This window comes from Camellia sinensis, chromosome 8, assembly GCF_055761805.1.
Source record: "Camellia sinensis isolate YWXY chromosome 8, ASM5576180v1, whole genome shotgun sequence".
Classification (NCBI taxonomy): Eukaryota; Viridiplantae; Streptophyta; class Magnoliopsida; order Ericales; family Theaceae; genus Camellia; species Camellia sinensis.
Genome location: NC_138968.1, coordinates 71,587,835 through 71,732,013, shown reverse-complemented (window position 1 = coordinate 71,732,013; position 144,179 = coordinate 71,587,835). Strand labels below are relative to the sequence as shown.

Genomic DNA, 144,179 nt, shown 5'->3' with positions numbered 1-144,179 from the left:
ACTACAATGCACTGCGGTGCCATTCAAACAAGGGGTAACTTTCCGTTGCCATGCAGTGTCCTTCAGGAAAGGGACAATTTCCTTCAGATCTGAGGTTGTGCATCTCAAGAGTAGGTTTCGTGCTCGTTCAGCAGTGGCCGTTAGCGAAATAGTTTTTGAGAATTTTTACTGAGGTTGACTAATCTTCTTGAAAAGTATTCCATTTTTCAAAACTGGACCATTTCTTTGACCCAAAAAAGGAAAATTTTTAGTGCTCATAGCCTGACTTGCATGATTTTAAATCAGAAAATTGAACAAGCATGTTAATCTAACTCTCATTTTGGTCAAAATTGTTTTAACAGAAAGCCAAAAACAAAAAATGGTCAAAATGATGAACTAAGGGCACAGTTGAGTCAGGTGTTCTGTCTTTTCCCCATTATCAACACACTTGCTAGAAAGGGCACTCTATCTACCGGAAAGGGCATTCTACCTGCCAGAAATGGGCACCACTGAAGCTGACCACAAAAGGACAGAAAGCTCTCACATCCTCTAAGCAACGAGGTATCAAGCCAAGTGCGAAGCACGAGCTGAAATGGGGCAAGATATTACACTCCTTCATCTGGACAGATCTGATCACGTCCAAACTCCCCAGCAGAGCATCGTCAACCGATGTCAACCGCAGATTTGCTACACACCCAGTTGTAGCGCAATTCCTCTGTGGGAGGAATTCACTAGCTGTGCGCAGAAGAAAGAGAATCTAGCAGAATGCTAGGGGCAAGAGCCTGCAACTTCTTGTTTATCCATCAACCACCCAGGGGAGGGATAAAAAATGAGAGATTAAAGAATAGAGAGATGTGCGCTGAGAGAAAAAGTGAGGAAAAGGGTTTTGTGAGAAAAGCCGAACCTAAGGGCCGAGTGATGTGAGAATCACAAATAAGAAAGGGTGGGAAACAATACCTGGAGAAACTGGCTCCTCGTGCACCAAGAGGTATCTTGTCTTTGTAACACAGCTGAGTGTTGTGTCTGTGTGTTTTGTTTGTCTCGATTCTTGTTTTGAGTCGTTTGAGTGTCAATAAATGTGCTTAGGTTGTTTTACCTTGTTTTTCCTTTGTTGAGTTGTGTTTAGCTTGTTCTACCTTTGTTTTCCGTTGTTGAGTCGTTTTGGCTGTGGTCAGTTGTAGGCTCAATATCCGGTTAAGAATTCATTTCTCAATTTCAAAATGAATCGTTTTGTGCTTAGGAGTGCCGTGTCGTTCTCCACATTTGTGCAAAACAACATTTTGTTCTTTCAAAAAAAAACGCAGGATTCGACCTAGGTCATGTGAGAACAGTAAAACAAGGACCTATCTGAAGCTATGTGGGTTCCAGACTGCAAAACAAAAGAAAAAAAGGGAAAATTGAAGCATCTGAGTGTGCTTCAACTTCAGAAAATTTCGTGATTGTATTTCGGATGTACCTTTTCAAGCCTTGTCAATGCTCCGAAGTATGAGTGTGCCTCTACCTCAAGCGCAAGATCAAGCCTGCTTCAAAGTTATGCACCCTTCCACCCGCATTGTTATGCATTCTTCCATTGGTACTGTCATGTATGCCTTTACTTGCGTTGTCACGCACACTCGTTGTATTGTCATGCACACCTTACTTGCATTTATTTGCATCCTGTGTTATCTTCTACCATTTATCCTTTTACGCTGAGCAGCGTTTGGGATCGTTTTCCTCCGGGACTTTCTCAGGTTGCGTTGTGCGCGCACTTGAGCGGTTGTTTTCGGACCTCTTCTCACGATTTCAGCGTGGTTAGAGTGTTCTTTTCCTCACACGACTTCAGCATGTTTGGAATTTATCCCAGGTTGCGTTGTAGACGCGCTGGGTGGATTGTTGGACCTCCTCTCACAATTTCAGCGTGGTTTAAGTGTCCCGTTCCTTACGCGATTTCAGCGTGTTTGGAATTTATCTCAAGTTGCGTTGTGTACGCACCTGGGCGGTTGTTTTCGGACCTCTTCTCACAATTTCAGCGTGGTTTAAGTGTCCCGTTCCTTACGCGATTTCAGCGTGTTTGGAATTTATCTCAGGTTGCATTGTGTACGCACCTGGGCGGTTGTTTTCAGGCCTCCTCTCACGATTTCAGCGTGGTTTGAGTTTCTCGTTCCTTACGCGATTTCAGCGTGTTTGGAATTTATCCCAGGCTGCATTGTAGACGCGCTGGGCGGGTTGTTAGACCTCCTCTCACGATTTCAGCGTGGTTTGAGTGTCCTGTTCCTTACGTGATTTCAGCGTGTTTGGAATTTATCTCAGGTTACGTTGTGTACGCACCTGGGCGGTTGTTTTCAGGCCTCCTCTCACGATTTCAGCGTGGTTTGAGTGTCTCGTTCCTTACGCGATTTCAGCGTGTTTGGAATTTATCCCAGGCTGCGTTGTAGACGCGCTGGGCGGGTTGTTAGACCTCCTCTTACGATTTCAGCGTGGTTTGAGTGTCCCGTTCCTTACGCGATTTCAGCGTGTTTGAAATTTATTCCAGGTTGCGTTATAGACGTGCTGGGTGGGTTGTTGGACCTCCTCTCACGATTTCAGCGTGGTTTGAGTGTCCCGTTCCTTACGCGATTTCAGCGTGTTTGGAATTTATCTCAGGTTGCATTGTGTACAAACCTGGGCGGTTGTTTTCAGGCCTCCTCTCACGATTTCAGCGTGATTTGAGTGTCCTGTTCCTTACGCGATTTCAGCGTGTTTGGAATTTATCCCATGTTGCGTTGTAGACGCGCTAGGTGGATTGTTGGACCTCCTCTCACGATTTCAGCGTGGTTTGAGTGTCCCGTTCCTTACGTGATTCCAGCGTATTTGGAATTTATCTCGGGACGCGTGAAGCGCGAGCCCGAGCGGTTGTTTTCGCACCTCTTCTCACGATTTCAGCGTGGTTAGAGTGTCTTCTTGCCTCACATGATTTCAGCTTGTTTGGAATTTGTTTACCTCTTCTCACGATTTCAGCATGATTGGAGCCTCCCCTTCCTCACACAATTTTCAGGGTGTTTGGAATTTATCTTAGGTTGTGTGGAACGCACTCCTGATTGATTTTCTTTGTTCTGCCTCCACTCAAGAGTCCAGCGTGGTTGGAGTATGTCACCCTTTGCATCTATTGTACTCTCTGTTGCATCGCATCTATTATCTATTGCATCACATCTGTTACATCTATTGCATCATATCTGTTTTATCGTCTGGTCTAGGAGACCTTAAATCTCGCACCTTCATTTGCACTGTCTTGTGCACTCTCTGGTCTAGGAGACCTTAAATCCTCTAAAGGTGCAATTCCTTTGGTGTTTGTCGTGCCCAAACGACTTCCAATGGTCTGGTATAGCCACCTGCCTATGTTAGCGGTGAGTTCCTAGGAGACCAACTGAGACGGTGGAAACTAGAGTTCGAATGGCTCATGCCTAGAACGCAAAGGTTCGGGATTTTCGAGACTAAAGTCTGGTTTAAATACCCAGGGTTGTATCCTCGGCTTGAAATCTGTATGGCAGCCCCATAGGTTGAGATAGCATGCGTATGCGCCTCAATTCTGGATACTGAGCCAACCTAGTATGTCACCCTGTTGGAGAATAGGGAAAGCTGTAACCATAGCCAGGGAGAAAAGTATTACTGTGGTTCAACTGAGAAGAAGAGGAAGATTCCCACATCAGCTTGAGGTAGGACATTGCCGAGATAAGTCATTGCCAATTGCCACTGTAAGGTACCTCCCTTTTCCTAGCTATCACATTGCATTTTAGTCATTACAGTGCATGGCATAAATCCTGAATTTTCAAACCAGCTTCGCATAGTGTATAAGTCCAATTTTCAAAACCGGCTTCGCGTAGCGTATAAGTCCGATTTTCAAAACCGGCTTCGCATAGCGTATAAATCCAATTACCAAACCGGCTTCGCGTAGCGTATAAGTCCAATTTTCAAACTGGCTTCGCGTAGCGTATAAGTCCAATTATCAAAATCTTTCTGCATATCATTTTGCATCCTGCCCCTGAACTACGCTGGTTTGATTCCTTGCAGAGGGATACGTAGGCAGCCTACAGGCGCAACCATTTATTTGTCTGTGCTTTGTTTGTTTGTCCAAGTCTTCGACCTTGTCAAAAATCGGTCGTCTCTGGGCTTTGACATTCACTCCCGTCACTTCTTGAATTCCGAGTTCTGTCAAAGAGGGGCAACTGTAGACACCCCATTTTTGACCGCCCTTAAGACTTGGACGCGACTGATGGTTTTCTTGATGGAGAAAGGTGTGCAGGGGAAATGTTTAGTTTCTTCGGCAGGGAGAGAGTTAAATCTCAACTTCATATCCCTTTTTGGACCAAAACAATCTTAATCAAAAGATTTTAGACCTTAAAACCCTCTCTTTCAAAACGTTTTTGAAATTAAGTTTTTACGATGTTCCGAGCCTCGCATTTTGTCAAATGTTGCGCTTTTCGGTAAACCGAGCAAGGACAAAGTGAAAATGAATGAAAGAGAGATGAAATCTTTGAAAAATCTTTCAAAACACCTTGTCTAAGGGTTTGGAGTTGAAGAAAAGAGGAGAAGAGAGACGAAAACTAGTTTGGGAGAGGTTCGGCATGAATCCGGGTAGGACCGAAACTGCGCGACTCCACCGAAACGGGCATAACTCTTTACACAGGAGGAATTTTTATGCGAGGTTGGTGCCATTGGAAAGCTAACTTTTGGGGCTTCAATGTGACCACATGGACGACTAGAAAATCAGATGGCAGACCAGAAAAATCAGGTGGTCCAAAGTGGTTCAGCATGAATCTGGGAGGACCAAAAACTGCGCGACTTCACCGAAACGGGCATAACTCTTTTCACAGGAGGAATTTAGATGTGAGACCATTTCCATTAGAAATAAGACTTCCGGGGCTACATTTTACACTCAAGAATCTCCTAAAACCATGTCCGGGTGGGGGAGATATGGTTGGTTGAAGTCCGGTTGGACCGAATCTGCGCGGCTTCACCAAAACAGGCATAACTTTTTGCACAGGAGCAATTTTAATGCAAGGTTTGCGGCATTGGAAAGCTAACTTCAAGGGCTTCATGGAAGAATAGATTTAGACCTTGAACCTTTTGAACCCTGGTCGGCCGACCAAGGCAAGTGGTCGGCCGGCCACTTGAACTGGTCGGCCAGCTACCCTCTGTTTTGTCTGTCTGAGTGTGTTCCAGCTGTGCCAGCTGGGAGCCATTTGCAGCATCCTCCATACACGTGTATAGAGGATCTTCAAAGTGGTTTTTAGCTTCCAAGAGAAGCTTTAGACCTCTTTGTCTATATAGGAGGTCCTCTCCCTCCTTTGGGCTGGTGAGAAAAAACCAACTGAGATATACACCCATTTCCCCTCCATCTCTCTACTTCAAGCCTTCAAACACCCTTGTTCTTGGTCATTTTACACTACACCTCATAGCCTACCACCTCCACCATCCATTCAAGCATCTTGGAGGTCATTTGTAGAGCTTGAGGAGTCACATTCTTGGTCTAGAAGTTGCTGAGGGTCGGCTCTACAAGGGTAAGCCTCTATTTCTCCCATTTTTGCATTATTTTGCTCCATTCTTTAGCCCTATTTGCAAGAATTTTCGAGCCTTGGTGTAAACTGAAAATAGTCTTATTTTGAGATCCTCTTCATGTTTGTTTAAGGGCACTTTGCTGTTGGAGGTCATCTACTTCCCCTTATCCTCCATCTCTCTTTTAGGGCTATTTTTGCATCATATCTTAGGCTTACTTGTGAACATTTTTGAGATTTGTCATAAACTGGAAAATTTCTTATTTTGAGCCCCTCTTTAAGTGTTATTAAGGTCATTTTTCTGTTTGGGGTCATCTTCCCCTATGCATGCTTCATTCCTTCATGATTAGGGCCATGCATTAGAGCACTTGCATTGTCTATGGTTTGGCCTCTTAGCCACTGAAATTCAGTTGATTTTTAGTGGCTTAGATGTATTTTTGAGGGCCAAAATTAGAGGGGGGTGACCCCCTCTCTCCTTGTCTTGTTTGGTGGCCTTTTGGGCTTTCCAAAGGGACCCTATTTTGCATTCATCGAAGTCATGTTTCAGGCCTCATTGTATGAGTTTTGGGGTCTGCCTTGGCTCTGTCCAAGGCCCTTTTGGCCATATTTTATGTCTACAATGCATGTGTAGAGCAATCCCATCCAAAGCCTTTCAAAGAAGCCTTTCTTTGTATGCTTCCTTGACTGATTTCAGGGCCAATTTTGTAAGTTTTAGGGCTGTCATATTTGATTTCCAGAGTTGGTTTTGCCATGCTAAATGTCTATCTTATATGTGCTCAACAACCCATTGAATGGCCTTCCAAAGAAGCCCCTCATTTTTGCATGCGTTGGCTACATTTCAGTGATTATTTGGGCATATTTTGGCATGTTTTATTCACTGTTTTTGGCTGGTTTGATGAGTTCTCATTTGCTTCATATACATGCCATGTAAACCATGTTTGCTAGCCAATGTTGCATGCTATTTTAGTCCATCATGTTAGCATCTTTTGGCCATGCTCTAAACTAGAAATGTGCATTTTTTGGGACTGCCTTGGCTTTATCTTTTGACTTCATGATCAAATAATGCTTGCTTTGTATACTTGTGGTTCAATACATGTGCCTAGTTTTGAGTTTCGAGGCTTATTCCATGCATCGGGTGCCATATTTCCATGTTTCGGGATCATTTAGCATCATGTTTTTAGTGCTGGAAATTACATGTTCATAGGCCATCTTTCATTCTTTGCCATGTTTTGGTAGAGTGGCATTTGATGCCTTAGGTTCGGTCCTCGGTATGCGTGCATGTGTGCACGCATTTCGGTTGTCTCATTTTCATCTAATGGCCACTGATGTGAGTATGGATGAGGTCCACTCATGTTGGTGTAAGTCCATTATGCATTGTGTATGCCTTTTCAATTTATAGCATTGCGTATGCTAGGTTGCGTGTTAGTGCATTGTGTATGCCATGTTACATCGAGCATTGTGTATGCCATCTCATTTGCATTGTGTTTGGGATAGGAGTTAGCCCAAGCACGGGAAACGAGGGACGTTTTGTACTCCGAGTGACGGAACGTGTCTCAATTCCCTGTCGCCGACACTCCGGATTACCCATGATGGAGTTTAGGTCTTGTTGTGTTTTCATGTGCATTCATTTCATATTGAGTCATGCAATTCGACTCCTCGGCCATCATGCATTGATATGCGTGATTGGTGGCACGAGGATCGAGGACTATACTCCCTGAAGAGTAGTTATGCATACATATGTGAAATACTTTGCCATGCCTCTTTCTTGCCTTTGTTGCAGAAAAACCAGAGTCTAGGGGCAGAAAGTGGTCGGCCGACCAGGTTTTCTGGTAGGTCGACCACCTTTTTTGGTTTTCACCATGAGGGGTGGTCGGCAGGTGTTTCCCAAGCCAAGAGCTGGTCGACAGCCTTCCCCTGGTGGAGTTTCAGCCTCCTGGAGCTTTGTGTAAGTTTCTGAAATCAGCTGCAAACAATGGCGGGACAAGGCATCGCGATGGAATTTACCGACAAAACGCATCGAGCATGCATGCATTCATTGTCATCCAAAACAGAGCCGGGGCAAACCATTTGCATGCCAGTTTATAGCTTACTTAGCTAATTTGTTAGTTAGTTAATGGATGTGTAATAATTAGCTGTAATTCGTCATTCATTTCGGACTGTATTATTTATTCGGACCCTCCGAGCGAGGGCACAATTGTAATAAGTATGCGTGCGTGTGATGTATGTCTTCCAACCTCACGTCTTTCTCCCTTTTATTTACCAGTTTATGATGGTTAGATTAGGGCATGCTTCAATTAGAATACAGTATGATAGCATATTTGCATTTATTCATCTGTCTAGCATGCACCGGGCTCGGCGCATCGTGCTAACTACATTTGTATTTCAATTCCAAGTTGAATACTTGTTAGTTGTAGCATTTCACATGCCATCTTTAGAATAGCCGAGCCTATTTTAGTTGCATTTTGCATGTGTTGCATTTGGCATTTCTGTATAGTTAGGATCATGCATGGATTTCTAACATAGCTTTTGTTTTGGCTTGGAGTACTAAGTAAGTGTTTATGCTTTAGCATCCTTGCATGTGTGTGAGTGACTGCCATGATAGCATGATTACCATGAGGCTAAGTGCTTATATGATATAACTGCCTGAATGCCTGTGGGTGAAGGTTGGGTTATTTGGATTGGAACAATTCATCAAATTGTGAGTTTTAAGCCCACTAGATAGTGGCAAAATCATGTTTTCTAAGCCCACCTGAGGGTGGCAAATCCACGTTTTAGCCTACTTACGAGTAGCACCATCAAACCATTTTCAAACAAACAAGCATGAGATGTTTTGTTCCAATTCAGGCGATCCAGTCTATACTTGTATGCTGTGCGCATCACATAGTAAATCTAGGCTAATAACCAGAATAACAATGCATAATGTTTTCAAAACTAGATATCATGATTAGTAGAGACCGATCTTTGATCGGGCGAGCGAGGGTGCTCACGAAGTGACTTTCCCTAATCGTACCCAAGTTCCCGAGCTGAGGCAACTTTGGTGATAACGGACACGTGGCCTTAGGCAACGAGTCAGGGTTTCCTAAATTTTCCAAAATAAAATATTTAGGTGGCGACTCTGTATCTGGCAAAGCAGTCCATGATTTGGCACTTCTTTCAAAAAAATCTATTTTCAAAAATGATTTGCCGGATTTGGACTCTTTGATGATTCATCGGTCTTGCATTGCACTTTGCGAGATTAGATACAGGACCGTGACTCAAATTGAGTCCGAACTGTAGCATGAGGCCCAAGGGCGCATCTACAATAGGCCACGGTATTGTTACCCCCGGGCGAGGGTCACATGAACACAGACCACGATATTGTTACCCTGGGTAAGGGCCACATGAATACTTCATGCTAAGGATGCCACGAATACATTTTAGAAAATTGGACAATCATTCATGATTCACAAATAGCATTTCAAAAAACAAATCATATCACATTGTTCAAAAAATACTTAAATTCAAATATAGCTTTACAGAGTTGTTACTTACAGATGGCTCTAGAGGTGGAACAGATCACTTGCATAAAATAGATCGATCAGGTGGGTGTTAACACGTGACCTACAAATACATGACAGATACACTTGAACATACATCCCAAAGGTGCTTAACTTATCATTATTCTTTCTTGGTGTGTTTCTATCTCTTATCCTCATTATTGTAGCTTAATCATGGCCTAAGAATGCCTTAGATGCAATGAATATGCAAAAATGCACTTTGGAACACTTAGCCAAATTTTGAAAAATAGGGCAGTTCGCTTGAGCGCAATTTCTATCGCTCAAGCAGTCTGCAAAAGTACTAGATGCTTAATTTTCACGCTCAAGCCAACTTTTGGTCGCTTGAGCCAAGGTTCAAAACAAAAGGTGGTCGACCAAACCAATTGCTAAACTTTGCAAAACTTTCGAAAGCTCGAATTTTACGCTCAAGTGAAGGAACCGTCGCTCGACCGATCGTGCCGAATTCTGGAATTTCTAGATTGCTCTCCAAGCTTCAAAACACAATTCTAATGTATCAAAACACTTTCTTTGGGCCAAAACCTAGGAAAACATTTGTAAACTTGTAAAACCTCATGAATTAAAGCTCATTTTGCAAAATCAAAGCCCAGAAACAAGTCAATTGTTCAAAACCAAGCTTGAAACTTTGTATATTACTCATGCATGTAATCTTTTGAATTCAAATCCCCCAAATCATGATCATATGAGATAAAATGATGTAAAAACCTGATGGATACTCAAAACAAAGCTAAGATTGTCACATGCATATGTGAATTCTTTAGAAACAACTTCAAAACATAATGCAATAAGCATGCATGCATCAATCATTTTCAATTCTACTATCTAAACTCAATTCCTGCATTTGATCTTCAAATTTCTTTGAATTCACATATAAATTAACTTAAACTCATAGGGTGTGAATTAATTCTTACCTGAAGTCCACAATTATCTTAGATTCTAGCTAGGCTTGAATAACTGTCTCTAATTCCTCCCAATTCTTTATCAATCTTTAGCAATTCTTCTTTTATCTTCTTGAATTCAATCTCTTCCTTTGATCTCTCTCTCTCTCTCTCTCTCTCTCTCTCTCTCTCTCTATCTCCCCCTCTCTCTCTCACGTTTGCTAGCTCAAGGAATGAGGATGAAGTGGATATATGAGAGTTCTAGAGTTGTATTGGCCTTATATAGGGTAATTAGTGAAGCTTAATTAAGCTTAACTTAAGACAAATCAATTGGCATTATTTTATTCTGATTACTTGATTCTGAATCGAATTCTAATTAAACTTACTACAAAATTCTAAAATTTCCAAATAACACGTATACCTAGGCAATTTCCTCTTTGGTGGCCGATAAGGCCTTTAATTTACGTATCGAAACAGAAAGTCAAACAGATATTCCTACTATGGACAGATATAAACACAAATAACACAATACACATGCAATTAACTCAGAATTTCCTCTTAATTACTCATTAAGCATTCTTAATCAAGGATTATAGGCTAATCATAGATCGGGGTTGTTACGAAGGTCCAACAGAATAGAGAAGTCGGTCTTTATTTTTTATAGGGAGCACACTAGGAAGGATAGAAAGAGATCTTACCTGTAAGATGTGGCTTGTCTCTTTCCTGCCTTGATAGTAGAATTCATTTCATCTACATTACGCCTTTGAAGTTCCTCTAGTTAACTTCTTTGTTTCCCATGATTGAGAGCAAAGTAAGGCTCCCAAGGGTCTCTCCTGCTTTTAGGTCATCACTTGCACTTTTATTCATCAAAATAGTTGTAACTACGGAGAGAATTATAGTTGAGAAATATCAGATGTGTGTAACATATTATATAAGAGAGAAGGAAAGATCATTCATCTCCTATATGAGAGAGACTATTTATTTTCTCCACTCTCATTAAATGAAAATATGAATAAAAACAATGAAGGAAAATAAAAAAACAACAAAGACAGATATAATAGATAAAATAAATAAATAAATAACAAAACGACACATGGCAGCAAATGAGCTTGACACATGGCATAATTCTAAAGCATGCCAATAAAAAGCACTAATGAAAGATCATTCATCTCCCACATGAGAGAGATTATTCATTTTTCTCACTCTCATTAAATAAAAATATGAAAAAAAACAATGAAGAAAAATAAAAAGATAACAAAGAGAGAGCTAATACACTACAAAAAAAATTGTTTTTTGCGACAGCAAAATGCCGTCACAAATACCCCAAATGCCGTCTCAAAAGGTTTTTGCGATGGTAAAATGACTTTTTGCGACGGCAAGTGAGGGTCGTAACAAAAGGGGTTGCAAAAGGGTTTTAGCAACGGCAAGTGCCGTCGCCTTTGCTTTTGCGACGGGAAAATTCTTTTTTTGCGACGGTAAATTTCTGTCGCCAATAATGGATGAAAATCTAAGTTTTTTGCGACGGCACAATATTGCCGTCGCTAAAAGGGTTTTTTGCGACGGAAAAAATACCGTCGCTAAAAGTGTATTTGAGACAGCAACCTAAGCCGTCACTAATGGCTATTGTCGACGGGTATGATACCGTCGCTAAACGCCTTATTTTTCAATTGTATTCCCTACCTTTTGCGACAGTATAAGTGCCGTCACAAAAAGCATGTTTCAATTTTCTTTTTGAGACGGGGTGTTCTGCCGTCTCAAAAAAAATTTAAAAAAAAAAATTGTAATAAAATTATTAAAAATATGAAAATGACCTATATTAAATAAAAAATAACTATAAAAAAACCAATAATTATATAATAATACAAAAAGTCCAATATATAAATAAAAATTCATCCATAATTAAAAAGCAAGTTATATTCTAACATTAACAATTCCATCTTCTAATCCAATGTAAAGTACCACTGAAATACTACAACATAAAAACAAAGCCAAGGGCAAAAAAAAAAAAAAAAAAAAAATGTACATAAGATGGTCACTAGCTACATTAATACTAGAATTGCTTTAATTACATATCATATAAGATTAACCCAATCCATGCCATGATTGTAATTGGAAGGGTTTCCTCGGAAAGATTAGAGAAAGTTGTTCCTTGCTTGAAACACCATCGCATCTCTCCAGTAGCCTCTGTATCAAAAGCCAAGAACATTACCTTCTGAATATCTTCCCTCAAAACAGGTTCCAACATTACCTTCTGAATATTTTCCCTCAAAACAGGTTCCAAGTTTTCCAACGGCGTCTACACAAACAAATTTTTTTTGTTTAAAAATAAAAATAAGAAGAAAGGTTAAATGCACTATTAAGATTCAGTTCAATTCAACAAAGCCAAATAAATAAAAGAATATCAATGTAGAAATGCAACATGAAATAAGAAGAGGGAAACATACCCTTGTTTTGTCTCGTATTACAAACATTAATGTTGTTTTAGGTGGACTAAATAATCACATCATGACCTGCACAAGGACCATCATAAATTTTAACTGATTGCAGTGCATGTAACTTAAAATAAGAACAAACTTACATATTGATTAGCATTATATCTGAAACAGCAAGAGCAAAAAGGGCACTTTGCTTTTCAAACGCAGTATCATCCTGAAAGGACAATTTGAAAAACCAAAATGAGGGACAGAAAGCCAAAATAAAAAATAATAATTCAACTAAATAAAAATAAAAACCAACATGTGCATGCCTAGTTGCTACATCCTATGTTTCAAATCAAAATCCTACACCAACTGGATTCTCAGATCATTGCATTAGAATCATGCATATTGATACAATTTGCAAGCCTGAACCACGAATCTCAATCGAATCATGCAATCGCCCATGCGGGGAAGAGAAAGAGATGATGCTACAAAAAAATTCAGAAGCACTTATAATTGTGTTTTTCATCTTTCTTCGATTGCTTCAACAGGAACAAAATTATAAAATCTCGCATGATTTAAATTCTTTGTCCAGTTAAATTTCAGCCCTGGATGGTTATAGTGAAACCCAATACAATTGAATTTATTTTGGGAAATAAAATTACAACTTTAACTTGAATTTTACACTTCGTATATAGATTTTATTTAATTTTATAACTATGTTGCTACAGAAACAAAGTGAATACCCATGCAATTGAAAGAAACATGGCCTTGAGAAAGAGAAAACCAAAGAGCAATAACTCAAGCTATGTATATAAAAAATCTTTGTATATGAAAAATGTATGTATAGATGAAGTCAGAACCATCTATCCATATAATCATAAACTAAGTTTTGAAATTACCTCTCCTCGTTCTCTTCCATCAGTACCCTCCAAATCCATAACAAGAGTGCAGGGTTCAATGCCAGAGCATTTTGCCAACCAAATACCTTTAGTTGTTTGAGACCTGAAAAAAAAAACAAAAGAGAAGAAGAAAGAAAGAAAGAAAGAAAGAAAGAAAGAAAGAAAGAAAGAAAGAAAATAAAAGAAGAAAAGAGAAGAGGATCTTGTTAAGTTTATGATGTCTGGTCAAAAACAAAAGTGATCTAACATGAGAGCTTTATGAGCACATGCCTTCCCCTAAATGCGTCCATCTCCCTAAAGTTGGTCCCAAACAGATGATTTAATAGAGTGCTCTTCCCTGTTAGAATCATGTAAATCATCATCAAAATCAAGCAAAAACCATATCTATTGCCAATTATGAAAAGGCAGTCAGGAAATACATGTTTTCATGCCAAAACAACCAGGCAGTACATTCTTATGAATAACAAAGTTGAAGCGACGAAGAAAAAAACACAATTTCCTTGTTAGGGAGGGATTGTTGAATTGACTGTGAAACTGCACAAAAGCAAAGTTGAATGTTTTTGACATGCAGTAACATCATAGACGTGCATTTAATTGTTAAAGAAAGTCATGTACAATTGATTTTTTTAATAAAAATTACACCTATGCCATTATAATTGTAGTTTAATTTATCATGACATTACTAATCCAACAATAAAGAAATATAAAGCTATTAATCCACCTACGAGCTTTAGTTTTTGTGATTCGATGAGATTTTTAACAAGAAAATAAGTGATACTCAAGAAAGGAAGAAAGAAAAGAATAATGGATGACATGAATGAAAGGGAGACAAAATAAAAGATGATCTGATTATGGTTATAAACATCTCTAACATGGAGCCTCAGCCAAAAACTTATTATCAACAAAGTAAAAATGAAATATACGCTAAAATAATAGCACACTCAACAGCATCGGATTTTAGCACAAAAATTACTTCACACCAGTAAAGCAACTTGTACTAAATCTATATAAAGTGCACTTTTTCTGTGTTAAAATAGCAAAAAAACACTAAACCAATGGTGATTCTCTTAGTGAAAACGCCTCACTGGCAAAACACATAAGAATAAGCTGAATATCTTATGAAGGGAAATAATTCATACCGCTACTTTGTGGCCCCATAATCGAAACTACAGCATACAAAAGCCCACATTCAGCCAATTTCACCTCCTTCAGAAAATTCTCAATTCCGGCAAAATTGAACGTACCATCCCCTTCTATGAGGTGAGTGGAACAAGATTCACTCCCTTCCTCTGAAAAACATAAACAAAGAAAATATAAATCAGAACTTCTGAAAACTCAGATTCTTAACGTGAGAGATGGGTTAACTCCACCAAGTGCACAAAATTTGCCACATTACATGCATTACTCATTCTTCATTTCATAGTCACATTTAATGGTATTTGAACCACCAATCTTCATGCCAATGTCACTTTCATACCCAGTTACAAATGTAAAAGAAATAAACTTAAGTAAATAAGAAAAATAGAAGTGGCAACATTTGTAACCAGTGTCATAGTCAACCTTTTTTGTTCGGTTTGCTGTGAATGAAAACCATTCAAATATATAACTTTGAGCCATATGATTGATTGTTTTGGTTTTGCAAAAAAAACTAAACTCTCCTTAAATAGGCAGAGCTGCCATGTTAAGCCAGCTAGAACGGACATTTTTGTTCTATTGATACCAACAACCATGACCCATCCTATCCAATATTCAAACAACTAATTTATCTTCCCTTCTGAACATTTTCTTGGCAAACAAATTGGAAACATAATATTTTATTTATCAGAACCGCATGTAGAAGAATACCCAGTTCACATCAGCTCAGAAGATCAAAAATCACTGTTTAAAAACGATTCAAGAAGTCCATAAAAAAAGAAAGCCCCATTTTGGCTATTTTTCACCGACTATACTTGGTTCGGATTCAAATTTTAACAACTAAAGGAAAAATCAATGGCATCAAAATTTAGAGAAAAACCATAAAGATTGAAGTTTGTGGAACAAAAAATGTTAAATAGAAAAAAGTTTAAGTATAAACCCATTAAACGCATATAAAATTGTCAGAGTTTTCAGTTATATGAATTAAAACCCTAAGAACAACATAGAATTAATAGCAAATTAATTAAAGATGAACAATAATTTAGTTAGTTCAATTACAGGATTGTAATGCACCAGAAGATGAGATTTTACGATAAACATCGTAAATTAAGTGGATCAGAAAACTGAAAATTGAGAGAGAGAGAGAGAGAGAGAGAGAGAGAGAGAGAGAGAGTGAGAGACGTACCCATTTGTGAGAGTTTAAGAAGGCCGTGGATTTGGTAGCTGAAGAAGGAAGGGGCGGATGAGAAATGTATGGGTTCGGCAAGAACCACTGTTCCTTTAGCCACGAAGCTGTAGATCAAAGACTGTTGCCCCATCTCTCTCACACTCAAAACCCTAAAACCTAGAGAGACAAATGGGTAGAGAGATAAACGGAAGGAGAGATTGGGGATTTTGGGTTTTTCGGGGGGGATTTTGGTTGAAGAGGTTGGGGTTTTGGGGGGGGCGGGGGAGAGAACCCGATTGGGGATTTTGGTTGAACAGATTGGGGATTTTGGGGGGAGGGGGAGGGGGAATGGAAAACAAGAAGCAGATTGGGGATTTTGGGTTTTTGGGGAGGGGGGAGCGGGAATGGAAAGAGGGAGGGGGGAACCGGGCGGGAATGGAAAGAGGGGGGTGGAAATTTTTTTGGATTTTTTTTATTTTTATTTTCATTACAAATAAATATTTAAATAATAAAATGATTTTGTTTTTTTGCAACAGACGATGTCATTGCTAAAAAAAATTATTTTTTATTAAAATAATTTTTTTTATAGTTAATGAATTTTTATTTTTATTTTTTCATTTAGTAAGGTGGAAAATTTATTTGTTTCATATTTATTTTAATGAATAAAAAATTATTTTTTTTTTTATTTGGTAGAAGTAAGGATAATATTTTCCATTCAAATAAAGTTAATTTTTTGTGGTCAATGTGGCATTTGCAGTGGTAGTAGTGGTAATAATGGAATGGCATTTGCAGTAGTGGTGAATGTGGTAGTGAAGATGGGTGGTGAGAGAGAGATGAGTGAGAGACAGATAAAGAAGAGAGATAGAGAGAGAGAAAGAGAGACAGACAGATAGACAGAGACAAAGTGATGAGCGAGAGAGAGACAAAGTGGTCGCTAAAAGTGCATTTTCTTGTAGTGGAGAGCTCGGTAAATAGAGAAGAGATGAGGGAAAGAGTGAGCAAGGTGAACACAATGGGAGAGAGAGACAAGCAGACAGACAGACACATAGAGAGAAAGAGAGAAAGAAGAGCGAGAGACAGACAAACAGACATAGAGAGAGAGAGAGAGAAGAGTGATAAGTGAGAGAGAGACAAAGAGAGAAAGAGATATAGAGAGAGATATAGGGAGACAGAAAGAGAAACAGATAGAGAGAGACATATAGAAAAATAAGAGAAACAATAGATGAGCGAGAGATAGACAGAGAGAGAGAGAGAAAGAAAGCGAAAAGAGATGATTGAGAGAAAGACATAGAAAAAGAGAGAGACGAAGAGAGAAGAAAGATGAGCGAGAGAGACGGATAGAGAGATAGAGAGAAGATAAATGAGCAAGAGAGAAGAGAGATAGAGAGATAGAGAGATAGAGAGAAGAGAGATGAGCGAGAGACAAATAGAGAGAGAAAGAGAAAGAGACAAAGACAAAGACTGACAGACAAAGAAGAGTGATGAGTGAAAGAGAGAAGAGAGGTAACATTTTGTGGTAGAGAAGAGGAACCGACAGTAGTGGTGAAGGTGGTGGATAAGAGATGATGGTGGTGGTGGTGGTGGTGGTGGTGATGACAAAGGAGATTAGTGGTAAATTTGTGGTAGTAGTAGAGTAGATGGAGTAGCAGGGGTGAAAGAGAGGTAATGGTAGTAGTAGTAGTGGCAATAGTGGTAGTGGTGGTAGTGAAGTGGTGGCGATGGTAGTAGTAATAGTAGTCGTAGAGGTGAAATGGCGACCGTGGTAGTAGTGGTGGTAGTGAAATGGCGTTTACAGTAGTGGTGAAGGTGGTAGAGGAGATGAGTGGTGAGAGAGAGAGATGAGTGAGAGGCACAGAGAGAGAGAGAGAGAGAGAGAAGAGATGAGAGAAGAGATAAATGAATGAAAGACACAGAGAGAGAGAGAGAGAGAGAGAGACAAATAGACAGATAGATAGAGAAGAGTGATGAATGAGAGAGAGAAAGAAAATAGAGAGAAAAAGATGAAAAAAATGGTGAAAAGATATAGACAAATAGAGAGACAGAGAGAGAAAAAAAGAGAGCGAAAAGAGATAAACGAGAGAGAGACAGAAAGAGATGAGTGAGAAAGCGAGAGAGAAAAAAAGAAGAGGGAGAGAAGACAGACAGAGAAAGAAGGAAGATGAAAGAGATAGAGAGAAGAGAGATGGACGAGAGACACAGAGAAAAAGAGAGAGAGACAGATAGACAGACAGACAGACAGAGAAGAGTGATGAGTGAAAGAGAGAAAGATAAGAAAGACAAAGACATAGAGAGAAAGAGAGAGACGAACAGACAGAGAAGAGTGATGAGTGAGAGACAGATAGAGAAGAGAGACAGAGACACATAGAGAAAGGGAGAGATAGATAGACAGAGAAGAGTGATGAGTAAGAGAGGAAAAGAGAAGAGAGACAGAGACAGAGAGATAGGAAGATGAAAAAATTGGTGAAAAGAGAAATGTTCAAAAGAGTAAGACGACGTCGTTTATAGTGGATCGATAAATCGAGAAGGAGCTCGATAAATAGAGAAGATGAGAGTAAGAGAGTGAGCAAGGCAAACATAGTGAGGGAGAAATAGACAAATAGACAAGTAGAGAGAGAGAGAGAAGAGTGATGAGTGAGAGAGAGACAGTGAGAGAGAGATAGACAGAAAAAGAGATAGAGAGAGAAAGAGAGAGATAGAGATAGAGGGAAAGATAGAAAAAGAGAGAGAAACAATAGATGAGCGAGAGATAGACAAAAAGAGAGAAATAGAGCGAAAAGAGATGAGCGAGAGAGAGACACAGAAAAAGAGAAAGACAGAGAGAGAAGAGAAATGTACGAGAGAGATAGAAAGATAAGAGAGAGAGAGAGAAAAGAAATGAGAGAGATAGAGAGAAGAGAGATGAGCAAGAGAGACAGAGAAAGAAAACAGATGAGAGAGATAGAGAGAAGAGAGATAGGCGAGAGACACAGAGAGAAAATGAGAGAGAGAAACAAACAGACAGAGAAAGAAGAGTGATGAGTGAAAGAGATAAAGAGAAGAGAGAGAGATAGAGACAGAGAGACATGAAGATAAAAAAATGAATGAAAAGAGAAATGTTATATCAAAAGAGTAAGAAGACATTGTTTTTCTAAATTTTTTTTGCAACAGAAAAAAGTACTAGAATTTATTCAAACCATTTTGTGACTGTATATATATGAAGCTGTCTCAAAACAACAATCACTATGCTAGGTTAGAGTTTTCCAAAAACGCTTTTGAGAAAATTATACTTTCTTGTTTTCCGTGTTATATTGTTTTTATTGAATTTTTTTAATAGTTTAAGTATTTTTTTTTAATTTTTAGACACACCTAACATAAATACACCTAAAAATTTTAAAAATTGTAAAAAAAATCTTTTAAAAATTCACTAAATACCAAAAATACAATAATTCAATACATTTTTTTTTTGTACTTTTATGTATTTATTAATTTTTAAAAATATTTTTTCATAATTTTTTTTTTAGATACATCTAAGGTGCATCTAAAAAAAATATTCAAAATTTTAAAAACATTCACTAAAAATTAACAAAAAACACGAAAGTCACTTTTTGCGACGGTAGAATATGCCGTCTCAAAAAAGCAGAGTATTTGCGACGGCACCAAATGCCGTCTCAAAAAAGCAGAGCATTTGCGACGGCACAATTTGCCGTCTCAAAAAAGTAGAGTATTTGCGACAGCAGAAAATACCGTCGCAAATGCTCTTATTTTTTGAGACGGCAAATTGTGCCGTCGCAAATGCTCTGCTTTTTTGAGACGGCAAATGGTGCCGTCGCAAATACTCTGCTTTTTTGAGACGGCATTTTCTGCCATCGCAAAAAGTGACTTTTTGAGACGGCAAGTGTGCCGTCGCAAATAGTCCCGTCTCATATACCCACTTTTCTTGTAGTGATAGATAAAATTAAATAAACATCTCCCATATGAGAGAGATTATTCATTTTTCTCACTCTCATTAAATAAAAATGTGGAAAAAAAAATGAAGAAAAATAAAAAGATAACAAAGAGAGAGATAATAGATAAAATTAAATAAATAAATAAATAATAAAATGACACATAACAACAAATGAGCTTGACACATGACATAATTCTAGAGCATGACAATAAAAGGCACTACTTTACTTATATTATATATGATATATGATTAGGTGACATATTAAAGACAATAGGAAAGAAGAGAAGGTGCAAGTTGTGTATTATGCATAAAAATAAACTACTAATTAAAGAAGGGAGAAAATTCTATCTAGATAGAAAATATATACAAAAAAAATCTTAAAAGTAATATTGCAATATCATTTTTGAAAATAAAACTCATTTTTATGAGTATTTTATTTTAATATGAAAAACTCCACATGAAATATGTCATTACGTATGAAAGTTCTTATGGCCAAGAATTATGCTAGTATGCTTTATCTTAAAGTCTACATTGAAATAATTGAGATGCACGCACCTGACAATAAAATAATTAAAACAAAAATTTGTCATTATATACACAAATTTTGTTTGATTATTCATTGTTTGGGATTGGATATTGAGGAATTTTTTTATTGATTATTTTTCGTTTTAGTAAGTTCTTTTAAAATTTTAGATTTTTAAAATGTACTTTACTACACGAACCAATAAATAAATAAATTTAATTAAAAAAATTGCTACAAACAAAAAAAGATTAAAAAAAATTATTGACTTTTTCGTTTAATTTTTTTTATTTTTATAGTGTTTTCTTCTTTTTTTTTTTGAATTTAAAATTTTTTAAACGAAGAAGTTAAAAAAAAAAAAAACAATTTAAAAAAGTAACTTTTAGTTTTTTAATTTTTTTAATTATTTTAGTTTTACTAAAAAATAATAATATTTGGGATGATAATTGACTTTTTTTACAGTTGATTTGATAATTGTGAGAGAAAAAATAAAATAATTATAATTTAACATTGACATTTGATCTTGTTTACTATTTTAACTTATTTAGTCTTTATAAACTGACATGTATAAGTCCATAAAGGCCACGAATCCCCTATGGACAATCCAAGCCCATCACTTGAAGCCCAGTATATAGCCCAGCTGGTGAGGTCCAGGACAGCTGGAGTCTAACATGGCATAAAGAGCCACTGACATTCAGACACACGGCAAGAGAATGACGAGCCACATCAGCAGACAAAGATCTGCAAAGTTATTGCCACTGCACATCACTATTAATGCAGCCCATCACAGCATTTATTATGACAACACCTCTCCGCCGGAACAGGACCTTACCCTGAGCAAGGTAAGCTACAGCATAGGCTTTCGGCGAGGAGAGCAGGTCGAAAAGGACAGCGAAATGATTGCCAAAGGATATAAGTGAACATTGAGGACAAGAAAAAGGTTAAGCTTTCTATCTCTAATCTCTCCCCATATACTCTACTTCTCTTCCTAACTTACTCGTCGGAGGGTTCACTGGGAGACTACCCCGTTCCCCATTGAACTTGTTTGCAGGTTATCCGGTGGGCTCGATCATTTGGGCTTGGGCTTGAGGAGCTAAGACCAGTTCGCTTCATTCACTGGGATAAACTGTATCAACATAAACTATTTTAAAAGGATGCTTAAGATGATCTAAATAAGTTTACTTTTATATTTTTTATAAAAAAAATATAAAAATAATATGATTAAAAAAATAAAAAGATAAAAAATAAGATGTCAAATAATGCCTAAGCGAAAAACTATTTTTCCAACCACCCCGTTATTAGTTGAGAGTATATTCTTCTGACAAAGACAAAAATGTAATAGCAGCCAAGTATGTGGGGGTTTTGTCTGTCAGCGACGGTAAACAACTCAAAAACTAATAACATCGGCACGAAAAAACACTCAACTGTTATTTATACTTCTCCATCTATCTTTCTTTCCTATCCATAAGTGAACATGTCCAAAATTTGATTACTTCTCCTTATCCAAGATGTTTCTATTTGAAATTTAAAAAAATAAAATAAAATAAAATTTAGATTGATGATTACAACATAAATACGGCTCTTATTACTGACCTAACACATACTATGTAGTAAAGTTTTATTTTTTTACTTATTTTAATTATATATATACCACGTGTATCAACTGTTATATAAAGTGAACAAGTCAGTTGGTATTTTGAAATTTCTTATCTCCTTTTGCTAAGTGTCTATTTTTCTATTTAAAACAAAAATCACTACAACAAAAAGCACCAATGGCGACTAAAAAAATGAATTTCGTCGCTGAAAGTTGCACAAATGGCGACTAAATCCATTTTAGTCGCCAAAAATGAAGACTTTTGGCGACTAAAACCATTTAGTAGCCAAATGTATATGTATTGGCGACTAAAAATCAGTTTGGTCGCCTATTATATGGGTTTCAGCGACTAACACAATTTTCGTCGCCAAAAGTGATGGTTTTTGCCGACTAAAACAATTTAGTAGCCAAAGGTACTGGTTTTAGCGACTAAAAAACAGGTTAGTCGCTGAATGTGCAGGTTTTTGGCTACAAAAAAAAAATTAGTAGCTAAAAACTGACAATTGCCGACTAAAACAGGTTTAGTAGCCAAAAAGTGACATTTTTGGCGACTAAAAACAGATTTAGTCGCCAAAACTGCTTTATTTTTAAATGGAACTTAATTTTTTAGCGACAAAAAATAATTAGTAGCCGATAATTATAGCATTGGCGACTAAAAATTGATTTTAGTCGCCAAAAGTGGCCCAAATTTTTTTTTAATAAATCATTTATTTTTTACATAAATTATATTTGAATAAAAATAATTATATTTATAAATATTGTTTTGTATTAATATCGGCCAATATACTCTATAAATAATATATATTTCATATATATTCATGTGATGTGTAGTGGCATAGTGGAGGGAGTGTGTTGTTAAAGGTTTGGAATGTTGGACGGCTGCGGTTCGAAAATCAGAAACAGCAAGAAAATGGGATTTTTTTTTTTTTGACGGAAACACCTTCGACGACTAAAAAGTTAGTCGCCAAAAGTCTTTATTTTGGCGACTAAACGGTTTAGTCGGTGTTTGATTGAGTATTGGCGACTAAATTATTAGTCGGTAAATGTATGATTTTCAAAAGTGTAACACACTATTGGCGACTAAATTATTGGTCGCTAAAGGGGCTCCTTTTTGCCGACTAAAACAGGTTTAGTCGCCAATACCTCCCGCGACCATTTATTGGCGACAAAGGCAACGACTAAAAGTTTTAGTCGGGGAAACCCAAAACTTGATTTTTAGCGACTAAAAATGGACCTTTGGCGACTAAAAATTTAGTCGCCAAAGGTGATTTTTCTTGTAGTGAATTTTGATGTATTGAAGCTTCTTATCTTCGTTTGCCGAGTGTAAACAAATCACTTACTGGCCTAAAACATCTTATCTCCTTTTGTTAAGTGTTTATTTTTCTATTTAAAACAAAAAATTAGTTTCTTGAAACTTCTTTATCTCCTTTTGTTAAGTGTCCATCTTTCTATTAAAAAAAAAAACAAAAAGAAAAAAGAAAAAAGTGATACTTAACCATAAACCTAATGTTTGATGATTAAGATTCTTACTAGGGGTGTAATTTTGGCCCCTGACCCGCCCGCGGCCCAAGGTGGGCCTGGCCCGTTAAGGCCCGAGCCCAAGCCTAGCTCGAGGCCTTGGGCCAAAGCCTAGGCCATCGTTTTGAAGTTCGGCTCGGCCCGCCTGGGCCACCCAATGCCCAGTGTTATTTTTAATGGAAAATAATAAAAATTTGATGGAAAAAATAAAAAAAAATTGTTTAAACCCGCCCAAAGCCCGAGCCAGGCCCAAGCCAAGGGGCCCATCCAAAGCCCAAATACCCCTGGGCTTGGGCCTGGGCCTAGTTTTCTGACCCGTGGTCCGGCCCGGCCCTGGCTCGATTTTTTGGCGAGAGCCCACAAGGTCCGACATGGGCTGGGCCGGACCGGGCCGGGCCAAACCAAAATTACACCCCTAATTCTTACCACTTAACTAACAATAATTTTAGGAAAATATTAAAAATAATTGTTAGTTGTCATTAATATTAAAAAAATTAATTAAAATATATAAAAGCATTTAAAAATATGTAAGGAGTGTATTCAGATTATAAATATTTAGATAAATTACAAATTTTAGGTTTGCTTAAAATATGAATTACTCCATGTAATTTTGGAAATTAACATAATGTTACTTGAAATTTCTATTTTTATAACAAATGACCACCTTTATTAATAAATTATTAAGTCAATTAATAGTTTTCATTAATAAAAAATAAAAAATAAAACTCAAAAATTATTTTTTAAAAATTCAAAATCAAACAAATGTTACAACACATAAGAGTTTTAGAGATCAATTTTTTTTTTTTATTTCTAAAAGTATAAATTTTGTTGCAAAAAATATTTACAGACTAATTTCAGTTGTCACAAGGATAGTCGCTAAAAGGTCGTCTCGAAAGATCAAAAAATGGGCTTTTAGGGACAAATTTTTATCCCTAATAAATGTACTTTTAGGGACAAAATAATTTGATCCCAAAAAGGTTTATTTTTTAGACAAAACTTTTCATCCCAAAAGGTTAAGGATTCATTACTGAATGTTTAATTTTGTCGCTAAAAGTAAACTAATAACACTTTTGGCGGCAAAAATATTTTGTCCCTAAAAAGTGATTTTGTCTTAAAATCTTAATTTCTTGTAGTGAAAAACTATTATTTAGTTTAATTTTTTTTATAAAAAATTAAAGAACTTGATGCGACCCCATCTATGAAAATTCTTAGAGTCGCCACTACCAGGAATTTAAATGCAATTAGGTTATGTGTGAATCATATGAAACACTTATTTTTTTTTAGGCCAATAATATCTATTATTAATTATTTTAGGATAATAATATATTTATCTAATGATCTCATTTACACTGTCTCTCTCACTTTAGTGACAAAGCACAAATGAAACTACTAAATAAGAAAATTATTGTCCTAACAAAATGTGTTAACTATAACAAGATAATACTTTAAAGTAATTACTTGTTGAGTTTTAAATTTTTGGAAGACAAAATACAACTAAATTATAATTTAAAAGGATTTACTATAATTTATTCTTTATTTATTTATGAAAAATGATATACATGACAACTTTTAATTTTTTTTTTTCTAAACCCATTGACAAGTGAAATAATTGGTTCATAACTTTAAAAAATATTAAAATATAAATATCTTAAACAATTTAATAAATTATAATTTTAAAAAATAAATTTAATTTTCGAGCCTGAGTAGGCAACCATTTATTTATTTTGATCCCGCGCAAGTTTCGGATCCTATTTACGTTCCTCAAAACAAAAGATTGGCATCACAATCATCGTGAAAGAAGGTATTGGGATCTCTATTTCAGAACATGGGTAATGCTACGTCGCTCGAAAATGGCCCACCCGAATCCCCTTAAAGGCAAAAATCACCTCGTTTTTGCCTCTTTTTTTTTCAGAAGCAGAAATCAGAAGAAAGAGGAAAAAGGAGAAGAGGAGGAGGAGGGGAAGGAGGAAGGAGGAGGAGGAGGAGGAGGACTGGAGGGGGCCCTAACCACAGGGAGAGGAGGAGGCGGAGGCGGGGCCGGAGGCGGAGACGGCAGTCGGAGCTAGAGCTGCTGCTGCTGCTACGACGAGCTGGCGGCGAGGCGATGACGGTGGGCGGCGAGGCTCGCAGCCCTCTTCTTCTCCTCTCTCTCTCTCTCTCTCTCTCTCTCTCTCTCTCTCTCTCTCTCACTCGCTCGCCTCTGTGATTACGGGGGATTCAGGGGGAGAAAATTAGGGGGACAAATCATTATCCTTCAGAACATGTCTAGAATTTATGTAAAGGAGGATGTGACAACATATTTGGTTGTTTGACAACGGATTATTTTAATAATTTTTTATTTTTTTTATAAAAATGTGTAATTATAAAATTGTGTAAAATATTATCTAATTTAATAAAATCACATTGGTTTGTATTAATCTGTGCCATTCTATCTATTAACTATGAATCAAATTTTAAAATTTATAATCCGTTTTTGAAATCTTTCCACTTCACTATGATTAATACATATATATTTTTTTGGCCTATAATGAAATATTAAAGTAAAAATGAGTGTAAAAAAGATTTAAGATGTGAAATTTATTATAAATTAGTCGCTATATATAAAAACTATCATGTAAATCTAGTTTGTGTAATATATATGAAAAGTATTATGCAAATTAGTATTATGTATATTATGCAAATATTTGATAATTTGATTAAGAATGCCCCAAACAGCGATTTGGTTACCAACCAATTTGTCATTTGATTTATAATTTTTACTTTCAAACCGTCCGAACAACATCCCACACACCCCTAAGAACGTAATAGAGAGATGATGTGACCTAAATAAGATAAAAAGACAAAAAATATATTATTTTAGGAGGTTGACAAACAAACCCCCAATATTAAAAGAAGAAGAAAAAAATCATAAATCAATTAAAGAAGCTTAGAGTTTAAAATTTTGGGTTTTTTTCAATACCATTGTGGGTGTATCTTATCCTCATCTCCAGTTTCTGGCAATATCCGAAGTACGGCTGTGGCAGTAGTGGAGTTGGGTAGCAGCGATAGGGATGACGTTGATGGGGATGGCGGGCTTTCAGGCAGATCTTACTTTGCGGACTACATATTTGAGAAGATTGGTGATCTTCCCTAGATCGTAACTAGTTTTTTTGGCAGATTATTTTTATTATTATTATTATTATTTGTTTGTTTTCTTTACTTTTGTTGTATGGTTTGTATGGCCCTTTGTGGTCTTGTTCTTTATGTCGTTCGTTTTTAATGTAAATATTTTTCATGTTCTGAAAAGCAACTATTTGAAAGAATTTTATTTTATTTTTTTAAAAAAAAACTAAAATAGCTAATAAAAACTAAATAAGTTAAAATATCTAATAAGACAAAATATTACATCTAAATCGTAATCATTTTACTTTTTCTCTCAGAACCATCAAATCAACTATAAAAAATCAATAATCATCCTAAACACAATTTTTTTAACTAGACCAAAATAGTCAAAAAAATTAAAAAGTTAACTAAAATAACCAAGGTCCCAAATGAGCCAAGTGTTAATTGACAAGGAGTTTTACTGTGAATTTGAAGAATAGAAGGAAACTTAGACCTCTTTTGACGACATCTAAAAAAGTCAGCTTATTGGCTTATTTGGATTACATCAACTCTTTTATACGTCTTTTTGTAATAAATAAATAAAAAAAATCAACTTACAAACTATATTCAAAACAACTTTGAAAAATCTAGAAATCCCCTAGATGTTGATTTGTGATTATGTATCAATTTTAAGCAAAATATAACAATCCCAATCAAACAATCAAGACAAATCAACACAACGATTTTACGTGGAAAAAACCACAATTGGACACCTCCAACTGTGACAAAAAAAACCACGGGCAACAGCCACAAAATAATCCACTAAGAAGATTTAAAGGAATTACACAGGTATACTCTCAATTGCCTAGCGAATCCACGCCTAATTGAACCAACCTCTATGTGCCTCTTCCAACCCGTCTTCACCTCGGAATTGTCTTTACGATGAGCCACTCCGGAATCCACCAAAGCTTCAGGCTCGAATTCTTTAGAATCCACCGAAGAACAACTCTCTCTTTTGTAGAACAAAACACAACTTTTGATGTACTCTCTTTAAACCATGAGTTGAATACTCAATAAAACATCAAAGTAAACTAACAAAATTTCCCCAGATATACACCTTAGAACCCAAAAAAATAAGATCTGGAGGACTTGAGGAGTAGTCTAGTTTTTGGGAGAAAACCAACTACTTATAGAAAAACCAAAAGTAATCCTAGATTTGGAAGAAAACCCAATCCTTATTGAAATCCAGAAAACTGTGTTCGCGCGGTCCGCTCGAGCGCCCAACATCCCGCTCGAGCGTCTTCAGTAAAATCTACGCGTGATATAACAGAGGTCCGCTCGAGCGCTAGAGAACCCGCTTGAGCGCGAAATCACACCTTCCAGTATTTTTACAGACCTGACAAACTTCTGAAACCCAGCATTGTCCGCTCGAGCGCGGGTATGTCCGCTCGAGCGGACAGGCAATTTTGAATGCATTAGCATCACAAACTTCTCTGAAAGGCACAATTCGGGTTGGATTCGCATCTAAACACTCATAGCCTCACGGAAATAAAAGTGCGAAAATAAATACAACTGAAAGGAGTTTTGTCAAACGGGGTTGCCAAGAATAAAACCTAACAATCTCCCCATTTGGCAATGCCGTGACAAAACACACCTAACAAATAAAATCCTAATCACCCCAACCCATCACAACCAACAAAAGCCAACTTCTTTCTCAAGGTCATGATCTGCAAAACAGTTATTAGTGCCACAATCTCCGAAACAACTGTTAGTCCCACAAGAGTATATAAAAAAGCAATAGACATATGACACAATTATCTTGAGACATGAGATGGAAAACATGAATAGATGAAAACTAAGACTCATGAAAAACAACTCTCAAACAACAAAAGCAAGATCATAAACCACACAAGCAATGATATGACGATGTAAATACCAAGAACATACAAAAAGGGCAAACAGTGCATAACAACATGCAAAACATATAGCCAATCTCCCTTACCAAACATATCAAAGTGTTCATGCTAAACAACTCTTAAAATGAAAAACCAAACTCCCTTACCAGTGCAAATCAAGATGAACCAAACTCCCCCGCACTAAAATAACTATATAACAATGAACAAGAATAAAATGACAAAAAATAATATGGTGGAGCAAGTAAGGAATTTCTTATTTGTACCTTGAAACACACAAGACTATCCAAGAAGCACCATTACAAGAAAACACAATGTGCACAGTCTGTAGAAAATTCCTCATGAAAGAAAGTGATGCATTATGTGAAAAGCATAGATCCCATGAGAAAAGTGTGTGTGTGAAACTTGGAGTTCGACAAACACTAGATTCAATCCTAGTAGTGATATGAAAGCTGGACCTCCGACAAGAGAATCTAAGCACAACAAAGGAAATTCAAACCACTAGGAATCAAGAGGTATTTGGTGAGTAAAGGCGGAGGCTCCCCCTCAATCAATGAATCTTTTCCTCTTTTTTTTCCTTTCTTTCTTTTGCACATTTTTTTTTTCTTTCTTTTGCATATTTTGTCTTCTTCTCTTTCTTTTTCTTTTTCCCTTTTTTTTCTTTTTCTTTTGCACAATTATTGGTGGCTGACACGCTCAAGAGTATGGAAACAGAACCAGAGAAGCATGGATATAATAAGGATAGCCTGGTTGGTGACTCTGAGGTAGCCTTTTCCTCATGGCTAGACTGCAAAGAATTAAGGGGAAAGCCGTGGAGGTGCAAAAAGATGGAAGATGGTTAAGAGACTCAACACCACCCATGATATGCTAGCATAGGTCAATTCCTCTAGAAACGCAAAAGATCAATGACAGAAGTCCATAGAGAAAAAATAATCACTAAGACGGAAGACTCCAAAATTTGTTAATCCAAGAGTGTGTACAGAATGAGACATACTAATCAAAAAACACACACTCCAAAATGAGTAATGACCACAGAAAGCACACATATATTAACATGTAATGGATATTCTCATCAAATCCAATATGCACCAAGGACCACTCAAAAATTTCAAGCTTCCAAAACCATACTAGGAAAATCTTTTTATGATTTTTTTTTTTTCAAAAATAAAGCAAGACAAAAAACGAACAAGCACACATTTTTTTTTTCAAAAAAAAAACACAGAAACCCAAAAACTAAACCAAAAAAAAAAGTAACACAAGTCAAGTTTCCTTACCTAAATCTTTTTTATCTTAACAAAATTAGGTCTAGCGGTCTTGGTAAATGTCGTGGCATTGTGAACACCCTCATGAATCTTGGTATTCTGCCTGGACATGAAAGGTTGTCTCCTAACCCAAAAAGTATTCGAATTTCTACCCTTTTGAGACACTCTCCCATGCAACTTATAACAATAAGGGCGAATATGACCATGCATACCACAATGATGACAAATAAAAACAGGGTGTACCTTTTTTTCCTTTACCTTACCAACTGTAGGAAGTTTAAGAAGTCCATCCTTATGTTGAATTTTTTGTTCTCCCTTTCCTTGAGTTCTTGTATCATGAGATGTTGAAGCACTCTGTTTTTGCTCTTTCTTACCACCAAAGCCAATGCCACTCTTGTCACAACTCATTTGTTGAGACCCAATGACATCCTCCAAAGTCTTTGATCCTTTGTTCCAAAGACCAATGGTAGCCATAACACACTTGAGCTCTTCCTCTTTCTTGATCATTAGTTCTTCCAAAGCAACTTGTGACATCTCGAGAGATTCAATCTTTTCTTCATACATGGCATGGGTTTGCAGTAGCTCATTCCTTTCTGTCTCACAAGTCAACAGTTTTGCAAAAAGAACTTGTCGATCATTAGCTACCTTGATGGCATCAATCCTGGCCTCAGAAATCTCCTCCTTAAGTTTGACATTCTCACTTTCACATGCTTTGAGTTTCTTTGTGAGTTTGTCATTTAATTTGAATAAGTTAAGAGACTCCTTATACAACGTTTCATAAGCTTGCTCAAGCTCTTCATGATCACTCTCCGAGGATTCATCATCAGTGATATTTTCAACCGGGCTCTTCGGATACTCTGTTTGTCCTTCAGTTTCAGAAGCCGCCATAAAAGCAAGGAATTGTTTATGACCCTCTTCGCCTTGATCTTCATTGTCACTTTCATCTTCATCAGATTCTGACTCATCATCCCAAGTGATGGCGAGCGCTTTCTTCTTCCTCAAACGAGTGGGGCATTCTGAAGCAAAGTGGCCAAATCCTTGGCATTCATAGCATTGGAGTCTTTCAGAGTTCCCTTGTATCTTTCCTTTCTCCTTCTTGGCTATGGAATTAATTTTGAGTTTATCTTTGTCTTTAGATTTATAAGAATGAGTAGATTCCAAAAGATTAGGATTCTTTTTCAAAAAAGATTTTTTAAATTGTTTAACAAAAGCAGCCGTAATCTTGGAATCTATCTCACAATCCTTATCAGAATCCTCTACCACTTTATGAGCACTACTATAAGCAATAGTATCTTTTTGTTTCTTTTTGAAATTCCTATGTGCTTCATAAGTTTGGAGATTTCCAACCAACTGATCCAACTTGAGATTGTCAACATCTTGAGCCTCCTCAATAGCCGTAACTTTTGGTTGGAACCGATCGGGCAAGGATCTCAAAATTTTTCCTACAACTTTGGATTCTGGAATTTTTTCACCTAAATTGAAGCTGGAATTTACAATGTCACTCAACTTCGCATAAAATTCATCAAAGGTCTCACTATCTTTCATTGAAAGGTTTTCGAAACTAGACGTGAGCCTTTGAAGTTTTGAGCGTTTAACAGAAGGAGTGCCCTCATGAATAGTTTGTAAGATATCCCAAGCCTCTTTTGCGACTTCACAATTACAAATACGACTAAATTCTTCAGGTGTGACAGCGCAAAAGAGAGAATTGATGGCATTACTATTCCAGTTACTATTTTGGTAATCAATTGTGTCCCACTTATCAATTGGTTTGGGGATTGTAACTCCATCAACGGTAATTGTTGGTTCAGTCCACCCATTCATGATAGATTGCCAAACTTTTTCATCAATAGATTTTAAAAAAGATCTCATCCGAGCTTTCCAAAAAGAATAATTGGATCCGTCAAGTAGGGGTGGTCGAACCATAGAATTTCCTTCACGAATTGTATCCATTATCACAAATCAAACAAGATCTCGTTCTAAAAAAAAAAATTTAAAAAAAAAAAAAAGAACGACTTTCTCTGATACCAATTGAAAAATCTAGAAATCCCTTAGATGTTGATTTGTGATTATGTATCAATTTTAAGCAGAATATAACAATCCCAATCAAACAATCAAGACAAATCAACACAACGATTTTACGTGGAAAAAACCACAATTGGACACCTCCAACTGTGATAAAAAAAACCATGGGCAACAGCCACAAAACAATCCACTAAGAAGATTTAAAGGAATTACACAGGTATACTCTCAATTACCTAGCGAATCCATGCCTAATTGAACCAACCTCTATGTGCCTCTTCCAACCCTTCTTCTCCTCGGAATTGTCTTTACGATGAGCCACTCCGGAATCCACCAAAGCTTCAGGCTCGAATTCTTTAGAATCCACCGAAGAACAACTCTCTCTTTTGTAGAACAAAACACAACCTCTGATGTACTCTCTTTAAACCATGAGTTGAATACTCAATAAAACATCAAAGTAAACTAACAAAATTTCCCCAGATATACACCTTAGAACCCAAAAAAATAAGATCTGGAGGACTTGAGGAGTAGTCTAGTTTTTGGGAGAAAACCAATTACTTATAGAAAAACCAAAAGTAATCCTAGATTTGGAAGAAAACCCAATCCTTATTGAAATCTGGAAAACTGTGTTTGCGCGGTCCGCTCGAGCGCCCAACATCCCGCTCGAGCGTCTTTAGTAAAATCTGCGCGTGATATAACAGAGGTCTGCTCGAGCGCTAGAGAACCCGCACGAGCGCGAAATCACACCTTCCAGTATTTTTACAGACCTAACAAACTTCTGAAACCCAGCATTCTCCGCTCGAGCGCGGGTATGTCCGCTCGAGCGGACAGGCAATTTTGAATGCATTAACATCACAAACTTCTCTGAAAGGCACAATTCGGGTTGGATTCGCATCTAAACACTCATAGCCTCACAGAAATAAAAGTGCGAAAATAAATACAACTGAAAGGAGTTTTGTCAAACGGGGTTGCCAATAATAAAACCTAACAATCTCCCCCTTTGGCAATGTCGTGACAAAACACACCTAACAAATAAAATCCTAATCACCCCAACCCATTACAACCAACAAAAGCCAACTTCTTTCTCAAGGTCATGATCTGCAAAACAATTATTAGTGCCACAATCTCCGAAACAACTGTTAGTCCCACAAGAGTATATGAAAAAGTAATAGACATATGACACGATTATCTTGAGACATGAGATGGAAAACATGAATAGATAATCGTGTGTCATCATATTGGAAAACTAAGAAAAAAAGTATTGTTTTGATGAGACGACATTAAAAGTATGAGCGACGGCATTTTGCCATCGCAAAAAAAACTGAAATATTTGTAGTGTTTCACCTATTTTTTCAGCTTCCTGTCTCTCTCTATCCCTCTCTCTCTCTCATCTCTCTTCTCTTTCTCTTTCTCTTTCTCTCTCTCTCACTCATCACTCTTTGTCTGTTTGCCTCTCTCTTCCACATTGTGCTCGCGTTGCACACTCTCTGTCTTCCCTCTTCTCGGTTTACCGATCTCCCTCTTGATTTATCGATCACTTTTCTCTCTCTCTCTCTCTCTCTCTCTCTCTCTTCTCTTTCAATCGTTCATCTTCCATTTCTCTTAATCACTTGTCGAAAGAGAAAAAAGTTAAAAAATGAAATGGGCGTCTCGCTCATCTCTTTCCTTTTTCTCTCTCTCTCTCACCCGTTACTCTTTACTCTGGCTCTCTTATCTCTCTTCGTTCTCTATCTCTCTTGCTCATCTTTTCTCTCTCTCTCTCTCTTGCTCATCTTGTTTCTCTCTCTCTCTCTTGCTCATCTTGTTTCTCTCTCTCTCTAACTTATCACTTTTCTCTTTGGCTCTCTCATCTCTCTTCGCTCTCTATCTCTCTTGCTCATCTTTCTTCTTCTCTCTCTCTCTCTCTTCTTCTTCTTCTCTCTCTCTCTCTATATATATATATATATCTTATCCATCTATTTTTGTTATCTCTCTCTCTTTGTCTATCTCTCGCTCATCTTGTTTTTCTTTCTCTCTATGTCTGTTTCTCTCTCTCTCTCATCCATCTCTCTTCTCTCTCAATCATTCATTTCTCTCAATCACACTCATCTCTTTCTCTAAGCCCATTGTTGTTGAAAGAGGAAAAAGTCAAAAAATGAAATGGGTCTCTCTTTCTCTCTCCGTCTCTTTATCTCTATGTCTCTCGCTCATCTCTCTCTTTCACTTTTCTCTCTCTATATCTCTGTCGTTTATCTATTTCTTTCTCTCCCTCTCTCTCTCTCTATGATTATCTCTCGTTTTTTCCCTCTCAACCAAAAATTTCCAAATCTCAAATCCCTAATCTTTTGAACCAAAAATCCCCATCTCTGTTAGTCTGTCTGTCTCTCTCTCTCTCTCTCTCTCTCTCACACACACTCACACTCACTCACTACAACAAAAAAAGTCTTTAGAGATGAAAACTAATGACAAAAATAAATTTTATCACGAAAAACGTACCTTTTAATGAGGAAAATAATATTGTCTCCAAATGTATCATTTTTCGAGAGAACAATAAAATGTCGTCGCCAATCTACATACATAATAAAAAAAAAATTAGGTGACAAAATTATTTTTTGTCATTATTTTTATTTTTTTGTCACCGAAGATTTTCTCGCTAATTTTTTTGGGTGGCATCAAAATTTTGAGACTTTTGGTGAGAAAAAAAATTTATCACCGATTATAAAATTATTAGTGACGAATATATTTTCGTCACCAATAATTGTTAATATTTTAATATCATTTAGTGAGAAAACTATTTTTGTGGTCAATAATTTTATCTTTTGATAAGAAAAAAAAAATTCACCAATTTCGAAGGGAAAGTTAAGCGGGAATGAAAAACAAAATAAGCTACTAATTTTTTCCTACTTTCTTGTTCTCCCTTTTGTGATTCACGCTCTCTCTCTCTCTCTCTCTCTCTCTCTCTCTCTCTCTCTCTCGGAACGATAAACACCTCATCGACACAACCTTTGTGTCTCTTCCTCTTCTCTGAATTCGGATCCTCTTCCTCAATAGATACCCACCCTCTTCGCTATAGACGGTGCTCTTCATTTCCCTTACAACCCTTCGAAAATCATTGGCTTGGGAAAGACCTGTAATTTTGGTAAGGTTCTAAACCTAGAGTTTGTTTCTTTTTTGTTCTGAAACCCTTCCCTTCTTAAATTAGGGCATTTGATTAAATTATTTGGATTTCAATTCAATGATTTCTAGTTAAGGGTTTTGAATTAGGGCATTTGATTCAATAATTTCTAGTTGGGGGTTTTGATTTTTTTTATTATATGTATGTATATATGTATAAGCTTGAATCAATTACAGTAGAGATGTTTGTTTATATATGCTTTTGAAGGTGGCAACAGATCGATTATGCTCAATTGAATCACAGTACGATTTCATTCTTCAATTTCTCCAAACCAGAGATCGCAGCTTCTCGCTGGAGTCGAGTCAGGTTGAATGCTTCCAAGGTCATCTGCTTCTTTCTCTTCTTCTAATTTTTTTCCCCAATTCAGTGTAATTTCTAAAAATAATTACAAAATCATCTGTGGTAAACTTTTACATTATTAATAACCAAACTCTTTTTTTAAAATTTTTCATGAATCTATAATAATTTTCTTAAAATACCAATTAATCTAATAATTAAGTAATATTATATTATTATGTGTTCAACGAAGTGACTTAAGATTATCATGTTAATTGTGTTGGGCAAGTTGGTAAGGGTTTGTCCAATGACGCCAAAGCACAGAAATTGGTTTTCCAACACTGGATTGAAAAAAAAAAATAAACAATTTTTGAAATCAAAGGGGAGCAAAGGGGAGCAACCTTCAAAGATTGGAAAAAAAATCCCCCTTATTTTATTTGTGATTACAATGAATCTCAATTACAATCATGTAGAATAAATCAACAATTTTTAAACTTTTCTTCTTCTTCTTCCTTTTTTTTTTTTTTTTTTTTTTTTTGATGCTAGTGCTTTCATCATGTATCCACTTTTATATATAACTTGTTTGATGGAGTATGTGTTTGTATATTAATTGCATATCAGATTGATAATAAATGTTGTCTCGGATTCTATATTCTATTGGACTTAATAATTTTAGTGAATTAGGGTTTGAGCTATGTTTAGTTTATACAAATGTTAAATTTCTATTTGACTTAATAATTTCAATAAATTTCTATGGCCTAGTATAATGTTTTGTGGAATCAATAATGTTTCTTTGGAATTGGTAAATTACTTTAGATTTTTGTGAGAAGGTTTCAATTATTTTCTTCAATAACACTTAATTTCTCTCAGTTTGTCAAAAGAATTGCCCAACCCTATGACTGAGGCTTCACATTGTTCATGTATTCCATTATTCGTTTAAGTTAGCATAGTTACATCAACCTTAAGATTGTGATTTCACATTGTGTTGGGCCATTTGTGTTAACATAGAATTTCCACTTTTTGTCTCTCGGTTGGTAGCATGCTAATTGATTGCTAACTCCAAGACTTCAATAGGAACAAGGGTAGAACCAAGAATTCCTAGAACAACCAAATGTAGAACTAATTACATAATTCACCATCATTTTAATGACATAAATTTCTTTATTTAACATATGAGTTCTGAATTTTGATGCCTATTTTTGGAGATTTACGAATATGACTATTGAATTGAAGTGGATCTGTGATTTGCTTCTCCAGCATTTGATGAAAGATGACTTCATTCTCTGTTATGCAGAAGAAGGCGCCTTTTCAACAGCTTAGAGAGGAGGTGAAGAAAAAGGTTTGGCTTCTAATAGGTCCTTTAAAGCCTGTTGGTTTACTAACCCAACACATACATACACACACACCAAAGATTGATTTTGAAGGTCAGTGCGACTGAGGGACTTCTTATACAAATCTTTTCTTAGATAGTTTTTCTATATGTAATTGGTCATTTAATATATTATTGTTCTCTTATGCATTATGGATTAATACTAATTTCCCTGTTGGGTGCACGCATTAATAAAAAAAAGTATGGTTTTTATTCATTCGCAGATAACAGGTGAAAATTCCAAAGATGGGGTATCTGGTTCAAAGAAGCGGAGTATGTAAATGAATGCTTTTGAATACCCAAACACGTATTTTGACTATGTTGTTGTGGGTTATTATTATATTGTGATGGATCTTATCTTGTTGTTGATACTATCAAACATATATTTAATTATGTTGTTGCTTTATGCAAATGGACATGGAGTGTGAGTTGCTCATATAGGAATCAAGTGAGATGGTTCTGAATATGATTATGATTATTATTTTCTTGCTACCACATCTAGAGTTGCATGTGTGCATGCTTTGATATAGCTTTCCATTTACTATTGATATTAATGTGATTTCTAGCAAATTATGTTCTACGCATATTGATGGTTTACTATATTAATTTAATTGAATCTAGTGTCTGAACTACTAATGGATGCAAATATAATAGGTAGTTGAATCTTGATTGCTCCCTTAGTTTATTAATATGAGATTTTTTAGTGGTTAAAAAATACAAGCATTTTGATGTGTTTATGGCATCATAGATATGGAAGTGCATTTTAGGTTTGCTTTTGCGTATTTATTCATATGGGCTGAAATTTAGCCACACAAAGAAGCAAAACACAAGGTGTAAAAGGTCATGCCTACCATTAACATTGAATTTAGCCTTTTGGAAGGGTTTCAAGTAACATTTTTGTCATTCTTTTTTAGCCTTGTGAATTTGAGGTATTGACGCCCAGAATCACCAAACGACGTCAGATTATCACAAAACTTGGCATACACAACCGCCTAGGCACAAGGGACTTGTCGGAGAAAACGGGACTTGAATCAAGTTCCTGGTTTGGGAGTTAGAGGCGGATTTTGATCTAGGCAAACTAGTTCCTTAAGAAGCTTGAATTCGAGGTGTTGACGTCCCAAAATCACCAAACAACATCGGATTAGCCCAAAACTTGGCACACACGACTGCCTAGGCATGACAAAAGACGGGACTCGAATCGGATTCCCGGTTTGGGAGTTAGAGTTGGATTTCGGTCTAGGCAAACTAGTTCCTTAAGAAGCTTGAATTCGAAGTGTTGACGCCCAAAATCACCAAAAAATGTCGAATTAGCACGAAACTTGGCACACACGACTGCCTAGGCATGACAGACTTGTGGAAAAAGATAGGGCTCGAATTGGGTTTTTGGTTTGGGAGTTAGAGTCGGATTTCGGTCTAGGCAAACTAGTTCCTTAAGAAACTTGAATTCGGGGTGTTGACGCCTTAAAATCACCAAACGGTGTCAGATTAGGACAAAACTTGGCACACACAACCGCCTAGGCATGAGAGACTTGTGGGAAAAGACGGGGCTCGAATCGGGTTCCCAGTTTGGCAGTTAGAGCCGGATTTCAGTCTAGGAAAACTATTTCCTTAAAAAACTTGAATTCGAGGTATTGACGCCCCAAAATCACCAAATGACGTCAAATTAGCATGAAATTTGGCACACGCGACTGCCTAGGCACGAGAGACTTGTGGGAGAAGACGGGGCTCGAATCGAGTTCTCGATTTGGGAGTTAGAGCCGAATTTCACTTTAGATAAACTAGTTTCTTAAGAAACTTGAATTCAAGGTGTTGACGCCCCAAAATCACCAAATGGCATCGGATTAGCATGAAACTTGGCACACGCGACTGCTTAGGCACGAGAGACTTATAGGAGAAGACAGGACTTGAATCGAGTTCCTAGTTTGAGAGTTAGAGCCGAATTTCAGTCTAGCCAAAATTATTTACTTAATTATCTTTGTAATTATATAGTAGTTAAATTTTTATGTTTTTTAGTAATTAACATATTAACACATAATTTTATTGTCATTAATTATTTTTATTTTTTGTTTTTAGATATTTCTCAAGTAGGAGTTTGCTTCGTATGGAATGCATGCCTGTGAAGAATGCGACTAACTTTTGTTTTTGTTACCTACGGGAAAATCATGAGGAAAACTTTTGTTTTTGATGTATGTTATTTTGAATTGTGAACAATATTATGTATTTAAACATTATATATGTATTATGCAACATTATGTAGTGAGGTAATTTCGCTGATGTATAGTTATGAATGCAAGAATATTTTTATTATGGATAAATTGTTATTTTTATACTAAAATTTTTATATTATTATGTAATTATTGGTTTCATTTTCAATTATTTTTCATTTAATATAGGTAATTTTCATATTTTTAATTTTTTTTTTTTTTTTTTTTTTGCGACAGCACCACGCCGTCTTAAATAATCTTTTAGTGATGGCAGTATCCCATCGCAATAACAAACATTTCACGACGGCATTTTTTTTTCGTCTCAAATAACACTTTTAGCGACGGTAAAACAGTGACGTCACAAAAAATCTCAATTTTTTTACAAATTATAGCTGACAGCAGAATGCCGTTGCAAAAAGGCCACATTTGCCATCGCAAAAAAATGGCGACGACACGATGCCATCGCTAAAAGGTTTTAGCAACGCCCTCTATTGTGACCCCCCCATTTGTTGTCACTAAAAGTTATTTACCGTCGCAAAAAGGTTTTTGAGACAGCATTATGAGTATTTGCGACAGCATTCTACCGTCGCAAAAAATCAAAATTTTTGTAGTGCCGTAAGTACACAACTATTAACATCAGAAAAGGTAATCTCTTTCTCTCTCTCTCTCTCTCTGTGAGAAGCTTTTACAGGGTCTCTCCAAGAAAATTACTTAGTGTCATTGACACAAATATATGTAGGTTGTGTTTTGGTTTATTTCTTTTTTATTTTTAGATGAATAGATGAATTTCTGTTATAATACATTCATATATATATATATATATATATATATATATCGAAACTACAAATACATTTAATTTGTTTAGGTCTTGAGGTCTTGAGGATAATTTGTTTCAAGTAGGAAATGCTTTGAGAAGGTGCTCTCAACAAAGATGTTACCGACACATTGGAGATACCGATGACTGCCAGTGATTTACCTAAGAGGAAAAATGGCATCATGGTTGTATGGGACCAAACTGGAAGGCAATGGGAGTTTCAAATGAGAATAAGTGTTGGTTTTAAAAAGACGTTGGAACCAAAAAGATTGATGGCATTTGCAAACTTTCATGAACTCGAGGAAGGCGAAACAGTGAAATTTTATTACTCTCCCACTAATAATTCATATTCTGTGGAATTTGAAGGCCCTAACCGCCTCCGGACTCTGCAACTCTTTCCTCCTAACTAATAACTCTCTCATTCATATCCCTTATCAATATATGTGTGTATTACATGTACATGGAGCAGAGTGACCTTTCTTGTTCTGTTGTGCTGTGTTTTGATTTTTATTTTCCTTTTCGATGTTCACAAAAAATCGTAATGATGAAATACTTCAAAGGGAAAATTAGTGAAAGTCATAGTTCCTGTGAAATTATTTGTAATCCGATAAGTCTTATATATTTAGAATTACATTTTACAATAATTTTTTTTTTAATTTTTAAAGTGGATGTTTTTTCATTACAATTTTACCCATATTTTGGTCAACATGCTTATATGCCATTTTATTTTTATTTTTTATGGCTCCGTTTGTTTTGCAATAAAAATTTTACACTGTGAAATATTTTTCGTGTAAAATGATTTTATCCAAAAAAAAACAAATTCTTCTTATTTTCTAGTGTTTGGTTAGCACTTAAAATTTTTTTACAACAAAAATCTTAATAAAGAACCATTTATAGAGTAAATTTTAAAAAGGTAAAGAATAAAGAAAAATAATATTCATACATAATTTTTATGTAGAATTGAACACAAATGATGTGGTAATGTCATTCTTACAATTATGAACTATAATAATCATAATTTTAACTTTCAATAACTAGACATGAATGTGACACATCATTATATATATTTTTTGATTACAAATTTTGTTTATATATCATTACTAAATAATAAAATAAGAAAAGATTTGGATGTAACAAAAATAACAATTCCAAAACTTAATAATGATCAATTGTTCAACCTTAAAATATGTATATGCATAGGGGTATGTATATACTATATATATACTAGCATATGTCCGTGTGGCACGGTGTAATTCACAACCCATATCTAGATTAATCAGTGGGTGAAACTCTGTTAACCTCCACTACCCCTACAAAGTTTCTAAATTCAAAAACTGAATCTCTAGTTTTCAGAAAATGTAAGGTTATTTCATCTAGTTTTCAAATACAGTGGAAAGAAACAAATAAATAGAAATTCATAAGACATGGATTATTAGTTCAACTATCAGTGTCATGTGCAAATTCAAACTTCTAGGAACACTCTGTTCTCTCAACAGCCATAAAAATTAAATCATAAATAGATTGTCAATGAAAAACTCAAAATCATGAATAGGTAAGAACAACTTACTTAGTCATAAATACTAAACACGTATTTTCTAACAAAGCAAAAACAAAAAGAGTTGTTGTCCTCCCATACACCGCCAGTACGACCATTTTCGTCCTGTACCTTTCCTTCACAGAATTTAATTTTGGGACCAAACCCAATGAAAATATGGATTTACCGAACAGTTATTTTCTCTATCATTTCCCTCAAAAGTAGAAAAATCAGCGCAAAAAATCACTTCACAATTTAATTTTTTTTTTATACAAAAAATCAATTTTACGAACACTAAACACTATTAATGAAGAGAATAAACACTGATATACACTTACAATGATGTACACTTACAATGAGAATAAAAATCTAACAACAAACAAATAAATCAAATCCAAACAATTGCATCAAAACACATAAGATTGCAGTATACATTAATTTGAATCCAAAATAAACAAAACTGTGAATTTTCAATCTACAATGTGATAAATATTATTTAGCAATAGTTTTTTTTCACCACTCATACAATACCATGTTCAACAATTTATAGTCAAACCCATAAAAAACATGAAAATTAAGCATTTAGTGCAAAAGTTCCCATTTTTCGACCACAAATAGAACTACAATACCTAGATTGGATGCTCTTATGAACTTTGCAATGCCAAGCTAACCCGCTAAGAATTTGATAAAAACACAGATTTATAAGACATTAAAATTAAAGTGAAAGGAAAAAGTGAACATAATGTTGAGAAGCATGAGCGTACTACTTGGAGATTGAAGCTTCCACGCTTCAAAAACTTTGGTCGCACAACTACCAAAGAAAACATGCAGTGATCTGATGGATTTTTTTGATCTACCAATGAGTAAGTGCGTTTCAATTAATATATCATAACAATGAGCGGGTTGTGGGATTATTTGGTGGGTTTTCTTTACTTCTACAACTTATATGCTGCTTTACATGCACATGGCTACCAAGAACAATTACCTTGCAAACAATCACAATTTGTTATTGCTTTGCGAACAATCACAATTATCAGCCTCTTTGTGAACAACATTGAGAACAGAATCGATCCACTCAGCGCCCTCAATGTAGTGACCTTTGGCCCAATTAAAAACAAAAAAAAAAAACAAAAATGCTCCAAAAGAAATGTTACACTGAATGGGATGCTGAATTTGGACGGGATAACCTCTGTTTTTGATGAATCTAGATGGGCTAAGTCCATGATGGTGAGTGTTTGTGAAAGGTGGGAAGTTATTCGATGTAGGAAGTTAGGCAGATACAATTATTGAAGTTAAGGCTGTTAGTAAAAAAAATTCTGAGAGTATGGCTCTAAAGTAGCTGTTGGCTTTTAATAAAGTCACTATATGAAGATACAAAACTATAACAAATTGTATTAGGGGGAAAAAAAACCAAACGACACTAACTAATATGGAGGAAAAAAGGCTAACCAGTGGTAATGAGAAAAACACTAAATGGTGCAATAAAAAAACCAACTCTAACCAGTTTACAACAAAATTGGTCACCACAACCATCTTCCTCAAACCAGTTCAAAAAACTAATGTAGTTCTTGGTGCTTGGATGGGTTTAATAAACAAATTGTGGGTTTATATTTTGTTTAAAAAATGTATTAAATTGATTCAAGAAAATGTATTAGATTGATTCAAAAAATTGTGGGTTTGGGAGAATGGAATTCTAATAATAACAATCTAAAATAACACAATGTAACTGGCTCGTAAACAATCAACACAAAGAACTGGAGAACTTACCTCTGTTGAATTGAAGAACGGTGGATTTGAATTGTAGCAACACAGAAAGAGACGTGGAGAGGCAGAAATTGAGTAAAACACAACATAAAAAAACACTGAAATTACTTGAACGATATTTAATCAAAAATAGAACCAGCCAAGTGATAATTATACTATTTACCCCAATCTATCAATCATCTAGAGTTTTATTTATTTATTTTTTTAAATCCCTGTTTCTCTCACAATCCCTGTTTCTATAACAATATGACAGTTTGAATCATGTGATATAGAACAAACTCAAAAACTATTTACCCCATTGCCACTATGCTTCTCATTTCTAATGGAGGGCCTGTGTTAGGTAAAACAGATATGCATATGCATAGCACTGCGAAGAGATAGTAATCGAGATAAAAAATAATGAAAACCGCGAATTATCAATAAACAGAAATTCAAACAATTAATAAATACAACTTTAATATACAATTGTGAAGTTAGATTTAACCTGTAAGTCTGTATTGGCCACCAAAAACAGGAAATCAAACCCCAAATTACACAGATTGGAAGGTGGGGGGTTGAGATGTGGAGGAGCATCGGGTGTGTGTTTTGCTTCTGTTGAAGAAGAAGAACAAAGAAAGAGAGAGAGAGGGGAGAAGGTGAGAGGGAGATGGGGTCAGACGTGGGTAGGTGGGTATATTAGGCGGCAATCAACATTCATCTGAACCAATCTGAACCATTCATATATACTTAAAATTCATCTCAGCCGTTAATATTAAATGTATCTCTAATACATTTTATATATTTTCAAAAGCAGTCCTATCTTATCTCTAGTATATACTCGTGCCTAAAGGCACGGTATAAATAATGTTACGATCAAAATATAATTGTAATTTATACGTATCATGTTGAAATTTGTGAAGTTTGTGTTATTTTTTGATAAAGATACTGAAAAAAAATATATATTGAAATTTTTTTCTTCTTAGAGAACTTGTTGGTTTTATGTTTTCATTTTAGTTCCTGTTTTACAGACTTCAACTTTTTGTTTTCCACTTTCTTAATTCTAGTGGTAATATAAGGCTCCTCAAAAGGGCATAAAAATTCTATCAGATAATTATTGAAATACATGTTTGCGTCTTTCGCTTGTTAACTACTCCTAACTTCTAAGCCAAGGTAATCCCCACATAATTTCACTATTTCATTTAGTTATATGCATCATCATGAAGTGGACCAAACTAAAATCTAGTATCCGTTAATCACTTCTATGTACTGGTTTATTTTGGACAGATAGAATTTGTTTCCAAATCAGAAAGAGATCTTTTGTGCACCTCAGAAATTGTAAATCAGTGTTTATGTTATCACAATCATTTCCTGGCTTGCAGATAAGCAGTTCATATCATGTATACGCACACAAACATGTTTTGTCCACAGTTCTACTTCATTGTATTGTTTGTTACAATGCTATGCTTGCTAGTCAATGATTTAAAAAACAAACGATCCTTATATTATTGAAAGCTTCTCTATTCCTACATCAAATATATAATTTCATTTCCATGTGGATCACCCAAATATATTACTAAATTAATCCTTCGTAGGAGAGAACTTATACTAACATGCCTTGAACCATTTTCAGTTCAGACAACACTGCTTTTACCTTTGGATGTTGTGTTACCCTTCTTGTTCAATTGATGAATGTAGGAAATTGTGATGTAACTAAAACATTCTTCATCAAAGTCCTAACTTTCTCAAATCTTCATACCAACAACGTCAAAAACGTTTAACATGAGCCATTTTTTGAGAGAACAAACCTTGGAGAGGAAATTGAGATCTAAACATTGGTGTCTCTGGTATCACAATTGTTAGGTTTTATTTCTTGGCAATCCCGTTTGACAAAACTCCTTTGAGTTGTAATTTTATTCGCATTTTTATTTTAGTGAGGCTATGAGTTGTTAGATGCGAATCCAACCCGAATCAAGCCTTTCAGAGAAGTTTGTGATGCTAATGCTTTCAAGATTTCCACTTTGCTGATTATGACGGGGATCGAGCGGCCCAGTCAGCTCGCGGGGGTCCAAGGGACAGCGCCTCTTGGCAGGTCCGGGGCAGCGCCACGGCGGGGTCGAGGGGCAGCGCCCCCGAAGCAAAATGCAAAAATGCATTCCAAGTTGCCTGTCCGCTCGAGCGGACATTCCCCCGCTCAAGCGGAGAATCCCTGGTTCCAGCAGTTTTGGTCACCTGTAAAAATACTGAGACGTGTGATTTCGCACTCGAGTGGACCGCTGTTATATTTTGCACATATTTTGCTGAAGCCGCTCGAGCGGGATGTGGGGTGCTCGAGCGAAGATCGCGGGACAGATTCTATAAATTCACGTGTTGGGTCAGATTTTAGGATAACTACTCCAGATCTTCTTTTTGGGCTCTAGGGTTTATATCTGGGGATACTTTGTGAGTTTTCTTTGATGTTTTGATTGAGTATTCAACTCATGTTTTAAAGAGTATACATCAAAGGTTTTGTTTGTTCTACAAAAGAGAGAGTTGTTCTTCGGTGGATTCTGAGGAATTCGAGCCTGAAGCTTTGGTGGATTCCGGAGTGGCTCATCGTAAAGACAATTCCGAGGTGAAGACGGGTTGGAAGAGGCACATAGAGGTTGGTTCAATTAGGCGTGGATTCGCTAGGTAATTGAGAGTATATCTGTGTAATTCCTTTAAATCTTCTTAGTGGATTGTTTTGTGGCTGTTGCCCGTGGTTTTTTAATCGCAGTTGGAGGTGTCCAATTGTGGTTTTTTCCACGTTAAAATTGTTGTGTTGATTTGTCTTTATTGTTTGATTGGGATTGTTATATACTGCTTAAAATTGTTACATAATCACAAATCAATATCTAGGGGATTTCTAGTTTTTTCAACAATACTCTGCAAAATCTATCAATGGCAAATATTTTTTGCATTTAGTCTCTTGCTTTTTCCCTCACACCCCAATGGAACAACTCACAAAGTAAATAACTCATACAGAGCCTAGACATAGATATATCCATGTGTGAGTGCATGTGCATGTGCATGTATGCCAAATTGAATGAGAATTTACAGATGAAGACACCTCAGCCATTTTATATGGGAATCCAACTGCATTAAACAAAATTTGGCTATCTAAATGCTATTAACAATGGAACAAAAATTAGAGCACACAAACACAATAAATAAAAGATTAAATAAACTCAATAATAGAGGAGAGAACACAATGTATCTGTCTAAAAAAAAATACAACAGAGAGTAATCAACATAATTCAAAAAAAATTCTGAAATTACCTTGCGAGTGCGAGTTCAAAAATTCAGAATTCATAAAGGGAAAAACACAACAGCGAGTTCAAAGTCTTACCTAGTTCGAAGGGAGCCGAAGGAGGAGCAACGTCGTTTGAACCTAAAAATGCTAACACAACCATGAGCCAAAAACAAACCCAGCGAAAAACAAAACAAACACAACCATGAGCCAAAAACAACCAAAATCAAAACAAACAAACAATCTTACCTTGCCAAGTATGAACCGAACGTCTTTGAGGAAAACAAAAAAGAATAACGAAATTGTGAGTTGACATAGTTGGAAAAAAAAAAAAAAACCAAAGGAATCGCTGGCTGTCTCATATCTCTACACGTTTTTATATCAAATAAATTTGTTACAATAACTATAAAAAAATAAAAATTGGCCACAAAATCTAAATCTTTAATATCAAAAACAGAAATTAACAATTTTTATACTTGAATGCAATATTTTAATATCAAACATAGAAATTAACAATTTTTATACTAGAATGCAATATTTCAAATGAGATAAATTAGAAATCAAGAAATTTATTAAAATACACCAATTTAGTAATCAAAAATGGGAAAAGAAATTAATAATCAAGAAATTAACAATTTAATTAAAAGAAGTAATAAATAGATTCTATTTATTGGTGTTGGAACACACTAAACTGAACAATCTTACATCTACGAAAGAGAAAGGAAATAGATTCTTTTCATTGTCTTAATTGACAGTGGCATCTGTATATCATATTTTTTGGGGCTTCATTATTTGCATTTGTTTTCTATAGGCAAAGGGAATGGATTATCTTCATAACCGCAATCCTCCTATGATCAAGTATATATATAGGATAAGGTATCTAATATTTTATCCAAAATCTAGAGACTGTTTTGTTTAGTGAACTTGTTTGGCAGAATGTTTTGTTGTTAAAACACAACATCGACAAATGAGATCATATACAGATTTATATGGGAATCCAACTACATTAAATGAAATTTGGCTATCTAAATGCTATTCACAATGGAATAAATAAACTCAATAACAGAGGAGAGTAATCAACATAATCCGCAAAAAAAAATTCTGAAATTACCTTGCGAGTGCGAGTGCGAGTGCGAGTTTGAAGGGACTCAATAATAGAAGAGAGGGACTTAATAACAATTTATATAACCAAAAATTTAATAAACGCCATTGCAATCAGATTTTTGCTAAAATTCCAAACCAATATCAAGGATTCACATCAAATAGAATTCAAACAACAAATTCAAACAACTCAACACAGCGATGAAGAGCAAAGAAAGGGAGCGAGTTTGAAATCTTACCTTGCGAGTGCGAGTTCGATGGGAGCCGAAGGAGAGCAGCGTCGTTTGAACTGCAGCAAGGGAAATTCTTCATGTATTCCAGTTGGTAAATTTTCTATCAGCAAGGAAGAACAGAATTATTCATTTAGTTATCTAAAAATTAATGAAATTTTGATTTCGAACATAATTCTTCATTTAGTCAATTGGTAGGAAACAAAATTAATGTAACAGAGGCAGAAAGGGAAGGGGAAAAGAAAACTTTAAAATATAAATTTCACGGGAGGGGATGCTCTCAAAGCCTAAAAACAACATGTACATAACCCACAAAGAACTGAAGAAAAAAATACAGAACAATAACAATAACACACCAGACCATAACATTAAAAGCTAAAACAACAAAAGCTGAGAGATGAAAGAGGAGAGGAGTGAAACAACAAAATTTGAGAGAAATAACCTACCGGAGTGAGCTCTGATGGGGTAAAGAAGGAAACTACAAAAGCTGAGAGAGAATGGAAACTAAATGACCCATAAATTAATAATAGTATGGAAAATGACCCGTATGGTGTTTTTCCTCCCTTATGCACATCTTCTTGTCTCATCAAAATGATGAAGGAGGCATTCATCTTTGTTTAATTTTTTTTCTTTTCATTGTCCTAATTGACAGTGGCATCTGTATATTATATGTTTTTGGAGCTTAATTATTTGCATTTGTTTTCTGTAGGCAAAGGGAATAATTATCTTCATAACCGCAATCCTCCTATGATTACGTATATTTTATTCAAAATCTAGAGACTGTTTTGTATTATTTTAAAATATTTATTTTCTAGATAGAGAAAATGGAAATGGCTCAGTGAACTCGTTTGGAAAAATGTATTGTCCTCTGTTATTTGGCTATCTAAATGCTATTCATAATAAATAAAGGAATAAACTGTTTATTGAGGCCCTTCGAATTCCAAACCAATATCAAGGACTCACAAAGCAGAGAAAAAATATACAGTGAAGGTGAGAATAAGGATTGCTTGATCATAGGAGATAGCTTCCAAGCTTCCAAGCATTCAAATTGATTTGATTGTATATATTATACATATATATAATATACACCAAGTCTTGCTCTTTTTGTTCAATCAGGTTTGCGATTTAATAATCAACCAACAACAGCAATAAAGAGCAAAGATAAACAACCAGTTCATGCACTCAATGATGATCTTCACAACCATATAGACAAACCAGTTAATTGTAAGGGGGATAAAAGTAAAATTAACCCTTGGTTGCTAAATGTTGTTTCTTTTTGTTTGTTGAAATTGAAATCTGTGATGTTATGGGTTTTAATGGGTTTCATGTTTTAAATGGGTTTCCATGGATTTCATTAGTTAAATCTGAAGATGCCCCAATTTAGATTCAGGAATCTGTTTATTTCAGTTTAAACAATCTGTGTTTATTTAGATGCCCCAATCTGTGTTTATTTCAGTTTAAATGGGTTTGATTTATGAAATGTTTGATTCTTTAATGGGAAATGGGTGCTAATTCATGAAATGGGTCCTAAATACTTTTGAGTTTACTAAATACTCTTGAAATACTAATATGGGAGTGGGGATACACTCAATTTTCCTACTATTTTGAACAAATTACACCCACAACAAATTTAATGGGTGTTTGGACCATATGAACAAAGATCAGAATTTTTTTGTTTGTTGAAATTGAAATGAATGTGATGAAATCTTTAGATGAGATTGATAGTTTAGAGATGAAGTAGAAAAATAGTGATATTGTAAGGGGGATAAAAGTGAAATTAACCCTTGGTTGCTAAATGTTGTTTCTTTTTGTTTGTTGAAATTGAAAGGAATGTGATGACAGACAACTATGATTAATTCAAAATTTCGCCCTAAAACTGAACCCTCAGGATTCTCAAAGAATTGAAGAATTGAAGAAAAATTTTGCCCTAAACTTGAAGCCCCAGGATTCTCAATGTAAAATACCTCTGTTTTGAGGTTTGAATTGTTGGGAACCCATGGAAATTCAACCTAAAATAGTGATCAAGACAGACAAAGAATTGAAGAACTGAATGTAAAATACCTTGCGATTTCGAAAACTGATGGTGATCAATGGCGACAGTGATGATGAGCAGCGGCAGCGATGGTGAGCTAGTCCATCTCTGTTTGAATCAAATTGTTGAAAGATTATCTTAGGTTTCTCTAATCTGCTATCTCTGGTCGCCAGTTTCAGAAGAGAAAGAATTTTGAAACCCTAATCTTGAAGAAGATTATGGGTGTTGAAGAGAGAACGTTAGAGAGAGAGAGTTGAAGAGAATGGGTTTGGGCAAACATGGGAGAGAGAGAGCAGAGAGTGTTTGGGAGGGAAAGAAATTGATCTCAGCCGTTAGAAATTTATTAGGAATCATCTCAGCCGTTTAATTGAAATGTATCTCTGATACATTTTTGACATAAATTCAAAAACCTTTCTCCTTTATTATATAGATATATATGAGAGAGAGAGAGAGAGAGAGAGAGAGAGAGAGAGAGAACAAAAGCACTCAATGTGTATGAAAGTAGTTCAACTTGATATGTAGTTCAATTAGTGTCAACTGTGATGAGAAAAAAATTAACTTACGAAATTTTTCAATGTAAATCATTTTACTTTTTATAATGTAAATATTTACTTATTTTTTGATCAACCAAACAATAGAAAATAAAAATATTTTACAGCGAAATAAATAGAGCCTTAATGTTTCAAAACTTTAAAATTTCATAATTACCAAACTAATCATCCATTTTTTTTGTGTATAAAATTTAAAATTTTAAAAATTACTCAATGAGATCTACCAAGAAAAAGAAGTTATTTGATAGAATTAAAGTACTTAGCATGATTTATTTTGTTATTTTTTTAAAAAATAACATAAAAATGATGAAATCCTACATGCTCAAATCAATAAAAATAAAAGGGCAAATTACACTTTACCTGTTTATGTATAGTTATTTACTCACTTTAGCTCTTAAAATTTATTATTTCTTACCTTGGCCCATCAAGTTGTAAGTTTTTTTTTTTTTTTTAATTTACTCTTAAAACTAACTTATATCTAAAACTAGATTGAAAATAACACACTAACAATCCCATGACATAAAAATATTATAAAAAAATTCAATTCCGTCCATATTTTAAAAAATTATTACAAATAAGTGATAAATTTTATAAATATTAATGATTAAAATTATAAAAAAAATTAATATTTTATTATATATAACTTATAACTCCAACACAAACTCAAATTTGAATATAATAAAAAAAATTTTATATTATGTGACAATTAACTTGACATTTTCTATCTAATTTTGAACATAAATTAAATTTAGGAACAAACTAAAAAAAATTAAAAATTAAAGCATAAAAGACCAAAGTGTAAAAAAATAAATATTAAAAGTCAAAATAAATAAATAACCAAATATAAGGAGGTGAATTGTAATTTAGCCAAAATAGACCACAACTCCTAAATAAATATGAGAAAATTGTAAATAGATGGACAATTACAAAATAATTATACTTTAAATAAAATTTTTTTTTTTTTGTGTAATTCTGATACACAAAAAGAATTGCACTAATCATTAGAATAAATTTATATTATACGCACACAAAAATTATACTATTATACTAATTTTGTTATCACTACAAATGTAATTTTGTTAAGAGTAATGATTGATACTCGTATCCTATAAGACTTTAATAAGATCTTCATAAATCTGAATCGTTCGTAATATAGACCACACACATATATAAGTGGATCTCATACATACATAGAAGGATAAGATCACTTTAGGAGTGTGCATTTATCTTCAAAGGTTCCAAACATTTCCTTTTTCTTAATATAACAATCATTGAGATCCTTTTTTTTTGAAAATTTCATAATTTTCTTTGGATCTCAACCATTGATTGTGTGGACCTCACACATATATAACTAGGTCTCACACATATATCAATGATTAAGATCAAAAAAAATTATAAAAATTTCTAAAAAAAAAGTACCCCCTCCGTCCCATAATATTAGTCCCTTATTCCATTTTTCATTGTCCCAAAATATTAGTCCCTCTTCAAAAATTAAGTACAAAAATAATATAAATTTTCCATTTTGCCCTTTTTTTAAATTCATAAATAATATAAAAAGTACAATTATGACATTGATATTCTCAAAAAAGTGTACTATCAAAGGGTAATTTTGGAAAATCAACTTTTTAAAAGTACAATAATTGTACTACTAAAAAAAGTTGGATTCCCCAAAAGGGACCATTATTTTGGGACGGAGGGAGTAATAATTATTCCAAATCGAGAGGCGGTGCACAAAAATTCAGTTGGATGTGACGCTGTAGAACATGACATGCATGTCTCTATTATAACGGTCTTTTTGATAGCATCTGTTGCGATGCAATTGTCAATAGATATCGATGCATTTTGGCAGGCCCTAATTCGCGTTTGGCTTGACCATCATTGTCCTTACCCTTATTATACAAATACCAAAGCGTTAAAAGCATTTTGAGGCACCGTTTGAGAAGAAAGTTTCTAGATTTTTTTTTGATTATTTTAATTATAAAAAATAAAATATCACATCTAACTTATAATTATTATATTCTTCTCTTATAAAAAAATTCAAGAAGTCAAAAAATTATTCTCAAACTAAGTTTTTAACCCAAGCTAAAATAATCAAAAAAATCAAAAAACTAAAAAATAACTCACTTCCCAAACAGAGACTGAATTACCTAACAAAGGACTCTTTCGTGTTTGACTCGATTATCATTGTCCTTATCATTATTATACAAATAACAAAGCGTTAAAGTATTTTGAAATACCTAACAAAGGAGTTTTTCGATAATTAAGTTAAAAATTAATTTATTGACTTTTGATTTTTTTAAAATGATATTACTTTTCTATTTTTTTATCTATTTTTTAAAAAAATTAAAAAAAATCACATTTTAACCTACTTTTTAAAATAAGTTAAAAATTACATCACATAAAAGATTAGATAATAAATAAAAATAAATTCATTTGTGCAAATTAATAAATGAGTCTTGTTAACCAATGTATCTAGTTGAATTTTAATTATGCTAATGTTTTTTTGTTAGTTACAAGATAAATAAAAAGGTATAATTTTGTTTTAGTTAATCATTTTATTTTGTAATTATTCCAATATTACTCTCTATATAACTCTTTATCCAAACTAAATTATGATTAATAATGTTTTTTTTTTTTTATGGTATGTCACATTAGCATTATAGATGGAAATAAGATAGAGTTTTTGTTGGTGTTTGAAGAGTTTTCAATAGCTCTCTGAGAGCACTCCAATCGTACTCTTCATTTTTTACTAGTTAAATTATATAAAAAAAAGTAATTATTTGTTTTGCCTTTTTTTATTATTTTTTTATCTATGTATTCCAACACTATTCTTTATTTTATCTACTTATATACCCAAACTGTTTAAAGAGCCTTCTAAAACTCTTCTAAAACTCTTCAAATGTAGCTAACCTTAAATTTTTTTTGGTTAAAAAAGCTATTATAATAACTAACCCATTGAAATAACTAAAATATGATAGTATGCTAAATTACCACAAGAGTGTCATTTGTGGTGTTGGGGTTGATGATGGACTATTGCAAGAGTTTGCCTTTAGTCTAAACTGCCTCTATCAAAAGCTACCTATAATGTATTTAGGTTTGCCATTGGGGGTCAACCCAAGTAGGAGAAGTACTTGGAAACCTGTTCTTGTCAAACTTAAGCAGAAATTGGCTAATTGGAAGAGAAGACTACTTTCTTTTGCCGGGAGGTTAACTCTAATCAAGTCAGTTTTGTCCAATTTACCGGTTTACTATTTATCATTGTTCAAGATTCCTGTTGGGGTGGCTAAGGAGATTGAGAAATTACAATCGGCTTTCTTGTGGGGTGGATCAGATCTCAGAAGAAAAGTGCATTTAGTCCGATGGGAGGAAATTGCAAAGAATAAGAATCTAGGTGGTTTGGGGTTGAGGAGGATTAAAACATTCAATGACTGCTTGTTGTTAAAATGGTGGTGGAGGTTTGGAGCTGAGAACCACACACTATGGAAAGAAGTGTTATGCGCAAAATATAATGTTCATTATGGGAAATGGTTACCAACTTTGGTAGGGAGAGGTTCTAAGATCTGGACTGATATAATTAATGTAGCTTTGTTGAATCCGGACTTGCATAATTTCTTTATTCATAATTCTCAGATAGCTTTGGGTGATGGGAGTAGAGTTCACTTCTGGTTGGACAAGTGGATTGGCAACGTGTGCTTAAAGGAGGAATTCCCTAGACTCTTCTCTCTATCTAATAATAAGCATGGGGTGGTAAGGGTGTTTTTTGAGAATAGGGGTGTAGCTAATGAGTGGAACCTTGAGTTTAGAAGAACCTTGTTGGCTTGGGAGGAGGAGGAAGTACGTAGATTAGTTTGTTTGCTCAGACGTGCACCGGATCTTTGCAGTGAAAAACCAGATGTATTGAAATGGGCAGCAGATTCATCTGGACTGCTTAGTGTAGCATCAGCATATAAATGGAGTGAATCCCTTCTTGGTCCGGTTATGGCAATGGCAGGCTCTATATGGAATAATTTTGCTCCTCCTAAAGTACAATTTTTTGGATGGTTGGCATGGCTTGGTAAGGTCAAAACTTCCTGGTTCCTTCACAGAATTGGTATACTTGATGGGGGTGCCAATCTTGAATGTGTGTTTTGCCATAATGATGTTGAAACTGTGGAGCATATTCTTCTTGTATGTCCTTTTGTTTGGAGGCTTTGGTCAAACATTGTGCGATGATGGGGCTTTCAATGGGTCATGCCAGGTTCTGTAGATGGACTGCTGCAGTGGTGGTATGGGTGTAGTATGTCAAAATTGGAGAAAAAAATCTGGATGGTCATTCCTATGGCAACTCTTTGGTCTCTTTGGAGGCATAGGAACGAGTGTGTTTTCAATAGACTACAACCCGATTTTGAAGCTCTATGTGACATTGTGAAAGTTCGAGTAGCTTTGTGGACTAAGGCATCGCCATTACAGGTGGCAGCTTCTGTAAATGATTTGGTGTACAACTTGCAGCAGGTCAAGTTCTGTCTGAGATGTGGTGGTTGAGTGTGTTTTTGTTATGGGTATTTATCTCAGAAAAACTGTTGTCTGCTATAGCGACCCCGGTCTTTTCCCATTTGATTATTGTGTCCGGTCTGTTCCGTAGATTCTGTCATTGTATAATTGTTGTTGTTGTTGTTCCTTATTTTCTCATTTGGAATTATAGGATGTGTTGGGCAGGTTTGTTCAGGTTGGTTGGGTTTAGAAACCAAGTGTTGTTGTCCAGAATTTTGGTTATTCGCTCGAGCGAGGAGTTTGTCGCTCGAGCGAGATGTTGTTTTGGTTCTTCGCTCGAGCCGGGGTTTGGTAGCTCGAGCGAGAGTTTGCGTCTGGGTTGGACCTGAAGCTTTGCATTCTTGGCTCGAGCGAGCTTTTCTTCGCTCGAGCGAGTTAGTTTGTTCTTCGCTCGAGCAATAGTTCCTTCGCTCGAGCGTGAGTCTGGTTTCAGACCTGAGGGTTTGAGTTCTTCGCTCGATCGAGCTTTCTTTCGCTCGAGCGAGCTTTTGGGTTGTTGGCTCGAGAAAGGCTTCCTTGGCTCGAGCGTAGATTCTCTGTGTCTGGTCGCTCGAGCAACAAAGTATTCGCTCGAGCGAGCCTGTCCAGTTTAAATACACAGCAGCGGGATTTGATCAGTCTTTTTCATATTCTTTTGATTCCAAACCCTAGGTTCGACCTCTCTCTCTCCCTACTCACCTTCTCTCTTAGGTTTGATCTGTTTAGAGAGTGTTTCAACCCTAGTTGCTTTATTAAAAAGATAGAGGGAGTCAAGAGCTTTCATTTAATCTGAACATTTGGCAATTTGGAGCATTTTGGTCTTTGGGCACTCATCTCTGTCTTCACCATCTGGGTTGTTTTCTCTGAGGTAGGGATTTCCTACTCCAATTTATAGGTTATGTTCTAAGTTTTGGTATTTTAATATGTTGGGAATACTTTGGTAAATTTTGGGAAAAACCCTAGTTGAATTATTGAATTGATTTGTATAAGTAATTCATGGAATTGGGAAAAGATGGTTAAATTCATGGAATTGGGGAATTCATTGATTAAATGGCGTAATTGGATAATTTGAAATCATTTGTCTATTGAATTGTGGACATAGTTATTTTCAGTTTAGAAATAACTGTTTTGGGCTATCGGTGGAGGATAGTCGTGATTGTTGTAGACAATGCATGTGGATTAGGATTAACTGAAACTAATCACATTGGTTAAGTCATAAATTTTGACTATTGCATTGATAGAAATTACGTGTATTGATTGAGCATTGCATTTGCATACATTGTTTTGTGTGTGGGAGGAGATAGGGGATGTACTCCACGATTTAGGGGAAGATAGGGGATGGACCTCTAAACCGGATTTTGTTTGGGAGGAGATAGGGGATGGACTCCATTAGCATCACTTTTATGTGTTCTTATTTATATAGAAGTGTTTTATTGATACAGCACTAAAATGTGTATCAATCTGGAAGTATGAAGTGTTTTGATTTATTTGAGCTTGAGTCTCATTTGTTTGTTGATATTGGAAGGATGTGAATACGATATATTTAATTCACTGTTGTAAGTTTGGCCAGGTTCTGAGCCATGTTAATAAAACTGGGAAGTAAAACGTATCTTAGACAATAGTGTCATGAGACTGTAAAATGAAGTAATTGATTATCCTGGTTAACCATCTGTTGAATGCTATTGCTTTATTCATTGCTTATATGTGGTTTAGTATATTTCTACTGGGCTGTGGCTCACCCTTTAAGGGAACATCATTTTCAGGTTCAGGGGATAAGCTACCTCCAAGGACTTAGCTTGGAAGGACTTGGATTCTGAAGACTATTTTTCTGTTGTTTGCTTTTATTTGTTAGTACATGTAAACACTCAAGCCTAGGGCTTTTCTTGTATTGAGTTAGAACTCGTATTTTTGTATCCAAGTGTTGGCTTGGAAAGATGTAAGCCTGTAGGGCATTTTATTCGATTATTTAGTAGTACTCTGATGAATGAATTAATAAAATGTCTTCTTTAAATAATGCATGTCAATGATATATAATGGGTTAATTTTGAGGGCGTTACATCTGCTCTGGTGTTAAGCTTGCTGGGTATCTATTTTGGTATGGGTATGCATCTTGGTGTTGAGCTACTCCTCCTCCCAAGCTACTGGTTTGTTTGTTACATTTGCAGATTTTTTTCTACTACTTCTGCAGATTTTCTTCTTCTGTTGTGCTGCTGGAGCTTTCTGGTTGTTGTCTACTTCTGCAGATTTTATTCTACTCTGTTTGCTCTGCTGGTTTGTGAGGTAAGTGAGGATGAAATCACATTCTTGATTGGAAATGATGACGATGCAGCGATAGAGAAGCTTTACCACCCAAATCTTAAGCTTTTGATTAGCATGAATGTTTTTTGCCATTGTGTTCAAGGTTTGATTTGCAGCCAAACAGACTGTCAAAGTTGTAGAATCTGGCTGCATCGTCAGGTGGTTTGCTGCTGGTTGTCTATGAGGTCTGGCCGTTTGTAGCTGCTGGGTGTCTAGCTGCTGGTGTTATAGGATGTGCAGTTGGTTTGTTGTGTAGTTTGCAATATTGGTTAGATGATGCCAGGTGGTGATTATAGATGATGCTATTGGATTGGTCTACTCTGCCCTGCTGCTGGAATTATTTGGGTGTTGCATGCTGATTTGGGGGTTGAGTTTTTGGGGTCTTTATTTTATTTCTGGGCATGGTCTCTCACCATCCCTTTGTGGTTGAGCTCGCAGATGATTGGGCTCTCTTCTCGGTGCCAACCTAGTTGGGATTGGGTTGTTAGCTTTGATGTGCTTCTGCTCTTCCACCTCTTTATTGATGTTCAACTCATATGTATTTGTATGTTTTCGTCATCAATAAAGTTCTCTTTTGCTGATAAAAAAAAAATAGCTAACATGACTCATTTGAAGGGTCCCTTAGAGAGAGAGAGAGAGAGAGAGAGAGAGGTAGCTAAATTAACTATATACATTTAAAGAGCCTGTTAAAACAATAAAAATAAATAAAAATAACTGATTGTATTATTTAATAAGTCTGATTTGATTAGTCTGTTAGAGTTACTCTTAGGCCATATGTTAAGTAAGTCTAAAAAAATTATACACTCTTTATTACACTAATTTTCATGTAACATGAATAATTTTTTACGTTTCATAGCATTTATCTTAAAAAAATACAATAAAAAATTGATAAAATATCAAATAAATAGAGAAAGTATACAACTGAGGATAGTAAGCGGGAATCGTGATTAGCGGCAATTTATTTAAATCTTTAATATTTTTTATTTCAATAACGTTGCTTTTTTCTTCTTAAAAGTTTGTCAATCATTCACACCCTCAGAGTGCATTAAAATCACTGTCATGAATGCAAGTGGATATCTGATTAGTTTTTATTTATTATTATCATTTTTTTTATTATTATTTGTAGTTAAGGATAGGTTTGACCTCTTCAAAAAAAAGTTAAAAAGTCAAAAATTTAAAAAGTTACTATCCTATTTAAATCATATCATCTTATTTAAGTCACGTCACATCTGTATTACATCACTTCAAACTCAATTCATATTTTATAAAAAATCAAAAAATATATTTATTTAGAACATTCCAAACAATTTCTAAATTTTTTAAAAGTTTTAAATTTTTAAGTTCTATTGAACTAGACAAGTCTAGTTGACTGCTCCATTTCTCTCTTTGGCTGCTCCATTTCTCTCTTTTTTATTGAGTGTTTAGGAAATGATTATTTTAATTGATTTTTTATTTTTTTTAAAAAAATATATAAAAAAATGATGTGATTGAATATTTTATTTTTTTATTATTTTAGTCAAAAAAAAATTAAACCCCAAAGAAGACATAAGAGTCTTTTTATAGTAATACAAAAATTAACATCTTATACCACTACAAACTCTTTAACATACTAATTTAAAAAATTGGATATTTACCAATAAGTCTCATCTCACAAACAAGTACTTCAATTAGTCTTGAATTTTTTCAATTGATTTGTTAAGTCTTATTAGTAGAGAATTTATTTCCGTGTAGTCTTATTTTCGATTTTGGTAGCATTTTGATGGATGACTATACCTTTTTATTAATATGGTAGGTATGATGTGACAATCTAATACGGCAGGTATTAATGTAAACTCCAACGTGACGGATATAATGTGATATTTTAAAAAAGCTAAAAAAAAAAATTAATGTACTTTTCTCAAATATGATAACGTGACGCGTATGATGTAACACTCCAAATCTTTTACTAAAAAGAAACTAAAAATTCCTTAACGTTCTTTTCTCAAATATGACAACGTTACACGTATAATGTGACACTCCAGAAAAATTAAAAACTCCTTAGTTTATTTTTTTCAAATGTGACAACATGGCGAGTATGATGTGACAATCTAAAAAAAATTAAAACTTATTAGTGTACTTTTTTTAAATATTGTTGGCTCAAATTTAACAATATGATAGGTATGATGTGACACTAAAAAAATTAAAAGTTCATTAGTATACTTTTTTTAAATGTAACGACGTTACGATTATGATGTGACACTCTAAAAAACTAAAAGTTCATTAGTATACTTTTCCTAAATGTGACAATGTGAAGGGTATGATGTAATGCTCCAAAAAAGTTAAAAACTCATTAGTGTGTTTTTTTTAAATGTGACAACGTAACGGGTATGATGTGACATTCCAAAAATATTAAAAACTCATTAATATATATATATATTTTCCAAATGTGACAACATAGCGAGTACGATGTGACACTCCAAAAAAATTAAAAATTAATTAGTATACTTTTATTTTTTTCAAATATGACAACGTGACGAGTATGATGTGACACTCTAAAAAGACTAAAAAATTATTAGTGTACTTTTTTCAAATATGACAACGTAGCGGATATGATGTGACACTCTAAAAAAATTAAAAATTCATTACTGTACTTTTTTCAAACGTGACATGTGACACTTTAACGTGGTGGGTATGATATGACACTGTAAAAAAATTTTAAAAAAATAATGTACTTTTTCTAAATGTGACATTCCAACATAGCGGATATAATGTGGTACTAAAAAATTTCTTAGTATACTTTTCTCAAATGTGACACTACAATATAATGAGTAAATGAGTCATTACATATCAAAAAAGACTAAATAGATTATAAGAAAAAAAATATAAGACTATATAAATTACAATTTCAAAATATAGAATTTATTATTCAACCTCTTTATAAAAAAGAAAAAATGCAAAAAAGAAAATTACAACTAATTTTTGTTAATTAATATATGACACTATGACACTCAACCTGTTAAAGATGGTAGTCTGCGAGAAAATAAAAAATAATTGAAGATGCTCTGTCACCCACCCGACAAAATCACACGACCCAGGCCGGCCTAGCCTAAGGCCATGAAACCTGTGCTTAGGGCTCTAAAAATTAGGTTTAAAAAAAAAATTAAAATTTATTATTTTGTATTATATCAAAAATTTAAAATTGTTTAATTTTGTTTAATTAATTTAAGTCATTTTAAAAAGTTTCAAAAATTTTATTTCGCTCAATTGATAAAAGGCCAATTAAAAAATATTTATAAGTGTTAATTGTTAGCCCGATTAAAAAAATAAAATATAAAATATATGTATATGTCGGTGGAGCCTATTTTTTTTTCTTCTCTTTTTATGGCCCAATTATATGTTTTTTAGTGATTTTTTAAATATTTTACGGAATTTTATTTATTTATTTTGTAGATATACTTAAAAACTATAATATTTGTATTTTTTTTAATTAAAAAAAAAACAAAAAAAGTTGTCAAATACAAAAAATATAAAAAAAAATACGAATTGCAAACTCAGATAATTATTTTTGAAAATTTTAAACCAAACAAAATATTTTTATTTTATTTTTATTTTTTATGAATATCTAAAAGGCCTCAAAAAATTATTTCGTCTTAAGCCTCCGAAAACTAGGGCCGGCCTTGTTTGCAATGTGTGTTCGTGTTGATCAGTGGGTTGATTTATTGGACTTCTCAGTCAGAGTAGGGGGTGAATTGGAATTGTTGCAGCTGAAATCATCATTTCGGGGCTCTCCATGCATGTTTCAATGGAAAATGCTAGAGATCTCAAATTTTCTATCAAATAAATGACCAAATGTCTCATATAGGTGTGGGGTCCATAAAATTGCGGATCTCATACCCATGTGAGACATTTGGTCATTTGTTTGGTAGAAAATTTAGTGTCCCTATCATTACCCCATGTTTCAATTTTTAGTCATTAGTCATTAAACCCAAGACGCACCACTATACCACCACCACTTGTACTTCTACTCCATCCCATCGCATCTTTATTTGCTCATCTTCATTCAAGTCATCACTTTGATACCAAATCTTTCTTTTATTTTGTTTTTGGTCTTTGAGAATTTGTTCTTGATCATGGATGCTGATGAGCTAGTCATGCTCAAGCAAGATGGTTCAAATTATCCCAACTGGTCATACTTTATGAGCCAGCACATGATCCAAACTCGCAGACAGCTTTGGGACTATGTTTGCGGCATTGTAGCGGAGCCCAATCCGGGCCATGAAAACTTCACAAAGCTCTCTCAACAATGGAAAACTAAGAGTGCAGAGATCTTGAACATGATCTGTAAATATGTACTCAATCCTTCAGTTTTGAGTCAATTACGAAGTGGCCAATTGCTTACTTGTCGGACTCAATTTCCAATGAAGAAAAAGAGTGAAAGGTGCCAGTGGGTTACTGAGTTGAAGTTTTTTATTTTATTTTTATTTTGAATGTTTGTGAGGATTTTATTTTATTTATCTTTTTCGGATCTGTAATATTAGAAGTGTTGTAATAATTCTCTACCTTGCTTCTTTCAATCACATTTTTTAATTGCTTTCCCTAACTGTACATATATATATATATATATATATATATATATATATATATATATATATCTAACATGCCATGCATATCCATGCTTTATATCCATGTTCCCTGCATTAAGATTCGGCTAAATTTGCATTGGACTAAATTTGCATTGGAGGATTTAATCAATTACTATGTGATTCTGTGCGCTACCTCATGTTCTTAAGATGATTCACATGTCATATCTTAGAAGCTGAATCTTTAGTTGCATCTCATGAGTGAATTACATTAAGATTTTGTATATAAGATTATGCATATTTTACTAACTTTGTTTTGTAGTTGTTCGCGGAACGTCGGTAAATATGCGAGCTTTTATACTTTAGCATCCCATTTGTACATAATTTTCTTATTATGTTTAGCATTCTACCATGAGACTAATTGCTTAAATGATAAACTATTTGAATGTCTGTGGATGAATACTTGTTACTTGAACTGAAATAATTCAACGAATATACGTTTTAAGCTCACTTTCTAGTGGCAAATTCACAAACTTTAAGTCCACTTGAGGTGGCAAATTCAAACCCTTTGCAAAACAAACATGAAATTGAAATTGTTGCAATTCGAACAAATTATTTTATACTTATATGCTTCACATAGTAAATTTTAGGATTTACTAAATAATCAGAACATGAATATATAAGGAAAATAAAATTCATATTATGGTTTAGTAGATGCCGATCTTCTGATCGGGTGAACTGGGGTGTTCAATTAATGACTTTCCCCCTTCATACCTAAGGTTCTGAACCAAGCATCCATGGTTATGATGAACAGTGGCCTTGGCACGAGTCATGGGTTTCCTAATTTTTCAAAAATATTAGGTGGCGACTTTGAGATCTGATGTCGCAGTCCATTTCTGGCAAAAGGTTTTTGCAATAAAATGAATTTTCTAAAAGTTGCCAAATCTGGACTTTCATTTATGTTTCACATTGCACTCGTGAGACTAGATCAAAGAGATCTCGGGAGTCCGAACTGTTTAATGCAAATGGGTACCCCCCAGACATGTTACAGCTATATATATATATCTGTTGTTGTTGATCTGAACAGTTATTGTTATTGTGTGTGAATGTGTGTGTGTTGAACAGATCTGTCATCCATTATACAGATTATTTATTTATTTATTTATTTATTTTGTAGTGTTGAACAGATCTGTGAGGAATGTTTCGGGGTCGGGTAAACCCAATCCCTGTTAGGGGACGGGGGCGAGGGAGGTGATGGGTTCCCCGCCGGGGATCGAGGGCGGGGACGGGAATATTTTTACCTTCGGGGATTGGAAACGAGAAGTGTCATCCCCGACCCCGACCCCGCCCCCGCCCCCGCCCCAGCTTTGGCCCCAAGCCCGACCCCAACCCCGCTGTAGCTCGTTGCCATTCCTACTTGTGGGTTATAAACCCACTTTTCCTTATATAATATATAGATTACCAGATTAGGAGATCATTTCAACAACATATTAATATAAGAAAATTATTTTTAGATAATAGAAACTATATAAATATTAAGTCTTCGTTTGATATTGACTTTTTTAGCTGGCTTTTTTGTGTTGGGATTTTTTTAGCCTAACTCTTTTAGCCTTGTTTGGTTTGACTTTTTTTACTTTTGTGAGAGAAAAATTATAATGATTATAGTTTGAATGTGATATTTTATCTTATTAACTTATTTAATATATTTTGTCATTTTATACTTTTTAGTCCAAAAATGATAGCCAAACGAAGCTTAATCGAGCATGGACTACACTTCGATGATTGTTTGTCTGACTCATACCCACAATTTCTTTCAAGTCCAACAAAGAGAGAGGGAGAGAGAGAGAGGGGAAGGCAGAGAGAGAGAGAGATCGGTGGTAGAAAGAAACGGTAGGGGCATTTAAGTAAAGTAGAAGACCAACCGTATAAGCGGTGAATCAAAAGTGGCTAGTTAGGTGATTCTCAAAATCAGATTTTTGTACATAAAAAAAGTTGTTATAAGTTGAAGTTGTTTTGAATAATTTGTAACAAACAATCTACTTTAGCTTTATAAAAGCTAAAATCTATAATTTGGATGAAAAAATCTCCACTAAACACCCCCATAATCTAATCACAATAATTCGTAATTTTCATTTTAAAGAGACACATCATAAATTTTTTATTCATAATTTTTTATTACAAAATGACGTAACATTTTTTACAGTATATATATATATTTTGTCTGAGGGGTGGGCACTAAATATTTTTTCTAAAAAAAAATGCGGATGAGAAACTCCAATCCAACCAAACCAACTCAAAAAATGAATTTATTTGCACATTTTTTTAATTTATAAATATAATACACAAAATTTGATTAGTTTATATATATGGACACCAACTCCATTTAAAATGATAAATCACACTCTTTTCCCTGCTCGTCAAAATATATATATTATTAACCCACAACAAAATTAGACTCAACCAACCACTAATAATAAGATATATGTAAGATATGATTTCCACCGGCATCGGCATTTCTTAAAAGACTTATCCAGATAAAAGACAAAAGAAAGAGATTGTTTTTTTTAGTACGTAATCAGATCGAAAGGTATTGTTAGCTTATAGGGACTTCTCACTCGTCACGTTTCAATAATTTGAACCGTTTAATGAGTAGAATTCGTTGAGTATTATATATTTGTAAAAAAATCACATTGATTGGATATCAATAGTTACGTGATCAAATTAATTTTATATAAAAAAAAATAAACAGTAAAAAAATAAACGATTGATAAAAATTTAATCCAATAAAATGATCATTAATATCTGATCAACAATACTTTTCAATTCAATGACGCCTTACAGATTCAACGGTACCTTTCGGATTCTAATCTAATAAAATAATTATTAATATCTGATCAACAATACTTTTCAATTCAACGACCCTTCACAGATTCAACGATACCTTTCCATCTGAATCCTGATTACAGACTGAAGGAAGCCCATCCTTAAAAGAAAAAACTTCAGGATTTGATAAAAATTGGAAGATATTTGTCAGTCATATTATATGATATCACAATTTCTTTTTCTGATAGACCTGTCGGCATCAGTTGAGGACGTAAGGTAGAGATCATTATTCATGGGTCTCAATTTTGTTGCAAATAAATATTAAAGGGTTGTTTAGAATGTTCTAAATAAATATATTTTTAAATTTTTTATAAAATATGAGTTGGATTGTTTAAAATATGAGAGGGGAGATTTGGACCGTACTGTACGGCCGAGCTACAGTAACGCAGGTTCGTCAAAATCTCATGGTGCCGAACTGTGTTCTCAGTTGGCGTGGCCCCCGACCTGTCGTGTACATCCGAAGGAATTGGTCGACCAGGCACGGATTGAGGCCCGACCGAGCTATGACTGGGAAGGCATTCGGCTGGACGCGCAGTGATTTGAGGTGACCGAGCTAAAGCAGCCCGGGATAGACTAAGGGCGAGGCGAGGGTCGACATGCCTCAACCCGTCAGCCGAGATGGCCCAACTTCATATAACTAAGAATGAAGGTAGAACGGGAAGAGGCCGGCATGCCTCACGGCCGGTCAACCAGGACTGACCGGTCCTACGCAGCTCGGCCATGAGCATCGCACTCTCGCCCCTTGCCAAGGGACAGGTCAGCCATACATGGCTCGGTTGTGTTATCTGTGGTGGCAATTCTCCACAAGGAATAGGTCGGTCGCGGTACTTCGATTGAGTGTGCCACCTGGGCCAATGGCGTGAGGGAGAGGAAATCTGCTCCAAGCACGCGTCAATACCGTTTGGCAGTTCTGCGTGTACTAGTTGGAGGATTAGGCCTTTACACGCGTAAGGTGGTGAGAGGCGAGTACTGCCACCTGTCCAGGAGAGGACAGCAGAGGTAGTGCTCGCACAATCCTGAGGCTGAATGGCCAGCCTAGAAATAGGAGTGGAAGGTGAACGTTAGAGGTAAGAAACTTGCGCTATCTGAAATACTCTCTCTCTCTCTCTCTCTCTCTCTCTCTCTCTCTCTCTCTCTCGAATAGCCTCCTTCTTCCTCTAATGATCTGACTTGATCGTCGGAGGGTCTATCCGGCATACCACCGCCGGGCAGCTCACCGTTCTCTATGTTGTCAGGTTAGACGCCGTCACGCGAAGCTTGAACTCCAAGGAGTACGGAAAGTAGAGGATATTTTGCCCTCGTACAATTGGCGCCGTCTGTGGGAACTCTTTGATACTCAAACCTTATTTTTCAAGCTTCTTCAACCATCTCCATGGCCAACAACGACGAAACTCCACTGTCCGTTGTCAATGGCGTCACACCAGAGTCTGTTCAACGGAGAGAGGGCCCCCCGAATGTTCCAGCCATGGCGGGCCTAGAAACTTCTTCACGAGGTGCGCAAGACAAATGCGGAAGGAGTACTGATCGCTCGAAGAGTCCAGAGGGCCGACGGCGGCAGGGGGAGTCTCGTGCGCAGCACCTGTAGCACAAACTCAAAGACCAAGACGCCCCCATTCATAGGATGGGGGCGGAGATGGAGATGCTGAAACGTCAGATTAAGGGAAGGGTGTTGCTAGAGAGGGCAACCTCAGTGAGCGCACCCCGTCCCCTCGTTCTAGTAGTCGCTACCAGGAGAGGACCCCCTCTCTCTCCATCACCAGGAACTATGGGGTTGGAGATTCCGACCGAAGGGAGGGCAAATCCCTCACTCGAGACAGCACATACCGTCCTTCACGCCGTTCTCCTACGTCACGATACTCTTTCTCCACCCGTTCCAGAGACCTGAGGGATGTATTGGAGGAGAGGGCGCGCCATCGAGAGGCTCAGAGAGTGCCGGCGTGGCAGAGATTGAGCGCCCTCATTCACTGTAGCGAAGAAGTGGCGATGCTAGCGCCCAGAGTGATGGCCCATGCGCCAGTGGACAAAGAGCTGGCAAGACTTACAGCCACGCCGTTGTCTCCGGAGATCGAGAGTACACTACTCCCTGTCGGATTCCACCAACCTAAGTTCACCTTGTACGACAGCAAAACGGATCCGTACATGCACGTGAGTCATTACCAGCAAGTAATGGCTGGCCACCGGCGCAATGACGCCTTGATGTGCCTCATATTCCCAGCAAGCTTGGGAGAACTGGGCCTGAAGTGGTTCGAAAGGCTTCCAGAGGGGAGTATAGAGGGGTGGCAGCAACTAGCGGAAGCCTTCGTCACTAGATTCAAAACCAACACCCAAACGCCGAAGGAGGTCGATCATCTTCTGGGCGTCAAGATGGAGTCAGGGGGATCATTGAAGGCATACAACGCAAAGTACTGGGAAACTTACAATGAGATTCTAGACTGCCCTACCAATCTGGCGATCACTCAATACAAGCGGGGTCTCCCAGTCGGGCATAGGCTGCGGGACTCGCTCACGTTGCACCAGTCCACAACCATGGAGTCCTTGATGCAGCGGATCAATGAGCACATCCGTGTGGAGGATGATGCCGACTCCGCGACCGAGAAGGTTAATCCGGTTGCAGCGGACAGAAGGGTAGCAGGGAAAGTTCACTCGGTCGGCCAGGAGGATAACCGCCCAAGCGACCGGCCAAAAGATCAACGACATGGCCCAAACCGTGATGACAGAAACAAGGGTCGCAGAAACGACCGAGCTGACGCTCCCCGCGATGCAGCGGAGGCTGCTAAGAGAAAATTGAAGGCGCAGACTGGAATCACCACGGTCTTTAAAATCCCTATCTACCGCATCTTGAGTGAGATCAGAGGCGAGCCTTTTGTCCGCTAGCCGGCCAAGTTGGGGAACGCACAAAGAGGCTTCAACTCAAGATATCGCTGCACCTTCCATGAGAAACGGGGACACCGAACGGAGGATTGCTTGCCGCTCAAACAACATTTGGAAGAGCTAGTGGCCGCGGGACATCTTGACTAATACATAGATGGGGGTATGAAAGCTGAGCCATTGGGGCAAACCGAGCCAAACGGCCTAGCCGCCCTGGAGACAGCACCCCAAGGCGTAATTAACGTCATCCATTGCATCGTTAAACCAGCAAGGGTCTGCGAGCTCAGAGGAATGATTAAGAAAGCCGAGCACATGAGGGAAGTGCTCTCCGTTTGGCCCGCTGTGAAGAAATAGAAGACCGAGGAGAAGGACATTCTTACCTTTTCGAGCAGGGACTTGGAGCGGATCCAGATGCCCCACAATGACGTCCTAGTGGTAACTCTTCGCGTCAAAGACTTTGACATCAAGAGGATCTTGATCGACCAGGGAAGTTCGGTCGAAATTATGTACTATGACGCGTTCAAACAAATGAAGTTGGAGGACAAGGACTTGGCCCTTGCGACGTCCCCTTTGGTTGGCTTCAACCCTCAGCCAGAGTGGCCGGTAGGGATGATCATACTGCCGGTCAAAGCGGGTTCAGTCACAAAGCAAGTAGAGTTCTGGATGCTCAAAGTCCCATCCACCTACAACTTAATTTTAGGCAGGGGCTGGTTGCACGCCATGCAAGCAGTAGCATCGACTTACCATCAGGTCTTGCGTTTCCCGGCACCAAACGAACAAATAGAGGAAGTTTGGGGAGACCAAGTGATGGCGAAACAATGCTTCGTTGCGGTAAATGGCAGCCGAGCAGCTAAAGGATTTGTCCAAATGATTGAGGAACCCGAGGGAAAGGAAGTCCTTGACGACGTAGGAAGAAAGGCCGAGGAAAAATCGGTTGAGGATTTGGTGGAAGTACGCGTCGACGAGAATGACCCAACTAAGTTCTTCCTCTTGGGATCGTCTTTGACTAGCACTGAGCGGTTGGATTATGTCAACTTCTTGGTCTCCAACATGGAGGCTTTTTCATGGACGCCTTACGATATGCCTGGCGTCGACCCTAACTTTATTTGCCATCAGTTGAATGTCTTCCCAAACGCGTGGCCAATCATTCAGAGGACTCGCCGCTCGGCTCTGCACCATGCCGAGGTAGTGGCAGAGGAGGTCAAAAATCTGTTGGAAGCAGGAGCGATAGAAAAAGTACAATACCCTCGTTGGATATCCAATACGGTGGTGGTCCCGAAAAAGAATGGCAAGTGGCGAGTCTGCGTTGACTATAAGACAGTTAACCGTGCATGCCCAAAGGATAGCTTCCCCCTCCCTCGAATTGACCAGCTGGTGGACTTGACCGCTGGCCATCAGAGGTTTAGCTTCCTGGATACATATCGTGGCTACCACCAGATAGCCATGTATAAATCAGACCAAGAGATCACGTCGTTCACTACTCCTAGAGGCCTGTATTGTTATAAAGTCATGCCGTTCGGACTGAAGAACGCCGGGGTAACTTTTCAGAGCATGGTGACAAAGATGTTCGCTCCTCTTTTGGGCCGAACAATGGAGGCCTACATCGACAATATGGTGGTAAAGAGTAAGGAGAAGTCTCCACACCTCGCCGACCTAGCAGAAATATTTGCCATACTTAAGCGCCACAAACTTCGTTTGAATGCCTCCAAGTGCGCCTTCGGAGTCGGCACCGGGAAGTTTCTGGGGTTTTTGGTCACAAACCGAGGGATTGAAGCTGACCCATCACAGATCAAGGCTATACAAGAGCTGGAGCGTCCAAACTCCACGAAGGATGTGCAACATCTTGCCGGGATGGCAGCCGCGCTGAACAGATTCATCAGTCGGTCTTCAGATCGTTGCAGGCCCTTCTTTAAAACTTTGAAGGCCAAGTTCTTTTGGGATGACGAATGTGACCGTGCACTGGCAGACTTAAAAATATACCTTTCCTCAGCCCCTATCTTAGTCACACCTCGGCCGGGCGAAGAATTGTATCTCTACTTGGCTGTCTCCCAACATGTTGTGAGCGCCGTCCTAGTCCGCGTTGAAGGCATCCAGCACTTGCCAATCTTCTATATGAGCAAGACTTTGCTCCCGGCCGAGACGAGGTATCTTCCGCTGGAAAAATTAGCGTTGGCCCTGATGATGACATCAAGAAAGCTGGCGCACTATTTTCATGCCCATACAATAGTTGTGTTAACCGAGTTCCCGCTTAAGGTGCTTTTTGAAAAGGCAGACTTCACCGAAAGAATTTTGAAATGGGCCGTGGAATTGGGGCAGTATGAGATCAAGTTCGGCCCGCGCACCGTAATCAAGGCTCAAGCTCTTGCAGACTTTGTGGCGGAATTTGCCCCTGGAACGCATCCAGTTTGCCCGGTTGATTTGGCTGGTGCGGATTTAGCACAGCCCACGGTCCTGGCGATAGAAACGAGTGTCGGCTCAAAAGCGGGAGAAAATCGAAGAGCAACCGCACTAGAAGAGCGGGGTGGCTTCTTGGAAGACGTGCTCAATTAAGGCAAGGAAAGAGACCAGAATGAACCGATTAGAGACTTGGAATTGAGAAGCTCCCAGAACCCCTCTGATTGCTAGAAGCTGTTTATTGGCGAGATGTGGAAGCTCTTCATTGATGGGGCATCCAACAGGCATGGAGCCGGGTTGGGTATCGTACTGACTTCACCAGATGGGCTGATTGTCGAGCAGGCAATTACGCTCGGCTTCCCAGCATCCAACAACGAAGCGGAGTATGAAGCCCTCCTTGCCGGGCTAAAAAGCGCATTGAGAATGAAGGCGTTAGCCCTGATGGTATTCAGCGATTCCAAGCTGGTGGTCAATCAGGTCTCGAGGGAGTATGAGGCAAAGGACGAAAGAATGGCCAAGTATCAGGGGCTGGTACGCGCAGAGATCAAGAAGTTCGCTGCAATAAGGATGGAACAAATCGACCGCGAGGAAAACAGCGCGGCTGATGAATTGGCCGAACTTGCTTCTGCTCATACAGCTTTTCCTAACCCCTTGATGATAGAATTTTTACCTCGGCCAAGCATTGAGGAACCGAAAATGACCGAGGTACTCTGCGCCGACTTGGGTCCTTCCTAGATGGACCCCATCATCGTCTTCTTGAAAGATAGAGTTCTACCAGAAGAGAAGAAGGCGGCCAACAAGATCCGGGCCAAGTCAGAGCGGTTTTGGCTCTCCCCGTCTGGAGCCTTGTATAAGAAGTCTTTTACCGGGCCGTATCTGAAATGCATTCACCCTGCTAAGGTGGAAGCCTTCCTTATGAGATCCATGAAGGCATCTGCGGCAGCCATACTGGGGGTAGGTCACTGGCTTACAGAGCAATTTCTCAAGGTTATTGGTGGCCGTGCATGCAGGCAGATGCACAGAAATACGTTCGCCGATGTGAAAAGTGCCAAAAATTTGCTCACCAGATCCACCAGCCAGCGAGAGAATTGCTCCCCCTTACAAGTCCTTGGCCGTTCACACTCTGGGGATTGGATATAGTGGGGCCACTCCTAGCATCCCCGGGCAATCGCAAATTCTACATCGCTGCCACCAATTACTTCACAAAGTGGGTTGAGGCTGAGCCACTGGCGACCATAAAGGAAAAGGATGTGAAGAAGTTTGTTTGGCAAAATGTTATCACTTGCTTCGGTATACCCAAGGCCCTCATCTCTGATAATGGCACTCAATTCGATGGAAAACTCTTTCGCGGATTTTGCGAAGAGTTGAAGATCGAATTCTATAATTCAACGCCGGCCTATCCGCAGTCAAATGGTCAAGCAGAGGCCTCGAACAAGACCATCCTGGACGGGCTGAATAAGCGGCTTGAGAAGGCCAAGGGGAAGTGGGCTAAAGAACTCCCTAGCGTACTCTGGGCGTACCGCACTACACCAAGACAGTCGACCGGAGAGACTCCGTTTGCCTTGCCCTATGGCATGGAAGTCGTTATCCCGCTGGAAATTGGCATGCCAACCATTCGGTCCGAAAGCTTCCAGCCAGATTTGAATAATGAAGCAGTGTCATTGGAGCTAGACCTTGCCGAGGAAAGGAGGGAGCGGGCCCTAATCCACATAGCGGCCTATCAGCAAGAACTCTCCAAGAAATACAACAAGGCTGTGCACCCCATGCTGTTCAAAATCGGGGACTGGGTCTTAAGAAAAGTGCTGGGCAACACGGTGGTCCCTGGCGAAGGAAAGCTCGGTGCAAATTGGGAAGGACCATACAAGGTGACTGGTCTCGCTGGCAAAAGGGCATACCACCTGAAAGATTTAGATGGCAAAGCTGTCCCCAGACCGTGGAATGGAGCCAACCTTAAGATCTTTTACTTTAAAATGTAATTGCTTAACTTTTTAGACGTTTAGCCTTTTGGCATTTGATGTAAAGATAGCACTGCTTTTTGTAATGAAAAATAGCCCTCTTATTGTTTTGTTTCACATCTTTCTGTGCGATGACACCGCAAGGATACAAGGCCACAGTGGATGCCAGGGGCAGAGAGACCGACCTGAATGGGACCGGACTGATTTTCTCTCGCCGGTATAGAAGTGGACCGCACAAACAGTTGGTGTATTGTCCAATGAAATGATTGGCGTATGGTCCAATTCACATAAGGGCCGAGCTGGTTTTTTGCTCGCCCAATTGGGATGTTGGCGTCATGTCCAACTTAAATGAAATATTGGTGTTTTGCCCAATGTGAAGGCCGAGCTGATTCTGCTCGGCCAAAACGAAATGTTGGTGTTTTGCCCAACCGATAATAGCCGAGCTGACTTTGCTCGGCCAAGCGATATGTTGGTGCCTTGTCCAACTTACAAGAAGCCGAGCTGACTTTGCTCGGAGAAACAAAATGTTGACGTTCTATCCAACTCCTAGGCCAAGCTAATTTTGCTCGGCCATGTCGGAATATTGGTGTTTTGTCCGATCTAAAGGCCAAGCTGGTTTTGCTCGGCCGAAGTGAAATAATTGTGATTTGTCCAACTTCTTTTAGGGCCGAGCTGATTTTTGCCCACCCAAAAACAAGACTTGAAGTGTTGTCAAAGCCAGAACGGCAGTGGTAAGTTTTGCTCGCCCAAATGAAAATTTTTGGGTTCTTTCGAAAAATCAAAGAACCGAACTGCCAGTTGATTCGTGGGCATTTCAATTGAAGAAATTCTTATTTTAGCTTGGCATATTGCGCGGCATTGCCGACCTACCAGTTGTGATGCATTAAAGTTTGAATCAGGACATTTTGCACGTTGCAACCGAACAAAAAGAGAAGATCAGCGGGCAAAAAGTTCAAATTTCATTGATTGAGGAAATTGCATTACAATTGTGGGTTCCTAGCCCGGTTACATTAAACAAAGAAAGAAAAGAGACGAAAATAAAGCAGGAAATAGGAAGGGGCATTTCAGTCCAATTCCAGGTCAACCATCTGCTCGGCCACCTCCGCACTGTGCTCGGGCAAGCCTTCTTCCAACTCATCATCCGCGTCCTCCACTGCGACAACCTCCCGATCGGCTACTTGATCTTCGGCATCCTGAGATGCTTCAGGAGAAGTTTGCTCGGTTTGTTGCGCGGCGGCGGCTTCTTCCGCGGCTTCCTTTTTGGCCTCCTCTATGAGCCTCTTCTGCGTGGCGCTCGCATAGGCCTGTATATATTGCGGTATGAAGACCGCAGACGGATGTAGGAACATGTCAGCATCCTGACCAGGGCCAACTTTCTCCACGGCAGCTACTGCACTGGAAAAGATGTCCTTGGTCGCCTACACCTGCCGTTCATACGTTTTTTCGCCTCGAGCATAGCCCCTGTCTTCGGCGTCGCTAACTGCCTTGTCTTTCTCATCTTTATGCGCATCGCGTAGCTTCCTCAGCTCAGCGAGATACCGGGCTTTGGTCGACTTCACAGCCCGCTATTTGTCCGCTTCAGCTCGGTCAACCTTTTGGCTCAGGTTATCTCGTTCGGCCTCAACTGCTTCCTGCGCGGCCTTAAGCTTCGCTATCTCGGCCTTTTGGGCCTTGTTCTCAACTATGGCATCTCGCAGGCTCTGCTGCACTACAATCATTCGATCGTGCACTAAATAGTTCTTTTGCGCGGCCTGAAAATGAATGAAAGATTGTAAACGTTCAGAAAACCGAGCAAAAACCGGTCAACAACTTGCAGAAAAAAGAGTGGAAAACTTACCAAAACGATCGATTTTGCCACCGAGCGAAGCACCTTCAGGTCGGACAGCTCGTCGTGCTTGTTCATGTCGGCGGGAAGGATCAGCCCCTTGGTCATGTTGAAACCGAGAGAGTAATCCTTGTCCGCATACACTGAATCGGCCTTGGAGACAGCCCGGCCTTTGTACTTAATCTTGGGCGCCTAGACCGGGGGGGTCGTCGGGGTTTTGGATGGCCCGCTTAGTTGTTCGGTCTGGCCACCCAACTCGGTGGATGCGTGCTTGATTGAATCTTCGTCGACTAGTTGTTGCCCGGTTTGGTCCTTTCTCGGTCGTTTTTTCAACCGGCCTGTTGGATGTTCGCTTGCAAGAGCCAGCACAGCCCCCTCCCTTTGCTCGGCTGGAGTGGAGGAAGTCCCCCCAGGTACCTCTGGTGCCTGGGAGTCGCTCGGTTCTCCGGTGATCATTGATTTGATTGCCTGAATTTTTGCCATCTCTTGTTCGGCAGTGAGGGGAACAAGTTTGATTGCTGGGAGATTTGGATCTGGTTCTGGAGAGGGCGCACGAAGAAAGTCAGTCACCCTGCTCTTGCGCGGTGCTATGTAGTGGTAGGTCGGTTCGAAGCCGAGGAGTTTTGGAGACTCCCTTTCCTCGGCCGGATGACGAAGCAGAACTCTGATGGCCTCTTGATTAGCTCGGGAGTAGTCGTCGGCCAAGAGCTTGTAATCTGCAAAAAGGAGGACAAGTGTTAGATCGGCAAGAAGAAAATCAGTGCAAAAAGAAAGTAGTGCGGTTTGCCGAGCTACTCACCAGCACCGCCAAAATCTTTCCTTACATACCAGCCCGGTATGGGCGCCTCGGTGTCCTCATAACGACCGGACACCCACAAGAAGTCATCGTCGTTTGTCTCCTTATCTGGGTTACCCTCTATGAATTTTGCTCGGCCCTTCTTGACCTTCAAGTACCAGCAAAACCCACCCTTATTTTTGCTAAGGCTGTATTGATGTAATATCTCGGCGAGACCGAGATTGAGACCGAGCCTCCTATTCAGCTCGGCCACACCGTTTATTATCTTGTACGTGTTGTTCGAGACTTGGGTTGGACAAAGCCTTGTCTGCCTCAAAAATTCGCAGATCAAGGGTTGGACCGGGAAGCGAAGCCCTCCTTCCACGATGGATACGACCGTAAAGGGGCACCGATCTAGGGCACCCCATGGGGTATCTCCCTTCTTGGCCAGCTCTAAATGGATATCGTCTGGAATGCTATACTCCCTACGAAACTCAGCTAGTGCACCGGGCGAGCTCACCATGAACCGGCACTTCCCCATCTACCTCGGTTTTACTTATTTAGTGGTTTAATTTGTATCTCGACAGAAAATTCTGGTGTATTTGCTCAGACTTTGAGCTCCACCAGTGAGGGTTCTGGACTGGCCTGATCGGTCCTAGTTTATTCTGCTTTGTAAAAAAATAAAATAAAATAATAAGCCCCAAGGGTTAGCACGGCATTAATTGCACGGCTGATATTGGAACTCTTAGCTCGGAGAAAGGTTTTTTGGGAGTTTGGCCGGTCTGACCCCTATCGCGGCTCGATTGCACGGTTGATTTAGCCTCCATGGTTTGGTTCTTACTCTATTCTGGGTTCGGTCAAGGCCCAAGTTTTAGCTCGGTTCAGTCCTATTTACCGATCTAATTAAATATTCAGCTCGGTTAAGGCCCCGAGAAGAAGCCACAAACCAGTTTTTGCTCGGTTGAAGCTCCACTTACGGATCGAAATGAGCATTCAGCTCGGTTCTACCCAGATTCAAACTGCTCATCCCAGAAATGGGGTTCGTTCGTTCGAACCAAGGGCACGAGGGCCCCTTCCATTCCTACAGTTTCCATTTGCCCTAGGGTGTACAGGTTCTACGCATAAGAGGGAACGTCGATAGTCCCAAGCAAAGAACATGAAGAACAATAGCACAAAAATGAAGAACAAATACGAAGATACGGGAAACGAAAACAGAAAATGCAATGAAGGGATAGAGAACTCACCAAAAGTAGATGCGAAGCAAAGTAGGCTTCACGAGCTTGCGTACGGCTTTTACAGGAGCAAGAATGGATGAATGTGGAGATGGAGGCTTGGAGGGAATGATTGGAAAGCTTGGGGGCTAGGGTTTTGCTTGAAAGGAAAGTGAATAGTGAGGGTGGAAGTGACCCTTCGTTTGTGCATAAAAAGGGGGGAAAAAACCAAACGGCTGTGCCGTTTGAATTTCGCGCGTGAAAAGACAGCTTTGGGACTGTATGGGGCCAATGGGATGAAGCCACGTAGCATCGAAAGGACAGCTGTCAGTACGGTTGTACGACCCTCGACAAGACTACTGAAGCAATGACCGACCAAATGGGATAGCTCGGTAACGGCTTCGAAACCGATCACGCTCAGCTTGGTACTAGCGCAACTAGAGGACCATTAGCTCGGCTATGGTGGTAACCCCAATCACGATTAGCTCAGATGGGATTAAAGGGCAATTGAGAGGGGAAATTTGGACCGGGCCGTACGGCCGAGCTACGGTAACGCAGGTTCGTCAAAATCTTACGGTGCCGAGCTGTGTTCTTAGTTGGCGTGGCCCCCGACCTGTCGTGTACATCCGAAGGAATTGGTCGACCAGGCATGGATTGAGGCCCGACCGAGCTATGACTGGGAAGGCATTCGGCTAGACGCGCATTGATTTGAGGTGACCGAGCTAAAGCAGCCCGGGATAGACTAAGGGCGAGGCGAGGGTCGGCATGCCTCCAACCCGTCAGCCGAGATGGCCCAGCTTCATATAACCAAGAATGAAGGTAGAACGGGGAGAGGCCGGCATGTCTCGCGGTCGGTCAACCAAGACTGACCGGTCCTACGTAGCTCGGCCATGAGCATCACACTCTCGCCCGTTGCCAAGGGACAGGTCGGCCATACATGGCTCGGTTGTGTTATCTGTGGTGGCAATTCTCCACAAGGAATAGGTCGGTCTCGGTACTTCGATTGAGTGTGCCACCTGGGCCAATGGCGTGAGGGAGAGGAAATCTGCTCCAAGCACGCGTCAATACCGTTTGGCAGTTCTGCGTGTACTGGTTGGAGGATTAGGCCTTTACACGCGTAAGGTGGTGAGAGGCGAGTACTGCCACCTGTCCAGGAGAGGACAGCAGAGGTAGTGCTCGCACAATCCTGAGGCTGCATGGCCAGCCTAGAAATAGGAGTGGAAGGTGAACGTTAGAGGTAAGAAACTTGCGCTATCTGAAATACTCTCTCTCTCTCTCTCTCTCTCTCTCTCTCTCTCGAATAGCCTCCTTCTTCCTCTAGTGATCTGACTTGATCGTCGGAGGGTCTATCCGGCATACCACCACCGGGCAGCTCACCGTTCTCTATGTTGTCAGGTTAGACGCCGTCACGCGAAGCTTGAACTCCAAGGAGTACGGAAAGCAGAGGATATTTCGCCCCCGTACACCTTTCCATCTGAATCCTGATTACAGACTGAAGGAAGCCCATCCTTAAAAGAAAAAACTTCAGGATTTGATAAAAATTGTAAGATATTTGTCAGTCATATTATATGATATCACAATTTCTTTTTCTGATAGACCTGTCGGCATCAGTTGAGGACGTAAGGTAGAGATCATTATTCATGGGTCTCAATTTTGTTGCAAATAAATATTAAAGGGTTGTTTAGAATGTTCTAAATAAATACATTTTTAAATTTTTTTATAAAATATGAGTTGGATTGTTTAGAATGTTCTAAATAAATATATTTTTTAATTTTTTATAATGGGCAAATTACATATACTCTCTCGAGATTTAGCAAAATTACAGATACTCCCGTAAGGTTTGAGAAATTACAGATACCTCCTTGAAGGTACTATTTACATAACAAATTAGAGGGTAAATTGTTATGAAAATATAAACCTCATGAGGCCATTTGTTATGAAAATATAAACCTTAGGGGGTATTTATAATTTTTGAAACTTCAAAAATATCTGTAATTTAGCTAAATTTTGAGAGAAGTATATGTAATTTGCCATTTTATAAAATATGAGATAAATTTATAATAATATATAAAGTGATAATATAATTTAAATAAAATAATATGACTTAAATAGAATAATAATTTTTTAATTTTTTTTAGACGCCCAAACAAGCCAGACATAGGCATAACGGGCTCCTCGTAAATATCCTGAAAATGATTGTAAGTGTTGGGCACACAAGCTCTGCTGGAAGACAATACGATTACGTAAGTGAGACTTGAGGAGGAAACTGAATTGAATGCACCAAAAACAAACCAAACAAGTCGTTTAGTTCCGGTGTATTATTAAAAAAAAAAATAAAAATAAATAAAAAAAAACCAACAGCGCTTGAAAGTAAAATAATTAATTGGTAATTAAAAAAAATATATAAGATGAAAATATCACATGAGAAGCTCACTTGTAAATATTAATTGGTTGTAATCAGAAACTCATCTGTAGCACTACTCTACTCTACAGGAAAAGAAAAAAAAAATTAAAAAATACAAAATATTTTTATTAAATTTAATACATTTTGAGAAATTATTCAAAAAAAAAAAAAAAAGAAGAAGAAGAAGAAGAAGGAGGATTGACCTTATAATAAAATAAATTTAAAATTTTAATTTTATCAATTTAAACTCTAAATTTTTTATTTTTTTTTAATGTAAATCATTTGTTTATTTTTGTTAAGTAAAATTGATAAAAAAAATAATATTTTAGTCATTAAACTTAATGAAAAAAATATTTTTGATATTTTATATATACCGACATTGAATTTAATGACTAAAATATTCTTTTTCTGTCGATTTTACTTCAAAAAATATGTGAATAGTTTAGATTGAAAATAAATAAAAAGATTAGAGTTTAAATTGATAAAATTTAAAACTCAACGTTTATTTTGTTATATGAGTCAAACCTTATTAAAAATTTGAAAAGATAGAGGCATTAGTGGAAGAATATTTTGAAATTTAAATTTAAATGTAATGATTGCACGCGGCCTTAAAATGGAGAAGTTATTGGTTGGTCTTGAAATACTGCTCTATACCGTTCATTGAGGAACAAGTGTCCCATTGACCCCTAAAGGAGACAGAAAGATGATGGATTCCACTGATTCAACCAATAACAACTAAGTTGAAGCACCACATCAGCTTATCCCAGGAGTAAATAATAATTTTCCCTTAAAAAGTTAGAATTTTCAAAAAGAACCATCAAATTGAGACGAAGAGAATAATTTTTTAAAATAATTTTTCCATAGATTTTGCATCAAAATTAATATATTTTTTAACTTGTTCACTCAACTATTTTGAAAAAATATATATATTTTTTTATCATAACTGCATTATTAAATAATATCCCTATCGACTCATTAGCATTTACCATTGACATAATCTCATTTTTGGTTTATTTTTTTGGAGAAATCACTCAACAGTGGAATAAAAAAAAAAAAAAACTATAAAAATATGACGAGTGCAACTCATCTTGTAATAGGGTTCAACTCAAACTTTGTGCTGGTTCAATTCTGAATTGCATTTGCATCCCTCCAACTCAAACTTTGTGCTGGTGTAATTCTAAATTACATCCCTCCATATTTATGTATTTTTTTGTGCCACTGTAGAGTAATTTTCCCTTTGATTTTCCCCCCAAAACTTTGAAAATATTTTTTTTATTCCAAAATTACAGTATGAAACAACATCCCAGTAGACTCATTAGCATTTGATTGATTTTTTTTCCCCAAACAATGGACCCACTCCATACTTTTAAGGGTAAATTGCAACTTAGTAAATGTTTATAAAAAAAATTCAAATCAATGATAAATTTTATCAACTTCAATAATTAAAATTATAATTTTTTTTTTATAAATTTGTAAATATTTTATGAAATTATCACTGATTTATAATTTTTTCTACTTTTAATGGCATAAGAAGAATCAATCCAGAAATGGATACTTTTCCCAAGAAAACCCCATGGTTAAATTGAAAAAATGTGTCAAGTTAAGACTTATTTTAGGAAGTAAGAAAAAAGTTAATTTTTTGATTTTTTTTTTGAAAAAATATGTAAAAAAGAAAAGAAAAGAAAATTAATGTAATTTAAATAAATCAATAAGTCAATAAATTGACTTTTTTTTATATTCCCCAAAAAAGCCTAAGTTTCACTGGTTTAAACATCATGTTAATCAAAATTGGACCGTAATTTTATAATTTTTTAATAAATATCTTAAAAATTATATTTAAATAAAAAATATTTATATTAATTATTTGTTAAAAAAATTATATTTTGTATTTGAGAGAAAATATAATGAATATAATAAACTAATATATGCAAATTGGTACAGTGACCAGAATGGGATAAACTCCCCTTGATACCTTCATCTTTCCATACCTCTTCGTAACCCTTTTGTATGTTCCAATTTGGACCCACACACTAATGATTGGAACCGTCTATCTCGTAAGTTTTGTAATAAGGATCATTTATGCAAAAATATATATATTTCATCAAAAAATTATATACTTAAGAACAAAATCGCATTTTATTTTATAAAAATAAACGACAAATGTGATTATAAATTTAAATCATTAATTTTATAAAATAAAATATTTTTGTTATAATTTTCTGATGAAACGAAACTTACATCATAAACTATTCAAATCATCAATACGAGTCTAACTTGGAACTTAAAAATAAATAAATAAATAAAATAAGGAGATAAAATATAGAAGTGAACCTATCCCTGCTACTAGGGGTGTTCGCGGATTGGTTTTGTGCGGTTTGCGATTCGGTTTTGACCTGCCCGCATCTATGCGATTTGGAGAAAAGTCAAACCGCAACCGCCTGCAGTGCGGTTTGTGGTTTGTGCGGATAGGGTTTACGGATGTGCGGGTGGTTTGGATTTTTTCATTTAAAAATTATTTTTTGAGTTTTTTTTTTCTTCTAATTTTGTAACATTCCAAAAACAAAAAAGTCAAAAAAATAAATTATAATCCAGATGCCATATTCAATTAAACAGATTCATAGCCCTCTTATACCTTCCAAAAAAAAAAAAAGTCAAAAAAATAACCAAAAACACATTATAGTGTTCCTGAATGAAGCATGTAAATTACAATCCATACAAGAATTTGATTCTGAGCTACTAAATATGTAAGAAGATCAACACAACTCTAACTTTAATTACATTAAACATCACAAAATTAAAAAAAAAAAATTAGAAAACAAATAAAGCAGCTTTATTTGACCAAAATTAAGAAAACTAGAAAACAACTTTAAATGCATTTCCATGTTTTTTTTTTTTTAAAAAAATTATATTTGGCTAAGTGTGAGAGGGTTGTGGCTGGTGCGGTTCAAACCCGCAACTCGCCCGCAATCCGAAAATTTTATATATTTCAAACCGCACCCTACCCTATTCAATTTGCAAAACCGTCCATACATGTACAGTTCAAATCGGATAGGATAAATTGCACGGGTTGGATAACCATATACCCAACCCTACATACCACCATACCATGTTTGAGTCCCGATTAAGTGTTTCTTTTCAACACATGGGCCAGATCAAATTTTAAATTATTACTTTTCACCCACTATAAATTAAGTGGAAACAAATTTAATTTATAATTGCAAAGAAACTAATTTAAAAGTCTTGTTTATCACATTATTTTTTTTATTTCTTTTACATATAGTGAGACCTCTATTTTTGGAGATCCCCACCATCCCTAAAGTGATGTAAACTTATCATGTGTTTATTTTTATTTATTTATTTATTTATTTATTTATTTCTTTCTTTGACCAATTACAGGTAAATAAGATTGTGTTTTTTGGAATCTCAATCATTACTGTTTTTTAAAAAAATAAAAAAAAATTTAAAAATTGACTTTGGCCGACTTTTTAAAATAGGCCAAAGTTTGCACCTGATTCGTTGTATTGTTTTTCTTTTTGTCTTTTTCCTCGTTTTCAACAAGAATTTGGGATCGGTCTCCCCACCAATGTTGATATGTATTCAAATTTTTGGCAGTACACATATTAATAGGTACATTAACACATAGTATAATATTATCACTTTAAAATTATAATTCCATCATTATACAAAGTATAAAAATTTCAAAATTTTTAAAATAATGTTATATTATCTGTTAATATATTAATTAATATATCAATTGATACATATATTATTATTTATTTGCCAGACACATTAATTGAAAATTAATATGTAGTTGTATGGTATAGATAAAAGGCCATTTATGATTAGACTTTCCTATCCTAGCTTGCCGAGTCATAAATACGAAGTGATGAGTAGTATTACATGTATTAATTAGTGTATCAATATTAGTTATGACATTATTATTGACTCTACTCATTATATAAATTACAAATATTAAAAATATCTTAAATTATGTCTCATTATCAATTGGTACACTAATTAGTATACTAATTTGGTACATATAACATTACTCTATTTCAAATTAATACTAGTTATTAATCAAAACAATATATCACTCCCTTAATTAAAATGTATATTCCAATATGAAATAAATAAGTTCCATAGGTAATTTATTTCTCTTTTCGAGCAATAGGTAATTTTTTTATCTGTTTTATTCATTAATCAAATGTGCCTGCAATGTATTATTTATATCAAAATTAATTTAGTTAGATGAGTTTTGGATGACTTACACTGATTATATAGTATGATATAATTACACGAACTTTCCTTTTAAAAATGTTTAAGAGATTCAAATTAATACAAATAATATTAAAAAATAAAGATGAATAAGAAAAAATATATGTCTAAGGAATTATAGATGAAAAAAAGGAATAAATGTTTCATGAATTAAAATCTTGAATGAGCCTAATATAATTATTTCAAAATTATAAAATTTATTATATTTTCTTTAAATTAGTACAATTTTGAATAAAATTTAAATTAGTACAATTTACCCATGAGTTTTTGATCAATTGCTAATGGGAACAGAATCTAATTAGGTAAATAATTGCTTGAAAAACTGTTACTTAATAAATTAAAAAACAACAATGTTATATTCACACAATTTATTTTCTTTATAATCCCCTAATAAGGTGGTAAGAGAATGTATGTAAGGAAAGTTTTCACAGAATATTTAAATGTAGGTGAACTTTTTAACTTTTACTTACCATTTTTCTTTAAAAAAATAAAGAAGGGAAAATTAGTGAAACATTTCTCTCAAACTTTGTGTAGTAGGAGAGATTCAAGATATATTTTTTTTATTAGCTAAGGTCTCTCAACATTTTCACAGATAAAATTTGTCTCAGAGAAATTTTGTCAAACTCAGAGAAATTTTGACCCGACTCAGAAAAATTTCAAATTTCTCTCGTATGATCATAAAAAAATTTCAAAATTTCTCTGTGAAATCAGAGAAATTTATCTGTGAAAATTAAAATTTCTCTTAATCAAGACAAAATTTCTTTGAATCGAATTTTCTCTATAAAATTATTAAAGGATCTTAATTATTATTAAAATCGTATACATATTTTATCTTATAAAATTTTAATATCAGACAAATTAAAAAAATTACCCACAAAAAAGTATTTTTAAAATTAGGAACTTTAGACTATACCATCACAGGTGTACTAAATGTTTTAATTTCTCGAGGTTATATAGTTTGCCAAGAAAAAGAAAATTGAGGTCTGGAAACATATGAAAAAGTTAAATTTTTAAGGAATAATTACAAAAAATAAAAATAAAAATCCTAGAGTTTGAACTTTTAACAAAATAAATTTTTAATTTAGTTAATTTAAATTTAAAATTTAAAATTTATTTTTAATCTAAACCATTAATCTATTTTTGTTAAGTAAAATTTATAAAAAAATATTTTAGTTATTAAACTCAATTTAGATATACATAAAATATTTAAAATATCCTTTTTTATTGTGTTTAATAATTGAAATACACATTTTTTTAATCAATTTTACTTAATAAAAATAGCCAAGTGGTTTAAATTGAAAACAAATAAAAAAATTTAGGATTTAAATTGACAAAATTAAAAATTTATTTTATTATAATAATAAAATCTTAGAGTTTTTTCCTCCAATTTTTAATTACAAATGTTAAAAAATTAAAGAAATTATTTTTAATCAAATAAAAATATCACATTAATTTTATTACTCATAAAATAAAAATTAATAATTATAAAATTATAAACATATTAATTTTTTTAATTTAAAAAAATTTTAAAAAATTATTAAAAAGTAAATTCCAAACCGGCCTTGAGTGAATGGGGTTAAAATTGATTGTAGGGGATACCACTAGCACCAAATGAAAGAGCCACGTGCAATGTAATCTTTTGTCTCAGTTTGTCGGCTACCCAAATCTCACTCTTCCGAATCAACACGTTTCCCCAAATCTCAGTTTGTCTGCTACAGTAAAGGAATGTCTCTATTGCCACTGTTGTTTGGTGTCGAGGCAGCAGTTTGGTTGCTTTTTTTGGTCCGGTTGTATTTTGTTTTCTTTTTTTTCCTTTTTATTTTGATCTGTTTCTCTTTAATCTTAGGTTTAGTATTTGTACATGATTATGTTTTCTTTACGATGTCAACTTAGTTGGAATTATTAAGATTAATTATGATACTCAGTGTTATTTCTTGCTTTGTTGGTATATTTTTACATGTATTTTGCCTTTCATCAATAAAATTTTTTTTGTTAATCAAAAAAAAAAAAAAAAACACGTTTCTTGACCTTTATCTTATTTTGTATTTGATTTTTTGCGCACATAAAAAATGAAACCAAACCCCAACCCACAGAACACGTAATATCAACTTTAAAATCTCTCTCTCAAGACAAAAGTAAATTATGATGGAACGAAATTTTGTGTTACAAAGTTTTTTTTGTTATTTTATCTCAAAATTTTATAGTGTTAAATTATGTATCTAGATTTTCATTTATCTAGATTCTCAAATGATTCAACGTCAATAAATATTTTAAAACAAAAAAATATAGATTTGAAGTGAGATTATCCATTGGTTTACCAGGGTGTTCTTGTTCCCGTTCTCTCTTGATTGTACCCATTTCAAGCTCTTCATATTCAAAATTGAATTGAATTGAACTAGATTTTAATTATTTAATCATTATGACAACTCACATGATATAACAATATGAATTATAGATTTTTAATAAGATTATGGTCTTACATCTTGAATCATAAGTTATTATATGATAGATCAATAGATGGAGTAGTTTTCAAATCTCCTACTTTGATCGACAAGTGGAGTTATAGTTATATTAGGAAACTGGTCTTCTCTCTACAATAATTATTCTGAATATTAACATTAGATTTACGTTCAATCAATTATAGATCATTTGAAGATTTCGCATAACTGATTTGGATATGTTATTTATTTTATATATTATGTTCTTATTTGTAAAAACCACGATAATTTATGATTTTAGATTATAAAAATTCCATAAAATTATTCACAAGTTGATGAGGAAGATCCCCACCTGTGGTGGTCTTTCTGATCAATTTCACACACAAAATGCAAACTAAAAGACACGTTAATCGATGAAGATGTACGCTGCTAGATCACACTACAACCACATATGTCTCATCAATTTAGCCACAAAAATGAGTGAAGGAAAACGAATCAATATGGCTTGAGGGAGGGGGGGGGTGTGGGGTCTCAATCACCTCACAATGAGTGAAATACAAAACGAATCAATATGGCTTTTTGAGGAATAGTAGTCATCAAGTCTCTAGTGGGTCGTGAAATGTGAACCATACTTACATTATACGGTAAATTACACTCCCTTTATTCTCAGAAATATCGCTCCCTCCCTTGTTTTAGAAAATTGTGTAACAATTTAGCCCAAACTGTTGGGGTTGGTTTGTCATTGACTTTTTTTAGTCAATTTTTTTTATTGAAATTTTTTTTAGTGTGATTTTTTTAATCTCGTTTAGTTTTTATTTTGAGACTTTTTAAACTTTTGTAAGAAAAAAAGTATAATGATTATGAGAAAAAAGTAATATTTTATCTTATTAATTTATATAACCTATTTTATTTTTTTTATAATTATTTAACTCTAAAATGTTAGCCAAACCATCGCATAGTCAACCATTTATCTGTTGGAGGGTAAAACATGACATCAGAACAAATAATATTTCAATGCCAACTTTGCCCTTATGTGCATCTCTTTTTTATTTTTCTTTTTTTTTTTTCTCTCATTACTCTCTAATAAACATGTCTATAAAACTGAAAAGTGACTGGTAAAATTCGGACTTCAAGCAGTGACGGTAATTAATGAGATTAGATATTTTGTCCGGGGTGGTCACGGTTAATTAATCCTTAATCAAAACTTGTTCAATTTATTCTTACTAAATATATATACACATATTATGTAAGGAGATTTAAGTATAAATTTTAATAAGTGAATTTATTATTTAATAAGGTCTATGATAATTAATGATATTTTTTGTCAAACACTATTAAAAAATATCACTAGTTGTTAATTGTCAGCGACAATTAAAAATTATTATAAAAAATGTTATTAATTATAAGTTTTAGCGACATTTTAAAAAAATCATCATAAAAAAGTCACTAATTTTCAAGTTTCAAGGACAGTTTAAAAAAATCGTCATAGAAAAACCTCACTAATTATAAGTTTTAGCAACAACTTATAAAAATGTGACAAAAATAGTTACTAATTGTCAATTTTTAGCCATTTTTAACGACATGTAAAAAATGTCACAAAAAATTATTTTAGCAACGATTTTTCTACGACTTATTTTCAACAGGATTTTATGAGAATTAAGTCCGACTATTAGGATGTACCGGTAGTTTACCCTATTATATATGGGAACTTTCGGTACACACCCCTTATAAAATGCACATCATATGCATCATTGTTATTCATTTATTTTTGTGATAAACTTTACTTATTTTTTGATAGAATTAAGACAATTTGTACTTCAAAAATAAGGTTATACATTTTGTGATCATGTTACACATTTTCGTGTTAATGTTACACATTTATTTGAATCACAAAATGTGTAATATCAACAACAAAATATATATATATATATATATATGTAACTTCATTTTTATTTACAAATTGTCATAATTCTACCAAAAAAAAAAAAATACATAATATATGTCACAAAAATACATAATATGATACATATAATATATACCCTTAAAAAGTGTATGTCATAGAATTTTTCGTGTGTGTGTGTGTGTGGGGGGGGGGGGGGGGGGGGGGTATATATGTCATGTTCTTATTCATGGTTTTGTTGCCTTAGTGTAACGAGATCAGCTTGTGGGTTTCACTTAAAGTAATGCTGTAGAACCAACATTATATATTTAAGTAAATACTAATTAAACAAAACAAAAATGTGAAAAATGGTGGGAGAGATTGGTCTCTGCTCTGGAAAGAATGATGACTGGATGAAAGTGTATTATAATAAGGGTAGTACACTAATTGCACAATTGAAACAAACAAATTTTTCTGAAGGGGGAGATAGTGTGATTTTAGATAGGGTAAATTATACTCGCACATTGAGATTTTTATTTAATATAGGTTCTTTCTTTATATTAATTTTTTTTTTTTTTAGTTTTGTAATCTCATTACAAATTATTCCATAGATTATTGATGTCATACCTTAAAATTTTTTAAATTTTCTAGATAGGATAAAATTTTGGAAAAATTACCAGTAAAGCCTATGTGGTAGAAAGTTAAACCATTTAGTTCTACAAATTTTCTTATGCACCATTTACTCCCACTATCTACATCAGCAACATCAACAACATCATCAAAACATTAGCTACATTAGCAACATTAACTGCACCAATCGACAATATCAAACATTAACAAAACATCATAATCTTTAGCACTGGGATGGAACCCAAATCCAAAAGTGACCCTTTTCAATTTCGCACCCCTCTCATCCCACCATTTGTAACCCGGAATTCGACGAAACTGTTTAGTTGCAGGGTTACGGAGAAACAAGGGTTTCCCAAATTGAGATACACTGATACAAACTAGACCATTACGGATACCCACAATGTCTGGATCAGATTCCTGGGTCAAAAATGGGAAATCGAGATCGATGGGTGTATGAGATCTTGTGGCGGCGATAATGGCGGGTTTTGGGAGAGTGGCGGTGGCGGTGGTTCCATCGTCTCTGGTTTTCTAAGAAAAGAATTTGAAGGAGTTCAGAATTTAGAACACCAAGACATCCGAAGTTGAAATCGATCCATAAGAATATTTTTGAGTTTACAAATTAAGAACTTATCTATTCCACAACTACCAGAAAAAACAAAAGAAGTGGGTTGTTGTGAGTTGATGTTGTGATGTTTGATGATGATGTCATCGTCTCTGGTTTTCTAAGAAGAGAATTTGAAGGAGTTCAGAATTTAGAACACCAAGACATCTGAAGTTGAAATCATTTTTCATTTAATACGTCTAGGGTTTTTTCTGATTTGGGTTTTTTTTTTATTTATAAAAAATATATATGAATTGTATAGATGACTTTTGATGATGATGTTTTGACGATGGTGATGAAGCTTGATGATGGCGATCATGTGTGTTGTTTTGATGATGATGACGTTTGATGTTGTTTTGATGGTGTTGTTGTGATGTTTGATGTTGTGATGTTGTGTTGTTAATGATGTGATTACGTTTGATGATGATGATGTTGTTTTGATGATGATGTTTGTGATGTTTGATGCTGTTTTGATAATGATGTTTGATGTTGATGATGATGATGTTGTGATGTTTGATGTTGTTTTGATGATGATGTTTGATGTTGTTTTGATAATGATGTTGTGATGTTTGATGTTATTTTGATGATGATAATGTTGTTTTGACGATGATGATGTTTGATGTTTAATGGTCATTAACATTGGGATGGGACCTAACAGTTCATAAGAAAATTCATAGGACCAAATGGGTTACAAGATACAAATTTGGGATTTATTGGTGCATCCCCCTAAAATTTTCTAAAAACAAGTTTTTGTGACGATTTCTAAACCGTTACAAAAGGTTTCGTGTCTTAGACCCCTTTTTCTTGTAGTGGTAATTCTTTTCAAATTTTGAGTGGTGTCAAGTAGGGGTGCAATTTGGGCGAGCTCAACCCAAACAACCTGAACCTAACTCGAATTATACATATATAGATATATATATAAATTATTAGCCATTACATAATATTAAAGTAATTTAGATTATTAAAGCATATTGAATATATTATATATATATATATATATAAATAACATAAAATCTTACTCTTTTTTCTTTTTCTTTTTTTTTTCCCACTCTTAAATTATAAAAACTACTATAGCAGCGTCTCTCTTACATTATATAAATTATTTTCTTTGATGGTATTAATGATTTTTTATAATAAAAAAAATGTAAATGGAGTCAAATCTCAATAATTTAATAATGTAGCTACAAAAAAAAAAAAAAAAAAACTAAAATTTATTTACAATATTCGGGCAATTCGGATTTAACTCGGGTCGGGATTAGGCAGGCTACCTTGGGTTACAATTCGGGCATGGGCAGGTCTAGGTAAATCTCAACATAACTTGGACTAGACTTATATAACCTTCCAATCCGACCAAACCCACCCGAATTGCACCTTAGTAACAGCACAAAGCATTTTGTGGCTGCGTCCATGTCATCAGCCACTACAGGAAATCAAGAATTTAACGACGTTTAATTAACGACGTTTTATTAAACGTCACGTTTTCCAATTTTTAACGGCGTTTTTTAACCGCCGCATATTTTTCCAACCAAAACGGCACCGTTTTATAAATTGAAGGCGTTTAAAAATGCCTCCAAATGCGGTAAACACACGCGCCCCTTTTTTTGAAACCCTTATTTTTTAATCTGAGCCCTCTCTCTTATACGCACGCATCTCTCTTATCTTATACGCAGACATCTCTCTCTGTCTCTCACAGCGACGAAGAAGACAGAGGAGATAACTCTATGAAGAAACTTCGTCTCTCGAAAGATCAATCGGCTGTTCTTGAAGACAGCTTCAAAGAACACAAGCTCCATCGGCTATTCAGAGCGATTTCGAAGCGATTTCGAAGATTCAGATCGATATCAATCGGCTGTTCAGAGCGATTTTGAAGATCCAGATCGATTTCGAGATTCAGAGCGATTTCGAAGCTCCGTCACCACCGTCATCTGTATCGGTGACGTAGTGAGCTCCACCATTTCTCTCTCTCTCTCTCTCTCTAGATCTCATACTGATTGTACCTTTATAAGGGTTTCTGGTTCTGAGTTGGTTCAAAAGTATATTGGTGAGGGCTCTCGAATGGTTAGAGAACTTTTTGTGATGGCCAAGTTTGTCCGACTTCATCGATAACATTGTTATTGCCAAAAAAATTATAATATCTTGTATATCAGGTTAATAAATCTTTTTAGTCTATAGAAGTGTTATATAGTTCCTCTTACATGTTTTATGTGTGATTTATTTTTGTTTATGTTACACAGGGAGCATGCTCCATCAATCATCTTTATGGATGAAATCGCCAGCATTGGATCTGCTTGAATGGAATCTGAATCTAGTAATGGTGATAGTGAAGTGCAGGGGACGATGCTGGAACTTCTCAATCAATTGGATGGATTTGAGCATCTAACAAAATCAAAGTACTGATTTCATTCTCTTAAACTAGCAACATGAGGGTGCTACTGCTCTAGGTCTTCCAGTTGCAACGAGTGCATATGTGTATACATTGATCTTTGTAAGTAATTTGAGGCATTTTCTTTTAGTTAAACTTGATGTCCTCTTATTTGACATTATTGTAGAACTTATAGCTATGCATTCTGTTTGGTCTGAAATTAGTCATTTGTACATTATGGTTTTTTCATCTCATAGACTTGTTTCTAGACTTGATGGGACTTAAGGCTTGGTTTGGTTTGGTTTGGTTTGTTTTGTTTTTTTTTATAGACTTGTTTCTATAATGGTTCAAAAAGAAAGGAAAAAGGAAAAAAATAAAAGAAAAGTGACTTGTTTCTATAAGGTTGAGGCTAACTTTAGGAGTTCAATGTGCAGGTGACTGTTCCGTCTTTGGCCTCAGTCTACAATGAGTATGCTTTGAAGAGCCAATATGACACAAGCATATATCTTTAGGTGATTCAAATTGAGTATGGTTAGCTTGTATCCCTTGTCAATGAAATATTGGATATTTTTTTGTTTGCATTACTGAAAGACACTTAAAGGGAAATCACCAAATTTTTTATTTATCATGTCAGCAATTATAGTTCACACCTCTTTATTTTATTCTTCATTTGAGTACTTTCAGTGATGGTCTTGATAAGGTCGTCTACTTATTACCTCTCTAGTCCATGCTATAAGCAGGTGTGTTATGCACTGGGTAGAACCTTCGTTAAAAAGAGTAATTGTTGTGGCATAAAGTTGAATACCTATTTGGTCTAAAAGAAAAGTAAGCAGGAAGAAGGTTTGTTTATTGGAATTTATGTTCTTGAGAATATTTGGAAAAATTGTAGCTGTAGGATATTGGGTTTTTGTTTTTAAGTGGTGCATTTTATTGGAGTTTGTCTCCCAATAGTTCATTTGTTTGACATAAAGAGAAACTAGAATTGTGTATGTAGGATTCAGGCTCAGTGTCCAGAAAATGATGCATGACTATTTTGGGGTCAAGCTGCCTTGTATTGAATCTGAATCACTCATTACCAATAGTACTTGAAACTCCATTATATATCTGTTCAACTGTACTTTACTAGTGATGCAAGTTTTTAGCGTTGTATAATTTATAAATAACTTCACTTTTGTAATATTTCACTTTTATAAATAATTTCCTGGGCATTCTTGTGACTGCCATGGTCAAAGGTATGGAGATGAAGCTTCATTGTACAGCCTAGTCGATTAATATTAGAGAAAAATGTTTTCAAGTTATACTGACATCAATTGTTGGAGATGGCAACTTTATTTTTCAGTTTATGCTATAATTTGCCACAAACTTGATTTCATACAGTTCATCTCCTATTCCTCTAAGTGAATTAAGTGCATGTTTGAGGTAGTTTTCTCTTTTACTCAGTCCAGTACTGCCATGACTGGTCTCAAATTGTGTTAGTTTTTTAGTAGGATACCTTGGCTATTAGTTCTGCTGACTTGCTGACCCCCTATGAAGCATGGGTACTTCGACAAATATGTCGTACCTGTACTAAATATTTACCGACGTATGATACTTAGCATGATAATTTTGCATATGTACCGGGTACACAAAACATAATCCAATTTTTTTCTTCTCTGATGTACCTAGTATATACCCAAACTGCATCGTACCTCAATCAAAACAATGTTTTCTTCTACTAAAGAGATAAAATTCCTTTCACTAGATTTCTTTTTAATTTTTAATTTTATGCTTGGCATGATTTTAAAATTAAGCTTTGGTTTGTAATTTATACCTTTACTTTTGGCATTAAATGTTAATTGTAGGTTGAATCTAAGCAAGTTAAACCATTTAATCAAATTTTGTATTACTCTAAATCAAAAATAAATATTTGTTATAAACATACCAAGCTGTACCCGTACCCGTATCCTACTTTTTTTTTTAAATTTTACCATATCGACATATCCGTAATGTACCATTTCTCATACCCGTGATTCATAGACCCCTAATGCTTTTAGCAGTTCCTTAGGTGGAAAGATTAACCAAAACTGCCTTTTGGCTTTGCTTTTTTCTATTTTCTTTCATTTTCTACTTTGTTAAACAGGTAAAGTGATTGGGTCATATTTGAGAAATTGCACAAATTTTAGTGGCTTTACACGAATGGAGCCTTCAGCACATATTGTTAATGTATTTTTCCAGTGTCACACTAAAATTTCATGAAATAGTTAATGCCTTGTTGTGTTGAAGGCTCCATTCTTTTTAATGGCTATAACCTTTCTATTGGATGTGTAGCTTCAGGATAATTCAATTTGTATAGGACACTCGAGGATGATTAGTGCTCTTGGTTCATGGGATCTACATTTTTGAGTTGTGGCTCTAATTTTGTAATGTTGAATATTTCAGGTCCTAGTAGCTTTGACATCTTTGAAGGCCATTCAAAAGCTACCATGCTTCTAATATTTAACAATGCAGCACAAGGAATCCTATCATCATTTTTCTTCAAATATGCAGGTTTGATTACTTTCCTTAGTAGTTTGAGGTCTTCTTTCTATGCATCAACCTTCAGATGTTGTTCTGCTCATTTGAGACTTTAAGAATTATATTTGTTATTGTTCAATATGCACCATTACACGAGTTATTGCATGGGGAATTTTCTTAGTTGCAATCTGACATTTTGTTTGATGTGACCAGATACAATCTTGAAGAAGTATTCATCAACTGCTGCCACAATATTCACAGGCATAGCATCTGCTGCATTATTTGGCCACTCTGACTATAAACTTTATGTTAGGAATTACAGTTGTTTTCATCTCAATGCACCAGGTACTACAAGAAAGAGAAATATATTTTAATGATTACCATGTTATTTTCAGGCTTACCTTGTGTTTCATTTTCCCCCCCTTTGCAGTTCTTTTCTCCTCTTTCAAAGGTCAAAGATGAACAGCAAAATGGTGTGGTGGAACTAAAGGATGTTCAGGATAACCACAGGTATTTGCTTCTTGTTTTGTCTGTTATAATTCAGAATGCCTTCGTTTCAAGGACGTGTTTGGAGATGTATGTGGAATTAGGAGATTAATTGTCTGTATGAACTGAAAGTGTACTAAAAATTATTATTCTTGGTGTTACCCACTTGAAAATACACAAAAAGAGATCTAATAAACTGTTAATTTTAAAATGGGAACAGTCTAATAATGGAATGAAATATTGTAATGTGTACATATATATATTGAGTGATATATTGAGATTTAAGAGTTGCAACATTTTGCCTGTGGATATCGATGATAAATTCCATCATGTATTGATGGATATATCGCAAACACTAATACTATAGATACAGAAGCAACATCCGAACATGTATAAAATGGTTTGTATATATAGATGTGATCCCCCTCAACTTTAAAAACCTAACCTTAAATCCCCTCTACTCCTGTTTAAAGTGAATACACAGATGGCCTCAACAAGAAATGATTCTCACTCAAATTTAATGCCTTTGTTCTTATCTTTTATCTCACCCTCCCATTTTCTCCCTCGCTGTACCTGGACTATGGATTTTGTGGTGTGCCTTTCACCTGATTCAATAAGGCCTCTTGAATCAGATGAGTAGTTCATGGATAACGTCTATATAAGTAGTTCCCCATGCTCATTTTTGTGGTAAATTAAGAATTTTAGAGGGACATATTTACTCAGCAATTATGCTGGTATGACTTTGATGTTGAAGTGCAAAATCCTCAAGAGCTGTGTTCTTCAAATAGCAGAGGGGCTGCGGAGTGGGACCGGTAAGGTGTAGTGGGGGTTAACCTGAGACAGTGAACTCGACTGTGGCATTGGCATCCTTCCCTTGTGATTATCCTTGTCGAGAGCGAGTTCAAGCATTACCTTCTCAAACAAATCATGGTTTTTATTGAATTTAGGTAGAGTAATAACAGTCTTACAAATTTGCAGAGCACCATCAAATATCACTAAAACAAAAAAGGTCTATGGTGACAAAAACGCGTGACGAAAAAATAGTTCGTCTCCAAATATACATGTTTTAGTGATGAAAATAAGATTTCGCCTCCAATTGTACTATTTTTAGAGACAAAAACCAAATTTTGTCACCAAATGCTTAAAATCAAATAAAACAATAGGTGACGAAAATTTTATTCGTCTCTAAATTTTATTTTTCGTCACAAAACAATTTCCCGCCCTTGGAAAATTTGGTGGAAGATTTGGCGCCATTTTGGAGATGAAATTTGTCGTCACCATTGTAAAAAAATTTAGAGAGGAAATAATTTCGTCTCCAAATGTATTATTTTTAGAGAGAAAAACCAAATTTCGTCACCAAATGCTTAAAATCAATAAAAAAATACAAGAAATCTAGGCTATTGTGACAAAATTTGGTGACGAATTTTTTTTTTGTCTTAAAATTTAAGCCAAAGATGGCGAAATATTAATTTTGTCGTTTGTTTTAATTTTTCTCAAAAGTATAGGAGACGAAAACAAAATTTCGTGTGCAAAAATGAGGCGCCAATTTCATTTGCATTGGCGCAAATTATTTTAGCTCATTGGAGACGAATATTTTTGTCACCAAATATTTTTTTTTTTGTGACGAGCGTAATTCGTCGCCAATAAATTCCATACCTATTAAACGATGTCGTTGCATATTTCCATTTATTAGGCGACAAATATATTTTTGTCTGGGAAGGATAAGTTATGGAAGACGAAAATATTTCGTCACCAATAAATACTCCATCATGCAGACAATATCATTTCATCTTTCTATTAAATAGGTGACAAATATATTTTTGTTTCAGAAGAATAAGTTGTGGGAGACGAAAATATTTCGTCACTAATAAATTCTAATTGATTGCGTGACGAATATATTTTTCATCTCATAAAGTTAAGTTGTGGAAGACAAAAATATTTCATCACCAATAATAAATTCTTTGTTCTGGTATTGAAGGATACAAAAATATTTTATCATTAGTCATTTCTCTTTATTAAAATGTCATGGTTTTGTGTTTCGAAGCATTGAAACGGTGACCCCAAGAGATACACTCTGACGCTTATCACTCATTTTCATGTACACGGACCTTGAAGTCGTGACCCAAGAAGACACTTTCAACAAACCCTCATTTCTCTCTCGCACTTGAGTCTACTCCACTCTCACAAGTATTGAAGTCGTGACTCAAGAAGACACTTTATAAACCATTTCTTCTATTTCGCGTAAAAGCCCCTCTCTTCTGTCTCACACTTAAGCCCTTCGTGCATGCCAGCATTGAAGCTATTATCCAATAAGGCACCCTATGTACGCAAGCACTTTTTCTCATTGTCTGAACCAACTCTACCATTTCCGTCTAGAACACCTATTTCAGAAAAATCAAAGGTCAAAACCTTTCTCCACAAAAAAAAAAAAAAAAAGATAATTAATGTAGCTATTTTTTTGTGAGAAAAAATACAGAGAAACAAATAATAAAAAATTTGTAATTTTCAAAATTAATAGAAAACATTATCTTGTTTAGTATGGAGTTTTCAATAATTAATTTTTAAAATTTGGTGATAAAATTTATTTTCGTTTTAGAATGTAACCCAAACATGACCAAATATTACTTTTGTCGTTTCTTTTAATTCTTCTCAAAACTGTAGGAGACGAAAAAATAAATTCATCAGAAAAAAAAGAGGCTCCAATTTTTTTTCTTGTTGGCGCCAATTATTTTAGCTCATTGGAGACGAACATTTTTGTCACAAATTTTAAAGTTTTTTGCGACAAAAGGAATTCGTCACCAATAAATTCGAAACTTATTAGACGATGTCGTTTCATTTTCTTATTTATTTGGTGACAAATATATTTTTTGGCTGGGAAGGATAAGTTATGGGAGACAAAAATATTTCGTCACCAATAAACTCTTCATGCTCATTTTATCTTTCTGTTAATTAGGCGACAAATATATTTTTGTCTCGGAAGGATATGTTTTGGGAGACGAAAATATTTCGTCGTTAATAAATTCTCCATGTGTCGTGTTGCATTTTGAGTGATTGTGCGACGAATATATTTTCGTCTCATAAGGTTAAGTTGAAGGAGACGAAAATATTTCATCACCAATAAATTCTCCATCCCCACACAACGTTGTTTTTGTATTTTTGTTGATTAGGCAACGAACATATGAGTTTGAGACGAAAATATTTTATCCCTAATTATTTCTCTTTATTAAAATGTCGTCAGAAACTAAGAGATCACTCTCACCTTAATCACTTACTTTCACACACACACAAATACTAAAGTCGTGACCCGAAAAGACACCCTCTACAAACCCTCGTTTCTATCTCGCACTTGAGTCTCCTCTCTCACAAGTATTGAAGCTGTGACTCAAGAAAATAATCTCTATAAACCATCTCTTCTATTTCTCACTAAAGCTCCTCTATTCTCGTCGTTTGTGCATACAAACATTATTATCCAAGAAGACATTTTGTGCAAAGCTATTATTCTTTCTCATAGTAAACCCCTCACCACAATATGAAAATAATAATAATAATAATTAAACAAGGAAACAAAATACAAGAAATCTAGGCTATTGTGACAAAATTTGGTGCGAAATTTTTTTTGTCTTAAAATTTAACCCAAAGATGATAAAATATTAATTTTGTCGTTTGTTTTATTTTTTCTCAAACGTATAGGAGACGAAAAAAAATTTCATCTGCAAAATTTAGGCGCCAATTTTATTTGCTTTGGCGCGAATTATTTTAGCTCATTGGAGACGAACATTTTTGTCACAAAATATATATATTTTTTGTGACGAACGTAATTCGTCACCAATAAATTCCCTATCTATTAAACGATGTCGTTGCATATTTCCATTTATTAGGCGACAAATATATTTTTGTCTAGGAATGAGAAGTTATGGAAGATGAATATGTTTCGTCACCAATAAACACTCCATCATGCAAACGATGCCGTTTCATCTTTCTATTAAATGAGCGACAAATATATTTTTGTCTTGGAAGAATAAGTTGTGGGAGATGAAAATATTTAGTCACTAATAAATTCTGATTGATTGCACAATGAATATATTTTTCGTCTCATAAGGTTATGTTGTGGAAGACAAAAATATTTCATCACCAATAATAAATTCTCTGTTCTTGTATTTAAGAAGACAAAAACATTTTTTCACTAATTATTTCTCTTTATTAATATGCTATGGTTTTGTGTTTCGGAGCACTAAAACCGTGACCCCAAGAGACACACTCTGACCCTTATCACTCATTTTCATGTGCACGGACACTCAAGTCGTGACCCAAGAAGACACTTCCTACAAACCCTCATTTCTCTCTCGCACTTGAGCCTACTCCTCTCTCACAAGTATTGAAGTCGTGAAGCAAGAAGACACTCTGTAAACCATTTCTTCTATTTTCGCACTAAAGCCCCTCTTATACGTCTCACACTTAAGCCCTTCATGTATACCAGTATTGAAGCTATTATACAAGAAGGCACCCTATGCAAAACTAACTATTCTTGCTCACAGTGAAGGCGCCTCTTGCATAAGCACTTTTTCTTATTGGCTGAACCAACTCTACCCTTTCCGTCTAGAACACCCATTTTAGAAAAATCGTAGGTCAAAACCCCTCTCCACAAAAAAAAAAAATAAAAAAAATAATTAATGTAGCTATTTTTTTTTTATGAGAAAAAAAAAAACAGAGGAAAAATTAATAATAATTTTTTAATTTTCAAATTAATAGAAAACATTACCTTGTTTAGTATGGAGTTTACAATAATTAATTTTTAATTTTTAATCTATATGTTTTTAGTGAACATTTTTTAATATTATAATTTTTTGTTCTTTTTTTTTTTAACTTTTTAAATCCCTTTAATTTAGATGAGAGCAAATTGCAGCAGTTGTCCCGGTTCTTTAGTCCTTGTGCCATATAAATGGTATGTGCCATATCTATATCTATCTATCTATCTATCTATCTATCTATCTATCTATATCTATATCTATCTATCTATCGATCTATATCTATTTATTTATCTATATATATATATATATATACTATATATTAAGCAAAAGGGGGTTTTTAACCCCAAGGCCTGTGGGAGTTTCAATCTCCTAATCCTAATTTTCTAATTTTTTGATTTAAAAAAAAAATCTCAACATTTATTGACTTCTCCCAACCCAACCTCAGCATTTATTGACTTCTCCCAACCCACAATCCCTTTTGACTTCTCTCATAATTATTGCAACACCCTTTTCAATTTCTCCCATATACTATGGTTACACACAAAAATAAAAAGATAAGAATTTAGCTATAGATCTCAAAAAGATATAACATCTAAATTTGAATTATGATTTAATAATATAATTATGTATTTTTTTTATGTATATCTATCAAAATTTTAAATCACTTAATAGGACAAATTAATCAATTTTCCAAAATTATTGATTTTTAATTTACAAAATAGATTAAAAAAAACTATTGACTAATTTATTTATTTAATAACAAAAATATTTCATAATCTCTCCCTCCTATTCTCTCTCACAAATTTTCAAAAAAAAATATTAAAACTTGCCTTCATTTTCTCTTCCCAAAAAAATCAGATAATATTTTCTTTTAAAGTTGTAGATATCTACCTATATTTTATATATTACATTATAACATAACCAAAAAAACTAAAAAACTAAAAAAAAAATCTTTAAAGTTTATCTAAATAATAAAACTTACATGTCTATCACATATCTAACTCACATCATAACTTACCTAAATAATAATAATTAAAAACAAATGAAAATCACAGATAAATTAAATTTAAAAAAAAAAGATACCCACAACTCCATCTTAAATAAATTGAAAAAAAAATACCCGAATAGAAACCACACAAAAAAAAAGAAAAAGAAAAAAAAAGATATATCTATCTATCTATCTATCTATACTATATATTAAGCAAAATGGGGTTTTTAATCCCAAGCCTTGTGGGAGCTCCAATCTCCCAATCTAAATTTCTTGATTTTTTGATTTAAAAAAAATAAAAATCTTAGCATTTATTAACATCTCCCAACACCCAAGTTTTACCCTCATAATAACACTTTAATGCATTAAGAACAAGCATAAAAAAAACTTCTTTAAAATTCAACACATATGAATTCCTTGAAAAGTTCCAACACATATGATTATTATCCCTCATAATAACACTTTAAAGTATTAAGAACAAACATAAAAAATTTCTTGAAAAGTTCAACACATATAATTATTATCAAAATATTAAACTTTAATATAATATAATAAAAAAAGACATTTAATTCCTTGAAAAGTCCAACACATATGATTGTTATCAAAATATTAAACTTTAATATAATATAAAAAAGGAAAAAAAGAAGACATTTAAAAAAAAACATTTAAAAATCACAATTCACATATATAGATAATTATAAACACAATAAAATATGAGGACATTCATGTCTACACTTTTTTTTTATAAGATCTCATCCAAAATATCTAAAACAGACATAAATTTTTATTAAATCTATCTATCTATCTATCTATCTATATATTAAGGAAAATGGGGTTTCTAACCCCAAGCCCTCCCTGTGGGAGCTCCAATATCCCAATCTAAATTTCCTGATTTATTTATTTAAAAAAAAAAGCTCAGCATTTTTTGACTTCTCCTATATCTACTCCTACGCCCTTTTCAACTTCTCTCATACACTATGGCTAGTGACGAGATTGTTAAATTATTTTTATAAAAAAATCCTTAAAAAAATAATTTGTATATTAAAAAAATATCTAAGAAATTAGTTATCAACATAAGAAATGACTTACCAAGGCTATGTATGGTTTGATTTTTCGAAATTTTTTTAAAAAATTAAAAATTAATTTGGTTAAGAAATAAAAAAATAAAAAAATTATTTTCATTTTGTTTAAAAAATAATTTTTTTATTTCTTATTTCTTTACCAAATTAATTTTTAATTTAAAAAAAATCTAAAAATCAAACCATACATAGCCTAAGAATCTTTTGATAAGTCATTTTTTACGTTGGTAACTTATTTAATTATTTGTTAATTTTACGATATTTTTACCATTTGAGACCTGTTTGGTAACCATTTTGTTTTCAGTTTTCAATTTATATTTACAAAAATTTTAAAAACTGTCATAAAAGCTTGTTTGATAATTTTTTTAGTTTATAAATGATTGTCTTAGTTTGTAACCTTGAGAAAAAAAAACGTAAATTCAAAAAATGAGTTTTCGTTGCTTTTTAAACAAAAATTTACAAATTTTTCTAACAAAATTATTTTTTCAATTAATTTTTTTCCAATTAATATTTTTTTTATGATTTTTTTTTCCAATTAATAATAAAAGTTTCTACGACGTGTATATGGCGTGCCGTTAATACATCAATTACACACGACGCACATACGATAGAGAGGGAAGGGTTTCAATCTCTGTAAGACCGAATCGATCTCTCTTGTGTATCTGAAATCAGAGTTATCCATCTCTTCTTCATGGTGTTCTTCCTGTAAGGAGTCCTTGAAAGCAACGATTGAGAGTGTATTTCATTGACTGGTAAGTTGGTTGTCTTCATCTTCATCTTCATCTTTGGTTTTGGTTTTTCCCCCCCTCATATTTGTGTAGATTCATAGACTGCTTCTTCCTCTCCTTACCTTATTTTGTATGAAAATTATTTAATTTTGATTTTTTCAGATATTCCCCAAATTTGTAATAAGGGATTTCGAATATGAGTTCCATTGTTTCGAATCTAATTCAAAACCATGAAGCAGATAAAAAAAAATTCGACTTGAAAGTTCTCTCTCTCTCTCTCCACCATTTCACAAAGAAACAGAGTAAGTAGTGTTTTCTTCGTATTCTTTGCGAAGCTCTGAATCGCAAGACCACAAAATCGAACGAAGACAGGTCTTCATTGGTCGTCGAATCTGCTGGGCAAAACCCTAGATCTGAGTTGATCTGTTTTCGATCGGCCTCAGCATTCTGAATATTGGATCCATTGGATCGGAGACCATGCCAGTGGCTGCTTCCGCACTACTACAAAAATAGTTAAAGATCACACTTTGACAAAAAAAAATATCTCACTTTTATTGAAAGTGTGATAAAAAAAATTAGATTGATATTTTAATCACACTTAATTTGATTGAGTGTGATAATATTTATTTTTTATGCCACTTTTCAATTAAGTGTGATTATATATATGTTTTTTTAATCACACCTTTTAATTAAAGTGTGATTATATATGCACTATTACTTTTTAATCACACTTTTTAAATAAGTGTGATTATATATATATATATATATATATATATATATATTAATCACACATTCTAATTAAAGTGTGATTATTTATATATTTTTTAATCACACCTTCTAATTAAAGTGTGATTATATATACACTACTATCTTTTAATCACACTTTTTAAATGAGTGTGATTATATATCTATTTTTTAATCACATATTCTAATTAAAGTGTGATTATTTATATATATTTTTAATCACACCTTCTAATTAAAGTGTGATTATATATACACTATTACTTTTTAATCACACTTTTTAAATAAGTGTGATTATATATATATATATATATATATATATATATATATTTTAATCACACCTTCTAATTAAAGTGTGATTATATATACACTACTACTTTTTAATCACACTTTTTAAATGAGTGTGATTATATATATATTTTTTAATCACACATTCTAATTAAAGTGTGATTATTTATATATTTTTTAATCACATCCTCTAATTAAAGTGTGATTATATAAAATATTTCAAATTGATTTTTATATAAAATATACAATTTTCAAAATTTTAATCACACTTAATTTGATTGAATGTGATAATATTTATTTTTTATGTCACTTTCTAATTAAGTGTGATTATATATATATATATATATATATATATATATATATATATATATATATTAATCACACCTTCTAATTAAAGTATGATCACTATTATAAAGATTACACTTTGATAAATGAAAATATCTCACTTTTATTGAAAGTGTGATAAAAAATTAAATTAATATTTTAATCACACTTAATTTAATTAAATATAATAATATTTCTTTTAATTAAATATAATTATATATATATATTTTTTAATCCCATCCTTTAAATAAGTATGAATATATATAATTTTTTTGCTAACAACTTCTAAACAAGTGTGATCAATATATATTTTTTCAAACTATCCCAAAACTTTAGAGTCCTAAATTCATTCACCCAGCCCTAGTCCTTCTCTCTTCCTCTTCCCTCTCTCATCTGAGATCCAGATCGTGAGGTAGATCAAAACCTAAATCCCATCGCCAGCAGCCACTCCTTCGTCGAAACTCCCAACCCTTTCATCTTTTGAATCTTTACCTTCAAGTACAAACCCTACGCCGCTACTCCACATCCACACTTTGTTGCCGCCTCCGAAGGAGGATACCTACTACAAGCGTAGGCTTACGGAAGCCCATTCGCATCTCTGTTGCCATCGTCCTTCCCAACAAGCATGGATCCAAGCGTGGTGACGTGCTTCCAGGTAGCGGATCAGAACGGGAGTGGCTTCATCGACGACAGAGAGCTCCAGAGGGACACTTGAGAAAGAGAGAGGAGAAAGAAACACTACATAGAAATTTTTTATAGTTTGGGATCACCACGGCCTAATGATATCCGGTCTGTCAGATCCTCTCCTATATATTGATTTCTCATCTATATATACATGCTATGTATATGTGTACGTATAGATGATAGTCTGTAAATGTTATCTGATATTAAGGGTCCTCTTAAGTGTTTGAAAAAATGCCTGACTGCCAAAAAAAAAAAAGTGTTGGCAAAATGAGGTTATTTTAAGAGCTCCATTCTTTCTGCCCTATTTTGTGCATATTTCTGTTCAAATTTTATAAGCAAGTATCACAACAAAGCATATATAGTCTCCATAACTATTAGCGGTTTGGTTGGCATATATATCTAAGAAAAAAGTGAACTATAAATTAACACAACACTTCAAAAAATTTGATGAAGTTGAAAGAAGAATTTTGGTTCATGTAAACTAAGGGTTGATAAAGCTTTAAATTCTTCTATGGTAGCTACCACATGATCAAATTTAATTGGATGGCTCAACTTTTTTTTATATCTTAATTTGTCTCATCTTCTGCTATGTTTCTATTTTTTTCTTAGAATTTGAATTATTGCTATTTGGAAAAGGTCAACTCTTTTGTGCACTTGAATTGAATGGCTTATTACACTATGAGGGTCATTGGACTGACTGTTAGGTGAGAAGAGGAAAGATGTAATTGAATATGTTCAGAGACTCATCAGATGTTCTCTTGGATTTGAGGTGAATTCAATGCCTCACTTTTAGTTTTGTGTGGTTAAATTGTTACCTAGGTCATCCTCTGTTGGTTCTGTTTTGTGGGTATATGGTTTTTTGATTATTTATTTATTTTTTTTGCAATCTTCAACATATAGTTAAAGGAACCCTCTTTCATGTCTGGAGGAGTTGAAATTATTATTCAAATGCATGTGAGAGCAATTCAATTTCTGAGGTGTTCAGGCATGTATTTTCCAGTGAAGAGGCTTCACTCTGCTTTTCTGTGTGTCCTGTGAACAGTTCTTTTGTTCTTTGCCTTATATTTTTTAAATTGTGTTGGTATGTTGTTGTTGTTGTGGATACATTTGATGACTAATTTCCATTCAGTATTAGTTGAATTTTATAGGGGTTGATAATTTAGGGGAAATTTTATTGTTTGTCTTATGGCTTCCAAGTGAAATCAAGAATTCATTATGAATGATCTCTTAGGGAGCATGTTAGTTCTTATGTTTAGATGATTTGAGGCAGTTAAGCTGACATTGGCATGGCTATCTAACACTTGTTGCATCTGGCATTGTTGAGTCACCCACATACAGTCTAATAATTTAATACAACTTGACGGATTAAGTGATTGTGGACATCCTTTGACCGTGTAGTGTAGCCTATTTGGTCCTGAATATATGTGAAAGATTGCATTGAAAAGTTAGTTAAGAAAGGTTGTGTTCAACCTATTTTAAGGCAATTAATAGATTTGAGAAGTGTTTCTACCATTTGCTACTGCCCTATGATCTAATTGTGGTATGCCTTTATTGCAATCATTATATTTGGCACCCATTCTTTTCATTAGTTCTTAGTTCTTCCTTTTCTTACTCATTTTGGTAGGAAGAAGAAAAAAAAGCTGTAGAAAGTTACTATCACAAACCCCAACAACCACTTAATGAGAGGGGCTGCTAGTTATGTGACTACAAGTTTTTGGGGGCGAGTGTGTATTTTCTAGAATATCAGGGAGTTAAATGTCTTTCTTAGAAATATCAACGGAGGTCATTGTAATTTACCCTAAATAATGTTATGTGGAATATTATCTTTGACATACATTAGTTTTTCTAATCATTCTTGGGACGGAGAATTTTTTGATTTTTTTTTAATTATTTTATGCATGTAAGAGAGACGGGATTTTTTTTTTAATCATTTTACATTATTTGTTAACTTGGTTTCCTTCAAGTTTACTGCCAGGGAAATTTACGTTTGTCAAAACCCTTAGTGGGGGTCATTGTAATTCACTATTTTTTATTTTTTTTAAAATGTAATGGGGAGTAATCTTTTTTTTTTTTTTTTTTTTGTATGAACCTAAATTGTTGTGTTGGAAATTGTTATATCAAATCAACCCATATGTTATATCAGTCTACCCCCATCAGACCATGATTCGTGATTGGAAAACCACCTTATTTTTTGATTGGTATTGTATTGTAGTAGAAAAGAGTAACCAAGGGTGTGCAATCTGTTTGCAAAATATGGACAATTAACATGGAAGGATGCAAATGACGTGTAAATGATGATGTAAAAGGATCTTTGAATTGTTTCTTCACTTTGAACCTATTTGAGGGAGCTAGCTACTTGGCTTAAGAAATGCATGTGAATCAAATTGTGCAATTACTTGAGTTTTTTATTTCCCAACTTTTTGCCCTGCTTCAGCAAAGTTTCAAAATCTTGGAAGTCCTTGTATTTAGTTGCTCTCTCTTCTTCTATCTTGGGCTTTTGTCAGCCTTTTTCTTCTCTGTTCTTCCACCACCTTTTACTCTCCTAAATCTCCTTTCAATTGTTTCATTAAGGCTCCACTTGCTTCAGTTTGGGCAGTTTCTTGAGCATTCTATATTTGTTTACCTCTCATCTCCTATGTTCTATTTCCTGGACTTAAGCACTTGTTGCCGAAACGTGTCAGTGGTTGTGTTCTAAATGTAGAGTTTCTTCTTTATAAACAGTAGTCTGGCTTTGTCAGTTATTAATGTTCCTATACTTGGAAGATTGTCGCACATACTCATTTGCTCTTAAAGTGGAAAACCATGAAGGTCACTTTATGAGCTAAGATATCTTGTTACTAATCACTATTACAAAAACATTTAAAGATCACACTTTGATAGATGAAAATATCTTACTTTTATTAGAAATGTGATAAAAAAAATTAAATTAATATTTTAATCATTAAGTGTGATAATATTTATTTTTTATGTCACTTTTTAATTAAATGTTATTATATATATGTTTTTTAATCACACTTTCTAAGTGTGATTATATATATATTTTTAATTAAGTGTGATTATATTTATTTTTTTAATTAAATGTGATTATATTTATTTGTATATATATATATATGTAGTATCACAGTGAAAACACAAACAAATCAAACCCTCTCTCCCCGCGTCTTCCCCTCTCCTCTTCTCACCACTCACTTAGCAATAGCTAGGGTTTTATTATCTTTCTCTCCCCTGTATTAGAAACCCTAGCTTTGAAACTCCCAACCCCAACAACAACAATCACCATCAGTGTTGGATTTGCCATCACCGATCCGCCGTTGCCTGTCGCGTAGCACCTCCTTCTGCCGCAGAACCACCACCTTAGTGCCAACGATGGCAGATCTTGAAGGACGACCAAACCCTAGAGAGCTACGAGTAATTCAATCGATTCTCACCGTACTCATTTTTTGTATATGTGAATGTAGATATAGGTATTAGCATTGGAATTTGAGTTAAATGCTTTGGTAAAGCATCCTGAGAAGTCATTGCTCTCATTATTGGTCACTATTAACGGTTTATTTTCAAAATTTGAGGCGTCAATTGGCCATTTTCATACAGTGTGTCAGGTCACTTCTCTCACTAAAGACCTACTTTGTTTTCCTCTGGCTTTCCCTGTTAGAGATGCTATCAACTTAATTTATGAAAATCTACACAAGCTGGATTCTTACTTAAATGTCATTGTAAGAGTCTGAACATTCTTACTCATGCTTTCTGATTTTTCTTCAAAGTTTGTGGTTGTGTTTTATTAGTAAGAATTGTTTGTGGTTGTGTCATTGTAAGACTTTGGAAGGACTTATTAGCCAAGAAAAGTTTGAAAAATCTCGAGCCTGTAGTCTTGATAAAAGGTTTTGTTGTTTTTTATCTGGTCACAAGTTTTCTCATTTATATTTTTTCACCTGTGGTACTCACTAATATAGCTATTTTGGTTGTGCTCTGATTTGCCTTTCTTAACTTTCAGCCACTTCCATTTTGTTCATGAGTTCACAACTATACTGATGGACTCTGCAATTTTGTTTTTTGGGGGTATTGCCTTGGTTGTGGAAGGTGAGTGGTTTGTTGTTAGAATATGGATTGGTTGTGCTGCAACACTATTCTCTGTATCTAATTTTTCCTCTTTACTCCAGACATCAGGAGACTTCCTTGTGTACATGGGTCTCAACGCAAAGAATGAAATAGTGCACACCCTTGCATTTTTGGCCGGTGTTATGTTTTGGTCACAGGTGCACATATTAACCTTCTTTTTTATCTAAATATAATGAATGTCTGGTTTACTTGTTATGATGTGCCATATTCTGCTTTAAAAGTGAATTTCTTCAAATTATGTCTTTAGAATCATGTTAACTATATTTAAGCAGCCAAGAAGCTTTAGTTAGAACTTAGATGTGTATAATAAGTCAGCAAAAGTTGCAACACTTTTGTTACAAGATTAATATCTAAACAGTTGGAGACGTTAGATCTAGAGAAGGCATCTCGTTCGCATATCCCACTTCCTTAGCTGGAAAGGAACAGTCTAACACATAGTCCTAAAAAACACACACATTATGAGTACCTGGAAAAGTGCAACCTCCATGTACTACCCAACTTTTGCTTGGTTTCTTTTTATTTGGTTTTGATTTGTGACACCAGCAACACATCAATGACCCTTTGCAATTTTCTGCTAATGAAGACTATTTATCGTTGAAACTATTCCTTCAAATTTACGGCTTGTATGTTTGTGGCGGTAAAACCAATTCATCTTATAGGTGGGACTTTTCCTAATTACTCATTTTCAATCTCAACTTCCCAATTAATCATTTTACGTCCAGCCACAGACAGTTTCATGAATGAAGAAATGAATACTTTGTCTTTGAATAAATGGTCCCTTGATTCTAGTTGCTAGATTAAGGAATTACATGTTTGGTTCTTTTTATTTTTAAAGAATCTATATAAGATGTTGTACAAATATTTCTTGTTTAAATTATTGATTGAGATGTCAATTTCTTTAAATCATCTTCAAATCTAATTAAGGCAGGTCAAAATTTTCTTCAACTTTCTTTTTAAATTTCATCAAAACACTAATAGTCTAATATAAGATGTTGTACATATATTTGCTGGTAGTCTACTGGGAACTCTGGACTTATAAAACTGTAACTTACCATGTCCATCAAAATTTGAATTTGCACACTAATTGGGAGTTTAATTGTTATTTTCTTTAGTCGAACTTTTGTTGCTTATTTCCTGTGCCTTGGTTCCTTGGTGTTCCATTTGTCAAATAGATTTTTTTTTAACTTCTATCCTGTGATTATTTGCCATCTTATCTTTTTGGGCTCCTCCTAACAAACCTGCTCTTTCATCACCCAGGATTGGATGAATACTTCTTTCTGTTTGACAGGTTGAATTCCATGGTGAAGTGATGTATACTCTGAAGTTTGTTGTGAACCAGTCAGACTACACTGTGCATACATTAAGAAATGTCACAGAGTATCTATTAATTGCGAAAACCATTAATATGGTCCAGGTTTTTCTTCCTTCAAATGACAAAGATGAAATTGACAAGTTGAATGCAGATTTATATACTGCAGTAGATACACTGAGCTAGAAAACAAGTGAAAATTCTAAAACAATACAGAGAGTCTTCTAAATTGACAAGTAATTATGGGCTAACAAAATTGCAGTAAGGCCAAGTCCAATGCTTTGTAAGATAGATGATGGCCCCCTGCCCTTCTCTTTCACCCTCCTCCCCCACACAATGTAAACTCGCCAAGTTGTTTTTTTTGGTTTTGGGGATGGGCTTCATGAAATTGCATTGGTTAAAATTTGGTTTCGGTAATGGAGAAATGTTTTAAACATTGCGTAGCTATTAATGGATTTGTATTATTCTAGTGATTTTAAAATATTAAGGGTGAATATTGTGGAAAAAAACTGAAGGACATTTTTTTTTTTTGGTGAAGGATGGTATTTGCTTTGATGTCTCATATTTCATTTATTAGTGGAAGTTGTTTACTTTCCCTAGTGCTTCCACGCATTAATAGATATTTGATCAATAACAATTAGAGAGTGTTTGATTGTACGATTCGAGTTCATTAAATTGTATACTGCTGGTATATTCTATAAGTCATAATGGTCCATTCCATTTATTGCTTGTTGTATCCCCTGCAAGTTAGTGGGTTTGATGGTGTGGTTAATAATATATTCCCCACCCACCTCCAAAAAAGGAAAAAAATATGTTTAGACTGGGCAGTATCATTTGTTAATCTTATTATTGTATTCACTTTCACATCTAATCAATGTCCATTTCCCTTCTTAGTACCATCTAGATGCTAATGCAGCTTCTTTGCAGTTATATTGAATTTTTTGATGCAATGCCAGTACCTATGGCAATAGCACTCTCTAGCCAGCCTCTTCTTGGTTAGCCAGTAATGGTTAAACCATCAGAAGCTGAAAAAAATCTGGTTCAGTCTATAGCGATCTCGGGTTTACCCTTATTGTACAGTGACCCGGACATGTGTCCGTGGATGTTGGTTGTTGTTTATTATCGTGTTTGCATCCTTTGTACCTTGTATATCGAGTTATAGGATGTGTTGGGCGGATTTGTTTCAGGTTGGTTGAGTTTAGAAACCAAAACTAGTTGCCCAGATTTTTGGCCTGTAAGCTCGAGCGGAGGTGTTGGCGCTCGAGCGTAGATTACACCCATTCAGTAATTGTTGTGCAGTGTTGTACGCTCGAGCGTAGGGTTGGGAGCTCGAGCGGAGGCCTGGTTCTGCAAAAGTGCTGGGCGAATGCATTCTGCGCTCGAGCGGAAGTCTGTGAGTGGCCGCTCGAGCGGGGTGTTTTACGCTCGAGCGGAGACCTGGGTTAAAGTTCCGAATTTGTGACTCTTTAAATCACTTTTTCACTTTCTCTTCTCTCTCTTACTTTTCCAAAATCACCATTGTTGAGCCTCTCACTCTAGACTCTACCTTCTCTCTAGGTTTTGATCTAGTAGGAGTGATTTACTCACCTTTGGCCTTTACAAAAAAGTTGTTGATCGTCGAGGGCTACATTTTAATCTGAAAATCACGGGTTTTGGAGCACGTTGGGTTTTGTCGTCTTCTCCTTTGGGACTCCGAATTTGAGGTAGGGATAACCTACTCCTCTCTATGGGTTTTGTCTTTAAATTTTGGTATTTTGAGATGTTGGGCTTGGTTTGGTAATTTTGTGAAAGTTTGGGGCTTTTGTGTAATTTTACAAAAGTTGGGGTTTTATTCATAATAAACCTAGATGCATGTTTGGCATAGAAAACGGAATGATTGTTGAATCATTGATGAAAATGGGACCTAAGGGTTGAAATAGTAATTATGGAAAATGGCCTAATTACATTGTTTAATTAATTGGGATAATTAATTGGTGAGAAATGAGGAAATAAAATGTTGATTGAATATCCATTTGTGCATTTATTTTCTGTTTTAGAAATAACTGCTTTGGGCTATCGGTGGAGGATAGTCGAGATTGTTGTAGACAATGCATGATGATTAGGTAAACGGAAACTAATCAATGGAATGTGTCATGGAACTTGACGGTTGATAGAATACATTAATTGTGTGTATTGTGTGATTGTATATAGAACCAATGTGTTTATATACGTTATGTGTAGAGGAGGAGATAGGGGATGTACTCCGCGGTTTAGGGGAAGATAGGGGATGTACCTCTAAACCGGATAGGTATTGGGAGGAGATAGGGGATGAACTCCGTAGACAGAGCTCATATGCTTGTCTAGAGAAGTGAAGATAGAGCTCATATGCTTATCTTTGTGAAGTGTGGATACAGCTTGTATGCTTATCTGTGGATATTGTTGATATACATATCTGTTGTAGAGTGTGGATACAGCTTGTATGCTTATCTGTGGATATTGTTGATATACATATCTGTTGTAGAGTGTGGATACAGCTTGTATGCTTATCTGTGGATATTGTTGATATACATATCTGTTGTAGAGTGTGGATATAGCTTTTATGCTTATCTGAATGTGAGATATAGTTTTTATACATATCTGTGGAAATGATGATAGAGCTAGCAAGCTTATCTGTTGAAAAAGGGAAAATGAAAAGTAATTGGGACTTGTAAGTCGTTGACATAAATATGTAATTTATGTGATTGTATCAGTGTTGACCAACTATCAATTGCTAATGTTTTAGTCATTATCCATGGTTGGTTTAGTGTATTTCTACTGGGCTGTGGCTCACCCTATATGGGAATATCATTTTCAGGTGCAGGAAGCATGCCACCTCCAAGGACATAGCTTGGGAGGCTAGAGGCGGACATAGTGTAGTTGTTTTACTTTTGATGTATTACATGTAACTTCAAGCCAAGGGCTTAATGTGTAAATGAGTTAGTACTCTTTTGTTGAAACCAAGTGTTAACTTGGAAAGCTGTAAGCCCGTAGGGCATTTTGTTTTGATGTTAACATGTAATACTTATGTAATGGAATTCGAATGAATAAAGGAATGCGGTTAGTTTATATGTAAATGCATGTCCTATTTGATGGGTTTAATGTTATTATTTTGAGGGCGTTACAACTTGGTATCAGAGCGTACCGGGTTCGAATACTTTGGGTACGTGGGAAGTGATTAGTATCCCAATGGGTTTGTCTCGCTTGGTAGAGACTTAGATGTAGTATCATATGCTATGTGCTTAATTGATAACATGTTTATGTGACTATGTGGGTATGGGATTTAATTTCTGGGATATTGATTGGATCCTTGAGTTTCTGGGAGTCTTGTTGGAAAAGCACTTGATCAATGTCGTTTCTAACCGGAACTCTAGTAACGCCTCGGGACTATTATTATCCGGAAATGAAGTTCGTAAGTGCTTATGTGTTTATGTGCTTATGTGGAGTGAATTACAGTTGTCCATGCATTAGGACGTGAGTGTTTAGTTTCGGCACATTTATGAATGTGCTAACGTTCTGTGTTGCCTTTATTAGGATGTCAGTACGAGGAAGAGGTGCTAGGCGTGGTAGACCTGCGAGGCAGGAAGTACCGTTACAGGGTGAGATTCCGGCAGTGCAGGAGGGAGTTGGGCAGGCCAATGTGGCCGAGCCAGTAGGTCAGCAGGCTATGGGTGCCTTGGCCAGAGAGATAGCAGGAGCTTTAGGTATTCTTAGAGCTGGGAATCAGGCAGCTGAGACAGGGCCTTCCTTCTTGAAGAGGGAGTTCTTTCGGTGTAATCCGGACGAGTTTATCGGGGATCCTAAAGAGCCGCTTAAGGCAGATGAATGGCTCGAACAGACAACGAAGACGTTTGAGATGCTTGGCATCGAGGACGGAGCACTGAAAGTGACCTTGGCATCCTTCCAACTGAAGGGAGATGCGGGTCAATGGTGGAAGTACGAGAAAGCTCGTGTTGGTTGTACTTGGGAGGCGTTTGTGAATGCTTTTCAGGAGAGGTTTTTATCAGCAGCAGCTAGGGAAAAGCTGAGGGATCAGTTTAGCCGGCTTAATCAGCAGGGCTTGTCAGTGGCCGAGTTTGAGGCTACTTTTACCAGTCTGTCTAGGTTTGCACCTGAACTGGTGGCGTCTGAGGAACGCCGTTGCTATGAGTTTGAGCGGAAGTTGAGGCGGGGCCTCAAGTTGAGAATTAGTGGGTCTTACATTCGAGAGTATAGACACCTGGTAGATGCTGCAGCTCATATGGAGCTTATGATGCAGGAGGAGGATGAGGGTCAGAGAGGCTCCAAGAGGAGCCAGGATAGTCAGAGTGATGGTAGGAGGCAGAGGGGTTATAACCCTCAGCAGTCTCAGGGTGCAGTCTCTAGATCGACCTTTCCAGTGCCGAGTGTAGGCTCGGGGAGAGGCAGTCAGGGGGAATTCACTTGTTACAAGTGTGGCCAGCTGGGTCACAAGGTATCTGTTTGCCCGCAGAAGGGTGGGGGTCAGAAAGCTGCTTCTTCTTCAGCTAGACCGCAGAGTCAGAGTTTGGGCAGGGGGCAGCTCTTGACTTGTTATCAGTGTGGACAACCTGGGCACATGAAGAGGTTTTGCCCACAGTTGAGTGCCACTTCGGGAGCGTCTGGTTCTAGGCAGACGCAGGGTTTTCAGCCAGCTCAGTCTGTGCAGGCCTCGAGGGCCAATCCGGGAGCTTCGTCATCCCAGTCTGTGCAGCAGTCTTTTGCTCCGAGAGGTGAGCAGGTAGACCAGGGGCCTACGGGGCGCGTGTATGCTGTTACCGCGCAGGATTTAGTACCGGCTCCACCAGTAGTGAGAGGTACTTTTCTGTTTTGCAACTCAGTTGCTAATGTGTTGATAGACACGGGTGCATCTCATTCTTTTGTATCTGCTGCATTTGCATCTGTTTTGGAATTGGAGTTAGCACAGTTAGCATCTCCTATTTGTGTGGTATCGCCTTTGGGTGGTGAGTTGATCCTGAAACAGGGTGTTAGAGGATGTGATATAGAGGTCGCCGATTATAGACTTCCTTTTCCGTTTGTTGTCATGCCCATGAAGGGTTTTGATGTTATTTTGGGTATGGACTGGTTATCGTCAAACCGGGCTGTTATTGATTGCTACCGCCAGAGGGTCACGTTATGTACCTTGAGCGGGGAGTGGTTCCATTTCTTGGGAGACCGGGTTGGTAGTGTTTTGCCACCGGGGTATGATTCGCGAGGGCGAAGTGAGCTTAGTAGTCTACTTGCCAGCTTTGAGAGTGGTGAGACCCAGCATGTATTGCCGAGGGTGGTTTGTGAGTATTCGGATGTTTTTCCCGAAGATCTTGTTAGTTTGCCACCTCACCGAGAGATAGAGTTCTCTATTGATTTAGTGCCTGGTACGGCGCCGATTTCTATGGCACCTTACCGTTTTGCTCCAGCAGAGTTGGTTGAGTTGAAAGTTCAGCTCCAGGAATTGCTAGATAAGGGCTTTGTTCGCCCTAGTGTTTCACCGTGGGGAGCACCGGCCCTCTTTGTTAAAAAGAAAGATGGTGCCTTGAGATTGTGTATTGACTATCGGAAGTTGAATCGGGCTACGGTTAAGAATAAGTATCCTATGCCCCGTATAGATGATTTGTTTGACCAATTGAAGGGTTCCCGTTGTTTCTCTAAGATAGACTTGAGATCGGGTTACCATCAGTTGAGGGTCAGGGAGGAAGATATTCCTAAGACGGCATTCCGTACGCGGTATGGCCATTACGAGTTTCTGGTGATGCCATTCGGGCTTACCAATGCACCGGCAGTCTTTATGGACTTGATGAACCGGATTTTCCGGGAGTTCTTAGACCGATTTGTAGTTGTCTTCGTGGACGACATCCTTATCTATTCGTCTTCTGAGGAGGAGCACGAGGCACACTTGAAAGTGGTGCTTGAGCTACTTAGAGCCCATAGGCTGTATGCCAAGTTTGGGAAGTGTGAGTTCTGGCTGAGGGAAGTCAAATTCTTAGGCCACGTGGTATCCGGGGAAGGGGTGTCTGTTGATACATCCAAGGTTGAGGCAGTGCAAGATTGGGCACAGCCTAAGAGTGTGTTTGAGATCCGCAGTTTTCTGGGATTGGCTGGGTATTACCGTCGGTTTGTGAAAGATTTCTCCAGGTTAGCGTCACCGTTGACTAGACTAACTCGGAAGGGAGTCAAGTTTGTGTGGAGTGAGACTTGTGAAAAGTCGTTCCAAGAGTTGAAAATTAGATTGACCACCGCTCCGGTGTTGATTATTCCGGAGAGAGGGTTGGGTTATGCGGTTTATTGTGATGCTTCACGAGAGGGTTTGGGTTGTGTGTTGATGCAAGAGGGGAAAGTGGTAGCTTATGGCTCACGTCAGTTGAAAATACACGAGAAGAATTACCCCACACACGACATAGAGTTAGCAGCAGTGATCTTTGCCTTGAAAGTCTGGAGGCACTACCTTTATGGTGAGAAGTTCGAGGTATTCTCGGATCATAAGAGTTTGAAGTATCTGTTTACACAGAGAGACTTGAATCTGAGGCAGAGGAGATGGATGGAGTTCATCGAGGATTATGATTTTGAGTTGCATTATCATCCGGGAAAGGCCAATGTTGTGGCCGATGCCCTTAGTAGGAAAACCATTAGTGATGTAGCTTGTATAGCCATCCGGGAATGGGTGATGTTGGGAGCACTTGGCGAGTTTGATTTGCTACTGGGCGAATCTGTTGAGGCTGCGGCCTTGTTTTCTGTTGTTGCGCAGCCTACACTTGTGGTTAGAGTGTTAGAGGCACAGAGAGGTGACCTTGAGGTAGAATCCCTCCGAGAGAAGATCTCCAGTGGGAAAGTTGAGAAGGGTTTGACGGTGTATCCCGACCTGAGTGTGAGATATCGAAACCGTTTGTTTGTACCGGAGTCTTGCCGAGAGGAAGTACTCCGAAAGTTTCACCATTCGCGCCTTGCGGTGCATCCGGGAGGTACTAAGATGTATCAGGATTTGGGTCGCCAGTTTTGGTGGCGGGGTATGAAGAGAGATGTGGCTGTTTTCGTATCAAGGTGCCTTACTTGCCAGCAAGTGAAGGCCGAACATCAGAGGCCAGCGGGTTTGTTGCAACCCTTGCCTATTGCCGAGTGGAAGTGGGAGCATGTCACTATGGACTTCGTTGTGGGTCTTCCGAGGACTCAGCGGGGTAGTGATGCTATTTGGGTGGTTGTAGACCGGTTGACTAAGTCGGCGCACTTTATTCCTATGCGCGTGAGAGATTCGGTAGATCATCTTGCCGACCTGTATATTCGGGACGTAGTGAGATTGCACGGGGTCCCAGTGACGATCGTCTCAGATAGAGATCCTCGTTTTACTGCTAGGTTGTGGCAGAGTTTGCAGAGTGCCTTGGGCACTAAGTTGACCTTTAGTACGGCTTATCATCCTCAGACTGATGGACAGTCCGAGCGTACTATTCAGATCCTCGAGGATATGCTTCGGGGTTGTGTCCTGGACTTCAGTGGGACGTGGGAGAGGCACTTGCCATTGGTAGAGTTTGCCTACAACAATAGTTTTCAGTCTAGCATCGGTATGGCACCGTTTGAGGCCTTGTATGGCCGACCGTGTAGGTCTCCAGTGTGTTGGGCCGAGGTGGGTGATGCACCTTTGTTGGGTCCAGAGTTAGTTAGGGAGACGACGGAGAAAGTTGAGCTTATCCGTAAGAGGCTTGTTACAGCCCAGAGTCGACAAAAGAGTTATGCCGACCGTAGGAGGAGGCCTTTGGCGTTTGAGGTAGGTGATCATGTCTTTCTGAAGATATCACCTAGACGAGGCCTAATGAGGTTTGGGAAGAGTGGGAAGTTATCCCCTCGGTTTATTGGTCCTTTTGAGATCCTTGAGAGGATTGGTGAGGTTGCTTATCGATTAGCCTTACCACCGCAGTTGTCCGGAGTGCATGACGTGTTTCATGTGAGTATGCTTCGGAAGTATGAGCCAGATCCATCACATGTGTTGGATTGGACTGATTTAGAGGTAGATGAGGATGCCTCGTATGAGGAGAGACCGGTACGGGTCTTGGATAGGCGGGATCAGGTCCTGCGTGGCAAGACCATTCCTTTGGTGAAAGTCTTGTGGAAACATCACGGAGTGGAGGAAGCCACTTGGGAACGTGAGTTGGAAGTCCGAGAGAAATATCCGGACTTGTTTGTTGATATGTAATCTTATATTTAAATTTTACATTTTTGTTGAACTTAAGAGCTTTTATATATGTCTTAAGTTGTGAAACATTGAAAATGTTTTGATTATTGGAAGTATGTTTTGGAACTTGCCTCATATGGAAGTTGAATGTAACATTATATGTGTTAAGTATATTGTTGAAATTGGAAAGATAGTGCATAATGTTGATGCATGTTGAAAATACATATGTTGTTTACACATTGTGATATGTCTCTTGTTAAAGGGATGGGATGACTGGTAATGGGTCGAATTGTTGAATGTTCAAGTGTAACATTGTCTAAATTGGAGAAAAACTTGTTTTTGAAAACTTGTGCTTAATTTCGGGGGCGAAATTCTTTAAGGGGGGGAGGTTATAGCGATCTCGGGTTTACCCTTGTTGTACAGTGATCCGGACATGTGTCCGTGGATGTTGGTTGTTGTTTATTATCGTGTTTGCATCCTTTGTACCTTGTATATCGAGTTATAGGATGTGTTGGGCGGATTTGTTTCAGGTTGGTTGAGTTTAGAAACCAAAACTAGTTGCCCAGATTTTTGGCCTGTAAGCTCGAGCGGAGGTGTTGGCGCTCGAGCGTAGATTACACCCATTCAGTAATTGTTGTGCAGTGTTGTACGCTCGAGCGTAGGGTTGGGAGCTCGAGCGGAGGCCTGGTTCTGCAAAAGTGCTGGGCGAATGCATTCTGCGCTCGAGCGGAAGTCTGTGAGTGGCCGCTCGAGCGGGGTGTTTTACGCTCGAGCGGAGACCTGGGTTAAAGTTCCGAATTTGTGACTCTTTAAATCACTTTTTCACTTTCTCTTCTCTCTCTTACTTTTCCAAAATCACCATTGTTGAGCCTCTCACTCTAGACTCTACCTTCTCTCTAGGTTTTGATCTAGTAGGAGTGATTTACTCACCTTTGGCCTTTACAAAAAAGTTGTTGATCGTCGAGGGCTACATTTTAATCTGAAAATCACGGGTTTTGGAGCACGTTGGGTTTTGTCGTCTTCTCCTTTGGGACTCCGAATTTGAGGTAGGGATAACCTACTCCTCTCTATGGGTTTTGTCTTTAAATTTTGGTATTTTGAGATGTTGGGCTTGGTTTGGTAATTTTGTGAAAGTTTGGGGCTTTTGTGTAATTTTACAAAAGTTGGGGTTTTATTCATAATAAACCTAGATGCATGTTTGGCATAGAAAACGGAATGATTGTTGAATCATTGATGAAAATGGGACCTAAGGGTTGAAATAGTAATTATGGAAAATGGCCTAATTACATTGTTTAATTAATTGGGATAATTAATTGGTGAGAAATGAGGAAATAAAATGTTGATTGAATATCCATTTGTGCATTTATTTTCTGTTTTAGAAATAACTGCTTTGGGCTATCGGTGGAGGATAGTCGAGATTGTTGTAGACAATGCATGATGATTAGGTAAACGGAAACTAATCAATGGAATGTGTCATGGAACTTGACGGTTGATAGAATACATTAATTGTGTGTATTGTGTGATTGTATATAGAACCAATGTGTTTATATACGTTATGTGTAGAGGAGGAGATAGGGGATGTACTCCGCGGTTTAGGGGAAGATAGGGGATGTACCTCTAAACCGGATAGGTATTGGGAGGAGATAGGGGATGAACTCCGTAGACAGAGCTCATATGCTTGTCTAGAGAAGTGAAGATAGAGCTCATATGCTTATCTTTGTGAAGTGTGGATACAGCTTGTATGCTTATCTGTGGATATTGTTGATATACATATCTGTTGTAGAGTGTGGATACAGCTTGTATGCTTATCTGTGGATATTGTTGATATACATATCTGTTGTAGAGTGTGGATACAGCTTGTATGCTTATCTGTGGATATTGTTGATATACATATCTGTTGTAGAGTGTGGATATAGCTTTTATGCTTATCTGAATGTGAGATATAGTTTTTATACATATCTGTGGAAATGATGATAGAGCTAGCAAGCTTATCTGTTGAAAAAGGGAAAATGAAAAGTAATTGGGACTTGTAAGTCGTTGACATAAATATGTAATTTATGTGATTGTATCAGTGTTGACCAACTATCAATTGCTAATGTTTTAGTCATTATCCATGGTTGGTTTAGTGTATTTCTACTGGGCTGTGGCTCACCCTATATGGGAATATCATTTTCAGGTGCAGGAAGCATGCCACCTCCAAGGACATAGCTTGGGAGGCTAGAGGCGGACATAGTGTAGTTGTTTACTTTTGATGTATTACATGTAACTTCAAGCCAAGGGCTTAATGTGTAAACGAGTTAGTACTCTTTTGTTGAAACCAAGTGTTAACTTGGAAAGCTGTAAGCCCGTAGGGCATTTTGTTTTGATGTTAACATGTAATACTTATGTAATGGAATTCGAATGAATAAAGGAATGCGGTTAGTTTATATGTAAATGCATGTCCTATTTGATGGGTTTAATGTTATTATTTTGAGGGCGTTACACAGTCTACTACAGCCACAGCTAGGGCTGTGGGTGGGCTCATAGGCCCCTATTTGGGGGGAGCTAGAAGAGTATGTTCCTTTCTATTGAGGTAAGAAACATCTTCTATTCCTTTCTTATGCTTTTTCTTATACATGGCTGTGTTGCTGCAACATTGTGTCCTTGCTGCCCAGGTGAAGAAACCACACTGGTTGTCTTACCCATGTGCTGCCACTGTCCATGTGACATGACCATAAAGAAAGGATTGGTTTTCCCTCAGCTGATGATTTTTCTTTAGTTTTTCATGTATGAATGTCTAAGTTGATTGGTTTACTTTTTGGGTTGAAAATTTTGCCCTAAATCTGGATGCTTTTAACATAATGCATCTGACCTTTCTCAATGATAAAAGTGTTTTTTTTTTTTTTCTTTTTTCTTCTTCTTCTTCTTCTTTTTTTTTTTTTAATCTTTTCTAAATCCCAGATTAGGAACAAAAAGCGGACCTTGGAAATTGGTTTGGTCGGAGATAGAGTAGGAAAATGCCTGAACTCATGCATAAGCTCCGAGTTCCATATTTTCCCCCTCTGTGCATAATGATGAATTCAAACATAATTTCATGATGGGGTAACTGTTTATGTTATGGAGATTCACAAGTACATAAAAGAAAATTATCTTATTTTGAAGTAAAATATGGCTTGATTCCATTAGTTCTAAAATTTCATGTTTATGTGCATTGGCAGAACATATTTTGCAAGGCTCTTGGAAATTTGATGTTGTTAGTTAGAATATATATTCCAATAATGTTGTCATACATTACAACACAAGTTCATCATAGAACTTTGGCAACATCACTCTCCTCAAAACAATTTTTGCATCCCAGGGATTGAGTGTTAAAGACCTTGTTGTTCTTTTAGTTGTAGTAATTTGTCTACTTGGATGATTGTTAACTTGTTGTGCTTGCTGGTATGGCTCATTTGAGAGTTGTGTTGTTGTGTTTGGGAGACTTACCACTCACTTACGATGGTTGTTTTATGCTTCAAATGGTTTCATATATTTTTTTTACTAACTTGGTAATACAAAGGCAAAGCAGTGAAACATTTCAGATATTGAAATTGGACTTTTATTAGACTTTATGCAACTAGGATTAGATTGAGAAGATTTGTCAGTGAGAGTCCTAACTGTTGATTGGCTTTGATTTTGCTGTTTCTGCAATATTAACCTGGTGCTTATCTTTTCTCTTTTTTCTTTTTTGCCCCTTGCAAATAGCGTGAAGATGTAGCTTATAATTCTGACTACGGAACCCCCATCCACACTCATTGATCTTCTTCCTTTCTCCAGTGGTGATGATAACTTAGCTTTAGCACCTGAGCGGTAAGCTATTACACATTAATGGGATGCACCTTGGGAGGGACCAATATAAGTTGTATGAACTTACGACACATTAATGGGATGCACCATTTGTGAATTAGCCTTAAAATTAATTTTTTGTTCTCATAATCTCAAAAAAAGTCTGTTACAGGGATAAATTGTATAATTGATCTAATTGTAAATTGATGAGTTACTAATGTTTTTAATCTTTTGTATAATTGATCAATTACTAAAACTTTTAATTTATTTTTTTGCAGATTGGATTAGAGTGGCATTTTTGACGTGCAACAATGATGTAATTTGCTTGAATGTTCATTTTTGTTTGATAAGGATACACATACTTTTTGGAGTTGCACTAGTTATTGTTGGATTTTTGGTGGAATTGAACAAGTTATAACTTTTGGATATTTTGTGGATATTTCACTATTTTATTGTATTATGATGAAATTATTTGTAATGATGAATGAATATCTTCATTTTGTTAATTCGTAAATGTGTTGATAACAGGTTAGGTTAAATTGTGATGGAATTGTTATATTCAACAGGTTTCAACATGAACAGGGTCATATTTGTTGAACTAAAATTTAGATTTTGATAAAATAGGTATATAATGTGGAAAAAAATATTATGGAATTAGTGACAAAATTTTTCATCCCTAAAGAAGGTTTTTTTTTTTTTGTCTCTTATTTAGTTTAGGTGGATGATTAATTTTGTCATGAATTCTTTATTTCGTCGCTAAATGAATTTGTCATGACAAAAAATATTGTCACTTTTTGTCACTATTACCCTCAATGTGTGACGAATTTTTTTTGACATTATTTCATTATTTTTAATGATGAATTTATTTTTGTCTCTATTAGTAGCTTATTTGACAAAAAAATTTCGTCTTCGTTTATATTAAACGTGACAAAATTATTTTGTCTCCATTTCTTATTTTTATGACAAAATACTTTTGTCTCTAATTTCTCTTTAAATGACAAAATATTTTGTCGCTAATTACTTCCAAGTATGTTCCCAACAGAATGTATTGGAGACAAAAAAATTCGTCACAAATTTATCATTTTTAATGATGAATTTGTTTTTGTCTCTATTGGTAGCTTCTTTGACAAATTTTTTTTTGTCTTCGTTTATATTAAACGTGACAAAATTATTTCATCTCTATTTCTTATATTTATGACAAAATACTTTTGTCTCTAATTTCTTCCTTTAATGACAAAATATTTTGTCGCTAATTACTTACAAGTATGTTCCCAACAGAGTGTATTGGAGACAAAAAAATTCGTCACAAATTTTTCATTTTTAATGATGAATTTATTTTTGTCTCTATTGGTAGCTTCTTTGACAAAAAATTTTCGTCTTCATTTATATTAAACGTGACAAAATTATTTCGTCTCTATTTCTTATATTTATGACGAAATACTTTTGTCTCTAATTTCTCCTTTAATGACAAAATATTTTGTCGCTAATTACTTACAAGTATGTTCCCAACAAAGTGTATTGGAGACAAAAAAATTCGTCATAAATTTATCATTTTCAATGACGAATTTTTTTTTTTTGTCTCTAAGACCCTTTAGCGACAACCCTTTGGCGACAAAATGGGTGACGAAAAATATTCGTCGTAATTACTTTGGGTGACGAAATATATACATTTTGGGACAAATTTGTTTCGTCTTTAAATCCCAAATTTGTTTTAGTGTATATTTCAATCACTTTTAAGGGTATAAAAGTAATTCCAACAATTGGATGGAGAAACAGACATTCACTTTAGTCTAGAGTAAGGGGGGTTGTAGTGTTTTAAAGTTGAGGGGGGTGGAATGCATTTTTGAGACAAAATACTGGGAGTAATCAAATTTTCTAGGGGTAATCATATTATGCACCATAATTTGTGCCAGTTAAGCTGTGAATGCACCATTAAATATCGGGTGTTTATGCTGTGAATGCACTATACTTAAGCTGTTGTAATTTTTAATCCAAGCACTATTACCTTGCTATAAAGCCCTTGCTCTCAGGATGGAAATGGGGTGATTTTTGTAATTTTTTTTATGATGTTATGTTTTTTTTTGTTTGCACATTGAAGCTTTTTGGTATCACCTTTAAGTATATTGAATTTAATGTTTAAATTCATCATTGAGGGGCATGATGCACATTATTTTTTTAGCAAAAGTAAGGTGAAAATGTGATAAATCTGCAATGGGTCTTTTATCATCATCATCAAGGCAGTGACCAATCAGACTAATAAGATGGATTGAAGACTCATCAAAATCCAAATTAGATCAAAGACTCATCATCATGGGATATAATACCCTTGGCCTAGTGTGCGAGAACCTTGCTAGTGAAGGAATTATATATTTGAAAAATTAAATTTATGAAAATATAAAATTAGTAATTTTTATACAAATTTATTCTAATTTGATAATTATTGATCTAGACATTATATTCATCAATTTTATATTAGTATTACAAAAGACAACATAAGAGATGTTAATTAATAGATAGCATTAGTCCAAGAACTATAATTGGGTCATTTTGGATCTATTTCGATGATGGAAATCGTTCAATATTTAGTATTTTTCAAATAGATCATTCATATAAAAAAAAATAAGTTGATTGAATATTAATAATCACATCTAGATTATATTTGCTTTTACAAAATTTGATGGCAATTTTGATTTTAAAAAATAGGCATTTTGTTCAAACAAATGTGAATCAAATGTGTGATTATTGATTTCGATCAACTTAATATTTTTTACAAATGATCTATTTTAGAGACATTAAAAATTAAACGATCTCACAATAGATCTACTAAATTTAAATATTCTCTCAAGTTAAAATTCTAATATGAGAGAAACCAAATCCTCTCTAAAAAATCCCTTGGTGCTTATGTAAAAACCACATTAATAAGAAAATTAGACTTGAAATAAAGATCATGAGTTTAACACACACATACAAAAAAAAACAAAAACAAAAAAATCTGGCCATATAGATAACTCATATATATATATATATATTTTATTTATCATAATTCTTAATTTTTTTTTTTATTTTTTTTTTTAAATTTATGCATACGACTAGTACATATATACAAGAATTATGAAGTTAGGTGGGAATGGTGGCTAGAGCATAACAATGCATTTTTGGGTTGTCATTTTTGCCTTGTCCAACTGTAATGATTGAGGCCTTACATTTATTACATATTCATTCACAATAATATTGGAATTATACCTATCATTATTAAGTGTATAATAAATTAAAAATTAAAAAATATCCCATCACATTATTATGAGTAAAATTATAGATATTTTTGAGGATGTCAAACATTTTTTTTTTTTTTACACAATAACAACTAATGGTTGTTTTGAGATGATGATTAAAAATTATTTTTTTGATTTTTTTTATAAAAAATGTGTAAAAAATATAAAAGATAATATGATTCAAAATGAATTAAAAAGTGAAAGATGACTTTTAGGGATAGTTTGGAATGATCTAAATAAGTGTATTTTTGACTTTTCATGAAATATGAGTTGTGTATGAGTTGAGTTTGAAGTGATATGATAGAAAGGTGATGTGATTTAAATAAGATAGTGACTTTTTGACTTTTTATTTTTTTTAAGTTATGACAAACAAGATCTAAATTGGACGTATATGGATTTCGCAGCTATTTTTTTTTTTTTAATGACAAAAGCACCCTTAATAATGACAACCACTAAGAAAAGAGAGAAAATTGTCATCAGGTTCGGTTGGGTTGTAGGTTAGTATTTTAATTTTTTGACTTTTTAATTATTTTAACTTAGGTTAAAAAGTTTCGTTTGGAATAAATCTTTTAACTTTTTTAAGAGAAAAAATGAAATAATTATGGTTTAGATATGACGTTTTGTCTTATTAACTTTTCAACTTATTTTATCATTTTATAACTATTTTAACCCAAAATTGGAATGCCAAATGAAGGCATTGTAGATTCCTGGCTTCATCTAGAATATGCAGAGCATTATTACGTAATAAAAAACAATAATAACATAGTAATTAGATTTATATATTTTTTTTATATTTCACTATATTGTTATTGTATTAATTTAATAGGTCTAACTTCTTTTTGTTGGCAAATTACACTAACAGTCCCTATAGTTTGAGACTCGTGTCACTTTAATTTTTGACTTTTCAATTATGATACATTTGACCCTGAATTTTGAATATTGTTCCAAATAATGACTATTAAAGATACCATTGCTCAATTTCCAGGGCAAAATCGTTAATTTGATAAAATATAAACTAATTTGACAAAAATAAATGTTAAAAAAATATTTTTGAATTTTTAAAATTTTTTCCACCCACCACAAACAAAATTATGAAAAATTGATAAATCTTGTAGACATTTATTTATTTACTAAATTAACTTTTATTATGTATTTGGATAATAATCATGTAATGAGTGATAGTTAGGCTTTTAATGTGTGATCGATATATTTAATATATGAAATATTTTTAGTCTTGAATTTTTTGATTTAATGGATTAGTTTAATAATAATATCAAAGTTGTCGCCATATTTGATTTTTGAAAAAAAGAATGTTATTGTGATATTGTAAACAGATATGGTTGGGATATGAATTGAATGAAATTATGTGTTAAGTCTATGATTAAGAATGTTAAGCAAGTAATTAAATGAAATTATGTGTTAAGTCTATGATTTGCATAGCTTATTGAAATACAATAATATCTTATTGATTAATTGAGATACAAATATTTGAAAAATAATTTTTTAATAAATTCTCCTTAAAACTACTAGTATAATTTTTCAAAAAAAATATATTGTTTTGTGTCACATATTTTGAATTTTCATAAAATGTACCTGTAATTAATGGTTATGTAAAAAAAGAAGAGAATACGACTTAAAACTAAGATAATAAATTTAGCAAATTAAGCCCTTACCACTCGAGTGAGTAATAAATATTTTATGTATATTTTTTTAATCATTATTTTTATATTATTATTATTATTTTTTAAAATCGCACCTGCATTAAATGTACAACCCGTTAATATATATATCTATATAATAAGATAGGAAGGTTTTTGAAAATATGTAAAATGTATGTGAGATACATTTTAATCCAATGGTTTACATTGCCTCATCTAAACTTCAATGGTTGAGATCTGTTCATTTCCCGCCCAAACTTGAATGGCATCATCACTCTCTCTCTCTTCTCATCTATCTTTCACAGATACATCTCTCTCTCCCTTCTCAAAAGTTCTCTCTTTCTTTTCTCTTGCGATGACCACCGCCATCGCGACACTGACGACTACCGACCACATCTCTTCTCCCTCGCCGGAGACCCAATCCCTCATCTCCCTTCATCACTGTAAGGCAACAGACCCATATCATTTTAGGGCTCTATTTTTTACTTGCATTTTGTTCATCTTCGTAGAAATGAACAAAATGCAGACCCATAGAGGAGATATTAGAGATCGGAATGGTTCACGGTGCACAGATTTGAGTTGAAACCCTAGGTCGAAAGCTCCATTTGCGAGCGACCTATCGCGGAGGCGATTTTGTTTCAGCAACAGTTGCAGGATGGTGGCATCGGGGCGATTGGGCATTACACTTGGTTCTAGGGTTTTGAAAACCCCTCTCAGTGACGATGCGATCTGGAAACACCTTCGAGAGGCAGAGTTCGATGAAGACTCCATCAGAAGGAGGGACAAAGCTGAGGTTTATCTAATTCCTCCATGTTTACATTTATTGATTTTTTTTTGTTTGTTTCTTTTATTGTAATTTATTGATCTTTATGTGAAAATCAAGAACATATACTCATATTTAAACAAAAAAAAAAAGTTCATTTTGATGGGTTTTATTGGATTACTAGGAATTTCACTTATTGTGTTCATGATCAGATACATACATACATACATACATACAGAGAGCTCAAATCAAAGAGAAAAATTGTGGGTAGTAAAGAAGTAAATAAAAAAAGTAAAGAATTACAAACAGAGTATTACAATTGTGGTAGGACATTGAAGCGTGTGGATCAACACAAAGAACTGAAGAATGGTTTCATTCAGATTTCATTTATTATTGTTTTTTTTTTTTAATTGTTGGGTTTGATTGTTGTGAAATAGTAAATCTCCAATTTTTTTTTTCTTCCATTTAATTTATTATTAATTTTTTTTTTGTTTTTTACTATAATATTTTCTATTTGTGAAATACTGCTGCAGAGTTGAGAGAAGGTTGGAAACAAGCGATTTGAATGAGGAAGATCAAACTCAGCTCCTCGACACCCACCCTCCTCGGCTTCCTTTGAACTCGCACTCGCACCCCTTTAATGTTGTGTTGCGTCTCCCCTTCTCTCTCTGTGTTTGTTTTTGGCTGTTGGATCGCCGCCATTCAAGATCACCATTGAAGATCAGCATTCAGAAAAAGAAACACTGAAATTGCCCTTCTCTCGCCGCCATTGAAGATCACCCAATCAATTATAATGTTGTGTTGCGTCACCCCTTCTCTCTCTGAAATTTTCTCTACTTTTATGTTTGTATTTATTTAATTCTTCAAATGCAAAATCAACCTACTTTGATTCCTTTGTCAAATCAACCTACTTTCGCTCATCCTTGCTTTGGTGAAAAAATTGGCCCCCCTCGATTTTGATATAGATTTGATGAAATGGGTGGATCAGATTTTAGCATTTTTTTTTTCAAATTTGATGAAGGATTGGAAATGCTAATAAATATAGATTTCTGAATGCTGGTTGTGTTGTTAAGCTTGAGAGTCTGATAGATCTTAAATTTGGTGATGGGTTCTGTTTTTTTTATTTGAGTTTCAATGACTTTGATTTTGGGGGTATACGGTGCTGTCAATCTACAACTTGGCTCTAATTGTTCTCTTCTAATAACACCTAATCCACTATTTGATAGCATTCATTCTCTTCTCTTTCATGGTTGTTTTTCGGGATCGGTACCTGAATTGGGTTGGTTAAATATACCAGGTGGAGCAATTAGATGAAGCAAACAATGGACCTATTCTATATGGATTTTACAAAGAGCCACCGCGTGGTGTTGTAGCTACTTGGTCAGAAACTCAGAGCACCTATATCCAGCTCATCTTTACAAGGCAAGTTAGTTAATTTTGTTATGCAACATAGATATTCAAGTCAAAGGTGGTGGAGTAAATTCTTTTCTTTTTCTTTTTGTTATAGGATTGGGTGTATATATTGAATGAGGGGTCTCAAATAAATATTTGGTACAGTGTGAACTCTCCGAGCTCATCTTCTCTAATCCTTATAATTGCCTAAGGTATGTTTACACTTCCTGACCAGCTTCTTCAAGGAACTACTACTTTATCCACTTTCATGCATCACTACAATCATATAATTATGTCTTTAAGGCATGCTTGGAAGTCTTATGGTAATTGAATGATATGTTTTTTTTAATATAGTTTGAGGTTTTGTATATTCTATTGTTATGATGTATTTTAGAGTGTTTTTCTCATAATTTTGGATACAATTTTGCTATACATATGTTTATGCACACATATATATAAAAGCAAAACTACCCATTTTGATTCTTTTGTCAAATCACGAGTAACGAGCCGTTGATTTGAGTTACTTACAGTTTGATGTTTTGTATATTCTGTTGTTATGAGCGATTTAGAGTGTCATTCTCATAATTTTGGATACAATTTTGTTATACATATGTTTATACACACACATATATGTATTTACTTCATTGTTAAAAAGCAAAAGCTACCCATTCTGTTGTTATGAGCAATTTATATGTATTTACTTCATTGCTGTTATGGGTTTATGATTTTCTTTCCGTTTTGCTCCTTTTTCCCCATTCAATGTAGGAAAAAATTGATTAATAAACATAATGTTAGGTTTTATTTCTTGGCAAACCCGTTTGACAAAACTCCTTTGAGTTGTAATTGTATTCGCATTTTTATTTCAATGAGACTTTGAGTGTTTAGATGCGAATCCAACCCGAATCAAGCATTTCAGAGAAGTTTGTGATGATAAAGCTTTCAAGATTGCCACTTCGCTGATTATGACGGGGATCGAAAGAAAAGAAAAAAGTGTGTGGAAAAAAAAAAAAAGGAAAAAGATTCATTGATTGAGGGGGAGCCTCCGCCTTTACTCACCAAATACCCCTTGATTCCTAGTGGTTTGACTTTCCTTTGTCGTACTTAAGATTCTCTTGTCAGAGGTCCGGCTTTCATATCACTACTAAGATTGAATCTAGTATTTGTCGAACTCCAAGTGTCACACACACACCTTTTATCATGGGATCTATGCTTCTCACATAATACATCACTTTCTTTCATGAGAAATCTTCTACAGACTGTGCACATTGTGTTTTCTTGTAATGGTGCTTCTTGGATAATCTTATGTGTTTTAAGGTACTAATATGAAATTCCTTGCTTGCTCCACCATATTATTTTTTGTCGTTTTCTTCTTGTTCACTGTTTTCAGTGTTTGTGGTTGCTTTTAGTGAGGGGGAGTTTGGTTCATTTTGATATGTTTTGGTAAGGGAAATTGGCTATTTGTTTTGCATGTTGCTATGCCCTTTTTGCCCGTCTTGTATGTTCATGGTATTTACATCGTCATATCATTGCTTGTGTGGTTTATGATCTTGCTTTTGTTGTTTGAGAGTTGTTGTTCATGAGTCTTAGTTTTCATCTATTCATGTTTTCCATCTCATGTTTCAAGATAATCGTGTCATATGTCTATTGCTTTTTCATATACTATTGTGGGACTAATAGTTGTTTTGGAGATTGTGGCACTAATAACTATTTTGCAGATCATGACCTTAAGAAAGAAGTTGGCTTTTGTTGGCTGTAATGGGTTGGGGTGTTTAGGATTTTTTTTGTTAGGTGTGTTTTGTCACGGCATTGCCAAAGGGGGAGATTGTTAGGTTTTATTTCTTGGCAAACCCGTTTGACAAAACTCCTTTGAGTTGTAATTGTATTCGCATTTTTATTTCAATGAGACTTTGAGTGTTTAGATGCGAATCCAACCCGAATCAAGCATTTCAGAGAAGTTTGTGATGATAAAGCTTTCAAGATTGCCACTTCGCTGATTATGACGGGGATCGAGCTGCCCGGTCAGCTCGCGGGGGTCCAGGGGGCAGCGCCCCTTGGCGGGTCCGGGGCAGCGCCACGGCGGGGTTGAGGGGCAGCGCCCCCGAAGCAAAATGCAAAAATGCATTCAAAGTTGCCTGTCCGAGCCTGTTATTTTTTTTCCAGTTTTCCAATTTTGGCCTGTCCGCTCGAGCGGGGAAAGGGACGCTCGAGCGTGAATTGGAAGTTCTCAGCATCTCTGCAGTCGCCTGTAAAAATACTGGAAGGTGTGATTGTACGCTCGAGCGGATTCTCCTACGCTCGAGCGCATCTCAGTTTGTTCGCACGCAGTTTTTGGTCAGTCCGCTCGAGCGGGCTGTGGTGAGCTCGAGCGGAGATCGCGAGACAGATTCTATAAATTCGCGTGTTGGATCAGATTTTAAAAAAAAAGAGGACTTCTCCAGATCTTCTTTTTGGTTTCTAGGGTTTATATCTGGGGATACTTTGGGAGTTTTCTTTGATGTTTTTATTGAGTATTCAACTCATGATCTAAAGAGAGTACATCAAAGGTTTGTTTGTTATACACAAAAGAGAGAGTTATTCTTCAGTTGTGGATTCTGAAGAATTCGAGCCTGAAGCTTTGGTGGAATCCGGAGTGGCTCATCAGAAAGACAATTCCGTGGTGAAGATGGGGTTGGAAGAGGCACATAGAGGTTGGTTCAATTAGGCGTTGTGGATTCGCTAGGTAATTGAGAGTATACCTGTGTAATTCCTTTAATTCTTCTTAGTGGATTGTTCTTGTGGCTGTTGCCCGTGGTTTTTTGATCACAGTTGGAGGTGTCCAATTGTGGTTTTTTCCACGTTAAAATCGTTGTGTCTCTTTGTCTTGATTGTTTGATTGTTTGATTGGGATTTGTTAGGTCCCTGTGTTGTCAAATCCGGAGACAAAATCTTGTGTTAATTTAAAAAACTATGTTTTTCTGTTTTTCTGTTTTTGTACTGTCCGCTCGAGCGGAGACTCCTGAGCTCGAGCGTAGAGTAGCAGGTCACAGTAGTTTGACAGGACAAGCACAGATACTGGTGGGTGTGATTGTCCGCTCGAGCGGAAACTCCTACGCTCGAGCGCAGCTCTGTTTCTTCGTATGCAGTTTTTGTTCAGTCCGCTCGAGCGGGCTATGTTGAGCTCGAGCGGAGATCGCGGTTTCAGATTCTTATTTAAAGCTGCTAACGTTGTTTTGTTGGATACGTTTTTCCTAGATCTGATCAAAACAAACTAGGGTTGAGTTTAAAGTCTTCTTGGGAGATTTTTGAGAGTATTTCTTGATGTCTTGAGAAGAGTTCTTCACTCAGGATCTAAAATACATACATCAAGGAGTTGGTTTCTTTATATTCAAGAGAGAGTTCTCTTCGGTGGATTCCGAAGATTCTAGCATATAGTTTCGAAAGGTGTTTGATTCTATATGTGGGTGAGGTTGTGGAATCAACTTCAAGATTGATCAGTTCCGAGATGAAGTCGTGAAAAAGAGTTACAGAAGATTCGGAGACAGATTGACTAAGTTGGGTAATTTGTAAGCTATCTTTGTAATCTTTTTACTTCAGTAGTGGATTGATTTATGGCGTTTCGCCCGTGGTTTTTTAATCACAGTTGGAGGTGTCCAATTGTGGTTTTTTTCACGTAAAAATCTTTTGTGTCGATTTATTATTTAATCTGACAAAACAAACAATCTAAATCACTTTCGTAAGTGCTTGTTGATTTAGATTGTGTGTTTTGGATTTTTGGGATTTGGAATATTTTAATCTTGATCTAATCACGAATCACTTAGATTTTCAATTGGTATCAGAGCGGGTCACTCTTTGTTTTTTCAAAACTATAGGAGTGTGATTTTGTGTGATTAGTATCATGGATTCTATTCGTGAAGGTAACTCCACTCATAGACCCCCTTTACTAGACGGTACAAACTATTCTTATTGGAAAGCTCGTATGAGAGCATTTTTAAAATCCATCGATGAGAAAGTTTGGCACTCCGTAATCTTTGGATGGAGTGAACCTACAATCACCATTGATGGGAGTGATATTCCTAAACCCCTGGATAAATGGGACGCAATTGATTACCAGAATTCGAGTTGGAACAGCAAAGCTCTCAACTCCCTCTTCTGCTCTGTCACACCTGAAGAATTCCGTCGAATTTGCACGTGTGAAATAGCAAAAGAGGCGTGGGATATTCTTGAAACGATTCACGAAGGTACCACCTCTGTTAAAAGGGCAAAACTTCAACGTCTCACGTCCGCCTTTGAAACCCTTTTTATGCGCGATGATGAGACGTTCGATGAATTTTATGCAAAACTCAGTGATATCGTGAATTCCTGTTTCACTCTCGGTGAGAAAATCCCGGAAGCAAAAGTTGTTGGAAAAATTTTGAGGTCCCTTCCCGAGAGGTTCCAACCAAAGGTGACAGCCATTGAGGAGGCTCAGAATGTTGATACCCTCAAGCTCGATCAATTGGTTGGAAATTTGCAGACTTATGAAGCCCACCAAATTTCTAAGAAAAAGCAAAAAGAAAATATGGCCTTCACGAGTGCCCATGAGACTGCAAAACCTCCGGAGACTGAATTTGATTTAGAGTCTGAGATGACGGCTATGCTTACAAAACAGTTTAAAAAATTTTTGAAAAAGAAGCCGAATTTCAGAGCCCCTATTTCAAAAGATAAGAGTAATGACAAACCCAAAAATGTTCCACCAAAATTTGCTCAAACTACTGAAAAAAAAATTGTTAGGGGACCAGGGGTCAAGTGTTATGAGTGTCAAGGCTTTGGTCACATTGCCCTTGAATGCCCTTCGAAAAAGAATCGAAAGAAAGTCTACACTGTAACTTGGGATGATGAAAGCGGGTCGGAGCAAGAACCCGAAGAACCTGAATCTGGAGAAGACGGGGATAGTGCTTTTATGGCTTTTTGGTCCACTTTCACTCAAACTCTTCCAAAGCCAGCGGAGTTAGCTCGTGGTCAGAACTTGCATCATGCTCCTACTTTTGATGGAAGTAACTACCTGTTTTGGAAAATCAGAATGAGGGCTTTTCTGAGAGCCTTTGATCCAGAAGGCTGGCAGGCCATTGAAGAAGATACAGAAAGTGTTGACAGTCCGAGCAATCTGAGAGCCCTTAGCACTATTCGTAGAGCAATTTCTGCTGAAGAACAGCAACGGGTTGTTCGTTGCACAAAGGCTAAAGAGGCATGGGAAATTTTGAGCCAATTCCATGAAAGAGGAAACTCACATTCACCACCATCCAGCGACTTTTCAGTCTTAGTTGCAAGATTGGAGGAGGCAAAGGAGAATGAAGAGCAAAAAGAGGATGATGAGACATCTGAGGATAATGAGGAGATCAATGGCGATGAACTACAACAAGCCTACGAAAAGCTGTACGAGGAATCTTTGAATTTATCCAAACTCAACGACATACTCTCTCTCAAGCTCAAGACATGTGAGAGTGAGAATGTCAGGCTGAAAGAAGAACTTGTAGCAGCAAAGCAGAATATTGTCAAGATCTCGAGTGACAGGCAAGACTTATGTGGAAAATTACTATCCTCTGAAACTGAAAGGAATGAACTTCTGAAGGTGTATTCCACATTTGAAGAAAAGCTTGAAAGTCTTGAGCTGTCACAAGCCAGATTGGAAGAGATAATCTGTCAAAAGGATGAAGAGCTTCGGGTTGCTAGAACCACTATTGCCATGTGGAACAAAGGTTCAAAATCCTTAGAAGACATCCTCGGGTCTCAGCAAATGGGTTGCGACAAAAGCGGGTTAGGCTATGATGCAACAGCACACAAGGGACAAGCCTCTACTTCACATGACAAGAAGACTCAAGCAAAGGGAAAATTGAAGGTAGACCAGGCTGATCTCTCTCTCCGTCTACCGAAAGCTGGTAAAATCAACAAAAAGGAGGTAAAACCAGTTTTTATTTGTCATCACTGTGGTAGGTATGGCCACATTCGTCCTTACTGTTTTGAACTCTTTGGTAAGGTGTCTCAAAAGGGTAGAAATTCTAATACTTTTTGGGTTAGGAGACAACCTTACATGTCTAGGCTGAACACCAAGACTAAAAAGGTTTGGATTAGAAAAGAGGATTTGACTTGTTTTGTTGCTCACACTGCTCTAAAAGCACGTGATTCACACATGTGGTATCTTGATAGTGGGTGTTCTCGCCATATGTCCGGTAACAAATCCTACTTCACCTCCCTTGACAAATATGAAGGAGGAATTGTTACCTTTGGAGACGGTGGCACTTCGAGAGTCATTGGTAAGGGCTCTATAAGTGTTGCTGGTCTTCCCAAGCTAGATAATGTTTTATTAGTTGATGGTCTTAAAGCAAATCTTTTAAGCATTAGTCAAATGTGTGATTCCCATCATGAAGTATTGTTTTCTAAAAATAAATGTGAAATTTTGGATAAAAAAGGAAATACTGTCTTACATGGGGTTCGCACATCTGATAACTGCTATGGGATTGTTACAACTAATGATCTCACTTGTCACTCTGCCATCATTAGTAACATTGATTTGTGGCATCAAAGATTAGGTCACATGAATTTCAATGACCTAACTAAGATTGCCAACAAAGAGCTTGTGAGGGGAATACCTAAACTAGGTAAGACTTTGAGCCATGTGTGTGGACCATGTCAGCTTGGAAAGCAAACCCGTGCTCCTCATAAAAAAGTGAACAGCTTTACAACCAAACGTCCTCTTGAATTAGTTCACATGGATTTAATGGGTCCTACTCGCACTGAAAGCATCGGAGGTAAAAGATACATTTTTTTAACTGTTGATGATTTTACTCGATTTTCGTGGGTAAATTTTTTAAGAGAAAAATCTGATACGTTTGATGCTTTCCAGGCCTTAGTCCCTAAAATCCAAAATGAACAGGGTGTTTCCATTGGGCGTATCATAAGAATCCGAACTGATCATGGTCGTGAATTTGAAAATAGTTCGTTTTCAGATTTTTGTGATATGCATGGAATCAAGCATGAATTTTCTGCTCCTATTACTCCACAACAAAATGGAGTTGTTGAGAGGAAGAATAGGGTTGTTCAAGAAATGGCTAGGGTCATGCTCCTTAGTAAGAAACTTCCTCCTAAGTTTTGGGCTGAAGCCTTAAATACTGCTGTTTATGTCATAAATCGCGTGTACTTAAGGCCCGGCACTTTACAAACTCCATATGAATTGTGGAAGGGGTTGAAACCTAATGTAAAATACTTCAAAACTTTTGGGAGTAAGTGTTACATCTTCAAAGATAGAGAGCCTTTGGGCAAATTTGACTCCCGAAGTGATGAAGGTATTTTTCTAGGGTATTCAACCACTAGTAGGGCATTTAGAGTCTATAACCTGCGAACTTCATCTTTAATGGAATCTATAAATGTGGTTATAGATGACACAGGTGCACCTACTCCAGCAACAAATGAGGATGATAATGATGAGTCTCCAATCATGGACACGGAATCACAAAATCAAGGAGAAGGTGTGGACCCATCACAAGAAATGGTTACAGAACCATCTTCACAGGTAAGGTCAAGTCCAAAGAGTGCTCCAAGGGACATAACTCCTGTTGCCCCGGTCACTGCGAGTCCTGAGCTTAAACCATCAGCTAGGGTGAAACTAAATCATCCAGCTCAACAGGTGATTGGAAGTGTCTCGGATCGAATGAAAACCCGAAGACAGATTCGGGATGAGGTATCACATATGTGTTATGTTTCTTTAATTGAACCTAAAAATTTTAAAGAGGCCTTGCTAGATGATAGTTGGGTCAATGCTATGCATGAAGAATTAGGTCAATTTGAACGTAACAAAGTTTGGACTCTAGTTCCCAGACCTAGAGACATGAATGTGATAGGTACCAAGTGGATCTTTAAAAATAAATCTGATGAGAATGGTACAGTTGTTAGGAACAAAGCTAGGTTGGTTGCTCAAGGCTACACACAAGTAGAGGGTGTTGACTATGATGAGACGTTTGCCCCAGTTGCACGTCTCGAATCTATTCGTATTTTGCTTGGTGTTGCATGTTTTCTTGGCTTTAAATTGTTTCAAATGGATGTGAAAAGTGCCTTTTTGAATGGATACTTGAGAGAAGAGGCATATGTTGAGCAACCAAAAGGGTTTGAGGACCCTAAATGTCCCAATCATGTCTACAAGTTAGACAAGGCTTTGTATGGGTTGAAACAAGCCCCTCGAGCTTGGTATGATAGACTTACTACATTTCTTCTTGACAATGATTTTCAAAGGGGTAGTGTGGATAAGACCTTGTTTGTGAAACATACTAAGTCTCATATTCTTGTTGCTCAGATTTATGTTGATGATATTGTGTTTGGATCCACTGCTGAACATCTTGTGAAATATTTTTCTGATTGTATGACACATGAGTTTGAGATGAGCATGATGGGAGAGTTGTCTTATTTTTTGGGTCTTCAGATTAAACAGTCTTCTTCAGGTATATTTGTGTCTCAGTCTAAGTATGCGAGAAATCTTGTGTCTAAGTTTGGTCTTGAGTCTTCCAAGCATGCACGCACTCCCATGAGCACCAGTCTTCACCTCTCCAAAGATTCCTCTGGTATTGATGTTGATCCTACCCTTTATAGGAGTATGATAGGGAGTCTTTTGTATCTTACAGCCAGTCGTCCTGATATTTCTTTCAGTGTCGGTGTCTGTGCTCGTTACCAAGCCAGTCCTAAAGAGTCTCACCTTCTTGCGGTAAAACGCATCATCAAGTATGTTAATGGGACTTTGGGGTATGGGGTTTGGTTTTCCACTGACACTACAGCCGAAATTACTGGTTTTTCTGATGCCGACTGGGCAGGATGTGCTGATGATAGGAAAAGTACATCCGGGGGGTGTTTTTACCTTGGGAATAATCTGGTTTCTTGGCATAGTAAAAAGCAGAATGCCATCTCTCTTTCCACTGCTGAGGCTGAGTACATTGCTGCAGGGAGTTGTTGTGCTCAAATGTTGTGGATGAAGCAAATGCTTCACGATTATGGGATAGAACAGGACACTCTTACTCTTTTCTGTGATAACACAAGTGCCATAAACATTTCAAAAAATCCTGTCCAACACTCTCGCACCAAACACATTGACATTCGTCATCATTTTATTCGAGAGTTAGTGGAAGAGGGCCTTGTTGTTATTGAGCATATTCCCACTGAGCATCAAAAAGCTGATATTTTTACAAAACCCCTTGATCTTCTTCGGTTTGAGTTCCTTAGAAAGACCTTGGGTGTCATGCTCGATCACTAGAGTGTTACCTGTTTCTTGAGTAGGTGTAATTGTTTGTGCCTTATGAATGCTTGGATGTGATAATCTCATTATCATTGATTTCTGTTTACTTGCATCCAATTTTTATATACTACTCATGCTGCTTACAAGATCTCATTGTTCATTGGTCATAGCTCATTTTGAATGCCCATGCTCATTAACCTCATGATCTCATTCTGTACACATCCTTGAGATTAATTGTTGCAGGGGTTTCCGCACATGTGATCAAAGTTCTCTATGGACCACTAACAGTGTTTCTTGTACTTTTACTGTGGAATTGACCGATACTAGCATATCATGGGTGATGTTGAGTCTCTTAACCATCCACCATCTGTTTTCACTTCCACGGTTTCTCCCTCAGTTCCTTGAAGTCCGGGCATTAGGAAAAGGCTACCTCAGAGGCACCAACCAGGCCATCCTTTATGATTTCATCCTTCTCTGGTTTGGTTTCCATACTCTTGAGAGTGAAAGCCACCAGTGAGTGCCCACAAGAGAAAAAAAAAAAAAAAAAAAAAAAAAAAAAAACGGACTCTTTGACTGAGGGGGAGCCTCCGCATTTACTCAACAAATACCCCGTGATTCCTAGTGGTTTGACTTTTCACTGTATTGTTGAGTTACTCTTGATGGAGGTCCAGCCATCCGATCACTACTAGGATTAACTCTAGCTCAGTGACCTCTCATGGATTGCACACACACACTTTTTTATGTGAGCTCTCATTTGGGATTTTGAGGTGTACATTCTCATGTAGCTTATGATCACTGATTATATCTTTTTTGCTATGCTCATGATTTCAAGTGTCGTTTTCTTTTAAAATAAAAAAAAAGGTGCAAGTTCACACGATTCATGAATTGTGGATGATTTCATCGTGGTATTCATTTGGCTCTGTCTGATCATCTATTTTTGTTTCAGGTATCACCCCGTGATTTTGCATATTGGATTGTTTTAAAAAAAAAAAAAAAAGGTGCAAGAGTTACTCTTGTTTTTGTTTTGTTACGCTCGAGCGACTTGTTTTACGCTCGAGCGTGGTTTTCACTCTTGCAGCAGTTTGTTCGTGTTTTGACAGTTCTGAGAGATGGTATTTTGAGCTCGAGCGGTACTAAGTACGCTCGAGCGGACCTGTTTCATACTTAACTCCCTCTCTTGACTCTTCGAGGTATTTTTTTCTCTTCCTGTTTCATTCTCTCGATCTAGGGTTGGTCGTGTGGCTGCATTGTGGTCGATTCTCCTCCCATTCATCATCTTTTCCATTGATTTGCTCGTTGGTAAGTTTTATCCTCTCCTTTTTTCCCGTTTTCTTGTTCTATTTGATATATTTTGTTGATATATTGTTCCGTTATGATATTTTGTTGATATATTGTCCCGTTTTCTTGGATATTGTTGATATATTTTGTTTCGTTTTGTCTTTTGGTTATGATACATGGATATTTTTTGATATTTTGTTCCGTTGGTTCTATTGAATGGATACATTTTGTTATATTCTTATATAGTTCCACAAGTTTTGGTTTTTCTGGTATGTTGCTCGTTTTTTCACAGGTAATTGGGGGATGATGAATTGACTTGATGGATCGATATATGGCAAGATTGGAAAGTTTGTTTGTTCATAGATTTGTTTTGAGTGTGTTAGTATTAGTTTTTGAATCTTGTCTAGTGCTTGTGTTTAAGGATTTTTGTTTAGAGAAGTTTTGTCCGGGAATTGACAAAGGGGGAGATTGTTAGGTCCCTGTGTTGTCAAATCCGGAGACAAAATCTTGTGTTAATTTAAAAAACTATGTTTTTCTGTTTTTCTGTTTTTGTACTGTCCGCTCGAGCGGAGACTCCTGAGCTCGAGCGTAGAGTAGCAGGTCACAGTAGTTTGACAGGACAAGCACAGATACTGGTGGGTGTGATTGTCCGCTCGAGCGGAAACTCCTACGCTCGAGCGCAGCTCTGTTTCTTCGTATGCAGTTTTTGTTCAGTCCGCTCGAGCGGGCTATGTTGAGCTCGAGCGGAGATCGCGGTTTCAGATTCTTATTTAAAGCTGCTAACGTTGTTTTGTTGGATACATTTTTCCTAGATCTGATCAAAACAAACTAGGGTTGAGTTTAAAGTCTTCTTGGGAGATTTTTGAGAGTATTTCTTGATGTCTTGAGAAGAGTTCTTCACTCAGGATCTAAAATACATACATCAAGGAGTTGGTTTCTTTATATTCAAGAGAGAGTTCTCTTCGGTGGATTCCGAAGATTCTAGCATATAGTTTCGAAAGGTGTTTGATTCTATATGTGGGTGAGGTTGTGGAATCAACTTCAAGATTGATCAGTTCCGAGATGAAGTCGTGAAAAAGAGTTACAGAAGATTCGGAGACAGATTGACTAAGTTGGGTAATTTGTAAGCTATCTTTGTAATCTTTTTACTTCAGTAGTGGATTGATTTATGGCGTTTCGCCCGTGGTTTTTTAATCACAGTTGGAGGTGTCCAATTGTGGTTTTTTCCACGTAAAAATCTTTTGTGTCGATTTATTATTTAATCTGACAAAACAAACAATCTAAATCACTTTCGTAAGTGCTTGTTGATTTAGATTGTGTGTTTTGGATTTTTGGGATTTGGAATATTTTAATCTTGATCTAATCACGAATCACTTAGATTTTCAGGATTGTTATATTCTGCTTAAAATTGATACATAATCACAAATCAACATCTAGGGGATTCCTAGATTTTTCACATAATACAAAATGGGTTCAGATTATCAAGTAAATAAGGAATGTTGAAAAAAAATTGATTGTGGAGTGAATTATTTTGTTGTTCCAAATTTTATACCGTTGGGTTTAGTGAATTATTCCCATTCAATGGTCATGAGTTGATTTAGAAATCAAATGGCCTTTGCTTTTTTTTTCTTTTTTTTTTCACATCATGGTTATGGGTTTATCATGAAATTAATTATTAATGGTTATGGTGTCAATGTTTCTATGGTGTGATTTTGTTTCTGATTTTTCTGCTGTTATGGGTTTATGATTTTCTTTCCGTTTTGGTCCTTTTTCCCCATTCAATGTAGAAAAAAATTGATTAATAAACATGATACAAAATGGGTTCAGATTATCAAGTAAATAAGGAATGTTGAAAAAAATTTGATTGTGGAGTGAATTATTTTGTTGTTCCAAATTTTATACCGTTGGGTTTAGTGAATTATTCCCATTCAATGTTTGTTATTTCTCGGCTGATTTGATTTCCGCCATGTGAATGGTCATGAGTTGATTTAGAAATCAAATGGCCTTTGCTTTTTTTTTTTTTTTTCACATCATGGTTATGGGTTTATCATGAAATTAATTATTAATGGTTATGGTGTGAATGTTTCTGTGGTGTGATTTTGTTTCTGATTTTTCTGCTGTTATGGGTTTATGATTTTGTTTCCGTTTTGCTCCTTTTTCCCCATTCAATGTAGGAAAAAATTGATTAATAAACATGATACAAAATGGGTTCAGATTATCAAGTAAATTAAGGAATGTTGAAAAAAATTTGATTGTGGAGTGAATTATTTTGTTGTTCTAAATTTTATACCGTTGGGTTTAGTGAATTATTCCCATTCAATGTTTGTTATTTCTCGGTTGATTTGATTTCCGCCATGTGAATGGTCATGAGTTGATTTAGAAATCAAATGGCCTTTGCCTTTTTTTTTCTTTTTTTTTTCACATCATGGTTATGGGTTTATCATGAAATTAATTATTAGTGGTTATGGTGTGAATGTTTCTGTGGTGTGATTTTGTTTCTAATTTTTCTGTTGTTATGGGTTTATGATTTTCTTTCCGTTTTGCTCCTTTTTCCCCATTCAATGTAGAAAAAAATTGATTAATAAACATGATACAAAATGGGTTCAGATTATCAAGTAAATTAAGGAATGTTGAAAAAAATTTGATTATGGAGTGAATTATTTTGTTGTTCCAAATTTTATACCGTTGGGTTTAGTGAATTATTCCCATTCAATGTTTGTTATTTCTCGACTGATTTGATTTCCGTCATGTGAATGGTCATGAGTTGATTTAGAAATCAAATGGCCTTTGCTTCTTTTTTTTTTTTTTTTTTTTTTCACATCATGGTTATGGGTTTATCATGAAATTAATTATTAATGGTTATAGTGTGAATGTTTCTGTGGTGTGATTTTGTTTCTGATTTTTCTGCTGTTGTGGGTTTATGATTTTGTTTATGTTTTGCTCCTTTTTCCCCATTCAACGTAGAAAAAAATTGATTAATAAACATGATACAAAATGGGTTCAGATTATCAAGTAAATAAGGAATGTAGAAAAAACATGGCCTTTGCTTCTTCTTTTTTTCACAATTAATTAATAAACATGGCAAATGATACCAAATGGGTTCAGAATCTCAAGTAAATTAAAGAAGGTGTATTGAAAAAATATGTGATTTTGTGGAGTGAAAAAATGTGATTTTGTGGACAGAATATATTGTTTCTGTCCATACCTCATCATTTTTTTTCCTTCTGTATTTTGATTTTAGTTTCACAATTTGAAACTACAGCATCTGTTTGAGTCTCATCTCTACGTTCATTTCATCTCATCTCAACTATCTCTCTCAATTACAATTTGTTATTTTGATTTTAAAATTTTCAATACTTATGTATCTTATGCCTGTAGATTTCTGGTTTCTCATATTGAATTATATTATTAGTTTTAATATTTTTTTTAATTGACATCGGTCAAAATATATTGTTTTTGTCCATACCTCATCATTTTTTCTCTTCTGTATTTTGATTTCAGTTTCACAATTTGAAACTACAGCATTTGTATGTTTCTTATGCCTGTAGATTTCTGGTTTCTCATATTGAATTGTATTATTAGTTTTAATTTTTTTTTAATTGATTCAACGACAATCAGTGTTCTGAGGGGCCGTCTGGTAATAGATTTTTTTAGTGATTTTATAAAAACAAACTTCTCTCAACAATCCAAAAGGGAAAACCAGGGGCCTTTTCTCCTGTAAGACCTACAACATTCTTGAAAAATTACAAATCAAGCCTAGATTTTTTGGGTCATTTAGAAGGTAATTCTTTTAATTTTTTATTTGAACTCTTTTGGATTTAATTTTTTTCTTTTCAACAAAGGTGACTGCTGGATTTTTAAACCTTAATTATCAATCAAACTAAATTTTCCAATAATGACTTCATTTTTTGTGTGCAATGGTTGTGTGCATCTTTTGTAAACAACACCTGTATCAATCATGACTTCATTTTTTCCTGCATCTTTTGTGTGCAATGGTTGATTCACACCGGCAGATTTTTGGCTGATTGTAGAGGTGTTTGTTCAGGGGGAGTTGTTACCCATTAGAATTTTAAGTCCTTTTTCTAATTTATGTATTTTTTTACTGCTAGCTTTCTATTGTCACTTTCCTAACATCAGAATTAGATGAGAGCTAAGAAATTGGATCTAAAGTTTGCTCAACATCAAAAGTGGGTGATGTCATTGAATCCAGATTTATTGAATTTGTAATCACAACTGTCTTGATTTATTTGAATTAATTATATGTTATATTTGATTTATATTGTGATTGCATTAATTAAAATAAACTTACAATGCTAAGGACATATTCCCTCAAGCATTTAGAAGTCAATTTAGACTTACACAGTAAATCAATTTTTTGAGGAAGATAATTTTCCTACGTAAGGATCACTTCTTCTTCACCCATGAAGAACTTAGGTCGAGTCTTAATATCCTATTTCATCTAATATGTGAGGCTATCAAGTAGTAACATATATATCCAGTTTGCCTAATGTTCCTTAATCATAAATTGTTTTCATTTTAATTTTGATTTAGTTTATAATAGTTGATTCACACCGGCAGATTTTTGGCTGATTGTAGAGGTGTTTGTTCAGGGGGAGTTGTTACCCATTAGAATTTTAAGTCCTTTTTCTAATTTATGTATTTTTTTATTGCTAGCTTTCTATTGTCACTTTCCTAACATCAGAATTAGATGAGAGCTATGAAATTGGATCTAAAGTTTGCTCAACATCAAAAGTGGGTGATGTCATTGAATCCAGATTTATTGAATTTGTAATCACAACTGTCTTGATTTATTTGAATTAATTATATGTTATATTTGATTTATATTGTGATTGCATTAATTAAAATAAACTTACAATGCTAAGGACATATTCCCTCAAGCATTTAGAAGTCAATTTAGACTTACACAGTAAATCAATTTTCTAAGGAAGGTAATTTTCCTACGTAAGGATCACTTCTTCACCCATGAAGAACTTAGGTCGAGTCTTAATATCCTATTTCATCTAATATGTGAGGCTATCAAGTAGCAACATATATATCCAGTTTGCCTAATGTTCCTTAATCATAAATTGTTTTCATTTTAATTTTGATTTAGTTTATTGTGTATGATCTTTCCATTTTAATTTTTGTTTGAACCCTTTACTAATTTTACCTAATTTATATATTTGCAATTTGTTCTTCAAGACTCAATCTTTTGTTTGTAAAGGTTTTGAATTCATCTGCAATCTATGACTTTGTCGGTGAAAGTGGCGTTCTTGAATTTATTTATTTATTTAATTTTGTTGTTTTGATTATCAATTTGATTCACTTTATAGTTTCTTACATTGGTTTGACATCAATTACTGATTGACACGATTAGGGTTTTGCTACCTTTGTTGAGATATGTTCTTCCATTTTTTTTTAAATAGGGAATTGATTTTTGAAGATTTTGTATCTGCTTAGTTTTAGTTAAATGTGAATTGGGATTTCTGAGATGAAAAGTAATTGTGGATTTGTTGAATAATGTGATATGGGTATTGAAATAATATATTTATTGTAAGATCTTTTGCTTATATGCATTCATCTTTGCCCTGCAGCCGAGATTTTTTGCAGCTACAGGTTCAAACAGGGGCCTTCGATTCCTCTAGACAATCACAAACCTTTGCCAGTTTTAAAGAGTTGCAACCTCTCTTTGGGTCATTTAGAAGGTAAATTTTTTTTCCCTTCTATCCATAGTAGCATCCATTCTATCCAACAATGTACTCAGGCTCTAAATCTTTTAGTGTTGTGATGTATTTCTATACAAGAACATGAAATGCTCACCTTTTCAGAGCTACTTCCAAGTCCTTCTCTTTATAGTTAAAAGCTTCATGAAACCCAAATTTGTTCAACAGATCAACCTTGGTTGAAAAATAGTAAAAGAAAGAAACAAAAGAAGAAAAAAAAAAAAGAAGAAGAAAAAGAAGAGAGTCAGTGACTATACCTTTTCATTTTTTTTTTTTTTTTTGGCTCTGGATTTTTAAGGTAGTTTAAAAGCAAACTTCTGGTGTTTCTGAATTTGCATTTCCGGGAGTACATAACATAGTTTTGTTTGTGATTAAACAGTATAATCATGTTTAATAGTGTTGCTTTTGATTGCAGTGGTTCCTGTTGTAATTTTTTTTTTTCATTTAAATTTCTTTCGATTAAAGGCATTGCAGTTTGGTTTCACATTTTGCTTATGGGTGGATTTGAATAGTTTGAGCTATTCGATTGTTTTATTTATTTATTTATTTATTTTGCAACTGCTCTTCTCAGGGAAGAGGTTGCAGTCCCCCTGATGAATTTAGATTAAGTTTTGAAACTAAAATTTGACAATATTATATGTTATGTTATGTGATGTTGTGTGTGTGTGTGTGTGTCTTTGCCTAGGAATCTGTTATGTTATGTGATGTGTGTGAGTGTGTGTCTTTGACAGTATGTGATGGTTTCAATGGCTTCTATTGGGAATCAGTTTTTTTTTAAATGGATTCAAAAGGTTGGTTTCATATTTTGCTTATGGGTGGATTTCAATAGTTTGAGCTATTTGATTGTTTTATTTATTTATTTATTTTGCAGCTGCTGTTCTTAACATTTTAGTGCACCATGTTATCCCATTAAAGGTATCCTAATTATTTAATAGGATGCTTGGCTTTCATTGGGAATTAAATTGTTCAATCTGTTTTTAGTTTATGATTTTTTTTAAAAAAAATTTAATATTGTTATTTGTAAGTTACTGAAATAATTTTACTCATTTCTACTATTGTTAAATTTACTCATTTCTTATAGTAGGTTTGTTTATGTAGTGTTGATTAAATTTTTTTTCCTTCAATTTCTTTATGGATAACTGAAAGAGGAGTGTAGAGAAGTTGGGCATAATTGTTTGTGTTTCTTTATGGTTTTGATTTCATTTATATGAATATGAAATAGGTTACTATGAGATAACATAAGTCTTTTTCAATAAAATGAGTTTCTATGATGAGATAGGTCTTTTTTTATGAATGGACTTTCATGTTCAAAAATTGTCACTCGGTATGGTTTGCTTCTTCAAAAACAATGATTGTGCTTAATTGCTATTTACTACCTTCAGCTTGG

General features: G+C 35.7%; 2 protein-coding genes, 1 long non-coding RNA gene and 1 pseudogene across 5 annotated transcripts; all 4 read left to right on the top strand.

The window, feature by feature from the left end:
• Nucleotides 1-65,900: 65,900 nt before the first annotated feature.
• On the top strand, nt 65,901-66,773 carry LOC145797833 (uncharacterized). Its single transcript, XM_082885261.1, has one exon. The coding sequence runs from the start codon at nt 65,901-65,903 to the stop codon at nt 66,771-66,773; it is 873 nt and encodes a 290-aa protein (XP_082741387.1).
• Nucleotides 66,774-69,410: 2,637 nt separating this feature from the next.
• LOC145797832 (uncharacterized) lies at nt 69,411-69,896 on the top strand. Its single transcript, XM_082885260.1, has one exon. It carries the CDS (start codon nt 69,411-69,413, stop codon nt 69,894-69,896), a length of 486 nt encoding a protein of 161 aa, XP_082741386.1.
• A 20,842-nt stretch (nt 69,897-90,738) lies between these two features.
• On the top strand, nt 90,739-93,075 carry LOC145797831 (CMP-sialic acid transporter 2-like; annotated as a pseudogene). The gene is made up of 6 exons (XR_014339147.1): nt 90,739-90,748; nt 91,636-91,718; nt 91,824-91,842; nt 91,935-92,042; nt 92,223-92,354; nt 92,440-93,075. The product of XR_014339147.1 is annotated as a CMP-sialic acid transporter 2-like (transcript).
• Nucleotides 93,076-105,634: 12,559 nt separating this feature from the next.
• LOC114299657 (uncharacterized) lies at nt 105,635-119,932 on the top strand. Of its 2 annotated transcripts, XR_014337835.1 has the most exons (4): nt 105,635-106,152; nt 106,233-106,328; nt 119,394-119,498; nt 119,753-119,932. It is a non-coding gene; the product is annotated as an uncharacterized LOC114299657 (long non-coding RNA). The 2 variants fall into 2 exon arrangements; XR_014337834.1 differs by lacking the exons at nt 119,394-119,498; nt 119,753-119,932 and adding an exon at nt 107,449-108,543 and having other exon boundaries at nt 105,648-106,152.
• Nucleotides 119,933-144,179: the final 24,247 nt, after the last annotated feature.

Bases quoted from the DNA above. Each gene is read 5' to 3' on its own strand.
- LOC145797833 (XM_082885261.1), top strand. From the start codon at position 65,901: ATGGCCCATGCGCCAGTGGACAAAGAGCTGGCAAGACTTACAGCCACG.
- LOC145797832 (XM_082885260.1), top strand. From the start codon at position 69,411: ATGTGGAAGCTCTTCATTGATGGGGCATCCAACAGGCATGGAGCCGGG.